The sequence below is a fragment of the Peromyscus californicus genome, unplaced genomic scaffold, assembly GCF_007827085.1.
Source record: "Peromyscus californicus insignis strain IS unplaced genomic scaffold, ASM782708v3 Scaffold_1__1_contigs__length_55948999, whole genome shotgun sequence".
Lineage (NCBI taxonomy): Eukaryota > Metazoa > Chordata > Mammalia > Rodentia > Cricetidae > Peromyscus > Peromyscus californicus.
Window position 1 is genome coordinate 50,369,982 of NW_026294492.1, and position 121,896 is coordinate 50,491,877.

The following is a 121,896-nucleotide window of genomic DNA, read 5'->3' on the forward strand; positions in this document are numbered from 1 at the left end:
TCCCCCAAAATGAGAGCAGGCCTGTGGGCACCCTGAGCTCTTAGCCCAGTCTCCCGCCCTCCACAGCCCAGCGTGGTGGACCGCGTGACCAGCCTGCCCCTCATCAGCTCCACGTGTGGGATGGTGAGTGCCGCGTACACCTCCACCAAGGAGAGCTACCCCCAAGTGAGGACCCTGTGCGACGTGGCTGAGAAAGGCGTCAAGACCCTCACTGCGGCCGCAGTCAGCGGGGCACAGCCCATCTTGTCCAAGCTGGAGCCCCAGAGTAAGTAGAGGACCCCAGAGTGTGGAGAATGCTCCTCGTGGCCATCCTTGGAGGGAATCACCCCTGTTTCTGAACTCCAGTTCCCTGAAACTGGCCCTGGGTGGCTCTCCTCGCCTCTGAAGGGCAGTTACAGTGGATGTGTTTTCTCTGGTGTCCTGCAGTTGCTTCGGCCAGTGAGTATGCGCACCGAGGGCTAGACAGATTGCAGGACAGTCTGCCCATCCTCCAGCAGCCGACTGAGAAGGTCAGTACTAGGTCAGTTGATTCTGTCTGAGGCCCTGCCTGGACCTGCCAAGGCCTAGCTTTATACAGAGCACACATATGACAATCCTCACTGTCCCCACCCGCTCTGGCCAGAAAGGTCTTGAAGGGTGACCACATCCAGTCAGAATGCCGTCTGGATCCCACCAAACGCAGAGCAAAAGGGCTCACAGTTTCATCTGGTCTGGCCCCTAAAGCACAATGCACAGTTTAGATGGGTACACACCCTTAGAAACAGAGTTGTAAGCCTTTGGAAAGGACCCTAAACCCAAGAAGGCAGAGGACGCATGTATAGCAGGACATTTGCATGTGCTATTCTTTTTTTTTTTTTTTAAATAATTTATTTTTATTTTATGTGCATTGGCCTACATGTACATCTATGTGAGGGTGTCAGATATTGGAGTTATAGACAGTTGTTAGCTGCCATGTGGGTGCTGGGAATTGAACCCCGAGTCCTCTGGAAGAGCAGTTGGTGCTCTTAACCACTGAGCCACCTCTCCAGCCCTGCATGTGCTATTCTTAACTGAACCAGAAACTCAGCTCTCTGATCTCCAGAGCATCCATTAACCAGATCCAAACTAGTAGAGAGAGTGTGTGTGTGTGTGTGTGTGTGTGTGTGTGTGTGTGCGCGTGTGCGCGCGCGCACGCTGTGTACCCTGTTGACCACGCCCCCAGCTCCTCACTAGGGGAATCTAGGCGGGGGCTCCAGCTAGCCCTCATCTTGTCTGGCCTCTGAATCAAGTGCTGTTTAGCCATTTTCCGGTGGGGACACTTCATTCTCATGTTCTTGTGGGCTGGGCCCCTCCTGTATGCCATGCCCAGGAATAGTGTCAACCCCAGGACAATAGGAAAGGCCTCCGCTTCTGCACAGAGGTTCCACATCTGGCTGTAGTCACAGCTGGAGGCCTCCCAGCAGCCCTCTCTCTCACTCTGCCAGCACTTCTTCCCCAGACGTAGCTCTGCTTCAAGGTGTCCTTCACAGTGCTCCCTCCCATTTTAGCAGGGAGCAGTTCAGGGTCACATTCTCCTGATTCTTGCGACAGAGCCTGTGTTGTTCGAATCTTAGATGGTCTTTTAATAAGAAACCCAGAGCCAGATATCAGGGTGAAAGCTGAAAGATCAGAGAAGCAGAACAGCCAGCCACTAGTTCTTATCTCTACAAAATCCTCAGTCTAAAGAGAGTGAGTTCCTGTTTCCTCACGCCTTATATACTTTTCTCTGCCCTGCCATATTACTTGCTGAGATTAAAGGCATGTGTGCTTCCCAAGCAAAGGCATGAGATCTCAAGTGCTGGGATTGAAGGTGTGTGCCACCACTGCCTGACCTCTATGTCTAATCTAGTGGCTGACTCTGTCCTCTGGTCCTCAGGCAAGTTTATTAGGGTACACAGTATATCACCACATGCTTGTACTGTGGCTCTGGGCTTTGCATTTGGGAGGGGCTGAGCTGTGTTTCACATTCTGGGTGCTGGGAGGTCATTTTTGCCCTCTGAGTCACATGGGACCAGCACGTGGCCAACATGGCATTTCAACCTAGAGGGTAGCTACACAGCGAGGTTAAGGTTGGAGCCAGCCTGGGATAGCCTAGGTCAAGAATAAATAGGGCCAAGAGAGTTCATTGAGTACAGGCAATTGCAGCCAAGCCCGAAGACCTGAGTTCTGTCCCCAGGCCCCACAGAGTAGAAGGAGAGAACTGGGTCCTACATGTTGTCCTCTGACCTCCACACATGTGCTGTGGCACACAGGCACACATATAGAAAGAAATTTATTTGCTTGCTTCCCTAATTAAGAGGCTGGAGAAATAGCTCAGTGGCCAGGAGTGTTTGCTGTTCTTCCATCGAACCTGAGTTCAGTTCCCATCACCCATTTCAGATAGCCCACAGCTGCCCGTAACTCCAGCTGACCTCTGGGGCACCTGCACACAGAACATACACCTATAGAGATGTACACACTTAAATAGAAATAACAAATCTTTTTTTTTTTAAATGTTTAACTGATTGGGAAGGATACAGATTCAGCCAGGAACCCCTTCAAATAAAAATCAAAGGGACAGAGAGGTTGAGTGACTTGCCTGAGACCATGTAGCTTGGTGTGATTGGAATTTAGAAAGTTGCTGTGCTTTGAAGTCTTTTTTTTTTTTTTTTTTTTTTTTTTGAGATAGTAACCTCGGGCCAGGCGATGGTGGTGCAGGCCTTTAATCTCAGCACTCAGGAGGCAGAGCCAGGCAGATCTCTGTGAGTTCCAGGCCAGCCTGGTCTACAGAGCGAGATCCAGGACAGATACCAAAGCTACACAGAGAAACCCTGTCTCAAAAAACAAAACAACAACAACAAAAAAGAGGTAGTAGCCTCGGAACTCACTGTGTAGCCCAAGCTGGAATCCAGTTCACAGAAATCCACCTACCTCCCCAGTGTTGGGATTAAAGATGTATACCACACAGGGGCTAGGATGACCTCCCCCTCTGGCCTCCCTGGGTGGGGGATCCTGGTGTGGAAGGATGCTGATGTGTCCCATCCTGCAGGTTCTGGCAGACACTAAGGAACTGGTGTCGTCTACAGTATCTGGGGCCAGAGAAATGGTATCTAACTCAGTGACCAGTGCAAAGGACACAGTGGCCACCCGGGTGACCGGAGCAGTGGATGTGACCCGGGGGGCTGTGCAGAGCAGCATGGACATGACCAAGTCGGCGGTGACCAGCGGTGTCCAGTCGGTCATGGGCTCCCGAGTGGGACAGATGGTGATTAGTGGAGTGGACACGATGCTGGTAAAGTCTGAGGCCTGGGTGGACAACCGCCTGCCCCTGACAGATGCAGAGCTGGGTGAGTGTCCTTACCCCGGCCTCTGGCCACAGTGCCTATGCTTCAAACTCCCCACAACTACCCCCAAGAGGGCGCCCTCCTATGCCCACAGCTCTCCAGGTACTCTGTTGGATTCTGTCCGACCACCATGTAGGTTCCAGGAATCAAACTCAGTCAGGCTTGACAACAAGCCTTTAGACCCACCGAGCCACTCTTGGTTCAAGGATGATACCCCTGCCTCCACTTACCAAGTACTGGGGAGACAGGCGTGCATCACCACCCAGGCATTCATAGAGGTCTCAGTTCCTCCTAGGCTGGCCGTGAGCCTGCAGCTCTGTGGGTTTTGAGTGGCACGTATTCATTCAAAGAGCAGCGCTCACTCCCAGCGACAGTGACCCTCTGCGGGGGAGACCCGCCTGCACCTCAATCCCCAACACAGACACCAGCCTGGGAGAGGGTGGGATGCAATGCATAAACAGGAACCAGAGGCTCTGTGGAGGCGGCTCCTGTCTGAGCAGCCTTGGTTAAACCACTGCTCTCCCAGATGCATCCCTGGTGAGGATGTGTGTCCTATAGGACTCAGTGGCTTGTGGGTAACACCAGGTAGGGAATAGCAGCGGCATGTGGGAGCTAGCTTTGTAACCTGAGCAAGGGGGCCTGTACCTGTCACCCCAGCACTTGGGAGGCTGAGGAAGGTAGATGGAGACGTTCTAGGCCGACCTGGGCTACATCACAAGACCTTGTCTGAAAATACAAGCGTAAGCTTCAGTCTGGGGCTGTAGGTAGAGCGTTCACCTAGCATGCACAAGTCCGTGGCTTCCATCCCCTGCACAACAAAGCCAGGTTTGGTGGCACACACCAGTCGCCCCAGCACTCAGGAGGTGGATGCCAGGGGAGGGGGGCTGTGTCAGGAGTGGGAGGCCAGCCTGAGTCTTTTCCACCCCTTCTAGTTCAGGCCAGTTGAGCTGCCTGTCTCCCAGGGACACAGGGCCTGTCCCTCTGCGTCACGCCACTCTCTGCCCATGGCTTCCTGCCCTTGCCTTGGCTAAAAGCACAAGGCTCCTTTCACTTCCCAGGGTGCAGCCCCCAGCTTCCAAGAAAACTGCTACAAACCCGCTGGCCGGGACCAAAATGTAGCCGTTTTGTTTTGAAATCCACTGTGTAAAGAGAAATGGGAAGGGGGAGAACATTTTTTTTTTTTTCCAAACATAGGATTTTGCCTGGCATGATCCCATACACCTTTAATCCTAGCTCTTGGGAAGCAGAGGTAGGCGTATGTCTGAGTTTGAGTCTAGCCTGGGCTACACAGTGAGATGCTGTCTCAAAATAACAAAACAAAAAGCCCCAGGATTTGACTTTGTCCCTGAATGTCTCAAAGACTTCTGAGTGCATGTGCCAAGGCCACAGGACGGCCTCTGTCTACCCCAGCAATTCTTCCCCGTGTTTTTTGAGACAGGGCATCAGTGACTTGGGGCTCACAGACTTGGCTAGGCTGGCTGGCTGTCAAGAGGAGCCCGGGGGTCCATCCTCCTGCCTCCTCTGTAACAGGCTTTCTTGGACCGCCAGCCCCCAAATCATGACACGGAGACTTATTATTAGTTATGAATGCTCAGCCTTAGTTTATTTAGGCTTGTCCTACTAGCTCTTATAACTTACATTATCCTGTTTCTCTTCATCTACATTTTGCCTTGGGGCTTTTTACCTTTCTTTGATTCTGTGTGTTCTGCTTCCCTGCTTCCCCTGTGTCTGGCTGCTGGAGGCTGCCTGCCTGGCTGGCCTAGGGTGGCGCTTTCTCTTTCTCCCTCATTTCTCTCTTTTTTTTTTTTTTTTTTTAAAAGGTTTATTTATTTATTATGTATACAGTGTTCTGCCTGCATGCCAGAAGAGGGCACCAGATCACATTATAGATGGTTGTGAGCCACCATATGGTTGCAGGGAATTGAACTCAGGACCTCTGGAAGAGCAGCCAGTGCTCTTAACCTCTGAGCCATCTCTCCAGCCCCCCTCATTTCTCTCTTGAGCCTAGATTCCTCCTCCTACTTATTCTCTCAGACCACCAGCCCTGCCCATCCCTCTGCTGCTTAGCTGTTGACTGTTCAGCTTTCTATTAGACCACTCAGGTGCCTTAGGCAGGCAAAGTGAAATAGCAACACTGGATCTTTACATAATTAAAAGTTATTCTGCAACTCAAATGCAACACATCTTTATAGAGTTAAATGAATATTCTGTTCCACAGTACTCCTCCCTAGTGCTGGGCTTATAAGCCTGTGCCACTCACTACCTTCTGCTTTTTACATTTTTAAAAATACATTTCATTTTAATCATTTGAGGTATGCCTGTGCTAGGTGCACATGGAGCGTCCAGAGCACAACTTCCGGTCGTCGGTTCTCTCCTACTGTGGGATCCACGGACAGAACTCAGTTTCTCAGACTTGGCAGCAAGCATCTTGGCCCGCCCAGCCGTCTTGCCAGCCCAGTCCTGGGGAGGAACCTCTAGACAGCTGTTCTACCAATGAGCCACACCGTCTGAGACAGGGTCCCCTGTAGCTCACGTTGCCAGAGACTTGCAAGCCTCCTGCCTCGGGTTCCCAACCCCCCTCGGCAGGGAATGCAGTGTGAGCCTGTCCACTCTCTCCCTCTGTGCCTGCAGCCCTGATCGCCACTTCCCCAGAGGGCTCGGACATGGCCTCGCTGCAGCAACAGAGGCAGGAGCAGAACTACTTCGTCCGGCTGGGCTCGCTGTCGGAGAGGCTGCGCAACCACGCCTATGAGCACTCACTGGGCAAGCTGCGCCATGCCAGGCAGAGTGCGCACGAGGCGCTGCAGCAGCTCACGCATGCACTCAGCCTGGTGAGCCTCGGGGTGTGGCCAGGGCTGGGGCCTCTTCCCTGCTGCTCCCCTCCCTCCGTGAGCTGGGATTGCACCTAGTAGGAGGTGGGCTGGGCTGGCTCCCCTCCGCCGTCTTCCACCAGACAGTGAGTATGAGTCAGCTCAGGCTGTGTGACAAAGTGCACGATCTGGGCAACTGAACCAGACACGTTCATTGTCCGACCCTGTCAGAGGCTGAAGTTCAGTTGAGACGGAGTTGTGGACTTCGATACATGAATACAGGGTGACTCTGTTCCAGGGTGCATGGGGCATGGGCCTCTCTTTCTCTACCTGGGTGGCTGGGGTGCTGGTCGCTGGGTTCCGAGGCCATCTAAGGCACTGTTCCATCTTACTCGTGTAAAGCTTATGGTGGTTGCTGGCGGAACATTAATTGCCCAAGGGGAAAAATAAAAGTGCGGGACTTCTTGGCCCATGCCTCTCACCCCTCAGAGGCCAGCCTGGTCTACATAGTGAATTTCAGGCTAGCCAGAAAAGAGAAAAATAATGTAAATGAAGAGCATTCCCATTGCCGTTGTGCCCGCGTGGAACCAGCATTTGGGACACAGACTCCCTTCAATACAGGCCCCCACCCCTTTCTCTTGCGCTGCAGATGGAATCAGTGAAACAAGGCGTGGACAAGAGGCTGGGGGAGGGACAGGAGAAGCTGCACCAGATGTGGCTCAGCTGGAACCGGAAGACCCCCCAGGATGCAGAAAAGGACCCAGCTAAGCCAGAGGTAACAGCTGGGGCCCTGGGATCGCGCGTTGGTCTGCATGCCCTGCCCTGTGCACACTGCCCTTCCTGCCCGCCCCCCACCTCCAGTGACCACAAAACCCAGGCTTTACATGATTCTGTTTTGTTTTGGCTTTGGTTTTGTTTTTTTCTTGGTTTCTCAAGACAAGGGCCTTACTATGTAGCCGTGGCTGTTCTGGAACTCTCTGTAGTCCAGGCTAGTCTCAAACTCACAGAGATCCGCCTGCCTCTGCCTCCTGAGTGCTGGGAGTAAAGACATGCACCACCACTGTCACCCGGCATTTTGGCTTTGGTTTTCAATTTTTGTATTTTTTTTTTTTAATGCCGAATGCCATTTATTGAAGGAGGGAAGAGGCCTTAAATACAGGCTTACAGCACAATGGGAGAACCCCGGAGGGCAGAAGTTCGCCACGGGATGTTTTACAATCTTGCATCTAAGCTGTTAACGCCCATTATGCAGGATACACAGACAAGAAACTTCCCTTAAGCATTCAGGAGGGTGGAATCTGTCAGGGAATTAGCATAGGGAGGATATCAAGGTCAAGGTCAGCAAGCAAGGCAACAGTTACCCAAAATGGGGGTCAGGGCCCTACAGGTCCCCCCTTTTTACTAAAAAATGAGCTTCTGACTTAGGTTGCATGGGATGTCAGCAGGTCACCTTACCTGTCATGGAGACACCTGCCCAGGCCTGTATTTTTATTATTACTGTGAGCAGTTATTTAGTTTGATTCTGAGATCACAGCTGTGCAGCCACCACATCTGGTCTCTTAGTGTCCACGTTGTGGTTTGATTTTGGGTTTGTATATTTGTTTTTTGTTTTTTAATTTTTGCTGTTTGGCTTTTATCTCTCCTGGTAGCTTTTGTGTCTGGTGAGTCTAGATTCTAGGCGTCTTCCGGTGTCTCCCTGTAAATCTATTTTGAAAAGGTTACAGGAACCGAATCCCTGTCCCCCACACTGTACCCCTGCTGGCCCTCACCCCGCCCCACTCTCCCCTTCCAGCAAGTGGAGGCCCAGGCGCTCGGCATGTTCAGGGACATCACCCAGCAGCTGCAGAGCACCTGTGCAGCCCTGGGGGCCAGCATCCAGGGCCTGCCCGGCCATATCAGGGAGCAGGCCCAGCAGGCCCGAAGCCAGGTGGATGACCTTCAGGCGACCTTCTCCGGCATCCAGTCCTTCCAGGACCTCACCACCAGCGTTCTTGCCCAGACCCGTGAGCGCATAGCCAGAGCCCGAGAGGCCCTTGACCACACTGTGGAGTACGTCGCTCAGAACACACCTGTCACGTGGCTGGTGGGCCCCTTCGCTCCTGGAATCACTGAGAAAGCCCCAGAAGAGAAGTAGTGGGAAGAGGGAGGGGTCAGGGGCAGCATGCTGACTGAGTCAGCTCTTTGAACAGTCCTGTTGCACACCCTAAGTCTGAAGAAGTGTTTACCCTTTTTCCTTAAAAAAAAAAAAAAAAAAAGCGTAACCAGTAATGATGGCACATGCCTGTCATCCTGTGCCAACACTGTGGCAGTTGAGGCAGGAGGGTCAAGAATTAAAAGCCAGACTGCTGCATAACAAATTCAGTGATAGCCTAAGCTCCTGTCGTGACGTACATCACGCCATGGTGATATTCCATTCCGGTGCCAGTGCCGGTGCCTTTACTACGCCATGGCCCACAATAATAAACGCTTTCCTAACAGACGCTGATACCTGGTCCAGAAAGCTGGCCTCCATGACAGGGTGGACCGCAGGGATGTGAAAATCGTTTCAGATGAGAATGGCTGAGGGCTGAGTGTTCAATATTGCTTCAATAAATTTATGTGGCATCAGAGGCCAGGCATATGGTGTGTATATGTGATTCTTTCCCAGCCACTGGGCCACCCTGCCAGGGAAGCAGGAAGGGCTGCTGCCCGGTGATTTCCCTCCACTGCACTTTCTGTAAGGTGAAGGGGAGGGTCTGTGAGGTGTAGGGGAGGGTTGGTGCAGCAGACTGAACATCACCTGCCAAACATGTTCATGTCTGTTTCCCTTGACATAGAGACAGGAGGATAAGGAGTTCAAGTTCATCCTTGGCTACATAGTAAGTTTGAAGCTAGCCTGGGCTACATGAGACCCTCTCTCAAAACAGCAAAACTCAGGAACAGGAGAGAGAGTTCCAATGGTCAATGGTCAAGTGCTTGCAGTGTGACCAAGAAAGACACTTGATGCCAGCCCCTGACTTCCACAAACATGCACATATACATAAGGAAAACACAGGCCCTTCTAATTCCAACCTCCAGAGGTATGGAGGCATCATGTTCAGTGACATGAGCCAGATACTCCTGTCTAGAATCTCCTAGAGAGGGGCTGGGGGCGTGGTTGGGGTGGAGCCACCCAGTGAGGGCCTGGGGGCGTGGTCGGGTACAGCTCCCCTTCTCCCACCTAGAATCTCCCAGTGACAGGGTGGGGGTGGGGTGGGTGGCTCATTTGTGCTGTGCATACCACTTCCTAATTGTTGTCGCCTGTAAGCTGCTTCTGCTTTTCCGTTTTCACAATTTAGTTTCATCAATTTTAAAACATGCCTGTAATATAACCGTCTGGGAGACTGAGCCAGGATAGCCCAAAGTTCCAGGATAGCGTCATATACATACCAAGAGGCTTGCTGTCCTTCGACCTACACACACAGACACACACACATGAAAAAAATGAATAAATAAAACGTTAAAAAATATTCTCAACCAAATGGATTTCCTTTGTAGATTCCAGCACTCTTGTTTATTTATTTTGTATTTATTATTTATTTATTGGTTTTTTTCGAGACGGTTTCTCTGTAGCTCTGGCTGTCTTGGAACTCACTCTGTAGACCAGGCTGGCCGAGAACTCACAGATCCACCTGCTGCCTCCCACGTGCTAGATTAAAGGCATGTGCCACCACCGCCTGGCCTTTTTTCTCTTTTTTTTCTGAGATGAAGGTCATACTGTGTGGGTCAGGCTTGCTTGGAACTCAGGGCAATCCTCCTGCCTCGGCTTCCAGTGTGCTGGACTGATAGGTGTAAGTCACCAGGGTTTCTGTGAACTTAGCCACATGGTGCGTGGTGAATCCCCACAATGTGTCACTGCGGCCACCATCCCCTAGGTCTCTGGGGGTGCAGGTTTCTCTTTCCCCTGCCTTGGCGCCACACAATGGGAGCCCTGCCTTGTTCCACGTGGCACCGTGGCACTGGGCGGAGGGCAGGGCCAGGTCCGGGGCGCCTTGGGGAGTTTCCCCTCTGGGGCGGACACAGCTGACTTCATCTGCTCCTCCCCCACACGGAAGGGGTGGAACCGTTCCCTCCTCTTCTCCCTCCTCCTCCTCCAGCGGCCACCAGGAACCCTGAGATCCACGAGCCCAGGACCCCACTGCCAGGTAGGATGAAGGCAGAGGGGACAGCAGAGGCAGGGCCGGGGGGGGTGGCCTGGACAGCCTGGGTGGCACGCTGGGCCCCCACCTGCTCCCCATTCTGCTTCCTCAAGCCATTTCCCATGGACACTCAGATCTGCAGTCCAACTCCTGACCCTCAACCCATCCCTGCGGTCCTGGGTGCTTCCTCAACCCCCAGTGACCCCCAATTCCTAGATCTTCCAGCCCCTAGGTCTCCTCCAGCCACAACAGTGAACCCCAACTCATCCCACCCCCAATCCCTCTCCTATTCTCTATTTCCTGACCAGATCCGCTTTCTCTACCTCTGTCCTCTGTTAAAGCCCCTGTCCCCAGAGTAACACAGGCACTGACTGCTAGGTGTGGAGATTGGCCTGGTGCAGTCTTGCAGCCAGCTGCCCCTGGGTACATGCAGGATCAGCCTGGGAACCATTCCAAGTTCCCTGGCAGCTCTCAGTCCCTGAGTCCCAGAGCTGACAGTCACCAGGGACTGGGGGAGGGTTACCCTGTGCCACAAGAGACTGTCAGTTCTGCCAGAGGGAGGTCAGACAAGAAAGAAAGGGAGGCCCATCCACTTACCCACCCACCCATCCATCCACTCATGCACCTATCCACCCACCCATCCACCCACCCACCCCTCCCATCCACCAGTCCTGGTTCACGCTAGGGATAGAGCCCAGGGTCTCATGCATGCCAGATGAGAGCTCTACCAACTGAGCACCTCCACCCTGCTCTTAAAAGTAATTACTTTTATTTTTATGTTATGTTGTCATTTATTGTATTTGGAGACAAGTTCTCACTATGTAGACCAGGCTGGCCTGGAACTCACCTAGGCTAGCCCTGATCTCTTGGTCTCAAGAAATCCTCCTGTTTCTGGGCAGTGGTGACTCACACCTTTAATCCCAGAACTGGGAGGCAGAAGCAGGTGGATCTCTGTGAGTTCAAGGCCAGCCTGGTCTACAGAGCAAGTTCCAGGACAGCCTAGGCTATAACAGAGAAACCCTGTCTTGAAAATCGAAAGAAAGGAAGAAAGAAAGGACAGAGAGAGAGAGAGAGAGAGAGAGAGAGAGAGAGAGAGAGAGAGAGAGAGAGAGAGAGAGATCCTTCTGCCTTAGCTTTTTAAGTAGCTTGGATAAGAGGAAACTAACACTCTTAGGTAGTAGAGGCAGGAGGATCAGAAGTTCAAGGTTATCCTGGGTTACATAGTGCAAGGCCTGCCTGCTCTGTGTGTGACATCCTGTCTCAACAACAACAAAAAACAAGCAATAAAATCTAAAACTGTGCGTGACCATTTCTGTGTCTCTCTTTCTCTCCTCTCCTCCCTCCCTTTCTCTCTGCCCTGCCCACCTCTCTCATCCTGGCACTGGGAGTTGAACGCAAGGCCTCATGTATGACAGACGCGCTCTCTGTCCACTCAGTTGCATTTCCAGTCCTCAATAAGCACTTAGTAAGCACTGACTATGCACCAGGTATCATCCTGTTCATGTGTTGATTTTTTTCCCTCCAGTGAAAGCTTATTTTATTTATTGTTGTTGTTTGAGACAGGGTTTCTCTGTGTAGCCCTGGCTGTCCTGGAACTCCTCTGTAAACCAGGCTGGACTCAACTCACAGAGATTCAACTGCCTCTGCCTCTGGAGTGCTGGGATTAAAGAGGCCCAGCAGTTTGTTTATTTATTCATTTTATTTTAATTTTTTATGTCTTTCTTCACCACATGGGTCCAGGGACTGAACTCAAATCATCCAGCTTGGCAGCCTCAAGCCTCCTTACCCACTGAGCCATCTTGCCAGCCCTCAGTCAGCATTTATTATGCACCTGCTGTGTGTCAGCCACTCTGGATACTAGGAACTAGACAGTTGTACCTGAGCCCTGCTCCTGCAGGGTCCCAGATTGGTGTCTGGTGTGGGACATGATGGCTCTTCCACAGCATGAAGTAAAACTCAGTATGAGGTCCTGAGGAGTGGAGAGAAAACTCCGGCAGGTGGGAGCGAGTGCAGATGGGTATGAGAGCTGCCCTGCTGGGGAGAGGACTGCCCTCAGGATATATGCAGAGAGGGACAGCCGTGCAAAGGCCCTGAGGTATGACTGCATGTACGTGACAGCACAGCAGGAACAGAGGGACAGGTCCTGGTCGACTCTGTGACACTGTCTGCTCTGCCTGGTGCCCCCAGAACCCTACAGTCTGTCTTCCCCATAGCAAGCAAAGGGAGTTTCCTCTGAGGTCTCTGCCCACAGCCCTCCTGGGCTCCCACCTCCCTCAGGGTCAAAACTGCCCTGGCCCCTCCTCCCTCTGATCTGGTCTACTCACTACTCCCACATGCCAGGATCCTCCTGCTCTTCAGGCTGAGCCCCGTGCCCCAGGCCCTTTGTACTCACAGTGGACTAGCTCATCTCCTTCAAGGGTGCAGCTCAATCGTGTCCTCTCTAGGGCATCCCCACCCCAGGTTGTCTCAGGTTCATTTCCTCCATGGCACTTTTTATTTCTCAAAATGATCTTAGGTGATTTTTTTTTTTTTATCATTTCCTGTTGCTCTGCCTGATGCCCGAGTGTGTGCCCCACTCCATGTGCAGGATCTCCCACGGCGGTGCCCAGACTGTGTGAGAAATGTCGAGCATAGGAAGGGACTGCATGGGTGTGGGGGGAGAAGGAGGGACATGAGGGCAGGGGTAGACATCCTAGATGTGGGTGGGAGATTTTTGGTGTGGTGAGGACATCAGGACAGGCCTTTAGTTGGCAGGGCTTTGGCCCTGCGGCAGTGCCTTTGCGGAGCTGTGTCCTCCGCCTCAGGGCCTTTGTATGAGTGGTACCCTCCCCTTGGTGTTCCCTCAGACTTCTCCATTTTCATGTCCTGTGCGGCTCCTCATCTCTGAGTCCTTGGGACCACACTGTTCAGGTCTGCCAACGTAAGCCTTAATCCTTGGAGTTCTTGACCCTTCTTCAGGCTTCGTCTTGTCTGCAGCCATGATGGGCGGGCAACTGAGCAAGGTGAACATCACTCCTTTCTCTGTGCGCCAGGTCTTCTCTCTTTCTTTTGTCCCCATTGTAACTGCCTCTGTCTGCACGTTCACACCTGACTGCCTCCATCTCCCGGCAGCCACGGAGAGGGCGGTGCCCATCCTACTTCCTTCTTGGCTCTTTTGCTCTTTCCAGCCTCTTTGCCATTTTCCTGGTCAGCTATCTGCCATCAGCATCCCCACCCGCCATGCTCCCGTGACTCTGGCTCGGCCAATGGTCACCAGGCTCCTCCCTCTGCCTACCTGGCCCCCTTGACCTCGGCCTTGGGCCCAGCCTACCTCTGCTGCTCAAAGTCCGGTCTCTGAAGGCTTTTCAGTCATCTGTGTGCAAAGTTTGTGGGTTGACTGACGTGTTGACTTCTGGTCTAGACCAGGGTCCCTCTTGAGCATCCCGGACATGTACATGGCCGGATCATTCTCTGTGGGGCAGTGTGGGCCCTGCGGGTGCTGAGAAGTATCCCTGGCCTCCACCCACTCCATGCCAGGGCTGTCTGGTCACAGCAGATGGGGCGGGACAGGAGTGAGCCCCATCCCAGCCTGGCTGTGGAGGGAGGACAGGTGTCAGGGCCACCAGGACTGACAGGCTCTGAGGTCTTCTTAACTGTGAACAGGGAGCTGGGATGAGTGACAATGGTGGCCCTCCCACCTGAGGATCCCTGCGAGTGTCCTGTCAGTCACGGTGAGCTTTATGCCAGTTTACACATCCACTCACCCACTCATTCACTCACTCACCACACCTGGTTCGTGCAGCACACATCGTGGAACCTGGAGCTCCATGAATGCTTGGCCAGTGCTCTCCCCTCTGTCCCCAGTGCTCTCCCCTCTGTCCCCAGCCCTCCTGCTGATTTGGAGACATCTCTGTGTAGCCCTGGCTGGCCTGGAGCTCAGAGAGGTTCCCCTGCCTCTGCCTCCCGGGGTCCTGTGCTGGAGTTAAAGGGGTGTGCTGTCTTGTTTGGAAAGTCACGATGAACTCCCATTTCCACAGGTCTGCTGTACTACCCTCCAGGATCTCCTGCAGCAGGGGACACGCTGTGCAGGAGGCTATTGGTCTGGAACATGTCTCCACCTGCCCCAGCCTCTGTGGCTCCAGGCTTCACCTTCCCCCATCCATGGCCAACCCAGGTCCATCACTCCATGGCGCCTTTGATATTCTAGAAGCCATGGGAAGGGACAGGCTGACCCACCTGAAACACAAGCTGGGGAGTCTGCATCCAGGCAGCCAGGAGTCCAAGCTTCTTCACGCCATGGTGCTCTTGGCTCTGGGCCAGGACACTGAGGCCAGGACCTCTTTGGACTCCTTGAAGGTGGACACGGTGGCCCGGCTGGTAGCCCACCAGTGGGCAGGTGTAGACAGCACAGAAGGCCCTGAGGAGCCCCCAGATTTGTCTTGGACTGTGGCTCGCCTGTACCACCTGCTGGCCGAGGAGAACCTGTGTCCGGCTTCCACAAGAGACATGGCTTACCAGGTGGCCCTCCGTGACCTCGCCTCCCGGGATGACCACCTGCTGGGCCAACTGCAGAAGGAGGCCTGCGATCGGTGTAGTTCAGACATCATGGGGGACTCCCGTGGCTTCCAGCCACTCCATTCTGATCAGGGTGGCCTGCCGCCATCCTCAGCATCCCCTTCATTGACCAGAAGCCAGCCTCGACCCATTGATACATCAGACTGGAGCCGGGGGCATTCTCTACACTCCACTGGCAGCATTGCCTCACTGGCCAGCCACTTGGAGATCAGCCAGTCACCCACTCTGCCTTTCCTCTGTCCACAACGTGGAACCCATGGGCCCAGCAAGCTCTGTGACACACCCCCGGCCTCCCCTGAGCCTCAGCTTGTCCCTGTAGGCTGCCAAGAACCCGAGGAAGTGAGCTGGCCCCCGTCAGTGGAGACCAATGTCCCCTTGGGGTCACCACACAGAACTGGGGGCCCAGAGGTGTCCCCTGAGGTGGCTTCGGCCATCCTCCCTGACTCTCCGGCTGCTCCAGACACGAGTGTCCACTGCCCTGTTGAATGCACGGAGGTGTCTGCAGGCTCTCGGTCTCTCCTGCCACCCACCACGGAAGGCACTGGAAAGCGGCTGTCTATCACAAGTCAGATGTCACCTCCTGGTTCTGTAGGAGATGACAGTCTGCAGAACACCACATCCAACCCCCCTGTCCAGCCACCATCCTCCCAGGCCCCCTCTACACTGCCTCCTTCCCCTCCGCCCTCCAATTCCTCTTCCAGCAGCTGCTCTGCGCCCCCAGCCTCCATGTCCCCCATTCTGGGCCACTTGGAAACATCTGAGCAGAAATTCTATAACTTCGTGGTCATCCATGCCAGGGCTGATGAACACGTGGCCCTACGTATCCGAGAGAAGCTGGAGACCCTTGGGGTGCCTGATGGGGCCACCTTCTGTGAGGAATTTCAGGTGCCTGGGCGTGGTGAGCTGCATTGTCTCCAAGATGCCATCGACCACTCGGGGTATACTATTCTGCTCCTGACCACCAACTTCGACTGTCGTCTGAGCCTGCACCAAGTCAACCATGCCCTTATGAACAGCCTCACGCAGTCGGGAAGGCAGGACTGTGTGATCCCCCTCCTCCCACTGGAGTGCTCCCAGGCCCAGCTCAGCCCCAACACAACCAGCTTGCTCCACAGCCTTGTGTGGCTGGATGAACACTCCCCAATCTTTGCCAGGAAGGTGGCGAACACCTTCAAACCACAGAAGCTCCAGGCACACCGGATACGCTGGAAGAAAAAGCAGGAGGCCAGAGCCCTCAAGGAGCAGAGCATACAGCTAGAGGCTGAGCGGCAAAGGGTGGCTGCCATGTCGGCTGCCTATTCAGCCTACGTCCAAAGTTGCAGCGCCTGGCAAGCGCAGATGGACAGCCTGCAGGGGGCCTTCGGGAAGGACTCGTCAGTGGGGACCCCTACATTCTTCCCCCGTTGGCTGGGATGTCCACAGCCAACACCTTCACATCCACAGCAGAGTGGTACCCCAGTTTCCCCCTATTTCCCGCAACCTCCATCTTTCCCGCAGCCTCCGTCTTTCCCGCAGCCGTCTTTCCCGCAGCCTCCGTCTTTCCCGCAGCCTCCGTCTTTCCCGCAGACTCCGTCTTTCCCGCAGCCTCCGTCTTTCCCGCAGTCCCCATCTTTCCCGCAGTCCCCACCCTTCCCATCTGCCTCCTCCGCAGCCCCCCAGACTCCAGGATCTCTCATTATTCACCATGCCCAGATGGTTCAGCTGGGCGTCAACAACCACATGTGGGGCCAGACAGGGGCCCAGTCGACGGATGACAAGACTGGGTGTCTGGAGGAACCCTGCATGGGCCCTCCGAGTGACCAGGAAGGACCCCGACTTGGGCCTCCAGAATGACCATGTCGGAGCCCACCTGGATTCCTAAAGTGACCAGGCTGAACCCAACCTAGACTGCCAGAGTGGCCACGTTGGACTTCACCTGGGTCCCTAAAGTGACAGTGGGGGAGGGGAACCTCGCCTGGACCCTCACAGTGGCCATGAACTGGACCCAGTTTGGTACTCTAGAGGCCGGGAAGACCTCGCCTGTAAACTCAGGGCCTCGGAAACATCCAGAACCCTATTGAACATTGGACAGGATTCTGTGGAACCCCAACCTGCATCCTCTAGGTGGACAGAAGACGATGGGGCCATAGGTTTTTCCGAGGTGCTCCCAGCGGCCACGTGTCCATTCACTGTGGCACGTGGCGTCTCTGGGGAGGATGTGGTGCTGGGGCAATAGAGAGGGTCCTGTCATTATGATAGTTATTGACGGCTGAGTCACGAGCCTACGTCCCCCAACCACCACCGCCCTCAGGCAACAAGCAGGAGACTCAGCTCCGCCAGGACCGGAATCGGAAAAGACGAGCACCAGCCGCTCAGCTCCCTGAGCAGCAGAAACCGGACGTTGCGGGTGCATTCTCATTCCATTGGTCAGCGCGGGGCCACGTGGCCTTCTGCTGCAAGGGACTTAGGGAAATGTAGTTTTTTTGGGCAGCCATATCTCTTGTAATGTCAGAAAAGAAGAAAAAAAGACTCTGGGAGTTTCTGGCGGTTTTGATTGTTTTTATGCATTTATTTATGTAGTGCATGTGTGTCAGGCATGTGTGGAGGTTAGAGGACAACCTGTTTGGGCCAGTCCTCCTCCTCCATGTGGGTCCCCAGGATAGACACGTCAAACCCACCCTCGTACGTTAAGAAAAGTTTTTTGTTTTTTTTTTAAACAAAACATTTATTTTGGCAGAAATTGCTACAGCGAGGTTATCTTTGGAGTGTGAGCATGTGGTGAGATTCAACCAAGGCTGTGCAACTTTGCATCTCCAACCCTCTGCCGTTTCATCTCATGTATTGGTTTAATTTTTTTCAGATGTATTATTTTTATTTATGGGTATGCATGTGAGGCCGTGTGAAATTATGTGCACTTTGTAAGTACAGAGAGTGTCAGTTCCCCTGGAGCTGGAGTTACAGGCAGCTGGAGTCCCTTGATGTGGGTGCTGGGAACCAAACCCGGATCCTCTGCAAGAGCAGTAAGTGCTCTTTTATTTTTAAAAAAAAAAAAAATTTACTTATGTATTTTATGTATATAGTTGTTTTTATGCATGTATGCGTACCAACAGAGGGTCGTGGGTTACAGACCAGTGGTTCTCAACCTGTGGGTCGCGACCCATTTGAAGCTCAGCGGTTCTTTCACAGTGGTTGCCAAAGACCACTGGAAGAGATATTTACATTATGATTCATAACAGTAGCAAAATTACAGTTATGAAGTAGTAATGAAAATATTTCTATGGTTGAGGGTCACACCACACGAGGAACTGTTAATACATAAGCAGGCGTGATGGTGGTGCACACCTTTAATCCCAGCACTTGGGAGGCAGAGGCAGGTGGATCTCAGTGAGTTTGAAAAGGGTCACAGCACTAGGAAGGCTGGGAACTACTCGTTATACATAGATACGTTGTTGTGGTTGCTGGGAACTGGACTCAGGACCTCTGGACCAGTGCTCTTAACCATCCAGTCATCACTCCAGCTCCTGTGCATTCATTTTCCTATTTTATTTATTTATACTGTTTTCCCCCATTCTTTTACTTATTTGGGTTTAGTTTTAGACAAGGTCTCTTTACATAGCCCTGGATGAAGCCGGGCGGTGGTGGCGCACGCCTTTAATCCCAGCACTCGGGAGGCAGAGCCAGGCGGATCTCTGTGAGTTCGAGGCCAGCCTGGACTACCAAGTGAGTTCCAGGAAAGGCGCAAAGCTACACAGAGAAACCCTGTCTCGAAAAACCAAAAAAAAAAAAAAAAAAAAACATAGCCCTGGATGAGACAAGGGTTGGTGGCGCACGCGTTTAATCCCAGCACTTGGGAGGTAGAGGCAGGTGGATCTCTTGAGTTCAAGGCCAGCCTTGTGTACATATAGAGTTCCAGGACAGCTAGGGCTACACAGAGAAACCCTGTCTTGAAATCCAAATGAGATTTTCATGTGCCTAGATATCTCAACTCTCCAAACAAGCCTCTGTGAAATGTGGACTCACTTTACAGATGATGAAAACTGAATTCCAGCCCTCAACATCACTCTAGTTAGAATTAGGGGAGCTTAATGTAAGACGCCAGACTTCCAAGGACCAGCAACTGTGGACTCATCCCACAGCCAACTCTTCCGCTGCAGGAGGGATGAGTCACTCCCCTTGCTATTTTAGTCTGAGTCAGACCTAGTCAGGGCTGAAGTGAAACCCCAGCATCATAGTTCTGAGATTCTGGGGGGCAGGATATGTAAATGAAGTCCTCCGATCTATGGTGTGTGGGATTGTCCAGTTGCTGGGGTGAGGGGTGCCTGGAAAGGTGCTAGGCTCTTGACTATGGGGTTCCAGGGTGGAGAAGTGTAAAAGGAGGCATCAGTAAAGCAAGCAAGGGGACTTGGGAAAGCTTGAAGGGACTTGGAATAAGCAGGGAGTTGACAGCCTGTCCCAGGGTGCATGTGGGTAACACAGCCCAAGCAAAGGCCCTGGGGCAGGACAGAGCCAGCATGTTAGGGGTGTAGTGGGAGGAGGTATGGAGGGGGGTGCAGGGAGGACAGGGTAGAGAAGGGCCGAGTGCAGCCTGCCAGTTCATTTCCATGGGGTTTGAGGGGCAGAAAGACGGCTCAGCTGGTAAAGGTGCCTACCGTGGAGCCTCATGACCTGAGTCCCCTCGCCAGGCCCCACATGGTGGGAGGGAGAACCGACTCCTGCAAGCTGACCTTCACACAGTTGCACATGCACACACCCGCAATAAATCAAGAAATGTCATCTAATCATCCTGGCACTTGGGAGGCTGAGAAAAGATCAAGAATTGAAGGCCAACCTCGGCTACTTAAGTTTGAGGCCAGCTGGGCTGTGGGAGACCTTGTCTCAAGTCAGAAAATGTAATTTGTAAAAATTTCCGTTTTTAATTTATTTGTGGTGCTAGGCAAGTGCTCTACCCCTGAGCCACAGCTGCAACCCTACATGAATTCTTTTAACGAGTCATTCAGTACCTCTGCTAGGCACTGGGGCACAGCAAGGCCATGTGGATGCCATTGGACAGACAGCCTTAGGTCTGTAATGGGGCAAGAGCTAGTGGGTGGCTCCTTTAAAGGAAGTTTCTGGAAGAAGGAAGTCTGAGGGCCTGGAACCATGGCTGGACATTCTCAGACCTCTAGTCTGATCTCCCCTGGTGGCAGCCTCAGCAGGGTGTGTCCCTAACCAGCTGGGAATTCAGAAGGCCAGCTCTGCTCACAGCCCTGACTTTTATTGGGTGCGAGGAGGGGCGGAATGGGTCTCACTCTGTGGCCCTGATTGTCCTATAGACCAAGCTGGCCTCAAACTCACAGAAATCTGCCTGCCCCTGCTTCCAGGGATTTGTTTAACAAATGTTCTCTCTAAGCCAAGAACAGAGTTATGTCTTGCAACAGTCACACACCATATGTGTGACTGGTGTTTTTACATTTCTTTTGTGTGAGCATGTGCGTGGAGGTCAGGGGACAATTTACAGGGGTCAGTCCTCTCCTTCCATTGGGTCCTGGGGCTCAAACTCAGGTGGTGAGGCTTGGAGGCTTTGGGTGTGTGCCCCACACAGGCAGCAGAGGGGTCTCCTCTGTAGATGGCTGGGGTGAGCCAGGGAGCAGGAACAGACGTCTGCTCATTTGCAGCCTGTTCTAGAAGCATCTGGCAACCCTCCTTCCTGGGCCTGGAGCACACTGCTGGGCTAAGTCCAAGGTTATCAGAACCTGGCTCCAACCAGCCTTGTGGCCCTCCTCAGGGAACTGAAAGGAGGAAGTTGTGCCACCTGCTCAGGCCCTCCTGGCTTCTGCCCATACTGGGTAGAACTTTCTGGAAGGTGATGACAGCCCAAGAGGGGCACAGTGGGTTCCCACAGGTTCTGTTCCAGAAGGGACTTAGATGCAGTCCTGGGTGATGCTCATCAACACCCACCTGGCCCGCCGCTGCAGGGATTGCACCCGCTGAAGGTTGCTGTGACCCTGTGCAGGTGACGTGTCCCTCCTCATCCTCTTCACTCTCCAGCAGTTACTCTTCCAGACACTGTCCTCTAAGACCTTTGTGACTCTGGATGGAAAGCTCTCCCCCTAGATTCCTCCACTGATCCCTCTTAACATCTGCAGGATTTTGCTCAAACCCAAGTTCTCGGGGCTGGAGGGATGGCTCTGTGGTCAGAGTATGGCTGCTCTTGCAGAGGACCTGTGTTTAGTTCCAGGGGATCCAACCTCCCTCTCTTCTGGCCCCTGTAGGCACTAGGCATGCATGTGGTGTAAAGGCATACATGCAAGCAAAACACCCATAAGAGGAAATATTAAAAACAAAAAACCCAAGGTTCTTACTAGGGGCTTTTCCGGGCACTTCATTTAAAAGCCATTACTCTGGGGCTGAAGAGATGGCTCCGTGGATAAAGTGCTTGCTGCACAAGAGGACTTGAGTTTGATCCTGGAACATGAATTAAACAACTGGTATGCACCTACGACCCAAGCGCTGGAGAGGCAGAGGCAGGAGGATCCCCAGGTTGCCAGCCAGCCTGGCTATGCAAACCTGTAGGTTAGGTCAGAGATTGACTCAAAACCAGCCTTGGCCACTAGAGGGCTCAGCCAGCAAAGACACTGTGGTCAAGTCTGCTGACCTTCGTGCTATCCCAGGCAGGAGAGAACCAAGTGCCCAGAGTTGTCCTCTGACCTACACACACACACACACACACACACACACACACGGGGTTACTTCTGGCACTGGGGATCAAAGCCAGGGCTCTAGCACAAGGCAGACGAATGCTGTACTGCTGACATATGCCCCAGCCCCAAACTCACTTCAGACCACCATCATTTAACCCAGGCCAGGAGCTCATGCTCGCCACCTAGCGCTTCAAGTTAAAAAATAAAACTTATGCCAGGCTAGCCTGGGCTACATAGTGAGACTCTATTTCCAAAACAAACAAAAACGAAAAAATGCCCTTCTGCCTCACCTAATCTTCCTCACGTTCCCATTACCACGCACAGCTATTTGGGATAAACGACCGTCATTCACAGCCCACACTATCCCATCCTCTGGTACTCAGTAAATGTTTGACTTTCAATTGATTGATGTTCAGCTCTGTCTTGGTCCATCTTGACTTTAGATTTCCCGCTGGTCCCTGTTCCCTTCCTGCTGGCTGGTGGGTCTTGTTTTTCTACCATCCACTCGTGGGACTTTGAAGTGTGAGTTAAGCATCTGTGGTTCCTGCTTCCACCTTTGTGAGGTCTGAGTCCCACTTGCCAGTGGTGAGGATGCTGAGGGAACAGTAGGAAATGGAGGTCATGACTCCACCTCGGGATGGCAGGGCACAGCTCAGGGAAGAGAGTGTGGAGCCTCTGAGGGGCCCAGGGCAGCCGGTGTGTCCATCCCCAGTGGATCAAGAGTTCAAAGTCATCTACAGCTATAGAGCGAGTTTGAGTTCAGCCTGGGCAACGTGATGGTTATGACACATTAAGGGATGTGGGGGATGGCGGGACATGCCAAGGTGGCACTGCCATGAACAGACCTTTCAATCAGGGGGCACCCAGGGCAGCAGCCTGAGCTCATGAGCACAGCCCAGACTGCTGATTATTTCAGCCCTGGGACAAAGGCAGCAATAGTGGCCATCCAGATACTCTCCCCAGAGAGGCGCAATGCTCCTTTCCAATCTTACAGGCAGGGAAACTGAGGCACAGAGAGGGTGGCATCAATCTCCAAGATTGCAGGGTGAGAATGAATGCTAACTTTCTACCTTGATATGGGCACCCCAAGAGGGCAGTCTCTTGCCTGGGTCAGTTTCCTGCCAGATGCCAGAATGGGCTTTTATTTTTAGCCTGTGCTGTGGCTCAGGCCTTTAAGCAGCCTTGGGATGTGGCCAAACTCTCAGGGAAGTGAGAAGGGCTTTTCTTTTCCCTGAAGACTTAGGCTCACCACTCCCGCCCCCGGGGGCTCAGACTCTCACTAGATGCTGGCTGGTCAATGCCCCGTCAGGCTAGTCCTGTGGCTGCTGTCTGCAGCTTTGACACTCCGACCCTGAACTCTGATTTTGCAGGTCCCGTCTTTCTGGTTGCTGGTGATCCAGCCTCACTCATCCCACACATCTGCCACTACCGAGCACTCCCCCTTCTTCTTTTAAAAGATTTACTTATTTATTATGTATACAGTGTTCTGCCTCATGCCAGAAAAGGGCGCCAGATTTCATTATAGGTGATTGTGAGCCACCATGCGGTCGATGGGAATTGAACTCAGGCCCTCTGGGAGAGCTGTCAGTGTTCTTAACTTCTAAGCCATCTCTCCAGCCTGAGCCCTCCTTCTTTAAGTAAACTTTACAGTTTTCAAAAAGTATTTCTCAGTGCTGGGGGGTGAATCCCAGGCTCCATCCACAGATGCTCATCGCTGACCTCACTCCAGGCTTGAAAATCAACTTCTGGAAATAGCAATGGTTGTGTACCCCTGAGGATACCCTAAACACCACTGATGTGTAGATGTGAAAACAGTTTTGCAAACTGAGCATGATGGCACATGCCTGTCATCCCAGCACTCTAGACAAGGCAGGATGATCAGGAGTTCAAGACCAGCCTGGGCTACATGAGACACTGACCAAAAAGGCTAAAAGCAAAAAGGGCTGGTGATGGCCCCAGCTCCAGGTGGCCCGACACATCGGGCCTCTGCAGACATGCACTCACATGCATGCCCCCCAAAACACACGATTTAAAAAGCAAGCCAAAGCCGGGTGGTGGTGGCGCACGCCTTTAATCCCAGCACTTGGGAGGCAGAGCCAGGCGGATCTCTGTGAGTTCGAGGCCAGCCTGGGCTACCAAGTGAGTTCCAGGAAAGGCGCAAAGCTACACAGGGAAAACCTGTCTCGAAAAAAACCAAAAAAAAAAAAAAAAAAAAAAAAAAGCAAGCCAAGCAGCTGGCTAAGAAGGAAAGAGCCTGGAAGGCAGTGCTGTGAGACTCAAGAGGTGATCTAGGAAGGCTTCTTCAGGTCAGGCTCCATCAAGCTCACTTTTTTTGTTTGCTATTTCTGTTCCCAAGAAAGGGTCTCACTGTAACCCTGGCTGTCCTGCCTCCCAAGTGCTGGGATTGAAGGCGTGTGATAAACACCGGGTTCAAGCCCACATCGTGACAGGCTTTAAACAGGTTGTGAGGGCTGAGGGTGGGGTGCCCTTGCACCGGGGTCTCCTCTGACCCACACCTGCTGTGCTCATCATTCCTCCTGCCGTTCTCTCGGGCCCTCTGTACAGCTGGCCGAGTGCCCAGTGATGTGGCTCTGCACCGAGCTATGTTTAACCTGGGGTGTGATGCCCTACCTAGAAATAGCAGACCCTGGTGCAGCCCACAGGGACAGGCTGTACCACTGCCCTCATCCATATGAACAGAGACCGCAGACAACCGCAGGCACCAGTCTGTCTGTTGTGATGCCAGCCAGAGCGGGAGGGGGTGTGGCATTAAGTGGGGGTGTGTCTCCCACCTGTGACTGACACCCCCATGCTGGGGTTGGTGTTCCCCTTCTTTGTTCCCAGTCTGTCTGCACACTCACCGATGGCGGTGTGTTCTGAGGGGTTGAACTGGAGTCTCACAGGTGGCACACACTTACCCACAGAGCCATCTCACCCTGCATCAATCTTTCTTACTTTTGTGGGGGAGTCTCTCTAGTAGCCCTGGCTGTCCTGGAACTCACTCTGTAGACCAGGATGGCCTGTCTTCCCAGTGTCAGGGTTAAAGGCCTGTGCCACTCTGCCTTAAGCTTTCTTAGCTCCTCCCCAGAACTCCAACCTTATAACCACAGGGTCTCCAGTCACCGCAGCTGACTCACAGGCTATTGTGATTGGCTGAAGCGTGTACAAGTGACACAGGCCTGCCCAACTACAGCACCACTGTGTTACGGCTAGGTGGACCCTGTGGGGATTTTGCAGGAAATCTCTTTGATCCGGCTGTTCCCACCAAGGATAACCCAGCTGGAAGGAGCCACTGGGAGCAGCTGGATCAACACTCTCAAGAGAATGTCCAGCAGAGCCAGGCCCCATGAGACAGATAATCAGGGTGCTGAGGCAGGGGAATGGATCTGGGCATGTCAACTGATGAGATGGAGGGTTCGAGTCTGGCCTTTTCTCACCTGCTCCATGTCCCTAGGCCCACACTTGGTGGTCTTTACCTCTCTGAACTTGTTCACAGACACCGGAAGGGAAACAGCTACAGTAGAAGGCAGCTGCTGTAAAGTAGGCAGTACATTTTAGCACTTGGGGTGCAGTGGGGTTCAGTAAGTGCTCACTAGCATACCTCATAGGAGATGGTTTTGAGAAGGTGGGGGGGTCTTGAAATATTGTCTATTGTTACCCCAGGCTATGCTTGAACTCACTTTGTACTCTAGGATGGCCTCCACCTTGTGATCTTGGTGCCTCGGCCTCCACCTTGTGATCTTGGTGCCTCGGCCTCCAAAGTGCTGAGGCGGCAGGTATGTGCCACCAGGCCTGCTTGACAAGCACTCACCGGGTTCCCCACCCGCAACCTACCCACATCAAATAAAAGCTAGGCACAGTTCTTCACATACCTGCACTTTAATCCATAACTATCAGTGCCAAGACTCACGGGGTCTGTTGCCCTGAGCTTCAGCAGGACAGGGCAGTGAGGCTCTGCCCTGTATGGCCTGAGGCTTGTTTCGTACAGAGAACAACCTACCTAACACTGCAATCGCACACCCATATCCTCGCGGGACAGCTTATGTGGCTTCACGGCCATGTGAGGGGCTGGCCTCTCTACACTAGACTTTCTCCCCTTGCAGCTGGTTCCCACGGGCCAGGGAGGAGCACCTCATGCCTCGGTGTGATCCAAGTTTAATTCCACTTGCCATAAGTGACAGGGAGAAAAGCTGGTGGAGTCACAGGTTGGTGCTGTTCAGGTAGTTTGTGGTGCTGGGGCTGCACTCGAGGGCCATGGCAGCCCTGGCTGGCAGACCCCCCCACTTCCCCATCTTAGTCAGAAGCCCACTCCTGGCAGCCATTGGGGAGACTATGGACTCCTCATGAAGACCTGGGCTCAGGTCCTCAGAGGTGGGACAGGACAAGTGTGGCACGGGTATGAACCTGATGGCTGTGGCACCTGCCGGCCATCAACCTGTCAGTCCCTCAAACAGGGTGGGGCTGGAGGCACTGGTGTCTGCCTGGCTGTTCCTGTCACTTGCTCTGGCCCTTCTTGGGGACAGTCCTGTTTCTAACCAGCATGGGAGTGAGGAGGCTTCCCAGGATGTCAGTCACAGATCTGTACTCACAGCTCATGCTGCTCTCAGTGTGGCCACTGCAAAGTCCTGGCAACTTGAAACTAAGTCATTAGTGAGTCCAACAAACAGAAACCAAGGAAAAAAGAGCAAAAACCTCAAAGTGTGGGCTCCAGGCTGTCGCCCACTTGCTTAGTAAACAACAAACCAACCGCAAACATCTACGTGGCAGGTGCTGGGGCGTGCCCCACCGCACGGAGGAGCCAACGACTTCTGACCCCATCTTGACAGTGTCGGGTGCACAGGACTCCAGGACAAGCTAGCTGGGGCTGGGTGACAGCGCAGAGGCCTCCAGACCCAGACAGATGCCACTGGGGAAGTCCGGGCACCCTTTTGCCACAAAGAAAGACCTCTTCCTATCACATGACCCTGAAGGCTTCTAGAACCAACAGCTGGGTTCACTCCACTGCCCCCAGTGCCAGCAGGCCAAGGGGACGGGATGCTTCCACTTGGAGAAGGTCAAAGTGCACGCAGGTGGCTGGGTCAGGCTCAGTGCAGTTGGATGAAGGCCTCTAGCTCCTCTGGGATGAAGCCCTTATACGGGACCTTGTTCCTGTCCAGGGCGCGGGCGGCCAGGCACTGCAGCGTCACATAGTTGAAGGGTTGCACGGTGCTCTTGGCCAGCAGCTTTGCATCTAGCAGCTCATAGGCTGTCTTCTTGAAGGCATTAGTGGCATCCATGTGGGCCCCAGCTTCGATGAGCGCATCCATGATTGCTGGGCAGTTGTTTTGGGCGGCGATGTGCAGGGGAGTGTTGTTGTCAAAGTCCCTGCTGTCGGGGTCGGCCCCGCAGTCCAGCAGCACCTTTACCACGTGCAGCGAAGGGAAGACACCCACTCGGTAGCGGCCCACATTGGTGGTCTCCTTGTCCACCGCCATGTGCAATGGGGTGAAGCCGTTCTTGCCGCGCGGGGCACACTTGAGCAGGCGGTAGACTGTCTGGTGTTTGAGGTGTTCCTGGCTAGGTGTGCACTCCACCTTCTCCAGCAGATACAGCAGGTGGAGGATGATGGCAATGGCTTTGGTGAACTGCGCCGAGTCGCCCGGCTCCTTGGGCAGCTGCAGAGCCCGCTCCACTTCCCGAACCCCTTTGCTGAGCACGCCCATGAGGTCGGGGAAACCGAGCTGCATGCCCAGGTTGCCCTTGGCCGAGCGGTCCTGCAGCACATAGGAGAAGAGCTCCGCAAATGACAGGAAGCTGCTAGCAGTCATGGGGCTCAGGGGCTCCAAGTTGCTCTGTTGCATGTCCAAGGCATATTTCCACAGACGGATACAGCGCTCGAAATTCCCAGAGTCCGCATAGACAGCACCCCGATACCTTATGTAGTATGAAGTGTCGGGGTGTGAGGGGCCCAGGATCCTTTCCCGTATCAGCAGGGCCTGCATCCGCATCTCATCAGGATCTGTGATGAGGGCCTCCAGCTCTTGGGGCGTGGTCACCTCCCTGGAATAGTCGTAGGCCAGAACCAGCTGTTGGGGCTCAGGCTTGGGGAGGTAGTCCCCACCCTGGTGGCGGAGTTCCATCGCCCTTCTCCAGTGCTTCAGGGCTCCAAGCAGATCCCTTTTCTTATCCACATAGGTGGCTCCCAGAAGCTCCAAAGCCTCCACAGCTGCTTCCCGGCTGGTGGGGCAGCAGCTCTCATAAGGCTCTGCTTCCTCCAGGGTGGAACTGCCGCTGCGTGCGCCCTGGGGGGAGCCTTCCTCGGGCAGCTCCGTCCCTGAGAGCTGCCCGTGGCCTGGCTGCTCCTGGATGAGGTACTCCACGATGTTGGTGTGTCCGGTGACACTGGCGGCCAGCAACGGGGTCATGCCATAGCCGTCGCGCTCCATGCGAGCGTGACAGCCCAGCAGCAGCTGCAGGATCTCCAGGCTGCCGGACTCGGCACAGTCGTGCAGAGCCGTGTTGCCCTTGGCGCTGCGCCGGTTCACCTGCGCACCGCGCTCCAGCAGGTACCGTGCGATCTCGCGGTGGCCCTTGTAGCAGGAGATCATGAGGCACGTGTGGCCGTGGCGGTTGGCTACCTCCAGGTCAGCCTTGTGCTCGCCCACCAGGTAGCGCACCACATCCAGGTGGCCGTCGAAGCAGGCGGCGCGCAGCGGAGTGGAGTTGGTGCGCGTGGTGCGGTTGACCAAGGCGCCTCGGCGCAGCAGGCTACGCACCACGGCCAGGTGGCCCGCTGCCGACGCGGCCCAGAGCGGCGGCGCGCCCTCGATGGTCTCGCCATCGAAGTGCACCGAGCCGCCCGCCTCCACGCTGGCGCCGCAGTGGTCCACCAGGTACTCCACCACGTCCAGGTGTCCGCGGCGCGCAGCGATCAGCAGCGGGGTGCCGCCACCTGCCACCTCACCCAGAAGCTCGTCCAGCTCCTCCCGCCCGCGGCCGGCCAGCAGCTTCTGCAGCAGCTGCAGCTTGCCGTCGTGCGCCGCATTGTACACGGCTGTGTGCAGATCCATGCTGGACGCCACGCTGCCGGCCCTACCCCGGCCGCCTATCGCCAGAAACAACCTTCACCTTCTCCCCCGCCGCCATCTTAGCGGCCTCCGGCGGAACAAAATGGCCTCCGCGACGGGGCGCGGAGGGACTCTGCGCAGGCATGCTGGGAAATGGAGTCCTGTGAGCAAGCAACCGCCAGAAGATGCCGATATTAGCGCAGCCAGGAGAAAAGACTACATTTCCCGAAAGGAAGAGGGAGAGCCGCTGGGAACTGTGGGCAAAGTACCGACGGACGAACAAGCAAGGCCAATGGTCAGTGCGACCCTGGGAAATTTGGTGACGGACTTCCTGTTACTGCGTGTAAGGCGGACTGCAGGAAGCACATTCTCGCTCCGTTCCCCAAAGGACATTTCTCAGAAAGCCTCTCAATTTCCAATTTCTGTGAAGGAAGGCTGTATGGGTGTGTGTGGCCCTGGGAAAATTGATGACGTATTTCCGGCTGTCACCGGCAGCGACTATTCAGAGGGCAAGCGCGCTCCTCCCTAGAAATGACGTTTCCCAGGTTCGTCGGCAAGAAGCGTGGAGGTGGCAAGCAGCCCTGGAACCCGGAAAATCTGTTACATACTTCCTGTTGCTTTCATTACGCCGACGGGAAGCGCAGGCGTACTCCCAGCCATAAAGGCTCCGTTTGCGCGGCCAACTGCGAACCAGGGCATGGTGGGAATTGTGTTTCCGGTTACGGAGCATGGAGGTGGAAGTTCTGTCATGCAAGACTAAATGGGCATTAGCGTGTGCGACACTGGGAAATAGGGGTACGCACTACTGCCCTAAAAGGAGGATTCCCAGAAGGCCACGCTCCAGCTCCGAGAACGGATGTAGCCGTTGAAAGACTACAGTTCCCATCATGTAAAGCTGTACGCCATGCTTTGAGGGGCTCTGAGCGAGTCGGCCCGGTGATGACGTACGTCTTGTTACTGTCAGTACCGTACAGAGCTCAGGGAAAACGTGCACGTCAGCCCAAAAGGGACTACATTTCCCAGAGGGGCCTGGGCCACCCGCGGCGAAATGTAAATGAGTAGGCGGCATACTGTGTGCGACCCTGGCCAGTGTTGTGACGGACTTCCGGTTTTCGTGGCAGCGCAGGCAGGAAACGAGCGAGCCTCCTTCCTCTCTGCTGACTACATTTCCCAGCGGGCACCGAAGGTGACGCGGAGCCAATCCGGAGCGACGTTGGATCTAGGGGCGCCAGGAAAGCTTTGTGTGAAGAAGCCGCTGACCAGCAGGGGGCGCGCGCCGGGTGCAAGCGCTAGATCTGGCCTCGCTGGGCGACTGAGGCAGAGAAGGAGACCCCACTCTCCCGGAGCGTGTTTGGCGACACGTTAAGCAGTCCCGATTTCCACGTTAGGTAATATTTTCTGTTTTTAAAGAAGCACGTGTGTCAGCCACATGGGCACCGTGTCCTCCGACGCCGGCAGAGGGCGTCGGGTCCCCTGCGGCTGGGTACACGTCACTGCCCAGGCATCGCTCCAGGCCCTGGGGGAGATAGGAGTTCACGTAGCTCGTGCTGACGTCAAGTCCCCGGACCCACGTGGTGGAAGGTGAGAACTGACTCCCAAGGGTTTGTCCTGTGACATCCATCCATGTGCTGTGGCACACGGGCACACACACCCAGAGTGAAAAAAATAAATGCCGTTTAAAATTGTGTTATTGTGTATGGACACATGCGCGCCACAGCACACAGTTCTCGCCTTCCACCACGTGGGCTCGGGGATCGAACTCAGGCCTTCAGGCTTGGCAGCAGCATCTTTGTCTAACCATCTCCCTGGTGGTGGTTCGTTATTTTCAACCTTTGTTTCTCTATCCTCCCTCAAGCCTCCAGGGGGGTCAGCTACGAGGAGACCCAGTGGGGGCTGTCCTTGGGGGCGCTCCGCCACTGTCTGCATCCTTGAGTCTGTCCCTGCTCCCTCTGTCTCCTCCTCAGCTTTGGACATCTGCCTGCCGTGCATGGGCACGTTCTGGGCTACCTGCCAGGCGCCTCCCACTGGGTGTGAGTAGCCATAAACCACCTCCGAGACCCTGACCACCACCTCTCATGCAGAGCTGGGGCTGAGGCACCTGCTCCAGCCACCCAAGAGACGGTTAGGGGTTTGCCGGGTCTCTTCCCGCAGGGACCTTCACGGTATGTTTAATGAAAAAAAATATATATTGTTTTTAAACATTCAGAAAGTAGAGAAAATGGTAGCACAGACCTCAGGGTGGCCAAGCCAAGAACGAATAGCTTTGCTCATGCTGTAAATTTTTATTGATTGGATGCCAGGGATGAAAGGCATTTAGAAGTGGGTGGTTGCAGCCAGGACACAGGACCAAACCAGAGAGAGAGAGAGAGAGAGAGAGAAAGAAGAAGAAGAAGAAGAAGAAGAAGAAGAAGAAGAAGAAGAAGAAGAAGAAGAAGAAGAAGAAGAAGAAGAAGAAGAATGGGGAGGGGAGAGGAGGAGAGGAGGAGAAGAGAAGAAAGGAGAGAAAGAAAGGACCCGAGAGGGAAGTGGGGAGGCCCATGGGAGGTTAAACCAATGTGCAGTGGGTGGATCTTCCTGGACAAACCCAGGCTGGACGGCTTCAACACTGACTTGTTCTCATGGTGCTGTGGAAGGGTCCTCTGCAAACGCTAGGCAAGCGATCGCCACTGAACCACTTCTCCAACACATTATGTGTTTTTTAAATATATATTTTATTTTTATTAGTGTGGGTGTGGGAGCAGGTGCCCTCACAGGCCAAAAGAGGGCGTCAGATCCCTGGAGCTGGGGTTACAGATGGTTGGTTGAGCAACCATGTGGGTGCTGAGGCCAAGCTCCATCCTCTGCAAGAGCAGCCCATGCTCTAACCAGTCGGCCATCTCTGCTGCCCTGGAATATGCATTTTTTTAAACCGCATCTCTGAGCACATGCACGTGCCTGCATGTAAGGCCTGAGGTTGCCATCAGCACTCTGCCTGTCGCTCGCTCGTCCACCTGAGTTGTTGACGCAGGCTCTCTTAGTCAAACTCAGTGCTCAGAGATATGGCTGGGCTCAGCATCCAGTCTCTGCCTTTGGAGGCTGGGATAGCAGGTGGGTCCCACACACCCCCACAGTAATACTCCAAACGCCTCGCTTTGCTTGCAGAGTGCACTCCCCGGCCCTCTGAAAGTTCTTCTTTACATTGCCTTTAAGATGTGTGTGTCTGTGTGCATGTGTGCGTGTGTGCGTGTGCTCACACATGTGTGCCTTGGTCAGGGGACAACTTGGGAGAATGCAGTCTCTCCTTCTACTACATGGAGCCTGGGGATCAAACTCAGGGCCTCAGTCCTGGATCTCACTGTGTAGCTCAAGCTAGCCTCTAATTCATCCACTGTTTCCTTGTGTCCTCTGTGCAGGGGACACAGGGCCCTGGTGTCCTTTCCTCTCCATGTACAGACCCCAGTGCTGAGGGACAAAGGCACCAGCCATTGGCCTCTTGGCTCCATCAAATACAGTCAGATTCAAACAACTTTATACACATACACACAGGGTTTCTCTGTGTAGCCCTGGCGGTCCTCGAACTCAAAGATCCACCTGCCCTGCTTCTCAAGTGCTGGGATTAAAGGTGTGCGCTGCCACCCCTGGCATATCCTATATACCTTTTGACATCTGTAACGGATGATTTAAGGGTTAAGGTACATGTGTCAGTCTGGGGAGGATCGTCAAGGAGGTGACAGTCCACCCGCAGTGCGCCGTTCCTCGTTTCAGGTGCTTTTGACCAAGCGTTTTTGTTTTCTTCTGAGTTTGGTATTTGTTGTCAGAGCATTTAATCACAGCCACGGGAAGAGAAATGAAGACACCTTCTAAACTGGGGACACTCTAGCTTGAGGTTTTTATTTTATTTATTTATTTATTTATTTATTTATTTATTTATTTATTTATTTTTGGTTTTTTGAGACAGGGTTTCTCTGTGTAGTTTTGGTGCCTGTCCTGGATCTCGCTGTATCGACCAGGCTGGCCTGGAACTCAGAGATCCGCCTGGCTCTGCCTCCCGCATGCTGGGATTAAAGGTGTGCGCCACCGCCGCCCGGCTGACAACTTTAGACTCTTAAAATGCTCTCTGAACTGTGTGCGGCCTGCCATTGCTCTCTGAACTGTGTGCGGCCTGCCATTGCTCTCTGAACTGTGTGCGGCCTGCCATTGCTGTGCTCACCTTCATCCCAGCGTGGGGGCGGGGTGAGGCAGGAGTATGTTGAGCAGGCTAGCCTGGGCTACATAGCAAGACTCTGTCTCAAATTAAAAAATTGTGTCTGACCTGGTGCGAGGGCTTAGGGGGTGAAAGGGCTTGGTGCCAAACATGACGACCTGATTTTGACCCCCAGGACCCACATGCTAGAAGGAGGGCACAAAGTTCTGCTGCATGCCGGGCGGTGGTGGCACAGGGCTTTAATCCCAGCACTCGGGAGGCAGAGCCAGGCGGATCTCTGTGAGTTCGAGGGCAGCCTGGTCTACAGGGCGAGATCCAGGACAGGCACCAAAACTACACAGAGAAACCCTGTCTCAGAAAAACCAAAAACCAAACCAAAACCAAAACCAAAACAAACAAACAAACAAAACAAAACTATATTGAATCTGGACAGATATATCTTCCCCACTTTTCTCATTTTTTTTTCTATGTAGTTCAGGCTGCCCTGGAACTCACAGAGATCCACCTGCCTCTGCCTCCTGAATGCTGGGATTAAGGGCTGAGGCATCATACCTGCAGATGTATACTCTGCCTATGGTCCATAGGGGTTGGACACTGTTTACATCAAGGCCAATTCTGAGTCAGACAGAGGTTGGAATCTATAGGGGATGAGCAGGCTGTGGGGAGACACGGTGTTATAGGTACTAGCAGCCGGGTGGAGACAGAGGAACTCAGAAAACACGTGCTGACCGGAGTAGCCATGAGAAAAAAATCAGTGTTTGATGCCAACGTGTTATGGAAAACTAGCACGTGGCCCATGCCTGTCATCTCCAGCACTGGACTGGAACTGCCAAGAACTGGAAATACAGGTGGGCTGCACTAGGCCCAGCTCTGAAAGCCATAGGACTTGGTGGACTCCAAGTTGGGACACCTTAGCCTGAACTGGGCTCCTCCCAGCCTGACCTAAAAGCCCAAAGGTGGCTGCAGTTCCCACAGTGGACAGCAGGGGGCAGTAGCCCCAATGATCACAGACCTTGGAAAACCCAGGGTCAATGCCATAAATTCTATTTAGTGGATAAAAGGTAACTGAGGCTTACTTTCCACAGCCACGGCCCTAGCCCCTCACTGGTGGATTCTAGGTAGGACCACATCCAGAGTCATAAGCAGTTTTTCTGCATTTCCTTCAGCTGTATAGACCAGGGTCATGTTCCCGCTGTGCACAGGCCAGGAAGCTGTACCCACTTACAGGTGTCTCCATGGTCTCTGGTAGGCATCTCCCTGGCCCTCAGGTTCAGCTGTGGAGAGACTGGCTTCCAGAAGTATTTATGGGAGGGGGAGGAAGCTCGGGAAGCTGCTTCCCTTTTGCTGCTGCCTGCATGTTGCCATGGAAACCAAAAACCACTCTTCTGAAGGACCCATTAAGGAATAGGAAGTAATCAAGGCTCTCTGGGCAACTCCCACCCTCCCTGGGGTGGTGATCTCTGTGGTTGCTGAGCAGGGGTTGGGGGGCTGGGTTGTGGAGGTAGGGGGATGTCATTGGACTTCTGAATCCTACCTTCTGTGTCCCCCAAATAAAATTCCACGCTACAGCAGATTCCAAGCAGAGACCTTCAGGGTCCTGGTGTCTGGGAGTGACTCATGGAGTCACCACCTTAAGCCCCTGTTTGGGAAAGTCAGAGAGACCTCGTCAGTGTTATGCGGCAGTCGGGCTTCGTGACTGACTCGTAATCCCCTCACCCCAGAAGCTGAGGCCTGGGGGGACCCAGCCTGGACAACACTGAGAGGCTGTATCTCAACAAACAACACAGACCATGGTGCCAGGGAACACCAGACTATCAGAAGTGTGTAAAGTATCAAAGAACCTCATAGGATTGGGCCCCAAGCTCAATGGATCCCAGTTGCTTCCTTCTGGCTGAACTTCCTTGAACCACATGCTTTACCTCTCTGGACCTTAGCCTCTTAGGTAAAAGGCTACAATATAGCATCTGCCCCCAGGTCTTCAGGTGAGATGGCTCAGCAGTTAGATTACTGTCTGCTCTTGCAGAGGATGCAGGTTCGGTCCCTGGCACCCACATGGTGGCTCACAACTGTAACTGGAGCTCCAGAGGGTCCCATGGCCTCTGTGGGCACTGAAGTCATGTGCACAAACCCTTCCCAACACCAATACAAAATGAAAATACATATTTTCTTTTTTTTTTTTTTTTTTGGTTTTTCGAGACAGGGTTTCTCTGTGTAGCTTTGCGCCTTTCCTGGAACTCACTTGGTAGCCCAGGCTGGCCTCGAACTCACAGAGATCCGCCTGGCTCTGCCTCCCGAGTGCTGGGATTAAAGGCGTGCGCCACCACCGCCCGGCGAAAATACATATTTTCAAAGACAGTGGACTCAAGCAATGAAGCATTACTCAACCATGAACAGGAGCAAAACTACCAAGGTCAGACACTGTGCTGAGTGAGAGACCCAGACACAGGATTTCACACAGCACAGACGGGGGAATCTAAAGGACAGAAGAGGACTTGTAGGTGCTGGGGACTGGGGAGAGGATATGATTGCTGCTTCTAGGGATGGTATAGGCTGACTACTTATGGGGACTGGGTTTCTTTTTAGGTTAATGGAATGTTCTGGAATTTGGATGTGGTGATGGTTACAGGACACTGTGAATGTGATATGGGTTGGTAATTCTCATTTAAAATGGTTTAAATAGCCAGGTAGTCGTGGCTCACTCCATTAATCCCAGCACTCGGGGAGGCAGAGGCAAGTGGATCTCTGTGAGTTCAAGGTCAGCCTGGTCTACAGAGCGAGTTCTAGGACAGCCAGAGCTACACAGAGAAACCTTATCTTGAAAAAACTAACTCACTAAATAAATAAATAATAAAATGTCTTAAGTAGGTGATTCTATGCCAACTCAGCTTGGAGGAAGAGGAGGGTGGATGGCAGGCCGGGTCATGCAGAGAACAATGTTGAACCTACAGGCCAAATGTGTGTGTGTGTGTGTGTGTGTGTGTGTGTGTGTGTGTGTGTGTGTGTGTGTGCAAGGGGGGGGGTGTCAATGGCAAGCTGACTTGTCTCAGCTCCTTGTAGATGGGATTATTGGGATAAAATCCTGGTCTGTGTGACCCAGATGGTCCTATGTCAGTATGACCCAGCTCTGAAGAAGCTCAGAAAGCAACAACTCCAGGAAGGAAAGTGGCTAGATGTGGACACAATCAGTCTGCATCAAAACCCTGCAAACTCAGTCCAGAGTAAGACCCACTGGGGTGGAGCTCACCTGTCATCCCAGGACTTGGGAAGATGGGGAGGGAGGATCATGAGTTCCAGGCCAGCCTGGGCTGCAGAGTGAAAACCTGGACTCATAAAACAAGCAACATAAAAGTGAAAAGCCAGGCTGGGCCTGTAGTTCGGTGGGTAGAGCACTTACCTGGCATGCATAAAGGCCTGGGTTCAACTCCCAACACCACACAAGCCAGGCATGGTGACACACACTTGTCATCCAGCAGGAGAATCAGGAGTTCAAGGTCAACCTCAGCTATATAGGGAATTTGAAGCTAGCCTGGGCTATGTGAGACTGCCTCAACAGCATATGACGTAGAGTAAGTGTACAGATTTATGGTGGCTAGCGTTGACCAGTGAGTACTCCATATCACCCAATTCTGACAGTGACCATGTCCATCTCCCCAGAAAGAGAATCTATCCATTATGACTTTTTACAGTCATATATTTGAGAGACCGAGGGAGGAGGATCTTTGAGAGTTTGAGCTAGCTTGGACTGCAGAGTAAGAACCTGTCTCAGTAAAACAAACTATTCTTTTTTTTTTTTCTCTTGAGACAGGGTTTTTCTGTGTAGCCCTGGCATTACTGGAACTTGCTCTATAAACCAGGCTGGCCTCAAACTCAGAGATCTGCCTACCTCTGCCTCCCAAGTGTGGGGATTAAAGGCGTGGGCCACTACATCTGGCAACAACACAGTTTAAAAAAAGGTTTGGGGGCCAATGAAATTGCTCAGTGGGTAAAAGTGCTTGCTGCAAAGGACCCCCATTGGAGAAGGAGCGGACCCATTCCTGGAAGTTGTCCTCTGACCCCAACACATGTGGGCACTCACACTCACTGGACCCTGGGCTGCAGTGTGGTCCTGGCAGACAGATGCTACTCTGGTGTGGTAGTGGCATGACTGTCATTTCTGATCAGATTTGACACCTGCTCTCCTGAAAACCTGGTCAAAAGCCAGTGCCTGGGGAGGTCATAGGGTCCTGACAACTGTTGTCTTCCTAAATGTACATAAATGTACCTGAACAAGGACAAAACCTCCCCCTACTCCCAGAAGCTGGCTCACTCTCCCTAGCCAGCCCATCTCTGCCTTCAGTGACACCAGTGGCTGACATAGGATATCTGATCACACCGTGAACCCTGAGATTGCATTATTGACTAAAAAAAACTGTTTCTAGCTGTGGTGTGGCTCAGCCCTAGCGTGTACCTTTAATCCAAGAGCTTTCTGCTTGCTGTAAATAGGATTAAATGAAATCAACCAATGGTCTAGAGGTGGAGCAAGCAACCAGTTGACAGGAAGTGAACAAGAAAAAAAACCATAGAGAGTAAGGGGGAGTCAGGAGGATGGAGAGAGACACAGGAAGTAGAAGGGAGAGACATTCAGTTTGAGTTTTTGTTTGTTTGTTTGAGACATCAAAGGAGAAAGGGAGTCTTTTCTGGGATGATGATGGAGGAGGAAGGTCAGTGGGATGCTTTCTCTGCCTCTCTGAGCTAGCAGGCTTTCACCCCAGCATCTGGCTCCCGAGTCTTTTTTGGTAAAATAGAGCAAGTGACATTTAGTAAAAAACATCAAGTGACACCATTGTGGGCATGTGGCAGACCCCATCCCCCACTCCGTGTGACTGGTGCGGGATCACAGATTGAGCCCTACCCTGTGAGCTAGAGAAACTGCAGGAAGTTCTCACGCAAGGCCCTTGGGCATGAGGTCTGCACCCCCTCAATGGAGCAGAGAGTAGATACCACGCAAGTCCACCATCTGCTAGGGGGCTTGACAACCAAAAGGGAGCTGTGTTGTTCCTGGGTCTGTGGTGAGGTTCTTAAGGAAATCTTCCCAGATATTTGGGAAACCTTACTGCTTTGTAAGAGGATGGTAAAGCCAGGCATGGTGGCTTGTATCTGTAATATCAACACTTGGCAGACCGAGGCAGGAGGATTGTTTTGAGTTCCAGGCCACCCTGGGCTATAGAATGGGATATGTCTCAAGTGAGAGAGGGGCCAATAAGAAGGCTTAGCTGGTAGGGGGAGCTTGCCACCAACCCTGATGATCTGAATTCAATCCCCAGGACCCCTCGGACAGACAGAACTGAATCTCACTAATAGAGGGACTTGCACATGGGAACAGCCACACATATACATGTGTGCACAGTAGGTAAATCAAGAATAAGTGTAAAAGAGTGAACGGTCCCTGAGGTCAGACAGCCAGCGTTGGCTGCTCACCTCCACAGACACGAGCAAGCGCTCCAGCATGTGTGTATATCTAGGAATGTGCACACACGTGCAGATCCACGCAAGTACACACCGGGAGTCTCCTTCAGACTACACATGGAAGCTACCAAGACAGGGTCTGAGGAGAGCGGTGTCCCTCCCCCACAAAGCAGGTCAGGCTTCAGAAGGAACCGAGGAAAGAATGATGGCACAGGGTGGACCCCAGGCTAGCCTCGCACTCACCGTGTGCAAATGTGGAGGGTCCATTCTTCACCAGCATTACCTTTTCATTATGTTATGTGTACCAGTGCACTGCCAGCATGTGAGTCTGTGCTCCAAGTATGTGCTAGGTACCCAATGGCAGCCAGGAGGGGGCATCAGAACCCTGCAACTGGCATGTGAGTGCCGGGAGCCAAAGCCGGGTCTTCAGGGAGAACAGCCAGTGCTCTTAAGCACTGACCTCTCCCTGCAGCCCCTTTCCTGAGACTCTTGCCGGCGGCGTTCACGTGTAGAGGTGGGAGCGCCACTCTCTAGAGTCTGTTCTTGCCTTCCACCATGTGGGTCTTAGGAATCAAACTCAGGTCCTCAGGCTTGGCACCAGATGTTGTCTTCCTACTGAGCTTTCTTGCTGTCTGTGATGGTTTGAAGGAAAGTGGCCCCCAAAGGAAGTGGTACTATTAAGAGGTGTGGTCTTGTTGGAGGAAGTGTGTCACTGTGGAGGCAGGCTTTGAAGTCTCATATATGCTCAAGCCATGCCCAGTGAGACAGTCTACTTCCCGGTGTCTGCATATCAACATGTAGCAGCTCCTTCACCAGCACCATGTCTGCCTCCATGGCGCCATGCTTCCCACCATGATGATAATGAACTGAACCTCCGAACTGTAAGCTGCCACCTCAAATGTTTTCCTCATAAGAGTTGCCATGGTCATGGTGTCTCTTCACAGCACTAGAAACCCTAACTAAGACACTGCCCATTTCTTCTCTTTTCTACTGTCGTGATCTGCTGAGAGACAATGGAAAAGCAAGCCTAGGGTGCTTCCTGTTGCTATGACAAAGAGCAAAAAGAACTTGGGGAAGAGAGAGTTCACTTGGTACACAGGTTAGAGTCCATCCTGGAGGGGAAGCCGGGGGCATGGAGGCGGCTGCTTATGGCCTAATTCCCTACGGCTTGCTCAGTCTGTCTTTTTATCCAACCTGCCCAGGTGGCCCCACCCACACTGATCAATATCAAGTAAAGGAAGCATGGGCCAACCTGGCAGAGGCATTTTCTCAGCTGAGGTTCCCTCTTCCCAGATGACTCTGACTTGTGTCAAGTAGAGAAAATCTAACCAGGGCAGTTTCCACTCCTGGAGCCCTGACAGTTCCAATCAAAAGGATGAACTTGGGGTGAGTACAGGAAATGTAGGATTAGCCGGGCGGCAGTGGCGCACACCTTTAATCCCAGCACTTGAGAGGCAGGCGGGTCTCTGTGAGTTCGAGGCCACCCTGGACTACAGAGCGAGTTCCAGGACAGCCAGGGCTACACAGAGAAACCCTGTCCCCCCCAAAAAGAAAGATAGATAGATAGAAAGGGAGAAAAAAGGAAGAAAGAAAGGAAGGAAGGAAGGAAGGAAGGAAGGAAGGAAAAAGAAATGCAGGGCAGAATTTCTGAAACATGGTTGTGGACACTTGTTCCCTTATCTCTTACTCTTCGTGATGCTCAGTATATGAGAAAATCTTCTGCCGGGCGGTGGTGGCGCAAGCCTTTAATCCCAGCACTCGGGAGGCAGAGCCAGGCGGATCTCTGTGAGTTCAAGGCCAGCCTGGTCTTCAGAGCGAGATCCAGGACAGGCACCAAAACTACACAGAGAAACCCTGTCTCAAAAAACCAAAAGAGAGAGAGAGAGAGAGAGAGAGAGAGAGAGAGAAAATGTTCTGCTGTGCAGCTTAACCCAGACATCCAAGGCCCCCTGGATGTCCCGCCCCCATCCATAAGACCTCTGGCATTTAGGTATCATTTAATCTTATTCTCTCAGTTTGTTAATGGGCCCACTGAGGCAGAACTCCCAGGAGAGAGAAGATTCCGTTCCTCTGGGGTGAAGGAGGAAGGCAGGGCCTGCCCCAGCTAATTAGGAATCAATGTTTCCTAAGTGCTAATGAACGGAGACTCCCTCTCTCCTGGGGCTGCTCTTTCATTGGCCAGCCCCTGAGTATCCAGAAATTTAATTATATTTCCCCAGGAGACACCTCCATTGCTGTCCCTCAACAGCTGCTCCCTCTTAGAGCCCAGACAGGAATCGCAGTGTGTGTGCGGTGAACATATGGATTTTGTTTACTGATTGCTGTGTAGTTGTATTCCTTGATGCCTCTGTGGATCCAACACACATTTATTGAGCACCCGTTGAATACCATATGTTGGGCTGGGCACCAGGGAAACACAGTAGCACGCCTGGCATCACAGGCCATCACCCTAGATTATGGGGAAGTAGAAACAGGAAGAGCCTGAGTTCAAGGCCATTCAGGGCAGAAGAGCATGATGTTGTCAAGAAATAAAAGATAAGGCAAGGTAGAGGCAGGTGGGCTTCTGAATTTGAGGCCAGCTTAGTCTATATAGAGAGATGCTGTTTCAAAAAATTTACAAAATAAATAAAAGCTAAAAGTGGGACTCATCAACTGAGCCCCTGCCTAGAATCTACACTTCTCACCTGAACTCCTTCCTGGTCTTTTATCTCCGTGCCTTGGTTTGGGTCATGGGTTGAGCCCTCACCTAGAATCCCCCAGTGAGGGGCTGGGGGCGTGGTCAGGGTTAAGCCCCACCTAGAGTCCCCTATTGAGGGGCTGGGGGCGTAGTCAGGGTGAATCTCTGCCTAGAATCCCCCAGTGAGGGGCTGGGGGTGTGGTCATGGGTGGTGACCCTGACTGGAATCTCCCAGTTGAGGGTCAGGGGCCTGACTGAAATCTTCTAGTAGGGGTTTGGGGTGATGCCATCCCTGAGCTGCTGGTTCTGGGTTCTATAAGAAAGCAGGCTGAGCAATCCATAGGGAGTAAGCCAGTAAGCAGCATCCTCCATGGCCTCTGCATCAGCTCCTGCCTCCAGGTTCCGGTCCTGATTTCCCTCAGTGGTGGAGTGTGAACATCACTGTAAGCCAAATAAACCCTTTTCTCCCCATGTCGTAGCACCAGGAATCTGGAGAGAATCCCACTGGGGTGGGGGTTAGTGACTGCATTTGGATGTCACAGGTGATGTTTGATGACTGTTAAGGGTGCCATGACCTGCCAAACACAAGTCCATATTTTCCTGGGCTCAGTTATGCAACTAGTGGTTGGTGTGTAGGGAACACAGAAGTTTATTGAAAAAGACCCATTGGGTCTGGGTTGGGACTCTGTGGGTACAGTGTCCAGGCAGTGTGCTTGAAACACCAGGTCCAGCACCACGTACACTGGACATAGTGTGGACACCACTCAGGGAGTGGAGGCAAGAGGGCCCAGTGGTCAAGGCTATCCTTGGCTATATTCAAAGTTAGAGGAAAGCCTGGGCAAGCAGACAGACCAAGTGGAAGGAAGAAGAAAGGAAGACAAGAAAGAAAAAGTAGCTTCAGGGTGCTTTAGAAGCACCTCCTATGCCCATCCCTCTTTTAAAGGTTTTACATGTGTTTCTTTGTGTGTGAGAGCGTGTGTGTCACAGGACATGTATGGTAGCCAGAGGGCAACCTGCAGGAGTTGTTTCTATCCTTCTATTCTTCTCCCACGTCATCCTGGGAACCAGACTCAGGTTCCCAGGCTCTCCGCAGCCCCTTTGCCACCAGTCCACCATTCCCTATTTGGTTCTCCAAAAAAAGCATCGTGAGGTGGCTCAGGGCCTGAGGTTGTGTCTCCCATTCCGTCCTGTAGAAGTGTTTGAGTGACAGGCCAGTAATATGTGTGAGACATCGCTGCACTCTCAGGACCTGCGACCTTGCCAGACCCCCTCCCCCGCCAATGCCCCACTCCCCCTTCTCCCCTTCCTGCCCCAACTGCTGTGTGTTTCAGGAGAAAGGTGAAGGGAGTCCACGCTATGAGGCCGGCTGTGACTTGTTGTCATACCACATCAGAACAACAAAATCACAAGTCTTCCATATAGCACTGGCTCACATGCTCAGCCCCTGGTCCCTGTCCTGTGCTGGTCCCTCGTGGAGAGGATCAAGCCACACCGACTTACCATGTCTAAGCCTCCCTTTCCCATTCCGTCCCCCGACACTGGGCGATCTGTTCCCTAACCACCCAACCCACATCCTGCTGCATCAGCAGGGTTTATTGATCTAGGTGTGAGCGGCACACACTTGTTACCCCAGCACGCAAGAATTGGAGGCAGGAGGATGAGGATTTAAGGATCATTCTTGGCTTCACATAGAGTTCTAAATCAGCCTGGGCTACAGGATAGTGTGTGTGTATATATATATATATATATGAGAGGGAGAGAGACCCTTTTATAAAATAAAAGAACGTGAGATATAAAGTTAGATTGCCCCTCACCGCTTCACTTGGGACATCAGTTCACCCAGTGGCACTTATTCCGTTGACAGAATGCCTCTCCCGTACTCTGAGTTTGAGGCCAGTTTGAGGCCAGCCTGGTCTACATAGTGAGTTCCAGGACTGCCGGGGTTATGTAGAGAGACCCTGTCAGAAAAAAAAAAAATCCCCTCCGTAAAGGACAAGTGTCTCAAACCGTTAGAGGTCTCAGACCACCGTCTTCCCTGCACACACTCCACCAGAACAGACCCCAAGGCTGTCTCTGAGGCTGAGTACTGTGAGCTTGGTGCTGTGGGAGGCCAACTTTTGAAACCAAGTCTCCTTGGAGGCCCGCTGGGAGCTGTTCGGGCTGTGGGTGCTGAATCTGAACGCCCTCCCTGTCCCCCACCCGGCTGGCGCTGTCCGCGGCTCCGGTGCTGAAACATAATTAGCCATTCCTCCGGTTGGGTGGGCGCAAGAACAGGCTTCTAGCATCCGCCTTCCGCCTGGATGCCCGCGACTTGAGTCTGTCCTGCCTTGCAGGGTCCCATCTTCGGTTTTAATCCCTTCCCATCGTCCCAGGGAGTTCCAGGAGGGGGACCGAAGGCGCCAGGATCTCACCTGCTCCCACCTCCCAGGGAGACAGCCCCGGCTCCTCTCTCCTTCCCAGATAGTCCAGTTGGCCTTCTGGAAGATGTGCCAACCTGCATTATCCCCAAGGTCCTCCTCCCCTCCCCCAGCACCTATTTCTTCTCCCTTCATGCCTCACCTGCTCCTGTTCAGCAGCTTCTGCAGATTTCCCGGTGGCTGCCCAGGTCCGGATGTTATACTTTTATGCGCTTGAGAGGAAGGCGGAGCGCAGGGAACCCTGGGCGGGGCTTGGCCAGTCGACCAATAGGAATTATACTCGAATGAAGCTCCAAGGATTACCTCATAGGTTGGGGCCTCGGCTTCAGAATAAAAGTCTGGAATCTGTCCAAAAAAAATGTGTGTGTGTGTGTGTGTATGTATGGTTTCCAGATGGGGATGGGGTACAATCACTGGGCTCATGAAGTCTCCACGTGAGAATCACACCTACCCCGATCACTGAGCATCCAGCGGCATTAGGGATCTTCCGGTATGTGTCACATAAAGTCCAGTTCTACACAGGGAAACAGATTTTTGGGAAAACGAGGCTCACAGATGCTTATGGCAGGGCCAGGGCTCAATCCCGGAATTTGTCGACTTTTGTTTTGCTTTGAATCAGGGTCCTGATCTGTAGCCCAGGCTGACCTCAAACTTACAATTCTTCTGCCTCAGGCTCCCATGAAGCATCTGAGGTGCTAGGGCTGGAACTTAGTGCTTCCTGATTACTAGGCGAGTGCTCCATCCCTGAGCCCCAGCCCCAGCCTCCCCCTGTGACACAGCATCTCACTATGTAGCCCAGGCTGGCTTTGGACTCTGATCTTCCTGCCTCAGCCTCCTCAGCACTAGGATGACAGGTGTGTGGCACCGCACCCACCATCATTTACATGGCCTCATTTGTACCTCCATATTGACAAATTGGGGATGATTCACAGTACGTATCCTACCAGCTCCCCAAGGCTGCAGAGCTGACAGTCCCAGCTCATTCTACAGACCAGTGTAGTGAGCAGCTGTGGGGGCTGGGATGAGAACCTGGAGAGCCAGGTGCAAGGTCTAAGCTGGTCAGTTGTCCCTGTCCCTTTCCCTTCCAGTGGTCTCTTGTGTAAACTTATATGGCTCCATCTTTCTCTCCTCTCATCCCTCTCTGGGTTAAACTTGAAATCTCCCAAAAAGGTACTAAGTCATCTCTCTCAAATTATATATTTGTTTATTTGAGCACGTGCATGGAAGTCAGCAGCCAGCTTGTGCTTCCTGGGGTTATTTTTTTTCCTGTGGCTTTTAAATTTTTGTTTATTTTTATTTTATGTACATTGGTATTCTGCCTGCATGTCTATGTGAGGGAGTCATATTCCCTGGAACAGGAGTTACAGACAGGTATGAACTGCCATGTGGGTGCTGGGGATTGAACCTGGGTCCTCTTGAAGAGCAGCCAGTGCTCTTAACCACTGAGCCGTCTCTCCAGCCCAGGGATCCACATTTTAAAATGTTATCTTAAACCTTCGGAGAATTCTTTCTGGTCTGAGGGAGGGTTGTTGGGTGGGTTCCTTCGTTCACATTTGTGAAACTGTGTGTTCCATCCCAGCACATACAAACAGATAAATAGAGAAAAGGTGCCCTTGCTCGTGCATGTGCGCACTCGCACACACACTGTGCTGCACATCTAGAGCTCCGGACAACTTGCAGGAGTCGGGGCTCTCCTACCAGGTGAGTCCCAGGGATGGAGCCAGGTCGTGAGGCAGCAGGTGTCTTCAGCCCTCTTGCCCACCTCACGTCTTTCAGTATCAAGTCACAGTCATTCCGTGGGTGGACTCTGTCCAGCAGGTGTTTCCTAGTTCAAGGACTTTGAGTTTGGACTACTACCTTGTTTGGACATCATGAAGGAAACATACATAAACACACATGTGCTTCTGCAGCGTGGGTGCTATTTCCACTCCCTTTCTTTGTAATTTTTTTCTTTTCTTTTGAGACAGGGTTTCTCTGTGTAGCCCTGGCTGTCCTGGAACTCACTCTGTAGACCAGGCTGGCCTCGAGCTTGGAGATCCACTTGTCTCTGCCTCCCAAGTGTTTAATTATTTTTAAATTATTTTTATTTATTATTTGTGTATGTGTGCATGTGTGTGTACGAAAGATTCTACACACACATAGGGAGTGGAGTCTGGAGGCTCACATCTGTGTTCTCCTAGACCACTCTCCACATTATGTCTTGAGACAGGGTCTCTCACTGAAGAGACCCTGTGTGGTCACTAGGCTGTGTGGCCAGCAAGGTCTGGCCAGTTTCTGCATAGGAGCTGCACCTTTACAGCCATGCCCGGCTTCTGATGGGTCCTTCACATTTGCGCTGCCTGCACTGGCTCAGGAAGCACCTCCCAGCACTGTGTTTTAACTCTTTGACACTTGCTCAGGAAGCTCCTCCCAGCACTGTGTTTAACCCTTTGACACTCACTCAGGAAGCACCTCCCAGCACTGTGTTTAACCCTTTGACACTCGCTCAGGAAGCACCTCCCAGCACTGTGTTTTAACTCTTTGACACAGGGCCTTTGCTCTGTAGCCCAGATCAGTCTCATATTTGAAATCCTTCTGCCTCTGCTTTCCAAATGCTGGGATGACAGGTATGGGCTGGCCTCAGTTCCCTCACAGTTCTGTCTCCCTTTCTGATGCAGGCTCTGCTCCTATGTCCTGGGAAACTGTGCTTAAAGTAAAGGCCCACAGTTCCACTTTCTCCCTCTGGGAGACCCCAGGTTTACAGTGTACCTCGTGTCGTGAGAAGTATGGGTGTGGGCAGACACACAGCAGTGAAGGTTTTTAATAATCACCCACCCACACCCACAAGATACTGAAGCTGTGAGCACTAGCTAAAACTGGTGTACTATCTGAGGCCTGTCATCCTCACACTTAGGAAGCTGAGGCAGGAGGATCTTTGGAAGCTTGAAATGACCCAGGAGTAAAGAACTTTAGAGACCATCTCTTAAAAAGAAATGGTACGTGGGGCTGGAAGCAAGCAGAAGGTGTGTTTGCAACTCGGTGGGTAGTTCACTCTGGTAGTGAGCAAGGGGCTCTGGATTCAAGGTTAGCCTTCGCTCCACATTGAATTTGAGGTCAGCTTGGGCTACTCAAAATTGAATAGGTTAAAAAAAATAACTAGAAAAAATTTTAAAAAAAAGAAAAAAAGTAACTAATTTTTTCTTCAAATGCCAAAAGGCAACAAGATGTATTGAAGAAAAAGAAGAAGACAAAGGAGAAGAAGAAGAAGAAGAAGAAGAAGAAGAAGAAGAAGAAGAAGAAGAAGAAGAAGAAAGATCTAGAAGCATTGTGTCTGACTGTGTTCATCTGCATGCCCTGCCTGGCATGTGAGCACCCACCCGCCCCCAGCCCCTTACTCAGGTTGCTATGGCGACCTCTGCCCTCCCCCCAAGCCCAGGCACGTTTAAACGCAGGTCTGCACAGATGGTGGCCTTAACCGGCCTCTTGTTCCCTCTGGAAAGGACAGTTCCTACAGCCCCAAGGATTAAGGAAAACAGAACTGCTCTGCTCCACATCTGCCTGGGCCCCACCTGAAACCTGACCTGCCTGGCAGGGGGAGATTAATGGGTGGACTGGTTCCGGAGAAGCCCCACGCCACCCAGGACCACACTCAGGCTGTCCTGGAGGCCAACAGGGATGCTCTCCTGATGGTCTCAGACCCTACATCCCCAAGTTGTACCCCCCTAGCCCCAAAGGCTGTAACTCTTCAGCTCACTAGGCAAAGGAGACGATTGAGAGTGTTTCTCTGAAGGATGGAGAGAGGCCAGTGGTGACTCTAACACTAATGTTTTCTCAGCTAGGCCCTTAATGGGGACTGGTGTTCCTTTTTCTGCTGTTCAATGTGGGATAGGAGGTTTGATATGTTGAGTCAGTATCTCACAGTGTAGGTCTGGTTGGCCTAGAACTCACAGAGATCTGTCTCTACCTCCCAAGCAATGGGAGTAAGAGTATGCTGTGTTTTTTTTTTTTTTGGGGGGGGGGAGAGGATTTCCAAGACAGGATTTCTCTGTGTAGCTTTGGTGCCTGTCCTGGAACTCACGTAGTAGACCAGGTGGGCCTCGAACTCACAGAGATTCACCTGCCTCTGCCTCTCAAGTGCTGGGATTAAAGGCATGTGCCACCACTGCCCGGCGCTAAGAGATTTTTAATTCTTTTTATTTTTACAGACCTGGGAATGGAAACTAAAACAGTGCACATCACAGAAAAGTGTTTATCAGTAAGCCACGCCCCCACCCTCCTCACTGGGTGATTCTGGACAGGGTTCCAGCCTGACCACGCCCCCAGCCCCTCACTGGGGGGATTCTAGGAGGAGCCCCACCCTGACCACACCCCCAGCCCCTCACTGGGGATTCTGGGTGGGGCTCCACCCTGACCACGCCCTCAGCCCCTCACTGAGGGGATTCTAGGAGGGGCCTCTAGGCGGGGCTCCACCCTGACCATGCCCTCAGCCCCTCACTGGGGGCTCTTAGATGGGGTCTCCACCCTGACCATGACATATTCAGATCACTTAGGGAGTGTTGAGGATTCCGAGGCTAGCACACAGAGTGCATGGCGAGTGCAGGGTTGCCCCATTTGATGATGCACATGCGCTGCTGTTGTCCGAAGCCTCTGTATCGATGCTCAGCATTGCTCAGCCTCAGCTCTAAGGCCATTAGGGACAATAAAGCCTTTGATTTGAGGGCATTCTTCATCCACTGAGTGCTAGGAATTCCATTAATTGTGCCAGCCACATGTGTCCCCAGTCATGACAGAGTCCCTTGGAGTCAGAGCGCCCCTGAGAGAGGGCCCTTGCAAGGTCTCTGGAAGTGCTGTGGAAGAAAGACGCTGCAGCCATTCCTGAGGAGCTAGACGTACAAACAACGTGAGCGGCCAGGGCGCGAGTGGTCACAGGCTTCAAACTAGGCCTCTTGAGATCAAGTTCACTGGCCCCACAAATGTGCACATTCAAGACCCTCTGCGGGCCACCAGGCACCCTTGATTGCTCGAAGCTCATCCATTAGCTGTTGCTCTGTGGATTCAGGTGCCTCCATCACCAGCTGTGACATGCCAGGCTCATGTTTCCTGCCCCTGAAGCTGCTGTCAGGCCTGGGCAGGTGAGGGGCCCTAAGGTGCCTCTTTTTTTTTTTTTTTTTTTTTTTTTTTTTTTTTTTTTTTTGGTTTTTCGAGACAGGGTTTCTCTATGTAGCTTTGCGCCTTTCCTGGAACTCACTTGGTAGCCCAGGCTGGCCTCGAACTCACAGAGATCCGCCGGCCTCTGCCTCCCGAGTGCTGGGATTAAAGGCGTGCGCCACCACCGCCCGGCCCTAAGGTGCCTCTTAATCCCAGTGTCTTTCTAGTTCCTTCCAATTTCCCAGCTTACTTAGAAGGCCAATACAGGAGCCGAGAAACAGGGAGAGTTTGGGGGATACCCATTTGTGTGTCTTTGTGAACAGGCGTTAACTTGGCATCAGTGGGATAACCATCACAATCAAGAAGTAGATGTGCATCTAATTTTCTCCTGGTTCATTGCTGTTAATTCCATGAACACTTAACAACTACTGTATCCAGTAGCAGCAGTCAAGTGGATGATCACTGCTCTGTCCAAAGGAACGTGTAAAGTCATCTTGTCCAGTTCAAGAGTGATATTTCCTCCTAGAATCCCCAGTGGGGGACTGGGAGCATGGTCAGTGTGGAGCCCCGCCTAGAACCCCCAGTGAGGAGCTGGGGGCGTGGTCAGGGTGGAGCCCCGCCTAGAATCCCCAGTGAGGAGCTGGGGGCGTGGTCAGGGTGGAGCCCCGCCTAGAATCCCCAGTGAGGAGCTGGGGGCGTGGTCAGGGTGGAGCCCCGCCTAGAATCCCCAGTGAGGGGCTGGGGGCGTGGTCAGGATGGAGCCCCGCCTAGAATCCCCAGTGAGGGGCTGGGGGCGTGGTCAGGATGGAGCCCCGCCTAGAATCCCCTCCCCCCCCGCCTGAGGGGCTGGGGGCGTGGTCAGAGTGGAGCCCCGCCCAGAATCCCCAGTGAGGGGCTGGGGGCGTGGTCAGGGTGGAGCCCCGCCTAGAATCCCCCAGTGAGGGGCTGGGGGCGTGGTCAGTGTGGAGCCCCGCCTAGAACCCCCAGTGAGGGGCTGGGGGCGTGGTCAGTGTGGAGCCCCGCCTAGAATCCCCAGTGAGGAGCTGGGGGCGTGGTCAGGGTGGAGCCCCGCCTAGAATCCCCAGTGAGGGGCTGGGGGCATGGTCAGGATGGAGCCCCGCCTAGAATCCCCTCCCCCCCCGCCTGAGGGGCTGGGGGCGTGGTCAGGGTGGAGCCCCGCCTAGAATCCCCCAGTGAGGGGTTAGGGACTGGCCTGCCTAGTATCTGGGTGGTTCTGGGCTCTATTCCCAAAACTTCAGACAAATAACGGAGAAAGGACAGAAGCCAGGTATATAGTGGTACATGGCTCTCATCATTGTCCTCAGAAGACTAAGGCAGAAGGATGGAGAGGATTCAAGGTCAGCCTGGTCCACACAAGGCTACTCTGTCTTAGCGCTGTGTAGTGAACATCTGCAGAACACACTTTCAAAGATGAGGACAGTTCAGACAGGAGCAGGATTGCAATGCAAAACTGTGATTGGACCTCAGATTAGAGAACAAAGGACTGTTGAGAACAAGATGGGGACAGACGGTGACATTTGATTATGCATCGTGTCCTGGGTAAAAGGAGACCGACATTAAATTTCATGAGTCTGCTCTGTGTTGACCCCACAGGGAGCAGCTGTAGCTCGTGCAGATATAAAAATGTGTCTCTGAGCCTGTATGATGGCTCAGTGTGTGAGTGGGCTTGCCACTAAAGCCTGACTACCGACTACCTGAGTTCGATCCCTGGGACCCACAGCATGGGAGGGGAGAACTGCATATGGAGTCTGTTCTGTGACCTCCACAGGCGTGTTGTGGCTCCTGCACATCCCTCATATGAATAAAATAAATAAATGAGATTTTTAAAATGTGTTCAACCAGTGAAGCATGAAAGGGAAGATCCAAGGGGTCCTGGGATTGTTTTTGCCACTTTCCATATATAGTCAACTTAGTTATTGTGTGACTGTATATGGAGAACAGTGCCGAGGTCAGAGGACAACATGTGAGATTCAGGTCTTTCCTCCCTCTATGCGGATCATGGGATCGAACTCTGTTCTTCAGACTTGATGGCAATCTGCTTTACCCACTGAACCATCTTGCCAATGCCCATCCTCTTCTGAATGCAGGTTGTGAGCCTGGAGTGTTCACTAGCAACCATATGCCCACCTGCTCTGAGACTGGCCTGTATGTGCCTGTCCATGCATGCATGCGTTGTCGCCCCTGCATGTCCTGGTCCCTGCTCAAGCCTGACCTTGTGGCTGCCACCCACGTGCTGGCTAACGGCCTTGTGTTGGGGTAGGGGTGGGGATTTGGGGCACTTGGGTTTGAGAACAGGCCTTCACGGAGCAGGGGAGGGTGGCAGCGCTCGCCTGGGGCTGCTGTCCCTTCTGGTCACCACCCACGGAGTCCTGAGACCCCTCAACCCATCTACAGCCCCCCCCCCCCACCACCAGCAGCACTCAGCAGCGCAGTGACAGCCGTCGTCATGGCAATCATGGGATGCCCAGCAACAAGTCTACGGTGCACGTCACATGGTAGACGTGGACCAATCAGGATGCCTGTGGGGAAGCAGGTCAGCCCAGGCCAAAGTCCTCCTTCCTTCTTCAGTGCCCCCCCGCCCCCCCCCGCCCGCCAAATCTTCATTCTAATTACCGTAATTACGGTAGGAAAGTTATACACTCCCTTCTAGGCTGGGGCCTGGGCAGACCCCGCTCTTCCGGCACCACAACATCCATCCTAAGGTTGAAGCAATCATTGGGCGTCTACTGTGTGCGCCTTTGCGGGTGGAGAGGTTTGGATGCAGCTGTGCTGCGTAGAGCAGGCATTCCAGCTTGGATAAATCTGGTTTGGGGGCTTCTGGGAACACGCCTTGAAAAGGATAGAGTTACAGGGCCAGTGAGATGGCACCCTAGGTAAAGGCGACTGCTGCCAGGCCTGATCATCAGCGTCTGATTTCCCGGACACACATGGTGGAGGGAAAGGGTTGTGATCCCAGTTACTCTGGAAGCTGAATGCAGGAGGATGGTGGGTTCCATGCTAGCCTGAGGTGTATAGCAAGAGATAGAGTTCTATCACCGGCATTCCTAATAACAATAAAATAACATAATAAAATAACAATAATAATAAAAAATAAAATAATAATTAATAATAGTAACAAAATAATAAAAACAGAGGCAGGAGGCTCTGTTTCCTATGACAGCACCACAAAAAGAAATGAAATCGAATCAAACCTTTGGGCCTGCAAGAGGGCGGGGTGGGAAGAGGTGCTTACTACCAAGCCTGCTGATCTGAGTTCGACCTCAGGATCCAAAGGTTGTCTTGTGGCCCCTGCATGTGTGCCATGGCACACGTGTGACTCCCACTAATAAATAAATAAAATGTGGGAAAAAAACCCCTCGCATGGGTAGACAGATGAGCATGGCAGCTGGCAGACCCAGCCAACTGCTCAACACCCACTGCAACAGACCGTGGGTTGGTGTCAAACCCTGTCTTCACCCCAGGGGACCCACGGGTGTCCCAGGATGCTCAGTGACTCTTTTATCTTTTGTTTGTTTATTTGTTGTTATTTTGAGACAGGGTTTTTCACTATGTAGCCCAGGTTGTTCTGGAACTTGCTCTGTAGATGAGGCTGGCCTCGAACTCATAGAGATCAGCCTGCCTCTGCCACCCAAGTGCTGGGATTAAAGGTGTGCACTGCCATGCCAGGCTCATTGACTCTTTTAAAGATAATTTCATTGGTTGTGTTTTTCTTATTATAGATGACAATTCCCTGTAGGCGGTTTTAAAATAAGAAGAAACCCGTGAAGAAAATGAAAACCACAGCCACCCAGTGGGCATTGAGTTCCTACTAGTAGATACTTTTGCAGCTAAAAAAATTTAATATTCTCTGCCAACTTCCTCAAATGCTTCTAGCTTTCAATCCTTAAATGTAAATAAATAAATAAATAAATAAATAAATGTAAAAATAAAAGTCTACACTAGCATGTTATTTTTCTTAATAGAAGGAAAACCAATTTGTGTGCCTTGAAATTTTCTTACAGTGTATGTTTATTGACACCATTGTTAGGTGTGTTACATTGTAGAACATTTTAGATGTTTCTGCTCAGCCTAAAGCAACCTTGTAGCAGAGGTGTGTATGGAGGGTTGCTGACCTTTGTGCACAGCTTTCTTTAAATATACTGATGAGCCAGGTGGTGGTGGCATGTGCCTTAATCCTAGCACTTGGGAGACAGAGGCAGGTGGGTCTCCGTAAGTTCAAGGCCAGCCTGGTATAGAGAGAAAGGTCCAGGACAGTTAGAGCTACACAGAGAAACCCTGTCCCAGAAAATCAGGAAGGAAAAAAAAAAAAAAGGTAGGACTGGAGAAATGGCTCAGTAGTTAGAGCGCCGGCTGCCCTCTCAGAGGACACAGGGTTCAATTCCCAGCACCTACACAGCGACTCACAGCCACCTGTGACTCCAACTCCAGGGATCTGACGCGCCCTTCCGGCCTCCACGGGTATCGCACACATGATACACACTTTTACACATAAAATAAATTAGGATGATTTGTTTGTTTTGTTTTGTTTTTCTAGACAGGGTTTCTCTGTGCAGCTTTGCGCCTTTCCTGGAACTCGCTTTGTAGACCAGGCTGGCCTCGAACTCACAGAGATCCGCCTGGCTCTGCCTCCCGAGTGCTGGGATTAAAGGCGTGCGCCACCACCGCCCAGCGAATTTTTTTTTTTTTTTAAATGTAAGCGTGTCTCCCGTTTTCAGTTCAAATGATATCAGAAACCCGGGTCCATTTGAGGCCCAAGGGAGCTGGTCAAAGGCCCTGAGGATCCAAGGAAATATGAAAAATTGTTTTTAGGTAAAGTGAGCGACCTCCAATCTAGGGTCCCGACTCTGATGCTGGCTGGGACCCGGCTGTGGAGGTGAAGTGTGGAAGCATTACCTCGGGCCTGTGAGGTAAGGTCAGCGACAGGAGGTTGGATCTGTGCCGGCTTCCCTGATGGGCTAGAGCTGGGTGTGCAGGCACCTGCAGTTGGGAGGGAGAGAGGGGCAGGCCCGCTCATAGGATCCCCTGTGGGCCCTGCACCCGCTCCGGGCCCTGGTGGACCCACTAAGCCCATTCTCTAGCCGGAACGTACGGTGGTCAGTGCCCAGGAGGCATCCATAGTGTTCGAGATTGCTGGGCCTTGGTGTAGCCTGTATTAACTTCCCCTTCTAGAACATTCCGTATGTTATATTTCTACCCCCGTTAAAGTCAACGCTGGAAAATTTTATTCTAAGGCATCAAATTGGGGTGGAGGAATGGTGGGGGAGGAAGGGGAGAGAAAGAGTGCCTTGCAGAGACAGCATCTTTTGGTAACCATGGTGACCAGCGTGGTGACAAGGGATGTTCTGTGTGGAGTTTTCCAGCCTGGGGACCGCGTGGGTGGTACGTGTGCATCTGTCTCGTAATGGAAGGAGGCGACCTTGGGGTGAACACGTGTGCATGAGACTCCTCCAAAGGCTCGTGGGGGGACAGGCTTGGTCTTGGCATGGGGTGGGGAGTGTTCAGTGGGGCCGTGGGGTCAGGAGGCCCCCATGCTGTCAATTGGGTGCATCAGTAGGCAGCTCATCCTTTGATGGGATGTGGGAGGTAGAAGCTTAGGACATGATGTAGGAAGAGGGGCTTGGGGGCATCTTCTGTCTCTCCTGTTTCTCCTTGTCCTTCTGTCTGTCTGTGTCTCTGTTTGCTGTCTCAAAAAGCAAAAAAATCTAATGGAAGCCTTCTGTCTAGTTGACAGTGCCGCGTTTTCTACGTTCTGGCTCTGAGAATGTTCTAGAATGATGCAAAATGGTGCTCCAGAGAAGGTGAAGAGAAGGGTGTAAAGGCCGATGCTGCTGTACAGCTGATCATTAAATGCAGGTAAATGAGCCTAGCGGTGGCCCACGCCTTTAGTGCCAGCATTCTGGAGGCAGAGGCAGGAGGATCTCTGTGAGTTCCAGACCAGCCTGGTCTACTTAGTAAGTTGCAGGCCAGCCAAGGCTGTGCAATGAGAACTGGTCTCAAAATAAATTAAATCAAAAATAAAAACTTAAAAATCTGGTGATGAGGAAAATGCACACATAGCTCACGCATCCAGAAAAAGCCTGGCAGATGGACATGTCAGCCAGTTTACCTCAGTGCTGTCCAAGGCGCCAGCAAGAAGGCTCAGCAGGAAAAGGAGATTGCCCCTAAGTCTGATGACCCTGGTTCAATCCCCTGGACCCACACAGTGGACGGAGGGACGTACGGTGGTCAGTGCCCAGGAGGCATCCATAGTGTTCGAGATTGCTCATGCACACATACATACATACACACATACATAAATGAAATAAAATAAATGTAAGTTTTTTTTAATTAAAAAAAAAAAGACTGCTATAAACTGCAGGGTCTGTGTTCCCAACCCTGCAGGTGGGGGTGGAGGCTCTAGCCAGACAGCAAGGGACAGAGAGACCCAGCTCGACAGGTGCAGGGACACCGTCAGGCCTGTGGCTCTCTGTTGACCCTGAAGGGGCTTCACAGGTGGATGTGAGGACAGTTAATCAGGTGCCTGATGTCGGTAACAGAACCAGTGTGGGGTGAGAGAGATGGGGAGGGCGGCTAATCCCCTTGGTGTCTGGTTGTCTGAACACCTGTTGCTGCTGTAAGGGGGGGCTCTGTAGACTCGGGGTTGGGGGGGTGAGAATGGGAGATGAACAGAGAGGCAGATGTATGGAGGCCAGGAGGGAACGAGTCAACGGGGGTTGTGGGGCTCGAGTGGAGATGGAAAGATGAGAGAGGGCGGAGGGGAAGGGGAAGAGACAGATGGAGGTAGAGAGACAGAAAGACAGATGTAGAAACACAAAGAGAAACAGCTGGAGAGAAAGGAAGATGAAGACTAGGAATAGAGAGAGGAGAGAGAAGAGGGTCCCATGTAGCCCAGGCTGGCCTCAGTTCACTATGCAGCCAAGGATGACCGTCCACTGCTGATCCTCCTGCCTGAGTCTCCTGAGTGCTGGCACGACAGGTGTGCACCCCATGCTGTTCGTTTCCGTGATCCTGGTGATGGGATTCAGGGCTTTGTGCTCGCTGGGTGAGTGCTCTACCCACTGGGCACTGGGCTTCAGCCCAAACCTCCCTCTTTGTCAATGGATTCTCCGAGGCCCATCATTCCTTCTTTTTCTTTTTAAATTTTATTTTACATTTTACTTATTTGTTGTGTGTACCGTGGCACACATGTGGAGGTCAGAGGACGACTGGCAAGAGTTGTTCTTTCCGTCTACCATTGTAGGCTCCAGGGGTTAAACTCAGGTCGCCAGGCTTAGTGGCAAGCCCCCTTACCCACTGAGCCATCTTGCTGGCCCTCAGATGTCTCTTGAAGTACTGGAGGCTGACTACCATGGTCCCCACTCCGTACTGGCTCTTCCTCGGCCTCTCAGAGCTGTCAGGATGACTGTGTGTCCGTGTCTGCAGCAATCCTGGGCAGAGCCCATCTCCCCCAGTCCCCCCCAGTCTCCCCCAGTCCCTCCCCTCTCCTTGCCAGCCCAGCCCAGACTCCACTCCTTTTTGTTTGGTTGGTTAGTTTTCAAGACAGGGTTTCTCTGTGTGGCCCTGGCTGTCCTGGAACTCACTATATAGACCAGGCTGTAGAACAGAGATCTGCCTGCCTCTGTTTCCAGAGTGCTGGGATTAAAGGTGTGCACCACCACCACCGCCCAGATGCCAGGCTCCACTCTCAAGTTGATACCAGGTCAAACTCAGCATTTGCCTCTATTACTTTCCTTCTCTCCTCCCCCTCCCCCTCCTCCTCCCCCTCCTTCTCCCCTTCCTCCCCCCTTCCTCCTCCTCCTCCTCCTCCTCCCCCTCCTCCTCTTCTTCTTTTTGTTGTTGTTGTTGATTTGGAGTCTCACTGTGTAGCCCAGGCTGATCTGGAACTCACAGGGATCCTCCAACCTCCATGGTGCTTGGATTAACCATGTGACCTCCACACCCCTCTCCACCTGGTACTGGGCATCTCCCTGGATCTGCAGCTGGCCAGTCCAACCCCAGGACCCCTCCTGTCTCCAGCTCCCCAGTACTAGGGTCAGACATACACACATGAGCACCATGCCCAGTTTTTACGTGGGTCCCAGGGGTCTGAACTCAGGTCCTCAGGCTTGGTGGCAAGCACCTTTCCCACCGAGCCATCTCACCAGCCCCTCGTGTTGGTCTCAGTAGTGAAGGGCTGATGCGGACTAGTGAAGTTATTTGGGGACTTGGGGAGGGAGTATTGGAGTCCTGCGGTTGTGAGATTGTAGCTGATGCTGCTCAGCCTTATCGGTCAGCACAGACAATGTCTGCTGAGACAGACTAGCTTCCAAGATAGCTTACCTCCTCAGAGAAACAACTCTAGGAAAGAGAGACTGCAGATTTGCATAGTCCCCTGAGGCTAGGACAAGTCCCCAAGCCCCTCACGGGTCCCTATAAAGGGTCGCAGCATTTCCTGTGGGAGAGAGGCTGCTCCTAGCTGTGTGTGCAAGCAACACAGTGTCATCTGTCAGGTCTCTTTGGTCTTGTTCCTACCTCCATCTCTTTACACTGCCTTGGGAATTTAATGAGGTCAGAGTGTGGAGGTGATCGGGTGGTCTCGAACCCAGGGCTCCATGCATGACAGGCGAGCAATCTACCACAGAGCTACAGACTCAGTCTCAGCCTCGCTAACCTGACAGGCCCCATAGCTCTCCCTAGATATTTCTTTCCATGGCCTTCCTTCTGCTTGTCCTGTCCATGCCCTCCCCTCTCCCATGCCTTCCATCCTGCCTCCTTCCCTTCTTTTTCCCTGTCCGGGTCCTGTGTCCTCTGGGGCTCTGGTCCTGCCCTGTCTCGGGGATGAGGGGATTAGAGCTGAGGAAAGAGAGAAGAGGAAGGGGAGGGAGCAGGTGAGGAACCAGCAAAAGAGGGACGGGGCCAGCAGCTGTGGTCCCCATACAAGCTTTGAGGCTTTGGGCTGGGGACGGGGCGGCGTGGCAGGCCACATTGATCACATTTTTCTTGGAAGGGCTGGCATTTTGTTTTATTTGTGGCCCAGGCTGGCCTATAATTCATAGTCAACCTCCTGCCTCATCCTCTTGAGTGATGGGATGACAGGTGTGCATTCACTGCAGAGAGAAATGGGTCCTGGTTAACTCTCTGTTGTTGTGATAAACACCATGGCCAAAAGCAGCTTGGGAGGGAAGGGTTTATTTCAGCTTATAACTCTCAGGCCACACACTATCATTGGAAAAAGTCAGGACAGGAACTCACATAGGACAGGAACCTGGGGGCAGGAGCTGGTGCAGAGGTCATGGAGGTTGCTGCTTACTGGCTTGCTCAGCCTGCTTTCTTATAGAACCCAGGACCACCAGCCCAGGGACGGCCCCACCCAACATGGGCTGGGCCCTCCCCATCAATCATCAAGAAAATGCTCCATAGGACAATCTGATGGGGTGTTTTCTCAACTGAAGTTCCTTCTTCCCATATGACTCTGTATGTATCAAGTTGACAAAGAAAACAAAACAGAAAACAACAACAACAACAAAAACCCTCACCTGAGAAGCAGATATGTGTGAAGTAAGGATAACACAACCAGGGCTGGAGAGATGGCTCAGAGGTTAAGAGCACCGACTGCTCTTCCAGAGGTCCTGAGTTCAATTCCCAGCAACCACATGGTGGCTCACAACCATCTGTAATGAGATTTGGCACCCTCTTTTGTATATGTAACAAATAAATAAATCTTTAAAAAAAAAAAGGATAACACAACCAGATTCTGTTTTAGGCTTGAATCAAAGGCTGAGTTGCCCACACACCCACCAGGAACTATCTGGAGATAATGTCCTTCCCGGTCATGCTGGTGGCAGCCAGTCCCATGTCATGTCACACTGCAGTCCCTCAGTGCTCTCTGACAAACGGAACCACGGAACTACAGAAAGGGGGTTGGAATGCTCACAGGCTGTGGTTTGGGTGTCCCAACAATGACCATCTCATACCAGAGGGGCTGAGAATCCAGTTGTGTGCTCAGTCCTCCAGGCCAGATGTCTCAGTGGTCCCCATTTGGAGTCTTAGAGGGCTGCCCATACCTGAATCCCAAAGAAGGTTCTAACACCAGGAAAGGAATGCCCCTGCCTCAGCACCAGGAAGGATGAACCTGCTCTTCTGGCCTGGGAGGCGTGGCTAGGTTTTCCCTCTTCAAATATCTGATCAAGAAAATCCCTCCAATGCGTGCGTGCTGGCTTGGGTTTTCCTTGATTCCAGATGCATTAAGCTAACAACCAAGATGACTCATCAGGTATTCCAGATTTTGAGGCCCCATCCTCTGGCTACATAGGACTCTCCCGGCTCCTCATGTCTTTTCTCTGGGACTCGATTATTTTTATTTATTTTTTCCAAACAAGTTCTCACTGTGTAGTAATGGTTGTCCTATGTAAACTAAGTCAGCCTCGAACTCACAGAGGTCAGCCTGCCTCTGCCTACCGAGTGCCACCATGCCCAGCTCTCTCCATCTTATTTTTTGAGATAGGGTCTCTCACAGACCTGGAACTCACTGATTTAGCTGGACTGGCTGCAGTGAGCCCTGAGCTGTGTAGAGCTGGGGTTATGGATGGGCCCCAGGGTGCCTGTTTTTGTTTTTGTTTTTTGGGTTTTCCAGACAGGGTTTCTCTGTGTAACAGTCTTGGCTGTCTTGGAACTTGCTTTGCAGACCAGGCTGGCCTCGAACTCACAGAGATCTGCCTGCCTCTGCCTCCGAGTGCTGGGATTAAAGGGGTGCACCACAACCTCTTGGCATAAACTCATTTTTTAGATGCAAAACAAGAGGTCTATGCTTGTGCCCATTGCTTGCGAACTTTGAATTTTCACTATTGTGTGAGAGTTTGCCGTGTCCTAGATCCAAAGTGCTTTCTGTGACCCTTGGTAGTCTTGTTTACAAGTAAGGGAACCGAGGCTGAGAGAGGCGCTGCCCCCACCAAGGAGCACCCCATTACTGAGAGGCGCAGTCAGACTTTGAGCTCAGATGGGCAAGGGCAGAATTCCTATGTTGAATGGTTTTCTCAAGACTTTACACAGCTCTCAGGGACTTTGCAGATAAAATAATAGAGGGTTTAGGGCCTAAACTTTAGGCTTTTTTGTGGGGGGAATCCTGGTGGTATGCCATACCTGGGGGCTTAAAACTTTTAAGTTAAGTCATGTGTGGTAGCTTGCACAGTCACACTGACACTCAGGAAGCTGAGGCTATTATATAAGACCCTTAAAAAAGAAAAAAAGAAAGGAAGGAAGGAAGGAAGGAAGAAAAGAAAAAGGGGAAGCAGAGGGCTAGAGGGCTGCAGGCAAGCCTGACTGCCTGAGTTCTATTCCTGGATGCACCTGAAGGCAGGGAAATCCGACTCCTTCAAGTTGTCCTCAGACCTCCACATGCACATTGTGATACACGTTCCCTCCGTGATAAATAAAATAAAATTCAAAATCAACAAAAAAGACCCCCCCTTCCCTCCCTCTGCTCGCAGATTCAGGACCCTTGAACCTGAGACCCCCCCCCACACACCAATGCTGAGAGGCCCACGGGCTCAGGGTGCATAGGACTGTGGGCTTGGCTATAGAACATTCCTTCCTGCAAAGACCCCTGGCTGCGGAAGCAGCGAGTCTTCGAAGGAGGAGGCTGAGCTCTGGAACCTTCCTTTCATCCCCGATGGCCGTTGGCGGGAAGGTTTGCTTTGCCAGGGCTCCGCAGAAACGTAGCCCAGGAGCCGGCTCTGGGGACAGGAGGAGGGCGGCTGAAGAGGCGGGGAGGAGGGCGGCAGGAATGGGGGCGGGGCTCCCCTCACGCCGGGCCCGCCCTTCACCCCATCCACCTGGACCAGAGCGGGGGTGGGGGTGGGGGTGGGGGTGGGTGTGGGGGTGGGTGGGGGGGAAAGCGGGAGGGGAGGCTGATGGGACAGTGAGGGCGATTGCAGCTTTCCCGGGGGTCCCACTGTACGTTCTTCCATAGGGCCCACGTGCTCCTGGGTTCGAGGAGTGCTCCTCTTCCTAATCAACCCGCTTTCTGAATTTGAGGCTCCCCAGAGTGGATCCAAGACCTGGAGGTCCCAGCTGGCAACCTATTGCCTGCTCCCCACATCTCCACCTGCGTCCTTCCTCACCTCTTTCCTGTTCCTATCTCTCAGTGTGTCTCCAAGCACTCCCCCTCGCCTGCTTCTACCCTGCATTGAATTTAGGGGGTTCTTAATGCAAGTTGAGAGTCCAGCCAACTCTCCCTGAGCCTGGCCTCCTGGGAGCACCTGTAAGGTACGCCCCCGACTCCCCACTGGGGCCTGGGACCAGAGACCGGAAGGATTTCAGGCCCCAGTGTTGCCAGCTGGGGGATGGCTGACTTTCACATGGCCGGAGTCAAATTTTCACCCTCCTCAAGGCCCAGAGATAGAGGCACAGACCGCTCCTCTCTGTCTTCAGCAGTGCATGGTTATGCCAAGACCAATTTCTGATCTTCCTCTGCATCCTGCACCTCTGCGTGCTAGATCTGACCCCTGACCGCAGAGAACCCTTCCCCATTCCTCATCACACACTTTTGTTTTGAAGTTCAAGCTGAGGCCGGGGGCTTGCAGTGAGCGCTGACCCAGCATACACCAGGCCCCTGGGCTCTGTCCCCAGCTCCACATTAACCCCGCATGGTGGTGCGTACCTGTCAGCCCAGCACCGGGGAGGTGGAGGCAGAAGTTCAAGATAAACTTTGGCTAGATGGTGAACTCTGGGCTAACCTGGACTACATGGGACCCTGCCCAAAATGAAGATGAGATTCCTAAGCTGTGTGTGAAAGGGAAGGGGACTCAGTCCTGGGACGGGAGAGAGGAGCAGGTGGCTGGGCTGGGGAAGAGGTGGGAGAGCCGCTAGGCCCTGAGCCATGTCCTGCAATTGTGTAACAAATGATGTCTCCGGGGAGGGTTCCTGGAAAGGGAAGCGGGTTGCAACATCTTGTTCAAAATGTAACCCTCAGGATGTCCAGGCAACTAGTTAACTATCCAGGAAGCTAAGTATCAACAAGAGGGTGGGGGTGGGGGGATGCCAACAACAATAGGGATACTCACCAAACAATGGCTGCCCTTCCCCAGTAACCCAGTTATGGCAACTCCTGGGGCGTGTGACTTTATTTACAAAAGCTCTTTAGGCCGAGGAGGGAGACTGCTCAGTGAAGAGGGAGTTCAGTTCCCAGCACCCACATGGTTGTAACTCCAGGGGCCCCATCGCCCTCTTCTGCCACACTTAGGTGGTGCAGACTCACTCAGACACACATGGACAAAAAGTAAAGCGGGGGTGGGGTGTGTGTGGGGTGGGGTGGGGGGTTCGGAGAGTAGGTCTAGGTAAAGGCAGGCAGAGTTCAAAGCCAGCCTGATGTATGCGGAGAGTTCCAGGCTGGCCAGGGCTGCATAGAGTCTCAAAATGACAAGAAATAAGATAGAAATAAAAGCGTAAAGTTCAATGCTGGGGGTGAAGCTCAGGGGCAGAGTGCTTGACCCAGTGGGAGGCCGTGGGTGCCACATTCCCCCCAGTTTGGAGCGATGGGCATAAGTAGGCTAGCAGCTGCTTCGACCTACAAAAGCCTTGGTGATATATCTGATGGCATGTTCCTTTGGAGTTATTTCGGAGCCAACTCGATTAGAATGTTGCTTTAAAATAGGGCTTGTGTTGACTACTTTGTGTATGTGTGTGAATTTTTAAATTATTTTGTATCGTGTCGTAGCACCCGGCATGGAGGTAAAAGTCCGTTCTCTCTTTCTGTCACGTGGGACCAGGAAGCGAACAAAGGTATTAAGGCTTAGGGGCAGTCGCCTTCATCACCTGAACCATCTTGACCGCCCAATCAAAATTAACCCAGTCTCCCACAGTCACAATTCTGGCTCCGTATTTTTGTTCCCCCATCTCTCTTGTCTTTATTTTTATTTTAAGGTTCTTGCTTTTAGGACACGATATCACTTCGCAGCTCAGTCTAGCGTTGTAACTCCTGGCAGTCCTCCTGCCTCAGCTTCCTGAGGGCTGGTATGACTGGCATGATCAACCACGGCTAGCTTCCTGTTAGGGTTGTTTTGTTCAATGAAATTCTGAAAGTTGATTTTCTTTTTTTTTTTTTGGTTTTTCGAGACAGGGTTTCTCTGTGTAGCTTTGCGCCTTTTCCTGGAACTCACTCTGTAGACCAGGCTGGCCTCGAACTCACAGAGATCCGCCTGGCTCTGCCTCCCGAGTGCTGGGATTAAAGGCGTGCGCCACCACCGCCCGGCTAAAGTTGATTTTCAAGGAAATAAAAAGGTAAGTTGAAAACAGACATCTTAACAGATGCGCTGGCCGGGTATCGAACGAGGGCCAACTGCTTGGAAGGCAGAACCACTGAACCACTGACGCCTCAGTTTCCCTTTCCCTCTCGTGTCTGTTGAATAGGTCATCGCAGGGTCCGGTTGGCCGACCGGAACCGGTGCAGGGGTGTCCCACCCGCAACCCTCTCCTCCGGGACAGCGCGGCGCCGTTGGCCTCGCCTTCCGCCCTGGAACGGGCCCGCGTGTTGCCCCCTAGAGCTTCGCGGATGTTGGTTCCGTCCTGACGTTATCCAATCAGAAGCCGCCGTTCCTGCAGCTCAACTTCCGGGTCAAAGGAGGCACAGCCGGCGGGTCCCCGGTGTCCGCCGCCTTCGCTGTCCCCCCGCGCCCTCCACTTCCGGGCCCTCGTCCGGGGCATGGAGCGTCGCGCGTGAGGCGCCGCCGGCCCCGGGGACCCCTTGCCCAGCTCGTCCTCCGCGCCGCGCCCCGGTGAGCAGCGCTCGGCCCCGGCTCGCCGCCTCCCGCCCCGGCCGGCGCCGTCCGCCCGCCTCGGCGCCGCGCGCCCTGTCCTCGTCGTCCCCGCCGCCCCGGTCGCCGCGCTTCGCCCGTTCCGGGCCGCGCCCAGGAGCTGCTGCCGCACCGCTGCGGAGACGCCGCCGCCAGCTTCATCGCAGAGCGCGGCTCAGCCCGGCGTCCGCGCAGCCTCCGCAAGCCTCCGCCAGCCTCGTCTCCGCCAAATTCTCCCTCTTGGCTTCATCCCCCCTACTCCCGCAGCCTGATCCCCTCAAGCCTCATCCTCTCCCATCTTGATCTCCCCGAGCCGGATCCCCGCAAGCCTGATCCCTTCCAAACCTGATTCCCCTCCCAGCTTGATTCTTCAGCCTGATCCCCAAAACTTGATTCCCGTAACTTGTTCCCGCAAGGCCTAATACTACTGGTTGACCCTCCTCTCAAGCCTGATACCCCAAAGCTTGATACCCCCAGCATGAACCTCTCCAAATGACCCTACCAGCCTGATTCCTCCAAGCCTGGTAACACCCCCCCACCCCCCAGCTTGCCTGGTCCCTCACTCAGCCCTTGTCCTCTGCCTCACTTTCCACATTGTCCCACGCCGAGCTTGATACCCTCCCAGACTCAAGTTATATCCTCTGTCTCACCCCTTCCCCTGCCCCCGATTAGCTTGAAACGAGTCCTCAGCTTCCAGCTTCAATCCCTGCATCTTCAGCCCCACCCTTAGGGTCCAGGCCTTAGGCCCGCCCCATCTCCTCCCCATCCACGCTGTAGTCCAGCCTTCCATCCCAGTGGCCCTCTTGCTGCCTCCCACCCGGCCTCCCTTGGGAGTCCCCTGGGCAATCACCAACCTGCTTTCGAGGAGCTGGGACTGGTGCCCAGGAGGTGTGGACCACAGTCGCCAGTTCCCAGCTGGGTCCTGGGGAGACCGGGCACTGAGAGACTCGTCTCTTCCAAGTGCAACCCAGGGCATGCTGGCAGCCCCGAGGGGCTGGGAGGCTCAGTTAGAGTCTAACCAGGTAGATAGGGTTAGACCCCACAGGCGGAGACTCCCGCCCGCATGGAAAGTGAGTGAGAAGCCAAGCACTTCACCAGCATCTCCATCCTCACCGGCCCCTCCATCCTCACTGGCCCCCCAATCTTCACCAACTGCTCCATCTTCGCCAGCCCCTCATCCTCGCCAACCCCCATCTTCACCAATCCCTCCATTCTTGCCAACCCTCCCCATCTGCCCACCTTAACACCACATTTGTTCTGTCAAGGTCCGTGCCCCTCGCCTGCAGCTGCCATGGAAGCTCCTCGGACCCTTTAGAAGGTCAGTTATGTCGTGATTTGGGCAATAAGGCCGACTCTGGGGTGGGCTGGGGTGGGCTGGGACATTCTGGGTCTGCTTGCTCTGGAATGCAGAGGTTGACAAGATGTGGCTTTGTGTGTGGCTCTGGGGTCAGTGACCCAGGGCCATGGCTGCTGCTGCTGTGTTTGCACATCTGACACTTCCCCACATTCCTCTCTCTTGTTGCCCTCCGGAGTGCCCCAGGGGGACAAAGGGAGAGCGGTGAGTAGGCTGGGTTTGGGAGAGGCGTGGCCACCCCTCCCTAGCTCATCGGACACAGTACCCAGCACTTGGGCATCTATCACTGTGGTAGCTTTTTTTTTAAGTGGCTCATTCATCTGACAGCTGTTATTATGAAAATGTTGTGTGTGTGTGCATCCCCATTAATCCTCACCATAGCCCCAGGGATAGGTATTGTAGCCCCAGTTTATATCTTTGGGAGGCTGAGGCCCAGAGAGGTTTGCGGTTTCTCAGGGTCGCAGAGCACAGTTGTGGGTAGGCTGGGGTTTGAACCCTTCCCCCTCTGACATGGGACCCCTGCTTTTCAGCACTGGACAGGGAACACTGGGGAAACTTGCGTTCTGTGTCCAGTGGCATCAGACATTTGGAAGGGTGTCAGGCCCTTCTGAGAAGAGTGGCCGCGGCTGGGTGAGGACGGCGCGACAGTAATCTAGAGGGGAACCGTCGGTCCCTCAGGGACACTGGCGTGGGCTGCTCTCTGTGACGTACTGAACAGCTCTCAGCCCTCCACCCAGTCCTGACCGAGTTCTCCTGGTCAGGGCAGCCACATGTGTCCCCAGACATCTCCTGGGGTCCCCAGTTGATAGTCACCTGCCTTGAGACCATGGTGTTCTCCAAGTGAATTTTCCTAGGCAGCTGTCATGCGGGGGGAGCAGCTGATAGAAGAGACGGATTGAGGCTTACATTTTGTTCCCACAGTTCCCTGGACTAGGAGCCGGGGGTCCTGTTTTAGGGGAGAAGGTACAGCAGAGCCCACCTGCTCTGTGAGCTTAGCGCCCCCCCCCCCATACACAGAAGATGTGGATACAAACAGGAAAAGGTGTATTTGGGCTCGGTTTGGGGTGAAGGTAAGAAGTGCCCATGGTGCTGGCCTTGAGTGCTGAGGTATCTCGGAGGCAGGAGGGTGCTCAGGGGCTTCTGAACCCCAGAAACCCACCCCACAAAAGATGCAGGTTGTGTGGGACCCAGTTAGACACTTGGCAAGGTGTCCCTGCTATCCAGTGCCCTTCTGGAGGTACAGGTGAACTGCTGGCGTTGCAGCCCCCCACTGGGGTCCCCACTGCCAGTCAGTGGGTCAGTGTCAAAGGTCAAGCTGCATCTGGATCAGGAGGAAGGAGGAGAAGGTGAGGGATGCCGGGGCGGGGTAGGGGTGGGGCCCTGACGGTCAGGTAGTTCAGCAGCTCCTTGTTCCTGCTCCCCCTCTGCTGGTGTCTGAGGTAGGGATGGACCTAGACTAGGTCACTCTGGGTTGTACACCTGTTACTCCAGGGTGCTGCACAGTGACTCGGGACTCTGTTCTTCCTGTTTCCTTCATTTCTTCCATCTCCTCCTCCTCCTCCTCCTCCTCCTCCTCCTCCTCCTCCTCCTCCTCCTCCTCCTCCATTTCCTCTCCCTCCATCTCCTCATTCTTCTTTTTGTTTTGTTTTCCGAGACAGGATTTCTCTGTGTAGCTTTTGGAGTTTGTCCTGGAACTCACTCTGTAGACCAGACTAGCCTCGAACTCACAGAGATTCACCTGTTTCTGCCTCCCGAGTGCTGGGATTAAAGGTGTGCGCCACCACTGCCTGGCCTCCTCATTCTTATTCTCCATTCTTTCTCTGTCTTTCTTCTCCTCTTCTATCTCTTTCTATCTCCTCCATCCTCTCTCTCCTCTCTTGCTAACAGTATCTTGTGCCCTAATTCATGCCAATTACAGGTGTTCCCAGACCTGGACCCAAGTCTGCTGGGACAGACCCATCCAGTGTGAGAACCCTTGCTCATGGGTGGTTAACTGTGGAGTCCAAACTATGTGCCTTCCTCCCTGGGTGACTCGGCACAAATCATCTAGCTTCTCTGCATTCATTTTCTAGTCCCCTCCCTGAATGTGACCTCAGAAGTGGCCCCAGGTGACAGCACACATCAAGTGTGTGCAGCAGGGACCTGGGTGAATCCTGTGCCTCGTGTGGCCCATCACTGGAGGCAGAGGCCTGAGACTCCTCCACTGGTCCAGCCCAGCCCCCACTTTCTAATTAGATGGCAGGAGGGAGCTGGTAAGGGTGTCCAGAGCAGGGCCTCCCAAGACACAAGGTCCCTGCACCTATGGTCCCCAAGTCTCATTGCTGAATTTAAGTCCAGGCTCAAGATCTACTTTGTAAGGCCTTGAATGCCAAAGCATTGGGTGTCAGCCAGGACTGCTTGGGTGGGACGCAGGTCCTGTGTCTCTTACCTTCTACTGTGAGGCATCTGCAGATCACCCCCTTCCACACTGCTGTGTCTCCCCACCTGAACTCCCCAGCACAGGCAGCCTCGGTTTCTTCTGTGCCTCAGCCCTCTTCCCTCCTGCAGGCTCCCTCTGAGGTCCGAGGCAGAAAGTCGGACATGTAATGGCTGGGGCTTCCTACCCCTGGGAAGTAAGCCATCAGAACTCAGCAGCCTTGACCATGGCCCCAAGTTTTCGACCTTGTTCGCTGGTGGCTTTGCAGGCTGTGAAGGCGGCATGCTGATGGGCGGGAAGAAAGCGTAGGTGGCTGGGTTAAGTGGCTTGGCATTGACGTCGTTCCCAGCTGTGTAAACTCTTGAGCGGGATCTGCGGGGCAGGTTGGTGCAGGTGGAGGCCGTCACGTGTTTACTCCCCAGCCCCTCTCTGGGTCCCCATTTTGCATCGGGATAGCAGAGAGGCCAGTGGCGCTGTCAGGAGTAGCCCCAGGCCTCAGCCCTGCTGGAGTGCACGCTGAAAGGTTCTAAGACACACCCAAAGCTCCAGATGTCTTATTTCATGTCGTGTCTCCTGGAGTGGATCTCTGCAACCTGGGCCCTCTGCGGTGACTCAAGGCAAGAGGCCCTCCTTGGCCCTCTTCTGTACAGGTCTGATGGGACTCTAACAGGGCCTGAAGGGTCCCCTTCTGGGAACGCACAGGTCACAATTTGTGTTTCCTGCTTGAACATGGTTTGAACTGGGCTGGCCCAGTCTGGAGGTACTGGAGCCAGTCAGTGGCATTCCCCTGGCTCAGATTTCTGGCTTGCAGCCGGCAGCCTCTGCTTGTCACTACCCTTGGCTCCCAACTACCCTTAGGATGAATTGCAGCTCTGGGAATCCCTGGTTTCCTCTGGGATGTTTGACTTAGAGCCTTGGGGACAGCTGTGGCCGTGGTTTGCATCCTCAGAGCATCTCATGAGCAACTGCCATGGCAGTGCCCTCTGGGAGAGGGAGAACGCTCAGCTTCTTGTGTCTCCCTGCTAAGGATACTGAGCCAGGAGAGGTGAGCCTGCTTCTGGGGAGGATCCACTCCATCCCATCCAGGGTATCTGCCAGACTCGCCTTTCAGAGACTTCCCAAGCAGAAGCTGGTCACAGTGTGGCAGAGGAGCCTGGGATCAGGAGCTCCTATCCCCTGGCTCTGCCCCTGGCCTCAGTTTCTCTGCTGTACAATGGGCTCCTGTAAGTCAGAGTGAAATGGTGTTGACAGGGCTGACTCTCACAGTGACGTGACTGCTTCCTTCCTGCGCTTTTCAAAGCAGCCTGGGGCCTCACTCCTGTCCCCTGTGGGAGTCTTTTCTCTGATTTGTTTTTTCAGGTTTTTTCCTTTCCTTTATTATTGTCTGTGAGTGCATGTGTGGGTTTGCATGTCCTGAGGAAGCTCTGGAGGTCCTTTTGTGGGGTCATTTCTCTCTTTCCACTTTTAAGTGGTTCTGGGGTGGAAGTCAGGTCACAAATACTCACTGAGCCATCTTGCACACTTTTTTCTGGTTTGGGTTTTGAGACAGTGTCACCCTGTGACCTGGATGGAACTTGCCATCTTCCTGCCTTGGCCTTCTGGGCACTGGGGTCAAGGATGTGTGCTACCACCACTGCACTAGGCTCTGTGAGTCTCTTTGAGAGAGGGTCTCCCTGTGTAGCCCAGGCTGGCCTGGGACTCAGAGGTCTGCCTTCCTCTGCTGGGGTTAAAGGTGTGGCCAGCCCAGCCACTGTGGTCTCCTGTGATGAGGAGTTGGAACACAGCTCTGAAGGTCTGGCCCAGCTGTGCATGGCCCCTCCACCCTCCTTCTCCCCCAGACCTGACCCTTGTGTAGTGGTACTTTCGGTTCCCACTTCCTGCCGGTGTTGAGGCCAGGGAGGCACCGTCACAGGAGCTCCTGGAGCCCGCAGAGGGATCTCAGCCCCTGGAGCTCCCCTCAGCCACTCTGGCACACCCAGAACTGGGTCACTATGGCTGGGTGGTGTTTAGATTGCTTTAAAGCAAATATTTGCCTGGTTGGTCCAGGTCTGCTCAGACAGAGGCTGAGTCCAGTGGCTGTGAGGGGGAGGGAGCTGCTGGGAGGTGGCCAGTTCCAGCATGGACAAGAGGGACAGCAGGGTGGCCTGGAGGATTCTCACCTGCATGATGTCTGTGTGAAGGCCTCTGCAGGTGTCCCCTGTGCACAGTGACAGGGTTGATTTTTCATCTGGAAGCCTGAAGTCTTTGTTCATTGCCAATGATGCCCATGGGGTGCTGGGTCCCACAGCCGAGGAGGGGTACAGGTGGGACAGGCACTCATCAAGTGACCATGGTGAAAAGTACTTGAGGGGAAGGGACAGCCATGTGGAGAGGGAAGGACTGTTGCAGCCCTCTCAAGACGATGGCACAAGAAGTTTCCTAAGGACCTATTTCATACTTAGCTGAGATTAGTTTAGAAATTAGTCAACCTGCTGGGTAGTGGGGGTGCATGCCTTTAATCCCAGCACTCAGGAGGCAGAGGTAGGTGGATCTCTGTAAGTTAGAGGCCAGCATGGGCTACAGAGCAAGTTCCAGGACAGCTATGACTGTGACACAGAGAAACCCTGTCTTGAAAAACAAAACAAAACAAGAAGTTAGTCAACCTAAGATGAAAAACTACATCCTGGAAAGGATGACATGTACCTGGCACAGATGCAATGAGGTCGCCCTGTTTGAGGATCCGAGTAAGGACTGGTTTCTCTAGGACACAGTTATGAAGAGGGGGGTGTTCAAAAGTCTGGAAGGTGTAGGAGCGGGTCCTTGAACACCAGAAAACATTGGATTTTTGTTGTGTGCTTCTTAGAGCCCTGAGTTCCTGTTAGTCTAGCTAGCATCTACCACTGAGCCACACCCTCAGCCCCTCACTGGGCATTCTAGGCGGGGCTCCACCCTGACCACGCCCCTACCCCCTCACTGGGGGATTTAGGCGGGGGCTCCACCCCTGGTCACGCCCTCAGCCCCTCACTGGGGGATTCTAGGTGGGGCTCCACCCCTGGCCATGCCCTCAGCCCCTCACTGGGGGATTCTAGGCGGGGCTCCACCCTGACCATGCCCCCACCCCCTCACTGGGGGGATTCTAGGCGGGGCTCCACCCCTGGCCATGCCCTCAGCCCCTCACTGGGGGATTCTAGGCGGGGCTCCACCCTGACCATGCCCCCACCCCCTCACTGGGGGGATTCTAGGCGGGGCTCCACCCCTGGCCATGCCCTCAGCCCCTCACTGGAGATTCTAGGTGGGGCTTTACCCCTGGGTCACTCCCAACTAAGGCATGGACAACCAGGACGAGTTTCAGTGGTATGGATCCAGGTGGAGTCCCTAACTCAGCAGAGCCTTGGTTCTCATGAGAATAGCATGAACAAATTGCAATAACTTGAGAGACACTTGGGTGACAGGGTGGCTGCCCAGAATGACCATCTGGAAGCATCCATGGTGAGGACAGCTTGTCAGGAAGATACCCTCTCTCATGCACATCTCTCTCCACAGCTTCTCACTGCCGTCACAGGAGCCCCAAAGGATGTCCAGCGGGGTCTCCCCAGCCGAGCAGGTGGCGGCAGGCGACATGGATGACACAGCAGCACGCTTCTGTGTGCAGAAGCACTCCTGGGACGGGCTGCGCAGCATCATCCACGGCAGCCGCAAGTCATCGGGCCTCATTATCAGCAAGGCCCCCCACGACTTCCAGTTTGTGCAGAAGCCTGATGAGTCTGGCCCCCACTCCCACCGTCTCTACTACCTGGGTAAGCTGCTCCCGCCCCCTCTGCCCTACACTGGCAGGCCTGGGGTGCCAGAGGTTTCAGAAGCGACCAGCCTGGGGCAGGCAGTGTTAGTCCACCTCCAGGGTCAGCCACATAGGTGAAAGTTCAGGGTTGGCTAGGTGGCTCTGAGTCTAGAAACTGCTCCCAGCTGGGCCACTTCCCAGGCACCTGGTGCTGGCTGGGCAGGGCTTCTTAGGTAAACAGGATGGGTCTCAGATCCCTGTGGGAGGGTCACATGCTGTTCCAGTAGGAGCTCACTGTGTGGTGATGTGTTATGACGGATTCTGAGGCTCAAAGATTGGCACCATCTCTGTGTAGTGCGCCGTGGTCCAGCAATGGAGCGTGGCTCACCATCCTGCCACAGGACCCCGAGGCACCTGCTCCCTGCCCAGCTGTTGGCAGGCTGTGTTCTCACTGGATCGCCAGTGTGACCCCCTCAGGCTTTCCATAGCTTCTGCAGACAGGCATGCGCCCAGCCCCAGCTCATGGACAGGAAGTGCCTCCTCCCAGCTCCAGCCATAGACAGGAAGTGTCCACAGAGCACAGACACTGCCCTAGTGGGCCTAAAGGGAATACAGAGCGGAAGAAAGAACCCCCTAGAAATCAGTTAGGCTTGTTGGCTTGCAAACAGCGTGCCTCCTGGCTGTTGACTGGAGGTATGGCACCCTTGCACTGTGGATGCCAGCTGGGTCATTTGTGGGTACCCTAGGCTTTGTGCAAGCCCGCTCTGTGGTGGGCTCCCCTGTGTCACATCCTCAGACATTGCCCAGGATTCCTGGGGCTGGTGTCCCCTCCAGTTGAGAAACACTCTTTAGAACAGGTGACTCTGGTCATCCTCCAAGCCAGTCTTGTTGCTGCTGGTCATGGTGGCCTTGGTCCCCGCGACCATGTCTGTGCATGTTTGGGCCCTCAGCATTTAAATGCATGATCGAATGAACATTGTCACATGTCCACTGCTGACCATACATGGATGACAGGAGCCAAGATGGACAGTGGGTGGCCATCCTCTTCCCACTGTCCCCATACTTCCCTTCAGAGCTGTCTTAGGAGGAAGTCACATGGATTGTTGCAAATCATGAAACTGCAAATGCAGTGATTGAGAACAGGCCAGCAGATGTTGCCAGACTGCCTAGCAACAGTGTGGCAGCTGTGAGTCACAGCAGCATGACACGGCAACACTCCCATGGAGGAGAACAGGACCAGAGACGCTGTTAAGTGTCTTCACCACAGCTGAGCCGGGAGGACTCAGGTCCATCAGCAGGCAGCACCTCCTCTGCTTGAGGTCCTGGGCCCCACCTTTCAGTGGTGGCTCCGCCCACTTGGTGCCTAGTCTGTCATTGGTGAGTTAGCCCCAGCCTACACCTGCTGAAGGGAGGATGGCAGCCGGACTGTATTCCTCCTGGAGCTCTGGGCAGGACCTTCCTGCCTCTTCCAGCTTGTGAAGTGTACAGCATCTGTCTATCGGCTTCTGGCCCAGTCTCTCCCAGCTCTGCCTCCGTGATCACATGACTTACTTGTCTGTGTGAGATCTCCCTTCACCTCGGTCTTCTGAGGATGCTGGTAGCTGTAGAACATGAATACAGCCACAGCTCCAGAGCCCTGTCTCAATGAAGACAGTGACTTTTGAATTCAGGCCCCAGGACACAGCTGTCTCTCTTTCTCTGGGGACCTCTCAGCCTCCCAGGACCTTGGGAAAGGACAGAACCCTCAGGTCTCAGCCACAAAGTGTACCTGGCACCGGGAACCTGGGGATGGCTCAGAGAGCCAGGACAGAAAGCCACCAAGCTTCAGGATGAGGCGCATGCAACCTAGAGCCTCATGATACCATGACTCCAGTCCACCTCTGCCAGGTAGCACCTCAGATCTCCTGTCTTCCCGCCCGCAGCAGAAATTGACCCTTGGCTCCAGGTTCCTGGGAGAAGGGAACTGATTGGCTCAGCCTGGGTTCCATGAACCCTTCACCCTGGCGTCTGTGTGCTTGGACTAGGGTTGCAAATTCTCAACCCACTTTCTCCAGATCTCTGGGAGGAGCTTGTGCCTTGTAGGCTTGACCATGTGGGTTGGGGTGGGCGGGCCCTCGAGCTTACAGGGTTTCTGGAGAAGGAATGTGATTGGCTTAGCTAGACTACTCAGTCATCTACTTGTCTAGCCTGGGTGGGCGGTGCCTCTTGAGGTCTCAGGGTTTCTAGGAGAAAGAATGAGATTGGCCCAGGTGGTGGTCATTCACATGTGGCCTCTGTGTGTGTGGGTCTGTGTGGGTCTGGGCTGGGGTGCACTGTCCTCAGGGTTCTGCTCAGGGTGATGGGGGTCTTCGTGGGACTGGAGGGCCACAGATGGGTATGTAGTGAAGACAGACCCTGAACACAGGCGGAGGAGTCCAGAACTCTGGACATGGCTGCTTTTTTCCCGCCAACCCTGAGGTGTCACTGACTGCTGTCTGCCTTCGGGTCCCCTCCTGGTCCCTCGGAGGCCTTTATACCGTGTCTTTGTGCCAGGTGTCACCAGGATTAGATGGTGCATGGCGGAGTCCCTGGCTGGTGCTCCCCTGTTGCCCTGAGGGTGTGGCCTGACCCAGCCACTCAAAAGGACCTCCGTGTCCTCATGGACTGAGGTTTGCTATGTGGGGCATGGGGAGTCAGTCGTGGGTCCTCTGTGAGGGATGGGGTGAGCCTGGGGGGACCTGCTGGCCCTGGCTGTCAGCCCATTCCGTTGTCAGCAGCACCTCTGTCGGGGTGGGGAGGCCTCAGGGCCTAGAGAGACCTGAACTCTTGGCTCCTGTCTTGGGTTCAAGATACAATGAACACTGTAGTCCAGTTTGGTCCCTGCCAGGCTGGCCAAGGCCACATTGGTGACTAGAGTCAGTGTGGGTGTGGGCCCAGGGCACCCACCATGTCTAGGGCTGGGCAGGGTGACCAGTTGAAGTGGGCACGTGCACATATGTGCGTGCGTGCATATGAGTGTGTATGTACATGTGTGTGCACACGTGCGCGCAGAGCCGCTAAGGTAGGTGAGGCGGCTGTGCCACCAGTTAGCTCCACCCTTGCCGTCATTGCCAGGCATCGTGGGCTGCGGTGCCAGCACTGGAGGCCAGTCCAGGAATGCACTGGCCCGAGCGTTGGTGTGATTGGTTGTTAATCGGCTGAGGAGGGTGGTGGCTTTGATGTCCTTGGCACAGACTTGCCTTAGACTTCCTGTTCAGAAGCCCCGAGGATAGCGGGCCACTGCTGGGGAGCAGCTACCCCACAGGCCCAGTGTGGGCCTTTCAGTGGGACTGAGGGACAAGTCTCACCTCAGAGTGTCTCGCTCCCTCCATTTCTTAGTTGTTCGTGTGTGGGAGGTCAATAGGCCATGGCATCTGAGTGGAGGTCAGAGGTTTGTTACTCTCCCACATCCTGTGGGTTCCAGGGCTAAGACCCAGGTCATCAGTCTTGGTGGCAAGTCCCTGTACCCACTGGGCGTCTCACTGGCTGTGTCACACTCTTAAAGGTGTGAGGTCCAGTAGCGCACGTCTTTAGTCCCTCCACTCAGGATTGGCAGGTGGATCTCTGAGTTGAAGGGCAGTCTGAGCAACATAGCAAGTTCCAGAACAGCCCGGGCTACACAGTGACCCTGTCTCAGAAAACCAAACAGTCCCGGCAGCTGCAGAAGTGGAGTAAGGCAGAGGTCACACGTCCTGCAAGTCACCACATTCCTGGGCTACCAAGCACTCTGCGTGTTCTTGGACTGCTCTGCACTCAGAGGAGCACCAGCCCTGGTCCCCAGCCTTCTTGACCAGAGAGGGGAAGTTGAGGCATGCTGGAGCTGGTCACTGTCTTCTACTTGACTGACAGTGACAGTGATGCTGCATTCCATGCGGTAGCCCTGTGTTGAGACCTCGGCTTCCCCATCTGCGGAGGACGCACTTGTCACTTGTCATCCCAGCACTTGGGAAGTGAAGTCTGGAAGAACAGGAATGATTCAGGGTTATCCTTGGCTACAGGACTATAGGACACTCTCACGCAGAGGGCATGCACATGTGCAGCTACCACCGGACTGTGGAGTAAGAGGGGCTGGCTCATGCTCACAGCCTGGGGCCGAGCCCCAGCCATGCTGGGCGACCACTGCAGAGTTCGATAGCTTCATAGCTTCTGTGACACCCATCCAGCCTCGGAGACTCGGAGTGCTGCCACCTGGGGAAACAGAGAGGGCTTGCGACACCCCAGGTTTCCTGTCCCCAGCTCATTGCACACTTTCCCTCAGTGACTCATGTCTTTCCATCAGGGCCCAAGTCCAGTTGTCCTCACAGGTGACACTCCACAGTCCGGTGGTAGCTGCACATGTGCATGCCCTCTGCGTGGGGTTGGAACTGCCCCGTCCAGGCTGGAGTGGGTGGAGCCATGGCTTCAGCAGGAGGGCACACTCCCTGAAAGCCACCTGCCGTGAGCATCGTGGGACCTTCCGAGGCACGCACGCACGCACGCACGCACGCACGCACTCCTCCTTCTCCCTAAGGTTTAGCCTTACTCTCACCTGAGACTGGTTTAGTCCTTAGTCTTTGCCAGCTTCTCTCATACAGAGGAACCTTCTAGAGTAGTGGTTCTCCACTTGTGGGTCAGGACCCACACAGGGGTCACATATCAGAGATCCTGCATATCAGATATTTATGTTGGGCCGGGCGGTGGTGGCCCACGCTTTTAATCCCAGCACTCAGGAGGCAGAGCCAGGCGAATCTAAGTGAGTTCCAGGACAGACTCCAAAGCTATACAGAGAAACAAAACCAAAAACAAACAAACAAAAACCCAGATATTTACATGGATTCATAACAGCAGCAAAATTACAGTTATGAAGTAGTTTCATGGTTGGGGTCACCACAGCATGAGGGACTGTGTGGAAGGGTCGCAGCGTCGGGAAGGTTGAGAACCGCTGCTCTAGAGCCACACCTGACTGCAGGAGAGCTGAGCTCTCCCACTGCCCTCTCTGACCCCCAGTGGCTGCTGCAGCCCCGGGGCCTGAATCTCAGGGTGGGAGAGCCTGAACAAGCCCGACCGTGGGGACCAGGGCGATGGCTCCGTGGATGAAGCGCTGGCTGCACAAGTGTGAGGACCTGAGTTCAAATCCCCGGAACCCATGTCAAAGCCAGGTGTGCTGACCGCACTGTCACCTGGTTCTGCTGCCACTCAGGGGGACAGGAAGAGATCTGGGGCTTCCTGGCCAGCCAGCCGAGTCAGTGAGAGACCATGTCTCAGAAAAGATAGTGGTCATCCCGGCACTCAGGAGGCAGAGGCCGGTGGATCCCTGTCCATCCAAGGCAGAGAGAGAGGAGGGACCCCTGGTGTCCACTTCTGGCTTCCACGTGCACATAGTGACGAACACGGGGCTCCAACTAGAGACGGAGCCACGGCCTGACACCCTCCCAGGTAGGGCCTCCACTCTTGAGGTTTCTCTGACCCCTTCCCAGGAATGCCATACGGCAGCCGCGAGAACTCCCTCCTCTACTCCGAGATCCCCAAGAAGGTGCGGAAGGAGGCCCTGCTGCTGCTGTCCTGGAAGCAGATGCTGGACCACTTCCAGGTGAGTCTCCCATGCCACACCCGGCTTCCGGGAACAGAGTTCTGACTGACGGGGCACCAATCAGACCATGTCCCCCTCCTGTCTGCACCTTCAAATGACAACTGACTCATGGGCCTGGCTAATGGTTAATATCGCTGCCCAGAGTTGCCTGGTGAAGGGGACACCCTGGCATGGCTGCACTTTGTGGCTTTTGTGGCAAGCACTCGCCCAGCATGTGCAGAGGCCCTGGCATCCACTCGGAGAGAACAGTAACACTGTCACAGTGGCATGCCCGAGCCCCCCGTCTTGCCACTCCCAGTTTGGTGGCCCCTCTTAGTTCCCGGGTAGCCTTCTGCATAGCACAGTGCTGGGAATGGAACCCAGGCTTTCACACCCGCCTCGTCCATACCCTAGCTCCGAGCTACACCCCAGCCCAGTTCTGAGGTAAGTGCATGGAGCGCTCAACCGGCACACAGGAAGCCCTGGATTCCACCTTGTCACTGTCACATAGAAGCCGGGTGTGGTGGTGCACGCCTGTCAGGGTTGTTCTCTGCCAAGTAGCGAATTCCATGCTAGCCTGGGCCATAGGAGTCCCTGTCTCAAACAGACAGACCCACTCTGTGCCCCTACACTTCTGTCCGGCTAGCTTTGGTCAGAGAAACCTTGGGCGTGTTGTATAGGTACAGCTGTAGATTTAGGTGGAGTGTTCTCAGAAGCAAGGGCTATGAATGAGGTGGGAGAGGTCCACCAGAGGTCCCCACAGGGACATCCAGAATGGAGTCCGGCAGCAAGGGCAAGGCCAGGTGTCACCACGGGTACTCAGGATGGGGATATGGGAACACCGTGAGTTTCCAGCCAGCATGAGATGCTCTGTGTCACAATGGGGAAACTGAGTGAGGCCCTATCCCCTGTGTCCCAGGCCACACCCCACCACGGTGTCTACTCTCGAGAAGAGGAGCTACTGCGGGAGCGCAGGCGCCTGGGCGTCTTCGGGATCACCTCTTACGACTTCCACAGTGAGAGTGGGCTCTTCCTCTTCCAGGCCAGCAACAGCCTCTTCCACTGCAGGGACGGCGGCAAGAACGGCTTCATGGTGAGGCACAGCCTGCATGCTCGGGTGGGGACACGGTGCCAGCGCCCTGACCCAACCTCCCTGTCCCCAGGTGTCCCCTATGAAGCCGCTGGAGATCAAGACCCAGTGCTCCGGGCCACGTATGGACCCCAAGATCTGCCCCGCAGACCCAGCCTTCTTCTCCTTTATCAACAACAGTGACCTGTGGGTGGCCAACATCGAGACCGGAGAGGAACGGCGACTAACCTTCTGTCACCAGGGTGAGGCTTAGGCATGAATGGGGACAGGCAGTCTGCCTGGCTGCATCAGCATGTTCTGGGAATGGCTATTGTACTGCCAGCCCGTCTTCTAGAATGTTCACCTGCTGCTCAGTGATGCACAGTACCCAGGACACCCAGCCCTTAAAAGCCAGCTGCACAGTGTCCAGCCTGTATAGCGTTGGGCGCTGTGTAGCGTTGGGCGCTGAGCTCCTGACTCACAGTGGCTGTCAGGAGGCTGTCTGTCACTCACAATGTGCCCTCCCCCAGGCTCAGCCAATGTCCTGGACGATCCCAAGTCTGCAGGTGTGGCCACCTTTGTCATCCAGGAGGAGTTTGACCGCTTCACCGGGTGCTGGTGGTGCCCCACTGCCTCTTGGGAAGGTAGGCAGCCCACCTCTCAGTACCCTACTCCAACCCAGGGCCTTATGTCTCCGTCTCTGCTAAATCAGCCCCTGTGGTCCCAGGACCAACACCTAGGGACCTATTAAATACTCACAGCAGGGTCTGCACAGGAGAGGGAGATGACGAAGGCCTTGCCTCACCTGGGCCCTCTATTCCTATAACCACATTTCTGGAGACAGGAGAACACTGGGCGACCCATAGATATCAGAACCACATCCCCAACCCCTCACTGGGGGATTCTAAGGAGGGGCTCCACCCCGGCTTACCTCAGCCCCTCTAGATGGGGACTCCACCTCTGACCACTCCCCCAGCCCCTCACTGGGGGATTCTAGGCAGGGCCTCCACCCTTGACCACGCTCCAGCCCCTCTAGGTGGAGACTCCACCCCGACCATGCCCCCAGGCCCTCACTGGAGGATTCTAGGTGGGGCTCCATCCTGACCACGCCCCCAGGCCCTCACTGGAGGATTCTAGGTGGGGCTCCATCCTGACCACGCCCCCAGCCCCTCACTGGGAGGTTCTAGGCGGGGCTCCACCCTGACCACGCCCAGAGCCCCTCACTGGGGGATTCTAGGCGGGGCTCCACCCTGACCACGCCCCCAGCCCCTCACTGTGGTGTTTTGCGCTTCTAGGGCATGTGAGTGTGTGTTTAGGTTACATGACAAAATCGCCCTGACTGAGTTGGCATAGACAAGAGAAATGTGTGGCCCCACACTGGCCTCTGTGGTCTGGGGTGCACTATGACAAAGCTGACTTTCTAAGGCTCTGACATACTCCCCATGTCCTCCATTGTCCCATGTGTCTGTGAGTACTCCTGTCATACTGGCCCAGGGTCCCCCGACCTCCCTCGCAGATGCTGCACAAAGGCCTTAGACTAGAGCTTGAGCACGTGGTTTCGGGGCCCAGCTTGACTCTACACCCCACGTAGGTGCCACTTGGTGCTGGCTCTGAGATCCTGTGTGGTGTGGGTGGGTGCTGAGTCCCTGCTCCTTGCCCCTGACCAGGTTCTGAAGGCCTTAAGACGCTGCGTATCCTGTATGAAGAAGTGGATGAGTCTGAGGTGGAGGTCATCCATGTGCCCTCCCCTGCCCTGGAGGAGAGGAAGACTGATTCCTATCGATACCCCAGGACAGGTGGGTGCCAGCGGCAAGGCCACATGCTGCCCTAAGGCCTCTGCACCACAGCTGGCACAGTTCTGCCCTCTGGGGTCCCCTCTGCCTGGATTTGTTGGATCTCATGGTCACAGAGCTCAGAGGTCACAGATTCTCCAGGTAGATCCAGAAAGTGAGTGTGGCGGCATGTTCCAACTGCCTGATGCCACATCTCAGGTGTCTCCACACCAGGACAGCCACAGGCAAGCGACTGAGCCTCATGGAAGATGCTAAAGTGTAGTGGTGTCTTTGAGGCAGAAGATTCATGAATTCAGGCCGGCCTGGGCTACATAGTGAACACCTGTCAAAAAATAAGTGGATGGCCTGCTTCTTTGGTGTCTCAGGGTGTTAGAAGCCTTGAGCTAGCGGCAGCCCTGGCCAGCCTAGTTGAACCTCAGGCCTGCTACCTGCGCCGCTGTGGGAGTCACTTTTACTGAGGGTCAATGGGGATAGAATTCCCTGGTGTGCACAGAGTCCCAGGCTCCATCCCCAGCACCACAAACTGGGTGTGGTGGGGCATGCTTGTTATTGCAGCTGGAGGCAGGAGGATCAGGAGTTCAAGGTCAAGCCTCAGCTTTGTAGAAGGTTCTGGGCCAGCCTGGAATACATGAGACCCTATTCCAAAAAACCAAATAAATGAAATAGACTGCTTGCCATTCCAGACACACAGTGAGCCTTCCCAGATGCTGTGTGGATGGAACCTAGGCTTTCCACGGAACATTGTGGGATGATCCACATTTACCCTGTGCTTAGCAGATGTGGAAACTGAGCCTCAGGCAAGGTGGAGGCGTTTGTCAGGTGCCCCATGTTACCCTCTGCTGGGGCCTAACTGTCTTCCAGAGAAATCCCAGGATCTGTCCCCAGCACCCTAAGAAAACAGCCCCAGCCACATCCCACCTCTTAGAAGTGTGGGTGACTGCCCCAGCCTGTGGCCACTGCCTCCCAAGGGCTGGGTCTGGCTTTGTGTGGTGATGTGCCCTGTTTCAGTCTCCTGCTAAGGGACTGCACAGAGGTAGGGCAGGGCCATGTCCCTTCTGTGTTGTGTCCCCAGTCCAGCTTCCAGGTGACAAAATAATACACCGCATATCCTGTTAGGAATGTGGTCCAGGCCCTGGGTCAGATTGTCCCTGCCCTGGGGACTTTGTGTCATTCCTGGGAGGGCCTGTGCCACCTCCCCACAGGTGTGGTCACACAGTCTTTGGCCAGGGTGGCCACTGGTGACCTGGCACTCATCTGGCCTTCCCCCAACAGGCAGCAAGAACCCCAAGATCGCCCTGAAACTGGCTGAGCTCCAGACGGATGGACAGGGCAAGGTAAGAGCCGAGCACATTCTGGGGAAGCTCCAGAAGGACGGTCAGTCTACTCTCTGTGAAGCATGGTGCCGCCAAGTGGCCTGACCTATATCCTGTGGTGATCACAGACCAGAACACTGTGGGTCAGATTGCCAGGGTGCCAGTCCTCGGTCACTGCATTGAGGTCATCTCCTGTTGGGTGTGGCAGTGTTCTGGGTCCTTCTCTGTCCCCTGCTCCTTGGCATTGCTCACTTAGAGGCGCTGAGTAGGGCCTCACAACCCAGACCACGTGCTAAGCAGCGAGGGCAATATGGCCACTGGTAAGAGGTCTTTAGTGAGTGCATTCACCTGCCTCTGGCAGGCCCGTCCTTCCTTTCACGGTGCCATGCCTTTCCCGTCAGATCCCTCAGGTCACCAAGGGTGCGTGACATTGAAAGTTCCTCAGGCAACCTGGGCCCAAGGCTGTGTGGCACTTGCTGATGGGGACACCAGGCAGGCAGGGCTTGTGTAGCTGCAGATTCCTGGCCGCAGGGATTTGGTCCTTACATTGGCTTGTGTGCACAAACGTCAGAGGACGGCTTGTGAGGGTCAGCTCTCTCCCTCCGCCATGTGGTTTCTAGCGGTCAAGCTCAGGTCGTAGGCTTGGTGACATCACCCCTTCCTGCAGGCCCCCAGCAAGCTTTTGCAAAAACTTTCATAACATCCAGGGAAAGTATAAGACTCTGTGTCTTGGCTATTTACACGTCTTTTCTTTATGCATATTAGACCCTTACTCACCAAGTCCCTTGTACAGTCTTTTTAGAACACTGCAGTAATGCACCAGCATTACCCGTGATATGGGCCACCACCCACTAGGCTGTAGGGTTTGTTGTTGTTTTGTTTTATTTTAATGTGTATAAGTGCAGTTCCCACAGAAGCCAGAAGAGGGTGACAGATCCCCTGGAGTTGGAGTTACAGGTGGACATGAGCTGCCCTGTGGGTGCTGGGAACCCAACTCGGACCTGGAAATGTATAGTAAGGGCTCAGCTGCTGCCTCATCCTCGGCCAGAGCCAGGCCTCTGTCATAAACAGGCTCCTGAACTGGGCAAGGGCTGCAGCTCCTGAACAGGCGTGGGCTGATGATTCTGCCAGGGTGGCCACCCCTGACCCTGCCTCCTTTTCTCCCCATCATCCCCTTGCTCAGCTGGCTCAAGACCCCTCCAAGTCCAGGGATGACCCAGGGCAGAAATAGGTAGTTCCAGAGACATCTGGACGTGCCAGGGAACACAGTGTGCTGCTGTCTTTCCATCTTCCTGTCCATCATCCCGTGTGTGTCCGTTCCCCTCCTTCCCCCACTCCACCCCTGTGGAAGGAGATGTTACCACTGCAGAGAGCCGTGGCTTTGTGGCTTTGACAGCAGAGGTGCTTTGTCAGCAGCCATGGGGGGAGGGGTGTCCCGGGGGGAGGGGTGTCCCAGAAAGGGCGTCAGTAGGGCTGGTTTCCTCCGAGGGCTGGACAGGGTCTGTCCCAGCAACTCAGGTGTGTAAGCATTGGGGCTTGGATGGAAAGGGATGCTGGTAATCGGGAGCCAAAGAATACCGCAGGTCACAGTAAGCGTAGCATCTTACAGGCCTGCTCCAGGGAAAGGTTTCCCTGGTGTAACAGCTCTGCTCCAGCAGGGGAGAGTTTCCCTAGCAAAGTTGTTGGAGTTCTGCTCCGGTGTAACAACTCGGCTGCACTAGGGCATGGTTTCCCCAGCCAAAGTGTTATAGCTTTGCTCCTCTCCACTCTGCCCAGGCTCTGTCTCTGCTCCTGCGAAAGAAGGACTCACCCAAACCTCATTCAAGAGAGTTATTGGGAGGGAAGAATCCAGGAGAGTGGCTGCCTCTGCCAGGGTGGGGAAAGGGCAGCAGCAAACTGAACAGGCACAGAACAACTTATATAGGACTTCTTAGGGGCGGAGTTTTTCCAGGGAGAAGATTTCCAGGGTGGGAATTGGCCAGAATTAAGTCCTTGAGCTCAGATTGGCTAAATCTTGTGCTCAGGGATTGTTTTTTTTTGTTTGTTTGTTTTTTTGTTTTTTGTTTTTTTTTTTTTGGTTTTTCGAGACAGGGTTTCTATGTGTAGCTTTGTGCCTTTCCTGGGACTCACTTGGTAGCCCAGGCTGGCCTCGAACTCACAGAGATCCGCCTGGCTCTGCCTGCCGAGTGCTGGGATTAAAGGCATGCGCCACCACCGCCCGGCAGGGATTGTTTTTTTTTTGCTCAGGGATTGGTTGGTTTTCTGCTTAGATGGTCAGGCAGATTTGGCTCTGATTTCAGAGCCAAAGTGTGTTTCTTTCATTGGCTCTTTTTAGCCTTTTGGCTCTAATTTTAGGGCCAGGGTGTATTTCTTTCGCTGCCTCTGATTCTAGGGCACTGGTTTCAGGGTCAGGGTGTATTTCATTGGTGCTGGGTTCAGGGACAAAGTGTTTCTTTCACTGGCTCTGGTTTCAGGGCCACGGTGGGATTCTTTGTTTGGTTCCCTTTACCCTACAAGGTGATCACATGTCCCGAGTCTCCAGTGGACATCATGCTAGTGTGTATGTGTGTGTATGTGTCTGTCTGTCTGTCTCCCTGCATCTCTTCCTTGTATGATATAACATGTTGGATTAGGGTCCCACCCATTGTGACTTCCACCTCACCTAAATACCTTAGAGGGCTATGTGCATGGCTGCCTTCCTTTCTTTTCTTTTTCTTTCTTTTTTTTTTAAAGATTTATTTATTATGTATACAGTGTTCTGTCTGCATGTATACCTGCTGACTAGAAGAGGGCGCCAGATCTCATTACAGATGGTTATGAGCCACCATGTGGTTTCTAGAAATTGAACTCAGGACCTTTGGAAGAGCAGCCAGTGCTCTAACCGCTGAGCCATCTCTCCAGCCCCCTTCTTTCCTTTCTTAAGATTTATTTATTTGCCGGATGGTGGTGGCATACGCCTTTAATCCCAGCACTCAAGAGACAGAGCCAGGCGGAGCTCTGTGAGTTTGAGGCCAGTCTGGTCTATAGAGCGAGATCCAGGACAGGCACCAAAACTACACAGAGAAAAAAAATTTTATTTTTATTTTTTTGAGATAAAGTCTCTCTTTATCATCCTGGCTATCCTAGAACTCCCTCTGTAGACCAGGCTGGCCTTGAACTCACAGAGATCCACCTGCCTCTGCCTCCCAAGTGCTAGGATTAAACACCATGTCCTGCTATTTATTTATTTTTGGTGTATGAGTGTTTGTCTGCCTTTATGTATGTGCACTGTGTGCGTGCAGTGCTCATTGAGGCCAGAAGAGGGTGCTGGAGCTCCTGAAACGAGTTCTAGCCTGTTGGATACCATGTGGGTGTTGAGTGTTGAACCATCAGGACACTGGAGATCAGGGAGGCTGTGGCATTGTGCGTGATGTGGCCCTGTCTCCCCAGATTGTGTCCAGCTGCGAGAAGGAACTGGTACAGCCATTCAGCTCCCTCTTCCCCAAGGTGGAGTACATCGCGCGGGCTGGCTGGACACGGGATGGCAGATAGTGAGTGTCCTGGGGATGGGCAGGTACCCGGGACCACTTGGGGGCCCACCAGGGTGGAGCTCGGTGCCCTGCACCCATGCCTTTTCCCTTAGGGTCCCTCCCAGCCTCAGTCAGCAGATCTGCAAAGCTGGGAACTTGGACATCAGGTCATTTTGACCAAAGTCCTAAGAGTGGGGCAGTCCCAGGTGGCCCAGAGTAGAAGGAACACCAGGACCCAGACAGGACACAGGAATGCCTCCAGGTCTCTCGGAGTCCTGTGCTTTTTCCATAGTTGGGACAGAATGCAGAAACAGACAGTCTTGCTCACCACTTCCTCCCTCCTCATCTTCCTTTCCTCTTCCTGTGCAGCCCGGGCTGACCTAGAACTTTGAAGCCCAGGATAAGCCTAAACTCCTAATGCTCCCACCTCTACCTCCTACTGCTGTGATGACAGGTGTATGGCCATGCCTGGCAAAACCATTTCAAAATAAAAAACTTGAAAAGGCCTGGGGTTGCAGAGCGGTCTAGCATGCACAAGGCCCCAGGTTCGTGCCCAGCACGAGACTAGAACATTGTCCATTTAGTTAATGTTGGTCATGATGGTCCACAGCTGCCATTCCACCTCTCCGACAGTGGAGGCAGGAGGATCAAGTGCTCAAGGTCACCAGGCAGTGGCGCACGCCTTTAGTCCCAGCACTCGGGAGGCAGAGGCAGGCAGATCTTTGTGAGTTCGAGGCCAGCCTATGAAGTGAGTTCCATGACAGGCACCAAAACTACACAGAGAAACCTTGTCTCAAAAAGCAAACAAACAAAGAGTTCAAGGTCATCCTCAGCTACACAAGACCCTAGCTTCAAAAAAAGGGGGGGGGTCATTTGACCCCCCCCCCAAAAAAAAAGCCACCTGTCCAATTTGAGAATACTGTCCCAGGATTGTGTGGATTGTGTGACTGGAGCCTTACCTGATCTGTATGGAGATGGTGCACCAGTTAGAGCTCCTCCACACCCTGACTCCAGCAAGGTTAGCCAGGGAATGGCCCTGCGTGGCCCTGTGCCCTGCTGTCCGCTGCCAGCCACTGAGCCCTCCTGCTGCCTCCCTCTCGTCCTTCCAGTGCCTGGGCCATGTTCCTGGACCGTCCCCAGCAGCGGCTCCAGCTTGTCCTCCTGCCACCAGCCCTTTTCATCCCGTCCCCCGAGAACGAGGCCCAGCGGCAGGCAGCTGCCAGAGCCGTCCCCAAGAACGTGCAACCCTTCGTCATTTACGAAGAAGTCACCAATGTCTGGATCAACGTGAGCAGGAGCCCAGGGTGCCCACCGTTCCCACACCCTGGTCCCCAGTGGGACACTGGGCTGGCCTCAGGGGTCTGTCCAGCCTCAGAATTCTCTGACCCAACTGTCTCTCCTGCAGGTCCATGACATCTTCCACCCGTTCCCGCAGGCCGAGGGCCAGCAGGATTTCTGCTTCATCCGTGCCAACGAGTGTAAGACTGGCTTCTGCCACTTGTACAAGGTCACCGTGGACCTTAAAACCAGTGACTACGACTGGACGGAACCCCTCAGCCCCACAGAAGGTGAGCAGAGCATCAGTCACACGGGGGGCGGGGTAGGGAAGAGCGGCCACCTCCCGGCCTGCCCTGGTTCCGTTGGCAGCAGTCAGCTGGGTGTCTGTTGATGGACCAGGTGGGGTTTCCTAACTGCCCGTGCACGGGGCTTTGATGCCCCCAGGGCGTTAGAGTTTGGCCACTGCTGTGTGCCAGCTGCGTCTGTTTGACTGGTCATTTTCCTGGTGTATGGCCACACCTGCTGGTTTCTAGTTTGCCTGTTGCCCATGTTTGTGTCCCAGCCTCAGCCATATGCCTCTGAGTCTCAGACTCTCTGCGCCTTGACCAGAGTGGCTCCAGGGGCCATGGTGAACAGTGGTGCACACCAGGGACCCCAGACTCCCTGGGCTGAGGCTGGAGGGGCAAGGCCTGTCTGAGCAGTCAAGCCAAGTGTGTTCTCCCGAAAGACTCTGGTGGGACAGGCGGTAATGCGAGAGTGATGATAGATGGCGTCTCTGGCCTTGGGGCACGCAGAGAAGGTAAATGTGGCAGAGAAGGAGGAGAATGAGGAACACTGTCCTAAATGTGAGTCCGTGTCTCGGGTGACATGCCGCTGTGGAGATCTGACAGGGACTAGGAAGGCATGTGGTGTGCCCTCAGTGAAGGCCTGAGGCAGAGAATGCAGCTGTGCAGAAGCCTGGGGCAGGGGATGCAGCCGTGCAGAAAGGCTGTGTGCAGGACAGAGCATGTGGTTGGTGTTGGAGGAGCCTGGAGGAGGTGCAGGAGGGTGGAGAAGCGGAGGCGGCGTGGGGCACCAGTGGGCTGCTGAGAGGATTAGCACTGGACTGTGACCCTGAAGGAAGCAGGAAGTGGTTGCTTCTAACATCACTGTGAAGTGACTAGGTTTCTTCTGTAGGGCCCAGGACAAGGGCTGAGGAGAGTGAATAGGATCAGGTCACAGTCGAAGCCAGAGCGGTCCCAGTGGTTTTGAAATGTGGTCCTTGGTGATGCTCTCTCCCAGTGGGACAGGCACATGTGGGTGCCGAGCATGACTTGGGGTCCAGTCAGGGCCATCAGGAGAGGGGAACTCGCAGTGTGTTTTGGAGCCAGTGACTTGAGGTGCCGGGTCTGAATAGACTGTGCTTCAAAAAGAAACTCACGGCCCCTGGGGTGATGGCAGGTGGACCCCAAGGGCTGAGGTTACAGCCTGTGCAGTGAAGCTGTGTCTTCTACCTCAGGGCCTTTGCACAGGCCGTGGCCTCAGCTCAGGGCCCAGGTCCAGCCACCACAGGCTACATTCAGGGAGCATCCCCACATCTGCCTGCTCCATGCCAGCAGCTCCCCCAGTTGTTACAGCTGCACATGCCCCCAGATGTCTTTCAAGCCTCCCTGAAGATGGATCATCTTCAGTGAGCACCATGGTTCAGAGGTGGTACCCACAGCGGGCTGTGGCAGCCATGGACTCAAAGGACGGAGAGGGAATGAGGCAGCGTCTCTGAGGGCCAGGGGCCACAGGAGTCCAGGCCTCATGTCCCGGCTTCTGTGGGACTGAGTGACTCAAGGCTCAGGTTGGTGTTGACTGGGCTTCTGTCTGTCCCTACTGGCGGTGACCTCAGTGTCACGGGAATGTCACCGACTCTGATCTGCACCCTGCTGGGGTACCACCCTGCACTCAGGGAGCTTTTGGCTGGAAAATTCCTCCAGCTCATGGTTGCCCAGCCCCACAGGCTTACTTGGGGCCCAGCATGCACCACCTGGCATGACATCATGGCAGCTGAGTGTCTGAGCAGGAGGGAGATACGGAAGGGCTAGCCTGGGCTGGGGCTGAGTTGACAGTGTCCATCAGACACACAGGAAGGCATGGGCTCCCATGTGTGGTAGAATGTGGAGGCAGGAGGGTTAGAACTTCAAGGTCATCCTCGGCTACTTAGTAAGCTTGAAGTCAGCCTGGGCTACATGAGACCCTGTCTAAAGTGGGGGGTGGGGGTGGAGAGGTGGCTCAGTGGTTAAAGCCCCGCTGTTCTTGCATAGGACCCCGGTTCAGTTTCCAGCACCCACATGGCTCAGAACTGTCTAACTGCAGTTCCCTGGGTCCTGTGCACTCTGCTGGTCTCCGCAGGCACCACACACACACACACACACACACACACGCGCGCGCACCACACACACACGCACCACACACACACACACGCACACACACACACATGCACACGCACGCACGCACATACCAGACACACACACACACACATCACACACACACCACACACACACCACACACACCACACACACACACACACCACACACACACACACCACACACACACGCACACGCAACACACACGCACACACGCACACACACACACACACACACACACACACACACGCACAGACCAGACACACACATCACACACACACCACACACACGCACCACACACACACACACACGCACCACACACACACACACACACACACACACACACACACAGACCAGACATACATACATACACACACACACACCACACACACGCACCACACACACACACACACACACACACACACACAGTGTGCACAGGAATACACCTGCACACCCGGGGTAAAAGTTGAACAGGTGAGCATGAAGAAGGGCTGTGAAGGACAAGGAGGTTGGCATGGGACGAGGTGATTTTGGAAGGACACACCAGGAGGTAGGATGTATCTAGGTGATGTGGCTGTGGTGACAGCAGATAAGTGGGTCACTGGGACCCTCTGGTGCCGAGATGCAGATGCACAGCCTCAAATGTGAGGTTCGGGCAGGGGTGGGGCACAGATCGTGGCCCTGTGTATGGGTGGGGCATGTGAGGGCTAGCCTGGGCAATGGTAGATCTCCTGGCAGCCTTAGACTAGGAAAATAGAACAGGACAGCCAGCTGTCTCCCTGACGCTGTCCCAGTCCATGTCAGATGTACCCTAGCAAAAGCCTGATCTCTGGTAGGGTTTGGAAGCGGCCGCAGGCCCGGTACTCAGCAGGCCTCAGGGTAACAGAACCTGGTTCTGTTTGTTGGTGGTGGATTTGCTCTTGAGACGGGGGTCTCACTCTGTAGCCCATACTGGCGCAGAACTCACAGAGATCGTCCTGCCTCTGCCTCCGGAGTGCTGGGACTAAAGGTGTGCGTTGCCATGCCTGGTTGCCCAATGGAAGACTGGTTCTGATTCTGGTGACCCAGCATGATCTAGGAGGTTATGGCCACTTACCATGTGCCACACCTGCTGTAAGTTAGGGAGACTCCTTCCTGGCTGTTTCCCGGAAGCACTAGCTGGCCCCGCTGGCTGCCCCTTAGGCTGGGCACTGGCTGTGACTGTCCTTCCCTTGGCTTCAGAGCTGCTGGTCCTGTCCCGCCTCCCTCACCTCTGCTCTCCTTCCTGCAGATGAGTTTAAGTGCCCCATCAAGGAGGAGGTTGCGCTGACCAGTGGCGAGTGGGAGGTCTTGTCAAGGCATGGCTCCAAGGTACTGGTCTTCCGCCCTTCTGTGGCTGGCTCCGCCCTCCCCCCACCAGGGGCCTCAGGACACCAATACTCTCAGCATGGAGGTCCATGTGGGGGAGGCCTGGCCCATCCCCGTGCTGCCCTGGAGCCCTGCAGCTCCCTCCCTCTCCCCAGGACAGCAGTTCTGTGACTGAGTGCTGAGGGCCAGCCAGCCTCTACCCACTCCTTTCCGGGAGCTCCCAAGTATGGTGGCCGAAGTGTCCAGATAAGCCACCCAGGGTACCCTGAGCAAAGAGCCAGATTTCAATTTTTTAAATTTGCTTTGTGTTTTCTAATTTTTATTCATTTTTTGTTAACTTTGCAATGCAAGGCATAGCACCAGGGTCCTCTGAGTGTTAGGCAAGTTCCCACTGGGCTCTGCGCCAGCCACACACACTCGGAGACGCTCTGAGGGCCCCTCCTGGTGGGACCACGTTCCCACCTGTGTTGCTACAGACAGGACTTCTCCATGTGGCTTTGAACCTTTTACTCTGGAGTTAAGGAAAGCATGAGGCTGAAACATTTTCAGAGTCCCAGCAGAGTGTTGTCTGTGGGGCTGTCATCCCAACACTCAGGAGCCAAGGAGAGGGAAACCTTCAGATTTAGGCTAGCCTGGGCTACACGGCAAGCCTCAACCTCAAAATCAAGCAAACAAACAGACATCCTTTTATTTTTTGAGAAAAGGCTGGCCTTGAACTCACTATGTAGTAGAGGGTGACCTCGAACTCCTGATCCTCCCGTGTTGGGTGACAGGCATGCTGTACTGTGCCCAGGCATGCTGTACTGTGGTGTTGCGGATGGAGCCAGGGCCTTGTGCCTGCTGGGGGAGCTCTCAGCCCCACAGCACTGTGTCACTTATGCTCTGCCCTCAGTCTATCGGGTTGCAGGGCTGCTGTTGTCCAGGGTGGGGAGGGGGCAGCGGGCGAGGGGGTGGTCCCTGATTGCCGTCCCTGGGACAAGGGGCTAGGGCAGAAAGTGTAGCCAGGCATGGCTGGTCACAGAAGCCCCCATTGCCCGCAGATCTGGGTCAACGAGCAGACAAAGCTGGTGTACTTCCAAGGCACAAAGGACACGCCCCTGGAACACCACCTTTACGTGGTCAGCTACGAGTCGGCTGGCGAGATCGTGAGGCTCACCACACCCGGCTTCTCCCACAGCTGCTCCATGAGTCAGGTGGGCATGACACTCCCCTGCCCACCCCTGCCTCCCTGGGCCTGGGAGGTTGACCCCTGTCCATCGAGGATGAGGCCTGGGTCCCTGGCCCGGGACTGGTCCTCACTGGGCTGCTTCCTCATCCTCAGAGTGGTGGTGATGGCCGGTGGGTGGGTGGGTGGGTGGGGTTGTGCGCGTCTGCTCTGTGCACTGAGTGCCATCCTGCTGCCAGCAGAACTTCGACATGTTTGTGAGTCACTACAGCAGCGTGAGCACACCGCCCTGCGTGCACGTGTACAAGCTGAGCGGCCCTGACGATGACCCGCTGCACAAGCAGCCACGCTTCTGGGCCAGCATGATGGAGGCAGCCAGTGAGTAGTGCACCTCAGGGAACTGGCCCAGCAGCCGGGGGAAGCAGAGGTAGACAGCCGAGGCTCCCAGTGACAGGTGCACAGAGAAGAGTTCACACTCTCACAACAAGCGAGGTTCCCCGTGTCTCTGGCATGGCTGCAGATGCAGGTGCAGGTGCCTGGCAGCCACCCTAGCACCCTGGGGTAACCTCTGTGACAGTACCTCGGAAAGCAGATGTTTGGAAGCTGTAGTTTTGGCAGGGAGCTCAGGGTCACTCACCAGAGGCCTCAGAAAGAGATAATGTTCCGAGAAACTGCCTCAAAGCTCGAGGTCCACCATGACTCTGCTTGAGTAACTTTGAGTTCCAGTTTCTGCACACGAGGGGCATGCCTTGGAAAAACCTCGAATAGTGGCTGGGGCTCAAGAGCAGAGTGCTAGCATGCCTGAAACCCCAGTTCCATCCCCAGAAACCAAGTTTGGTAGGGCACACTGTCATCCCAGCACTCAGGAGGCAGAGGCAGGACTATAAGTCTGGGTCCAAGCCAGCCTGGGCTACATAAAGAGATGGTGTCTCAGGAAAGCAAGGCCTTGGCCTCACCACAGCAGGTGACCAGTGTGGCTGTGTGCCCGTCCTTGGGAAACAGGAAACCCAAGGGCAGCCATGGTCAGGGTGACTGCGTCCCTCTGAGGCCAGCTCAGGCTTCTGCCATACTCTTCCCACAGTGACCACGCAGATGGAGGGACCCTATGGGGATGGGCAAGTTTCCGGCCGTGCCAGGGGCTTTGATGTCCCCCATGGCACCCCCCACACAGCTCCCCCAAAATCGTCTTCCAGCAGAAGCAGTGGGGGTGGGTGAGGTCCACAGGCCTGGCTTGGGGTGGGCACAGCCCTGCTGGCCGCTCTCAATGCCCTTGTCACCGCAGACTGCCCCCCGGACTACGTGCCTCCCGAGATCTTCCACTTCCACACCCGTGCCGACGTGCAGCTGTACGGCATGATCTACAAGCCGCACACCCTACAGCCAGGGAAGAAGCACCCCACTGTGCTCTTCGTCTATGGGGGCCCTCAGGTGGGTGCACCCCGGCCCAGACCCGTCCCCCGCCACCCCTGCGGCTCTCACCACCCGCCTGCCTCACCTGCAGGTGCAGCTGGTGAACAACTCCTTCAAGGGCATCAAGTACCTGCGGCTGAACACGCTGGCATCCCTGGGCTATGCCGTGGTGGTGATTGATGGCCGGGGCTCCTGTCAACGGGGCCTGCGATTTGAGGGGGCCCTGAAAAACCAGATGGTGAGTCCTGGTCCTGCAGTGTGGCCTTCGGGAACAAGTGGGTCCTGGAAACCCAGGTGCCCTCCACTCCTCCCAGGCCTGAGCATGCGGCTGGCGATTGGAGAGTGGCCGAGACACAGCCTGATGCTGTGAGGGCGCCTCAGTCCACAGGAACCCAAGGGTGGGTCTGATGGGCATGGCAGAGGAAGGGAACCAATAGGGTGGTGGGGACACTGGTGTTGAGGGCGGTGATGGTGGGGATGGGGGTGGTGGGGATGGGGGTGGTGGGGATGGGGGTGGTGGGGATGCTGATGGTGGTGGGGATGCTGATGGTGGTGGGGATGCTGATGGTGGTGGTGATGCTGATAGTGGTGGTGATGCTGATGGTGGTGGGGATGACGATGGTGGTTATGGTGATGGTGGGGATGATGGGGTTGATGGTGGGGATGGTAGTGATGGAGATGGTGGTGATGATGGAGGATGATGATGGTAGTGACGGGGGCGATGGGGGTGATGGTGGTGGTGCCATCAGGAGCAGCTTCAGCAGTCTGGGCAGACACTTCTAGAGTACTACTTTGAGTCTAAGAGGAGCAGCTTCTCACTCTCCCTAGCGACAGGGTGATGGGGTGTGGGGTCCTGGTCGCCACCCAGTGGAAGTCACAGAGCGCTGGGTTTCCACAGGGCCAGGTGGAGATTGAGGACCAGGTGGAAGGCTTGCAGTACGTGGCCGAGAAGTATGGCTTCATCGACCTCAGCCGCGTCGCCATCCACGGCTGGTCCTACGGTGGCTTCCTCTCGCTCATGGGGCTCATCCACAAGCCACAGGTGTTCAAGGTGGGTCTCACTCCTGGCTAGCTGCCTGCAGCCCGATGCCCACCTGCCCTTGACCCATCCTGACCCCGGAGCCCCAACCTGGAGCAAGCACCTTGGCAGGGGCCCTGCCACCTGGCTATCTCTCCCCGCAGCCGCCCCACGAGGCCGAGTCCCCCTCCTCATTGCCCGCCACCACCGACCCCAGGATGGCATCCGCCAGCAGCTCTATGTGGGAGGCCAAGCCCGGGACCCCCGCCTCGGAGGGGCAGAGGTGGGGCATGCTGTGAGGAGCAGCAGGGGGGCGCAGGCCCCGGGACTGGCAGGGCACTGCGGGGCGGCGGCCATGAGGAGGCGGAGGAGGCAGGAAGGTGGGACGGGCCCTCCCTCCATACCCTGCGTGTCCCAGAGCAGCTCAAGGCCCACGGGGACACGTCTGAGGGCCCCCTGCCAGCCACCACCCTCGTGCATGAGCTGCCTGGCCCTTCGCTGAGGCTCACAGTCCCGGTCAAGGCCAGGCCCCAGATCCCGACGCCTTTCTCCTCTCTCTCCCTGCCCGATCCGTTCCCTGTGTCTTCCAGGTAGCCATTGCGGGTGCTCCCGTCACCGTGTGGATGGCCTACGACACAGGGTACACAGAACGGTACATGGATGTCCCTGAAAACAACCAGCGAGGCTATGAGGCAGGGTCTGTGGCCCTGCACGTGGAGAAGCTGCCCAACGAGTAAGCCGCCCGCCCACGCACCGCCCGCCACCCACCTGCTCCCCACCGCCCGCCGCCCACGCACCGCCCGCCACCCACCTGCTCCCCACTGCCCGCCGCCCACGCACCGCCCGCCACCCACCTGCTCCCCACTGCCCGCCGCCCACCTGCTCCCCACTGCCCGCCACCCACCTGCCCACGCACCGCCCGCCACCCACCTGCTCCCCACTGCCCGCCGCCCACCCGCCCACGCACCGCCCGCCACCCACCTGCCCACGCACCGCCCGCCACCCACCTGCTCCCCACTGCCCGCCGCCCACCTGCTCCCCACTGCCCGCCACCCACCTGCTCCCCACTGCCCGCCACCCACCTACCCACGCACCGCCCGCCACCCACCTGCTCCCCACTGCCCGCCGCCCACCCGCCCACGCACCGCCCGCCACCCACCTGCCCACGCACCGCCCGCCACCCACCTGCTCCCCACTGCCCGCCGCCCACCGCCCACGCACCGCCCGCCACCCACCTGCCCACGCACCGCCCGCCACCCACCTGCTCCCCACTGCCCGCCACCCACCGCCCACGCACAGCCTGCCACCCACCTGCTCCCCGCACCGCCCGCCACCCACCTGCCCCCGGCACCGCCCGCCACCCACCTGCCCACGCACCGCCCGCCACCCACCTGCCCCCCGCACCGCCCGCCACCCACCTGCTCCCCGCACCATTTGCCACCCACCTGCCCACGCACCACCCGCCACCCACCTGCTGCCCGCACCGTTTGCCACCCACCTGCCCATGCACCGCCCGCCACCCACCTGCTCCCGCACCGCCCGCCACCCACCCGCCCACACACTGCCCGCCACCCACCTGCCCACGCACCATCTGCCACCCAGCACCCACCCTTCCCTGCATGGGTCTCCTGGTGCCTCCCGCCAGCTGTCCTGCCTCCTGGAGTGTCGGACACCGACCTGGAGGTGCAGGACCGTGGGGATCAGGGCACCCCGCCTCCCTGAAGCTCTTGCCCACACAATTCAAGTAGCCCTGTGAGCTCGTGTCCAGCCTTGTACAGCCCATCTGGACCTGAACTCCTCATGTCGCACGGGCATGGACAATGTCCACACACGGTCACTTGCCAGGTGACAGTGTCAGAGGGTCAGGTGCTGGTCCCAGTGCAATGTGGCGAGGTGTCTCCGCCTCCTGGAATCCCCACCATTGCCTGCACCCCCTACAAGGCTCCTGCAGTCCTGCTCACTGCACTGAGCTATGGAAGCAGAGCGGAGGCTGCCAGGGCCCAGACATCACTGTTGCTGGGATGGCCCTTTCTCTGAAGGATGGAATGTTCTAGAACTAGAGATCTAATGGGTATACAACATCATAAAGCCACAAAGACACCAAATGCCGCTCTGTCATTCGCGGGAACTATTAGCGCTGCGCAAATTTGGTGTATAAAGTTGAAATAAAATAGCTGGACCTGGGCCCCGTGGTAGAGCATGTGGCCAGCATGCAGGAGGTCCTGGGCCCCGTGGTAGAGCATGTGGCCAGCATGCAGGAGGCCCTGGGCCCCGTGGTAGAGCATGTGGCCAGCATGCAGGAGGCCCTGGGCCCCGTGGTAGGGCATGTGGCCAGCATGCAGGAGGCCCTGGGCCCCGTGGTAGGGCATGTGGCCAGCATGCAGGAGGCCCTGGGCCCCGTGGTAGGGCATGTGGCCAGCATGCAGGAGGCCCTGGGCCCCAGCCCAGCAGTGCAGATCCCAGGCGTAGCAGCACATGCCTGTCATCCCAGCACTCAAGGAGGTCATCCTTAGCTACATGGTCAGTTCAGGGCCAGCCTGGGCTACATGAGACCCGGTCTCTAAAATAAATAAATCTGTTATAAAAGAGAAAACTCACCTTCTGGTCACTCCTACCACTTTTGATATTCTGAGAGCCACAGGTGTCTGCTGGCCAGTGTATAATGTCAGTGGCGGTCATAGTGAGAATCGCTTCCAGAACATTCCATCATGCCAGAATGCCTGGGAATGGGGCTACTTTAGACAGCCCTTTCCCTCCACGTCTGCCTTGCCTGCTGCACTGGGGCTGGGGAGAGACTCTGAGCCCATGGGTACCACCCCCGGCCCCCCCCAGAGAGGCCTTACCCCCTCCCCTGTCTCCTCCAGGCCTAACCGCCTGCTCATCCTCCATGGCTTCCTGGACGAGAATGTCCACTTTTTCCACACAAACTTCCTCGTGTCCCAGCTGATCCGGGCAGGGAAGCCATACCAGCTCCAGGTGAGTATTTGGGGTGAAGTCCCAGGCTCCACCCTCCACTCCCGTCTACTTCAGGGTCCTGTGTTCAGTCACATCTTTATTGGCCAGCCTGAGCCAACAACCGCCACATCCCAGGTCCTCAGTGATTATACCAGAGACCCCTGCTTTGAAGAATCCGCTTGGCTAGAGGCATGGGGGGAGACCCCAGAGGACCCCTGAGGGAGGGAACACTTAATCCCCAGACCCTGGGTCAGCCTTGGGAGTGAGGGTGGTGGGGGGCCTGCTGGGCAGAGCCTTGATGCCGGGGGTAGGGCTTGCTGCAGAGGTGGGCTTCTGCAGTGAGGTGGGAGTGGACCTCAGGGGTGCCTCTGCCTAGAGGATATCCTGTTGAAATGCGGGGGAGACTCAGGGTGGCACTCGCCACACAGGAGAGGGGGCAGGCTCCCTCTCCTCAGGAGGTGTGTCCTCAGACTGAGAGGAGAAGAGGCCAGTGGGCTTTCCCGCGTTCCCAGCATCACCTGTGGGTGGCGGCTGTGGATCTGAGGAAGAGACCCCTACTCCGGACATGGTGACGCAGTAGTCACCAACGCCTCTGCCCTGTGTGGCGAGCTGTGCGCCTGAGCCCTGACCTGCAGAGCAGGGTCCCGGGGTGGGCCTGTCTGCAGCCCTGCCTGATTTGCAGATCTACCCCAACGAGAGACACAGCATCCGCTGCCCCGAGTCCGGGGAGCACTACGAGGTGACATTGCTGCACTTCCTGCAAGAGCACCTGTGACCTGTGACCTCCGACCTCTGCCCTGATGCCGCCGCTGCTTTTCTTGCGTATTTGTAATCTTTTAGTTTTTGAAGCTTTCGATTTGTTTGCTTGCTGCTGCTTGGGGCCCAGGACAGAGGCAGTGGCGGCCCCCATGCTGCCCTCCTTGGGCTGGTTAGGAGAAGACCAACACCGGGCCCACAGCCGCCATGGGGGATGCCACAGCCCCATACTTGCAGCACCATCCCAGCTCAGAAGCATGTGCCGCCCCGCCGACCCCCGCTGCAGAGTCGTGTGTGTTTGGGGAGCATTTTAAATAATTATTTAAAAAATAGGAAGCAAGCGGTACCGAAATGTAAAATTGGAGGTACGGCACTGGGCGGCTGGGGACACCACGCCCTCCTGACGCCCAGACTATGTGGAGCTGCCAAGCCCGTGTCCGGGGCGTCCTCTGTCCTGCCTGTCTCTGCCCAGTTCCTCCTCATGCACCACCCGGGGGTGCCAGGGTCGGGAGTAGGACCCATCCTGACCTCAGGGTTGTATCCCTTCCCTGCCCCCCTCCCACCAGAGTTTGGGCATAAAGAAGTAAAAAAAAAAAAAAAAAGGAAAAAGAAAAGAAAAAAAAACAAAACAAACAGAAACCACCTCTACATATTATGGAAAGAAAATATTTTTGTCAATTCTTATTCTTTTATAATTATGTGGTATGTAGACTCATTAAACGATTCCAGATGGAAATGGTGCTGTAAGGCTCCTTCTCAAGCTGTGTTGGCCTGAGGGATTGGGGGGTGTGTGTGTGCTGGGCTGGGAGGGAGGTATGAGACACATGGACACGGGACCAGGACGGGGGTGGGGGGTGTCACTGGGGTACATTAAAGATGCCCCACATGGGCTTCATCCCAGCCCTTGGAAGGTGGAGGCCATAGGGTCAGGAGTTCAAGGTCATCCTTGGGTACTTGAAACCCTGTCTCAGAAACATTTCTTTTTTTTTTTTTTTTTTTTTTTTTTTGGTTTTTCGAGACAGGGTTTCTCTGTGTAGCTTTGTGCCTTTCCTGGAATTCACTTGGTAGCCCAGGCTGGCCTCGAACTCACAGAGATCCGCCGGCCTCTGCCTCCCGAGTGCTGGGATTAAAGGCGTGCGCCACCACCGCCCGGCCAGAAACATTTCTTAATCATTGAAATTATTCTTTAAAGATGTGTTATTTTTAATTATGTGTGTATTTGCATGTGTGTGTGTCAGTGGGTATGGGCACGTGAGTATGGATGTCTCCATAAGCCAGAGGAGTTGGATTCCCATGGAGCTGGGTGTGAGCCTCACCCACAGTGAGGGTGTGTGGAACTAAATTTGAGGCCTCTGGAAGAGCAGCCTGCTCCTAACTGTGAGCTGTCTTCTCCAGCCTTCCAAGTACTGAAATTATGAAGGCCGGTCATGATGGCCGTCCTAGCACTCGGGAGGCAGAGGCAGACAGATCTGTGAGTTTGAGGCCAGCCTGGTCTACAGAGTAAGATCCAGGGCAGGCACCAAAACTACACAGAGAAACTCTGTCCGGAAAAACCAAAACAACAACAACAAGACCCCAAGTTCTAGCCCAGGACAGCTAAGCAACACAAAAGTGAAAGAATCCACTGTCCCCTGCATCGGGACATCCTTCTTCAGCGCAGGACACTGTCAAGACAAGGCCTGTCTGGCCAGGGGGGAGTGGGAGCAGGCAAGTGTGTCTGTCCTAATAACACCTTTAGGGGCTGGTAAGCAAATGGCCACTTCAGGCCATAAACCTTCAGTTCAGCCACAGACCATAGAACTGGGGCTGTGTCTCAGAGGCTAGGACAATCACCCAGCACACAAGACCCCCGGGGTTCCATTCCCAGCACCAGTGAAACCTGTCATCCCAGCACTGGGGAGGTGGAGGCAGGAGAATCAGGAGTTCAAAGCCATCCTTCCCTTCAAATGGAGTTGGAGGCTAGCCTGGGATCAATGAGCCATCTGAAAAATATAATAAAAATATTTATTTTTACTCTGTGTGGAGGACTATCTTGCCTGCATGTACATGTCTGTACACCACATGCATGCCTGCTGCCTGCAGAGACCAGAAGAGGGCGTCGGGTCCCCTGGAACTGAGTTACAAGAGGTTGTGAGCCACCATGTGGGTGCTGGAACTCAAACTTGGGTCTTCTGCAAGAGCAGCCAGTGCCCTTAATTGCTGAGCCATCTCTCCAGACTCCACAATAAAATATTCTTAAATGAAATTTAAACGATAAACTAAAGTAAGTTACAAAACGAAAAGCAATCAAAATTTTTAAAAATTAAAAGTGAAGCCATATTAAAGATAATTTAACAAAATAAAACCGCCATGCTGCCCGAAAGATGGAGACCTAGCGTCCATTTAAACGAGACATAAATCTAAATATACCGGAATACCTTTTTCACCCTAATTACAATTGATGTCAGGCATTTTGATTTGGGGAACCCGGACTGAAACGGGGGTGGGGGGTGGGTAGGGAGGTGGGGGAAAGCAAAATATGGTAACTCTGACCCCTGCAGCGCAGAGACGAATCAGCGGGCGCCAATCAGAGGCGCTGTCACGCCTCACGTGCCAAGACGTGCCCCGCCCCAACATGGCGGCCTGAGCGTCACTGTATCGCGCCGACGTGTCCCGCGCCGGCCGCTCCACGTGTCCCTCGCCGCGCCCCGTCCGCGGGCGCCTGCGCATTGGCCCGGAACCAAGATGGCGGCGCCCAGAGGAGCCTTCTGGACCGCCCTGCTCCTGGCGGCCGAGACGCTGACGTTGGCGGCCGCTGTGTCCGAGCCCACTACCGTGCCGTTTGACGTGAGGCCCGGAGGCGTCGTACATTCCTTCTCCCAGGACGTAGGACCCGGGGTAAGTGCTGAGCCTCCCTCAGGGGCATCGACGGCTGGAGACTGCCGGTGTTGGGCGGAGCCAGACCAGGGAGCGGGGTCATCGCGGAAACCGGGTCAGAATGTCAGGGGCGGGGCTACCTGAAGACTGTCAGTTCAGAGGGGGCGTGGCTGCCACCTTATCAATCACTTCCCCTTGTCCATCACGTTCTAGAGAAGGGAACGCTGTCTGATGGGGGCGGTGGGTCTCCGGATCCTGCGCTATGTAGGTCCCGCGAGGGTTGAGCTCGGACCAGAGAGGACGCACCCCAGGCCTCACACGGGTCTGGCCACTCTCCTTTCATGGCCGTGAAGCCAGCGGTCAGCCTAATTGCAGGCTCCCCAACTTCCCTGTGACAACTGTCCCTGGTGACCTTTCCTGAGAACATTCTTACAGCCCAGGGCTTCCTGGCAGGCCTGTGTTGCAGGCAGGAAGGAGCAAAGGCTTGTGCGTGTCAGGGGCTCCCAGGTACCGAACCCAAAGCCAGTATTCTAAAGGAGTGGCTGCTGAAGGCCATGTGACCTTCCCAGGAAACCCCGGGGATTGTGCGAAGTTCTGTGCTCCTGGGAGGAAAGGAGTCAGATGGCCACTGGAGGGCGTCCTAGAGCCTTTCTTTTCCTTTTATATGGTACTGGGATGGAACCTAGAGTCTCACACAGGCAAGTGTCTACCCCAGCTCCAGCCCCTCACTGGAAATTCTAGGCAGAGACTCCACCCCTGACCACGCCCCCAACTGGGTAATTCTAGTCGGGGCTCCACCCTGACCACGCCCCCAACCCCTCACTGGGGGAATTCTAGGCGGGGCTCCACCCTGACCACGCCCCCAGCCCCTCACTGGGGGATTCTGGGCGGGGCTCCACCCTGACCACGCCCCCAGCTATCACTGGGGGGATTCTAGGCGGGGCTCCACCCTGACCACGCCCCCAGCCCCCTCACGGGGGATTCTAGGCGGGGCTCCACCCTGACCACGCCCCCAGCCCCCTCACTGGGGATTCTAGGCGGGGCTCCACCCTGACCACGCCCCCAGCCCCTCACTGGGGATTCTAGGCGGGGCTCCACCCTGACCACGCCCCCAGCCCCTCACTGGGGATTCTAGGCGGGGCTCCACCCTGACCACGCCCCCAGCCCCTCACTAGGGGATTCTGGGCGGGGCTCTACCTTGACCACGCCCCCAGCCCCTCCCTGGGGGGTTCTAGGTAGAGACTCCACTCCCTGACCACGCCCCATGCCCCTCACTGGGAATCTAGGCAGGAGTTCTGTTGTTGATGTAAGTCACCAAGGCTGGCATTGATCTTGCAGTTTCCTGCCTCGGCTTCCTTGGTTACTGTTAAACCTGAGGACAAAACATTTTCACAACTGTCTGATTAAAGCAAGCTGTATTTAGAAGTCCACAAGGGACTGACTGGCCAGACGATTGCCTCCCCCTGAGTCGGGGTTTCCGAGAGCGGCCCCTCACCGGCTTTTGAGGTCCTTTTTATGGGGAAGGGTTAGGGTTGATAGAAAACAGCTGTGAGATAACTGGGGGGACTCAGGGATCAAGGTAGATCAGTACAGGAACACATCACGTGGAAGGGGAGTTGTCACAGGCGTGCAGGAGTTTAGCAAGGCAAAGGGGTGGGTATACATCATGGGGTCCCAAGGTCAGCATAGGTTGAAAAGCATGGTTTCCAGGGTACAGGCTTAGGAAACGGACACTTATGCCTGTAAGGCATGAAGACTTAGTAACAGTGCAGGACAGTGTGGCCCCTGTTCTGATTTCACCAGTACCTGAGATGGTAGGCATGCAGCGCCACACCCCGTGTGCTGGGGTCTTGATTCTGGACATCGAGACGCTGGTCCTTCAGCCTTCTTCTGTTTTCTCTTTTCTAGGGCAAGTTTACATGCACATTCACATACGCTTCCCAGGGAGGGACCAACGAGGTGAGTAGTCAGGTCTCACGCAGCTGGTGTTGAGACGTGGCCAGGCTGGTAGGTGCCTCTTGCACTTGTGGGCAGGGTCTTGCCACTCAGCACAGAGAAGAAGGTGTAGACTCAGTGCGTTTTCTTTTTGGTTTTTGGGAAAGACTTACTTTTTGAATGTGCATGGGTATTTTGCCTGCATAGTATCTGTGTACCACCTATGTGCTTGGTGCCTGTGGAAGCCAGAAGATGGTGACACAGCCCCTGGGCCTGGAGGTACAAACAGTTGTAAGCTTCCTTGTGAGTGCTGGAAGAGCAGCCAGTGCCCTTATCCTCGGAGCCACCTCCCTAGTTCCTTGTCGTTTTGAGACAGGCTTACACTGCAGCCCAGAACAACCAGGCTTCCTGTGTTTTCCAGGCTGACCTCAGACTTTGGGCAATCCCCCTGCCTCCATCTCTCAGGTGCTTGGGTGACAGACTTGAGCCGCCATGTCTGTCAAGATTCTCTTCACTCCACGCTACAAGCGTCGAGACAGGGAAGGGGGTGGTTTGTCAATCCTCCATTCATGGTGCCCCTCACTCAGGATGTTGCCATCAATGAGAGTGGGCTTGATATGTCACAGATGTGTAGTTCAGAGTCCAGGATGACCCCTCGTGCTGTGTGAAGGAGTGGTCAAGGCATCCCCACTGCATCCACTCACTAGGCAGGACTCCTGTCCCTATCCCTGTGGGTGAGTCCAGTTACCACAGCAGGAGGCTGGAGGCTGGTTGCTGTCTGGCTGTGCACTCTGCTGGGGGGATGGTGGAAGCCAGTGGTACTCACGGCTGGACTGGAGCTGCCCACCCCACCCCCAGCAAGGACTTCAGGTAGCTCAGCTTCATGGCTGAAGGCACTGAATTCTCAGTCACAGGAGCCTGAAAGGACCCCGAGATGCCTTGGCTCTCGCCTCACGGAGCCAGTGACCCACAGTGCCAGTCCCTGATTATTGATCCCTGTGTGGTCAGTGAGCCTCTGTGGTTCTTACTGGTCAATGTGTTCATGATTTTTGACAGGATCTCATCATGTAGCCTTTGCTCTGCCTGCCTCAGCGTCCTGAGTGCTCAGATGACAGTGTCACTCTTGGGCAGAGGGACCTTTGTTATCTCAAAGTGGTCAGTGCCTCAGGAGGCTTGCCTGAACAGCCAGCCTAGGACAGTCCTCAGGGCAGCCTGTGAGCTGGCAAGGGGTTGAACCCCCAGCAAGACCATTCCCCTGCAGTAGAAGGCAGACGGTACAGCAGCATAGGGAGCATTAAGGCCAGCTGCCATGAAGTGAGATGCCTGCCCACCATGGGAGCAACCTGTCCCTCTCCCCGACCTGCTTCTCCAGAGGAAATGTTGGTCTCTACGGAACCTTGCACATTAGTGTTCTGAGCAGAGCCTCCGATGGGGCCAGTGAATGGAAGTGACTCGATATCCTTGGATGGATGTACATGCACAGCACAGCACCTTGATGGGCAGGAATACGTGCTCTTGTGCACAGTGTTGTGTACGGTCTGGAGAGTGATCGCAGCCTTGCTTGTGGTGTGGAATGAGTGGGTTGAGTATGTACATAGCAAGCAGAAAAGAAGAAAAGAAAAAAATGGAGAGACTGTGGACTGCCAAACATCTTCAGCCAGGCTCACGGGCAGCAGAAGCCAGCATGCAGTTCCCTCAGAGGCCAGAAGGGGGCGTCTGATCCCCAGGACCAGTTATGGATGGTTGTGAGCTGCCATGTGGGTGCTGGAAATGGAATCCAGGTCCTCTGCAAGAGCAGCCAGTGCTCTAACCACTGAGTTGTCTCTGCAGACCTTTAGTTAGTAAGAAACCAGCTGTGGATGCAAGATGGCAGTCAGCTGGACCCAAGTAGCGAGCCCCCAAGACAAGTCTCCAGCTTCTTTTCCCCACTGTAGGAAGGGCTTTTAAATACATAATTTTTAAGCATGTGTATATAGTTAGTGTGTGAGTGTGTACACATGGGTGTGTTGCCCACTGAGATTTCCTGGAGCTGGAGTTACAAGTGGTTGTGGACCACCATGTGGGTGCTGGGAACTGGACCCAGGTGTCCTAGTCAGGGTTTCTATTGCTGCAATAAAACACCATGACCGACCCAAAGTTGGAGACAAAAGGGTTAATTCAGCTAACACTTCCACATTGCTGTTCCTCACTGAAGGAAGTCAGGACAGGAACTCAAGCAGGGCAGGAACCTGGAGGCAGGAGCTGATGCAGACACAATGGAGGGTGCTGCTTACTGGCTTGCTCCCCATGGCTTGCACAGCCTGTTTTGTTTTAGAACCCAGGACCAGCAGCCTAGGGATGGCACCACCCACAGTGGGCTGGAGCTTCCCCATCAATCACTAATTAAGAAAATGCCCTAAGCTGGATGGTGGTAGTGCACACCTTTAATCCCAACACTCAGGAGGCAGAGCCAGGCAGATCTCCATGAGTTCGAGGCCAGCCTGGTCTACAGAGTTCCAGGAAAGGCACCAAAACTATACAGAGAAACCCTGTCTTAAGAAAACCAAAAAAAAAAGAAAAGAAAAGAAAGAAAGAAAGAAAAAAGAAAATGCCCTGTAGGCTTGTCTGCAGCTAGATCTCATGGAGACGTTTTCTCAGCTGAGGCTCCCTCCTCTCTGGTCACTCCAGCTTGTGTCAAGTTGACATGAAACCAGGCAGGACAGCAGGGCCTCAGGAGAGGGTCTGCTGCCCACTGCTCAACAGGCTGGGCTGTTCTGTAGCCACTGCTGCCGGTTATAGGGTGGGGCCAGCCCTCTCCCAAGCAAGACCTCGGAGACACACTGATCCCACTCCAGAGCCAGCTTCTCATCGAGCTCACGGAACATGTGACAGTGACAATTTCAGTTAGCAGGAGCATGGCCCCAACACCTGATACAGCTGAGAGGGACCTCTACAAACACTGTGCTCAGTGAGAGACCCCGGCACAGAAGCCACAGTCTGGGACTCCATTGCAGGAAGTGTCCGGGACAGGGCAACCCAGAGACAGGAAGTGGGTACTCTGGGGTGGGAGGGAATCAGGGAAGGTTTAGCATGGGTCTTCCTTTTTCACTGAGAGTGTCTGGATGCGTGATAGTAGCGATGGCTGCACTGTGTGACTAGACCTCACGGACTTAGTGTTTTAACGTGAGTGGTCCCAGGAAAGAAACATTTCCACTTTATTTTGCCAGCAGTTTTGGGGTTGACTGTGCCTGAGCTTAAATGGATATAAGAGGAGCCAATAGCAGTCAGGGTGGCAACACTCTGCAGGCTGAGGCAAGAGGGTCAAGGGTTCATGGTCGTTGTCAGCTTTACAGAGAATTCAAGAACAGCCTGGGCTACAGGAGACTGACCCTGCTTCTAACAGAAAAGCAAGATGTGGAGCCTCTTAGCAGCATTTCTCAGATGGGTTGTTTGCAGGGCCCAGAAGCTCTGGAGCAGCCTGGGAGTTCAGGATTAGCCTGTCTGTGGAGCCGCAGGAACCACCCAGAACCAGCAGCCTCTCCTTGGCATGAGAGTAGTTGGGTCTCACAGCTTAGCTTTCCAGCAAAATGAACCTGAGTGGCTGCAGGGTCCCCTTGTAATTGACATAAACGTGGGTGTCCCGGCAATGGAAAACCTCTCTGTAAAGCCCGGAAGGGCAGCAGTGGGGCCTGCAGCCAGGGCTGGGGTGAGAACTGTTTGGTTGGGTTTTGTTTTTGTGTTTTAAAATTAGTTATTTTATGTGTATGGTGTTTTACATGCATGAATGTCTATGCACCAGCTGAATATCTAGTGTGTTGGAGACCAAAAAAAGGGCATCAGGTCCCCTGTAACTGGAGTTACAGATGGCTGTGAGCCACCGTGTGGGTCCTAGGAACAAAGCCTGTGTCCTCTGGAAGAGCAGCCCATGCTCTTAGTTCGGAGCTGTCTCTCAGTCCTGGCTGCTCTGGGTTGTTGTTTGAGACAGGGTCTCATGTTGTAGTGCAGAATTTACACCATAGCCCAGGCTGGCCTCAGACTCAAAGAGATATCTGCCTCTGCCTCCTGAGTGCTGGGAAGAGAGGCACGCACCACTATGCCCATATTGCTTTTGGTTTTTCCAGAGAGGGTCTTTTGTAGCCGAGGCTGGCTTCCTATGTAGCTTAGGCTATCTCCTGATTGTCCTGAGTGTTACTGTGACAGACATGCTCCACTGTGCCCTGTTTCTGGGGTTGGAACCAGGGCTCCATGCTAAGACACTGACCCACAGTCCCCAACCCTTGTCTGCTGTTTAGACAGGGTCTCACTGTGGCCAAGCTGGGAGCCATTCTCAAGATGTCGTCCCTTAGGGAAGAAAGTGACATGGGCAATGTCTTGATCCACCAGAGGACAGTGGCTGTGGCTCTACTGTGGGACACACAGCCTGGGGGGGACTGTGTGTCATCCTTGTAGAGAGGCTGGTCACCTGTCTTTGCTCACCAAGCCTGTCTTCTCTCCCCAGCAATGGCAGATGAGCCTGGGGACGAGCGAAGACAGTCAGCACTTCACTTGTACCATCTGGAGGTGAGCCGCAGCCACAGAGAATGCACCGGACTGGGGGTGGGGGTCACTGCGGCTACTGCGCAGGCATTTTCTGTGGAGAACAGACTTGCTGGTGGCCCTGCGGCCAGGGAGGCTGCCAGTGTGTGTGTTAACACCAAAGCATGGGCAGGGAGGGAGGAAGATGGCAGAGGGCAGGGCAGGGGCTGGGGAGTGGGTCACAGGGCAGGGCTGGGGAGTGGGTCACAGGGCAGGGCAGGGGCTGGGGAGTGGGGTCACAGGGCAGGGCTGGGGAGTGGGTCACAGGGCAGGGCAGGGGCTGGGGAGTGGGTCACAGGGCAGGGCAGGGGCTGGGGAGTGGGGTCACAGGGCAGGACTGGGGAGTGGGGTCACAGGGCAGGGCTGGGGAGTGGGTCACAGGGCAGGGGCTGGGGAGTGGGGTCACAGGGCAGGGCTGGGGAGTGGGTCACAGGGCAGGAAGTCATCAAAGTGCTTTTGCACATTTTACAAATTGAGGTAGAGTCCTGCCTTCTGGGGAGTACAGTCGGCTGCTGTTCCTCATGTTCACCAGCTCTGGGGAGGCAGAGGCAAGGGGATCAGGAGCTCAAGCTAGCCTTGGCCAGGTTGGGCTACCAGACACCCCATCTTTTTTTTTTTTGGTTTTTTGGACAGGGTTTCTCTGTGTAGCTTTGCGCCTTTCCTGGAACTCACTTGGTAGCCCAGGCTGGTCTCGAACTCACAGAGATCTGCCTGCCTCTGCCTCCCGAGTGCTGGGATTAAAGGGGTGCGCCACCACTACCCCCTCCTTAAAACCTAGTTTTAAGGCAAACCCCAAGAGGTAGCTCTGTCTCCAGGAGCTGTCACCCCCACCCCTTCATCCCTGGCACCCGGAAATCCCTGCCACGGAGTCTCACGTCACCAGGCTCCTCCCAGGGCCCTGACTGGTCCCCTCAGTGCTAACTATGTCTCCCGACAGGCCCCAGGGCAAGTCCTACCTCTACTTCACACAGTTCAAGGCCGAGGTGCGGGGTGCTGAGATCGAGTATGCCATGGCCTACGTGAGTACCAGTCTTAGGGACCCAAGGACGGGAGGGGTCTGCAGGGCCCCAGATAGCATTCACGGCGAGGGACTCAGCCACCCTGCTGATCCCCAGGGCTCCCACCTGAGTTGGGGACCTCAGGAGGAGGCTCACAGTGGGGAATGTAGCCCATCCCTCTACATAGACCCGCTTCCCCCCAGGAGGCCAGAACAGTGGGGAGCTTGGCAGCAGAGGCTGCGGCCCCGAGGCCCACACCTGTTCCTCAAGTCAGCCAATGACAGGTTCTACCCTCCGAGCACCAGAGCCGAATAGCAGCCTCCTCAGGTGTGCTATTGGGAGCTGTCTGTCACCTGTGAGCTGACCCCTGCCTGGGATCCACGCTGAGAACACCACACACCCGCTCCAGCAAGCATGCCTGGCCTTAGGCCACAGTGCTCAGAGCCAAACCTAGGGGACTGGAAGGGACTTACTTCTCTCTCGATGTGTGTCTACCGAAGTGCCCTGTTCTCTTTTAGTCCAAAGCTGCATTTGAGAGAGAGAGCGATGTCCCCCTTAAAAACGAGGAATTTGAAGTGACCAAGACAGCAGGTAGGTGAACATGGGACCCCGCAGGTAGAAGGCAGGCCAGCACCTGGCAAGAACCGTTTGCAGAGAGGTGGCCAAGGGCCTCACGACCATGCACTGCAGACCAGAAACTGTCTTGAGAGCAGGCGCCAGGCTAAAGAGAAGCTGCTTGCAGGCTGGACCCTGTGCTGCAGCTGCTGCCGTCTGTTTAGCTGGCAGGCAGCACCCAATTACCCGACCTGGTCACTTCCTATGCCGTGTGAGCGGAGAGACCATGCAGAGCTCAGAGCTAGAGGATTAAGGGCCCCAGAGTAGCTTTGCTACACTGTGGCGACCTGGTGAGGGGGACACTTCCTGGTGGGGAAGGGGCCTCAGTCCTCAAAAGAGCTATTCCAGGCTCCACTGGGGATTCTAGGCAGACTCCACTCTGACCACGCCCCCAGCCCCTCACTGGGGGATTCTGGGCGGGGCTACGCCCTGGTCACGCCCCCAGCCCCTCACTGTGGGATTCTAGGCGAGCTCCGCCCTGACCACGCCCCCAGCCCTCTTTGTAATTTCCCAGTCTCCCTGAGTTTCCCAGGCTGGCCTGGGTCTTCTCCACCTCTTTTAGTATCCAGAGTAGTATCAGCATACTTGGCTCTGCAGTTTTCCTTTCATGCCTGCCCTGCCATCCCTCCCCTCTGCCGGCACTGCCCGGCTCTCAGCCTCTCCTGAGGCATCCTGTCAGGGCCATCTCTGCTTTTGTCTTGCAGTGTCTCATAGGCCTGGGGCCTTCAAGTCTGAGCTCTCCAAGTTGGTGATCGTAGCCAAGGCGGCCCGCTCGGAGCTGTGACTCTCCCCTGTCCTGGCTGTGACGTCCTCCTCAGGCTCACGGCCCCAACTGCGTGTCTGGCACACTGGTTCCCACAGGAGCTGGTGCTGCCCTGTTTACAGCTCACACTCCGGCACTCTGCTGGACTCAGCCCTGTCACCCATCTCACCAGGGAAGGTACAGGACATGCTGGGTGGGACCTAGGGGCCTCCTGGCGTTCCTGAAGTCAGGTGTGGTTTCTCCTCTGAGCCACAGATGAGCATCCCCATCCCCGGGACTGTTTCTTACCCCACCCAAGGCACCTCCATTCAAAAGGAGAGGAAGAGACGCAACAAATAAATAAAGAACTAACCACCCCAGCTGGGGCTCTGTGGGGTCAGGACTCAGACTCGGACTCCCACCACCTTCCACAGTAGCAGCAGCAGGCGCAGGCATGTGGCTTCTCCCAAGACTGACTGTCACACAGGGCCAGCATGGCGGGTCCCAAGGCAGCCAGTGACTTTATATCCACGGAAGGACTAGTCACTCTCTCCTGAATTGCCTTGAATCCATCCTGCCCCTGGCAGAAGGATCCCAGGGTGAGGCCACCGTCCCCACAGATTCCAGCTTCAGGTGGGCTTTTGAAGTCAGATGGAGGCTAGATGTCGGTAGATTTATTTTGTGCTTCTGTCTGTGAGTCTGTGCCTTTTGTGTGCCCGTGGAGGCCGGAAGAAGGCATCAGATCCCCTGGAGCTGGAGTCACAGGTGGTTGTGAGCTGCCTGTGGGTGCTGGGAGTTGAACCTGGGTCCTCTGCAAGAGCAGCCGGTGCTCTGTTGAGCTGCCTTCACAGCTCCAGTATGAAATCTTTAAACTCAAACTAAAAACAACCTGCAGCCAAAGTGACCTACGTGAGCCCTAGTGTCTCAGGCTTTCAGAGGGCCCACCGCCCCTCAGACCTCTGGCCAAACATGATGTGAGGGGCCGGGCCGCCAGACAGGCCTGTGCCTCACACAGACCTTGGGGTGCTGCAGCTGTTTGGGGAATAGTGCCCCATAGCAAGGGCTAGCACCTTCCTGCTGCCCCAGGCGTCAAGGAGGGGACCTCTGGTAAAGGCAAGAGAAGCTCTGAGTGGGAGGCTAGCCTGGGCTACATAGCGAGTTCCAGAACAGCTGAGACTGCACAGTGGGACCCTGCCTCAATAAAGGGGAGCTGTCCTTTAAGTGGAACCTGAGGACATCTCATGCTGCGTGTGCCCTGGGAAGGACACAGCCATCAGCATCCTCTTAGGGGCCTGAGGCTCCAGGGGCTCCAGTACCTGGGTGTAGGTGGCATAGTCCTAGCCTCACGCCCCTAGGTTAGAAAGGTCACAGGATGCGGTGATGGCACTGGCTACCTGGCTCCTCCTGCGTGCCTTTGATAGTCCCCAGCTGTCACAAGGAAACAGTGGATAGAACTGGGTGCTGGGACACAGTGGCCCTTTAATATTTAATCTTATATTTCTGGGGGAAATTTTTGTGCTAGGAATGATCCTAATGCCTCAAGCACAGGAGGCCAGTGAGGCCCCAGCCACGTTGAGACCCTCCAATCATCTTACTGGAAGCTACAGCCACCAGCCTGTGACAAGCCAAGGGAACTCAGTGGAACCTGGGGGGTGTCTATCCCCAACCTGTCATCCCTGGGCTGGGCAGGGGAGGGGCCTCTGACATTTGTGTGGATGTCTTAGTCTGTCTGTGGGTGCCAGAGAGCCAAGGAGCACAGCACAGGTCACAGGACTGCTTGTGGGACCTGGCTCTCCTCCATGTGGCCACCAGCATAGACAGACTCTGGACGTCAGGCTTGGCAGCAAGCTTCTCTACCCTCTGACCCAAGTCACCAGCCCCACAACAGCTTTAAAGATTTTTCCCTCCCAGGCCTGGAAGCATAGGCCTGTGAACCTAAGCATTCAAGCAGCTGAGGCAGGAGGATTGTGAAGTCCAGGCACCCTGAGAATCTAAACCTAAAAAGGAAATAAGGCTGGCTTGGTGGCAGAGCTGATGTACAGCACACACAGGCCCAGTGACACACAGTAATAAAGTGACGTGTCCCTCGCGTGTCTCGTCCCTTTCTCATCTCGCCCGTGTGAACACGGCCCCCAGACGTTTTATTCCCCTCATTGGTCTATTTGGTCAGCGTGAGGGTTTCATCTGGGGACAGCAGCGTGCATATTGGTGTCCCAGTTTTAAGATCTGGCCCAGGGCCTAGAGTGAGACAAGTGCCCAGTGGAGCTGGAATGTCAAGAAAGGCTTCAAGGACCTGACAGGAGCGATGACTGCAGCCGGGCAGTGTGGGGCTCAGGCTGCGATGCTGAGGCAGGAGGATTATGAATTCCAGGCTACAGGAAAAGATACTGTTTTTAAAACAAAGATAATCTATGGCTGTTGGTGGGATCTTCTGTGTAAGTGTTGGCTGCTGTCTGCATACTCTGAAACACTAATAAAGCCTCTATTACTCCCCAGGCCCCACAGGCTACAGGGTGTAAACTTTGCCCCACATACACGCAGCTCTGGATGTTCTGTGGCCTCCCCAACACCCCAGATAACCTTCCCGCCTGCAGCATTGCACAACCGCTGTGTCAGCCACGATGTGCAGATGCAGGGCCTTCACTGGTTTCAGGGGTCTTCCCCACTGTGTGCGCGTGCTAGACTGGCCACGCCCCCACCCCCTCACTTGGTGATTCTAGGCGGGGCTCCACCCTGGCCACGCCCCCCAGCCCCTCACTGGGGGATTCTAGGCGGGGCTCCACCCTGGCCACGCCCCCAGCCCCCTCACTGGGGGTTCTGGGCGGGACTCCACCCTGACCACGCCCCAGCCCCTTACTGTGCACAAATGTCACTGAAGCCTCCCCACTTTTCCAAGGATAAAAGTTCTTGTAGTGACCATAAGGTTAAGCCAGGTATGACATCATGCTCCCCGCATGCGCGGTCAATGTTGGTTACAAGCCCTGGCCGCCATACAAAGAGAAAAGATGGGTTTGTTTCCCAAATACAGCATTATAATTTAACACAGACACGTGCCCCCAGTGGCTCTGCCCTGCTGAACCTGGGGACAGCCTCTGAGGTCCCCAGGCTCCTCCCTCCCCGTGAGGACTCCAGCTTTCCCACCACATCAGTGGCTCCTTGCTGCGTGGTGACACGGCTGGGCCACGTGGAGGTCAGAGGCCAACTTGTCAAAACTGGTTCTCTGCTTCCACTGTGTGGGTTTTGGGGATCAAACTCCAGTCATCAGGCTTGGGGACGAGTGCCCCAACGCGCTAAGACGCCTCACCGGCTGCTGCTTCCTTTTCTTAGATGCCAGGGCGCAGTCTCCAGACGGGGTCTCTTCCAGATCCCAACACGTCCCAGCCACCGTGGCAGGCTGGGACCGCTTCAGCGCTAGTCTGGTGCCAGGGCTTGAACTCCACTAATAAAGCGAGTCACCTTGGGAGGCCCTGAGAGTCAGGAAATGAACATAGACATTTGGCAGGGGGCAGGGCTCGGGGAGTACAATTCTTTACTCCCAATTCTCCACGACCTTGTCTGAGATAATGACAGCACCCAACAGTGAGGTGGTGGAGCACACCCGTCACCCCAGCACTCGGGAGGTGTTAGCAGGAGCAGCGGCAGGGGTTCAAGGCCAGCCTCGGCTACACAGTTTGGGGTCAGCCTGGGCTACATGACAGCGTCTCAGAAGTAGAAACGAGGAGCAGAAGTTGGGACGGGCGACGGTCACCAGGCCAGGTCAGATGCCGCCCTCGTCCAGCATCCTCCCAAGGCCATCGCAGATGCGGCGCAGGTGGCTCCGGTAGGGCTCCGCCGGGCCGTACAGCGCGGCCAGGAAGTCGCCGTTGGCAAAGTGGCCGAAGACGTGGTTGATGCGGCCGTGGGACTTGGCGGTGAGGTGCGGGCCGGTGGCCTGGTGCAGCAGGTCCCTGCACTCCAGCAGCCCCGCGGCCAGCACGCGCCGGTCGAAGGTGAAGTCCACCTGGTGGAAGCTGAGGGCGGTCATGGCCAGGCTGCGCACCCGGGCCCGGAACCGTCGCAGCTGCGCCAGCTCGTCGCCGTCCAGCTGACCCGCCCGGAGCAGCACGGCCAGCTTCACCGCCACCTTCACCAGGTTCTTCACCACCCTCTGCGCCTCCTTCCGGCTGCGGGTGAACTCCTTGGTGGCCTGGTACAGTTCGTCCAGGATCGCGCTGCTGGTGTCGTCCGCGAACACCGCCACCATGGCCTTGGAGGCCATCTTGCTGAGGACTTTCTTCTGGGCCTGCAGGGCCAGGCTCTTCGTGCTGAAGGTGTCCATGGGCCCTGCGGGGACGACAGACGCGGTGTTCAGGTCAAAGCAATGCACGTGGAATGGTAAAATCTGGGCGGGGCTCAGCACCATCCCTACTCCCTGCCAGCCAGCAGGCTCTTTCCCAGCTGGGAGTTGAGGCTCTGATGGTTGCCATCGATGTAAGAGCCGCCCAGAGGCCGAGCAGGCGCCAGCTCGTCTCACTCCCTGGTTCCAGCAGTTCAAGCAGTACCCAAAACCACTGAGAGTTCTCATGCCTCTTTCCTAATAAACTCCTACACATCCCTCAAAGCCCTATCCCCAAACCCTTGCCTTTTTTTCTTAACAAACTCCTACACACCTCCCAGTGCCCAGAACCTCCGACTCTCCTGTGCGGTACTCCCTCTGAGTCATACAGAGCTACATGGCTGCAACCTCCTGCCCCCTCACACCACAGAGGGAAGTCGGGGCTTGACCCCTCCTCTGCTGTGTTCTCGGGGACCCCTGGCCCCTCTGGGAGTGAGCAAACCCGGAATAGCCAAGGGACACACAGAGGCCGGGTTGAGACCTGGCCCTCGGGCCTCGCCCCAGGCCCTGGTCAGCCGTGCACCACCCACCCAGCCCGCTCATCCCCAGGCCCCCTATAAAGCCTGCCTTTGTGTGAGCCCAGACCCCAGGCAGCCCCCGCTCTCTCCATCCTCTCCTTGGCCTTAGCGGTCAAGGCTGGCTCCATGGCTTCCCTGCCCCCAGCGATCACCACCCCCGCCGTCCACCAGCCGGGGCCGGGACACGGCTGTTGACACAGAGCGCCCGCCATGTGAACCCATTTCGTCACTTCGGCCAACGCCATTCTGCAAAGAGCACAGCCGTCCTGAGTGGCCCAGGCGGGATGAATGCACAATGGTGGAATCTGTCCCCTCCAAGTCCCCTGTACCCGGGGGCCAGGCAGCAGGACAGGACGGTTGGCCCCAGTGGCCCCACAACTGAATGCTCCAGCCTCCTCCCTGGTGTCTGAGGGCACCACATACTCCAGACGCGGCACACCTGCCACCTCAGCGCTCGGAGGTGGAGGCAGGACGGTCAGAAGCTCAAGGTCAGCCTCAGCTACACGGGGGAGCTGGACCTACATAACCCTCTCCGAAAAACAGAGAAGAAAGAGAGAAAGAAGCTTTTTGTGCAGACCAACCAGAGGGACCTCCCCACCCCCCGGGGGCTGTTTCCTAATTGACACTGAACAAAGCGGGGCTCACGGAGAAACAAAGTCCGGAGTTCCTGTTGGCTTGGGGGCTGTGTGACGCCAAGGGGAGTGCTGACCCTCTCTGGGCCTTGCTTTTCCCCATGGACAAAGCCAAATTTGGACTCTGTGGCTCAGGAGTGAAGCTGAGAGTGTGGACGGACTTCCGGAAGACTAGCAGGGGCCGCCACCTGGGGCAGCCAGCTGCTGGCCTCCACTTCCTGTCCTGAAACCCATTGTCCTGACAGACCAGGATGGCTGCCATCCCAGGGGACAGGCCTTCCTGCCTAAGGGGCCTGTGTGCGGCCACGTGAGGCCTTCGGGCAGGGACTTTCCCAGGGACGAGGTGCTGTGGCCTTGGTCCCCGCCCACCCAGTGCCATAGCACCCAGCCAAACTCGGGAGCCAACAGCCCCCCCCCACCCTCCAGGACTCAGAGGCAACACTCATTCAGTCACTCAACTGCCTAATGGGTATTTATGAAGCACCAGCTGTGTACCCAACACCAGGGGCCCAGAAGTGACCCAAAGAGACCTTGCCTCTGCCTCCAGTTGCCTCCCAGCACCCCAGTTCTGCCATCTTCTAGTTATAACACGATTTGGGGACCATCTTGAGACTGGAGTTGAATTCACAGGCCACGTCACCCCCTCCATCCCTTAATTCATTTTTTTTCATGTATTTTTGCTTTTTTTTTTTTTTCTTTTTCCAGGCTGGGTCTCCTGTCACCCAGCCTGGCCTTTGACTCCTAATCCTCCTGCCTCAGCCTCCCCACCATGAGATGACAGGCATGCACCGACTGTGTCTGGCTGGAACCCTAAAATCACCCTGAAGAGGTCTCGTGAACCAGGGGGAGGAGGGAGACACCAGGAATCATTAAACGGAGGAAAAAGCAAAGATTGGGCCTGGAGGTCGGAAAGGCCAGAGCAAGGTCCCAGACCCCAGGACAGGAGGGACAGGTCAGAGAGGGGACAGTACGGGGAGGTGCTTGTACAAAGGCCCCACGGCAGAGCCACACTGGCCTTGGGCCCATTCAGGCCACCACAGCTCCTCACCCTGTGGGGACAACAGTCCCACATCCTCTCCTGGGCCCTGGACCACATCTTAGACTTGGCGGGTTTTTTAAGTTTTGGTTTTGTTTGAGACAAGGTCTCATTACTCATAGCCCAGGCTGGCCTCAAACTCACAGAGAGCCACCTGCCTCCACCTCCCAAGTGCTGGGGTTAAAGGTGTGCGCCACCGCCCGGCCCGCCTTAGACTTTTCATCTGCCGCCAAACCCTGCTTGAGTTTTGTCCTCTGAACCCCGTCAATCACTGCAGCTCCCCGCAACCCACAACAGCCCCTAATATTCCCTTGAGCCTCCGGCCACCTCAGGGGGCCTTGACTTACACAAGGTTGGGTTACATCTTGGACTCTCCCCGTGGGTGGGGACAGATGTGGCCCAGTGGCTGGCTCTGAACTCAGTGATCAATCGCAGCCTCTGCAGCAAGGCCGAGCCACCGGGGCCACCGGGGCCACCGGGCCTTTGCACAGCTGTTGTGGCTTCCGAGAGGCCTTTTCGAGCATAAAGGTCCAGGCTCAGGAGTGCCTCCTTGACCCACTTCCTGCTTTTTCTTTTCCCCCAGTTTTTTCGTTGCTTGTCCTCTGGTTTTGCTTTTTGAGTCAAGATGACCAGAAGCCCACTGTAGCTGTGAACTCCCAATCCCCCTGCCTCCACTTCCTGAGTGCTGGGATGATGGGCATGTGTGGTGTTGGGGGTGGCACAGTTCCAGTCTGTGGGTGCAGGAGGCGGGAGGGTGGGGTCTGCAGGTCACACCCCACTAAGGCATACAGCTGGTGCCCAGTAAATGTGTATGCAATGACGAATTCCTGAATTATAAGTGAAGAACTCTGGAGAGAGATGTGCAAAGACATGCGGGCCCCAGTGACTGGAGGTTCAAACCAGGGTGACACATGTGTGTGATCATCATTGTTGTCCCCTGTCCCCTCAGCCCACCCAAGCACAGTCCAGGAAGCCTGCCAGTGGGCACGGAGCACCGTCACTTTCCAGGTACCTTGGTAGTCTTGGGGCCTTGGGACAGTGCTACACCCCGTCAAGTGGCCGAGTGGCCAAGTGGGTAAAGTCTTGCTGAAAACATGCAGACCTGAGTTCAAGTCCCCGCAGGAAAGCCAGTGGGGAAAGCCGAGCAGTGGCGGCACACGCCTTTAATCCCAGCACTCAGGAGGCAGATGCAGGTGGATCTCTATGAGTTTGAGGCCAGCCTGGTCTACAGAGTGAGTTCCAGGACAACCAGGGCTACACAGAGAAACCCTGTCTCGAGAAAAAACAACAACAACAACAACAACAAAAAACCCCCAAACCTAGGAGGGATGGTCTCACTGTAACCCCGAACTGGGGATCCCTGGCTCGCTGGCCCTCACAGAGCCCCAGGTTCAGGGAAACCCTGCCTCAGAGGACAGGGTGAGAATGTCTGGGGACAGCTGAATTCCATTCTCCACAGATGCACACAGGTGGCCATGCCAGGATGACCCCTGGGACCCCGGTGTGTACCACAGAGCCCTCTGGGCCTCACAAAATGTTTCCCGTCACATCAAATTTCAATCAACAAACAAACGTGACCTGTGCTGCCCTTCCTGATATTCACTCGCAGGTACCACACACACCCCAACCTCAGAGCCTCCTGGATGCCCTCTGGCTCCCAAGATGGCCACCCTGAGGCTGGGCAGTGGGAGACAGCGAGCCGGGCCCTTCCCACCCCAGCAGGAGGATGTCTGTGAGGTAGAGGCCAGCCTGGGCTACAGATGGAGTTCCAGGACACCCTGGGCTACACACAGTGACATCCCATGCCCCAAATAAAATGCCTTCATTGCTTTCTGAAGTGATTGCAAATGCTAGGAGACGCCCTGCCCCGCCTCCCCTTGCTCATAACCCCGACTTGCTCGTGCCTCCATCTTGATTTTGTAAATGAAATTTTTCTGTCACACTCCACACACACTCATTTGCATACCCAGAGGTGGATGCAGGTGGATGGGCCCTTGTGTCTTGGCACAGCCGATGCTAGAGCCTGGTGGTCAGTCCCCAGGCTCTGTCTCCACCACGGCCACAGTTGGCTACACAGTAACCAAGTCCAGGCTTCTGCAGAAGTCTGAGGATCCTTGTGGGATCCTCGAGGCCATCACAGCCACACAAGACAGGTGAAGCTGGGAGGCTCCTGCGCTGTTTCTAACAGACTCAGGAGAGAGAGGACAAACTCGGGCACAGGCCACAGTCGGGCCATGGGGTGTCTGTGCTGGTGGCCACCGTTCTCAGTGCTGGGGACTAACGACCTCCACTTCCACCTCTGCTGCGCATGTGGAGGCCAAGATCAACACCTGAGTGTTCCTCAGTCACCCCGCACCCAGCCCTGCACCCAGCCCTGCACCCAGCCCTGGCCACCCAGCCCTGCACCCAGCCCTGGCCACCCAGTCCTGCACCCAGCCCTGGCCACCCAGCCCCAGGGACGCTCCTGTCCACATCCAAAGCATGAGATTACAGTTGCGCCTCCTCAGTCCTGGCTTTTGTGTGGGATTCCGGAGGTTCGAACTCAGGTCCTCACGCTTGGACAGGAAACACTTTACCTGAGCGTCACCCTCAGCCCTGACATTGGCTTTTTGGTTTTTCTTTTGGTTTTTATTTCTCCCCCACTCCTTTTTTGTTTTGAGACAGGGTCTCTCTATGTAGCCCAGGCTGGCCTTGAACTCACAGAGATCCCCTTGCCTCTGCTCCTGAATACTGGGATTAAAGGCGTGCGCCATCACACCCTACCTAAATAATAGCTTCATTGAAACAGCATTCGCATGCCATAAAGTGCACACACACACACACACACACACACACACACACACACATATATATTTACTTATTTTGGTTTCCGAGACAGGGCCTCTCTGTGTAGCTTTGGTGCCTGTCCTGGAACTCACACTGTAGACCAGGCTGGCCTCGAACTCACAGAGATCCACCTGCCTCTGCCTCTCCCAAGTACTGGGATTAAAGGCGTGCGCCACCACCGCCCGGCTTATGTTTTGTTTTTTGTTTCCCCCGCACAATATATAAAGCTGATCTTGAACTCCTGATCCTCCTGCCTACACGTCCCCAGCTTGGCTGACAGACCTGTGCAACCCACCTGACAGCTTTATTTATTTATGACACGCTTTACGTTCTGTCGATGTGGCCGTGGATAAAGGTGCTTGCCACCAAGTCCTGTAGAGCCTGAGTTCGATCCTGAGACCCACCCAGTGGAGAGAGAACCGACTCCCACAAGTCATCCTCTGGCCTCCAACACACAGTAAATAAATGTAATAAATAATAAATATAACACGATTTACTTAGCTGGAAGCACTCACTCCTTGACTTTTAATCTGGGTTTAACAACCAGATGGCAACATTCCCGAAACCCAGCAGTAGCTCTCATGAGGCCGAAGCTGCCGCCCGCCTCTGGGCAGCCCCCGGCCTCATGAATTCTTTATGTTCCACACGCAGCACATCCATAATTGATGTCGCCAAGCCCGCCATCCTCCCTCTCCTCCCTGGCTGACTGTCCCAGGGGTGGCTGGGCCAAGGCCCCCCGTCACCCAGGGCCCCAAAAGTCTCTGTCCCAATGCAGTCGCCTGCTGGGGACTTTGCCTGCAAACAGCACCTTTAGCACCAGGACTGGGACTCACCCCCTTCTCCCCCCACCCCCACCCCCGCCATTGGCCTTCTGAGAAATCAGGGAGGAGGAGGTTCCCCTGACGGGGAAGACACTGGGCGTTCTCAAACAGGGTCCCCACAATGATGCTGTCCCAAGAATGGGTGAGGAGGGCCGGGAGGCAAGATGGACATGGACTGAAGAAGCAAGTTGTTGAGGGGCCGGAAATGTGGCTCAGCAGGTTAAAGGTGCTTGCTGTCAAGTCAGACAACCCGAGTTCGAGCCCTGGACCCACTCGGTGGAAGGAGGGCCAGTTGTCTGCTCCATGTGCACAAAAAGGAATAAATTAATATATTTTTAAGAGGCTGTCACACAGCCACAGGGGGCATGGATTTCTGATTCAGCTTCCACACATGGCCTCTTTAGGGACTGAGTTTGAGATAGGGTCTCACTCTGTAGCCCAGGCTAGCTTCGGATTTACTGTCATCCTCCTGCCTCAGCTTCCTAGGTACGTTCCACCACACCCAGCATCCACTCAAGAAGGGGAGTGTGAAGGTCATGGGTGTGTGCATTCAGCCCCAGGATGTATCAGCTCCCTCCATTCTCCACACTCCACAGCCTCCATCCTGCTTCCTCTCACCCTGGCCAGTATCCCTGAAATACCAGAGGCCCCTGTAGGCACTGAGTCAGTTCCCTCTCTCTGCCCATAGCCCTCCACGGCTCCCACCTCCCACACTGTTGGAGCCCAAGTCCTGAGACCTCCCTTCTCCCTCTGCTCCACCACAGGCTCCTTCATGCTCCTCCTGTACATGGCACACCAGACTCCATCCTGCCCCAGGGCCTTTGCACACGCTGAGCCCCTACTTACAAGACTCTTACCCCAGGTTGCTATGTGGCTGATCCCTCCTCTCCATGAACACCCAGTTCTCCCGTCCCTTTCTCATCTTATGGTTACAGCTGTAACTCAGGACAGAGTCCATCTCTTTCAAGTGTGAGGCAGGAGAGGGTGGGCACCGGGCCAGCTTTGGTCACTGCTGTGTTCCATTAGGCACCATACTTGACACTTGACTTCCCCTCAGTGTTCAGGAACTGTTTATCAAATGACTAAGTCACCTCTCATGGTTATGGCAAAAGGAGAAACTGAGGCTGTGGCCGGGGAGCTGACAGATAGTCACAGAACAACACTAAATCAGAACTGGGATATGAATCCAGCCCCTCACAAGGAGTTCATCTCACTGCAGCCTCCTCCCTACCCACTCCCCAAGACTCATTCCAAAACTGGAGGAGCCTACTGATCCAGTCTGGGAATCTTCCAGAAGCTGTGTACCCTTCCACGGTACCTTTGATCGACCTTTGGTCAGGGCTGCAGACACCTCCAGCCCACAGAACACCCTCTGGAGGTCCTCGGTGGCCTCAGCCACTTTCTACATGGGGAAACAGAGGCTCAGGGACTCAGAGCGACCTTGCAGTGGAGAATGCTGGGGTGCTAGGAGAGTGGGCTTGCTGGGTCCCTGGATCAACCCTCACCCTCTTTAAGTCTCCAGTAAGCCCTGGGTGGCACCTGACCCGGCAGGTGGCATGTCCCCCTGTGGCCATGACTATTTGGCCTCCAGCTGTGCTGAGTCCCCCCTCACACTGAGTCAGTAAACAGACTTTTGTGGACTGAGTCCTAGTTTACCCAGGGCTCAGAGGGTAAACTGAGAAACAAGTCTCATGTCCCTGCACCCTCAGGACCCACCGGTCATGCATCCCAGGACTCCCAGCCCTGGCCCAGCGCAGGTGTTCAGTGCCAGCACTCTTTGTTCTGACACAGTATAGTCCCCACGGCCCCGCCCCGTCCCTCCCAGCCACCCACGTCCTAGGTGCGGCCCAGATCATGAACTTGTTATGTTTCAAAGTTGGCGCCTGTGTTGCTCAGCCGTGGCTGTAGAGGGCATGTGCAAAGGTCCTGAGGCTGGACATTCCATGTGGTAAGGGGCAGCCACGTTGAAGTCCCAGGACAGAAAAACAGGAAGTTTGGCACACAAAGCCCACATTCCCGTTTTCCTTTCTTTCTCTGTGGTTTGTTTGACACGGGATCTCACTGTATAGTCATGACTGGCCTGGAACTCACTATGCAGACCTGGCCTCAAACTCACAGACATCCACCTGCCTCTGTTTCAAGCACTGGGATGAAAGCCACACACCCCGACCCCTGGTTTATGTGGCAATGGGGCTGGAACCCAGGGCCTCCGGACCGATAGGTGAGCACTCTCCCCACAGGGCTACACCCCAGCCTCCACTTTGTTTTAGACATGGCCGCACTGTATAGGCCACCCTGACTCTGCCTCTGGTGTTTTGTCTTCGCTTTTAATCCTCCCAGAAGCCTCTAGCCCCAGGGAGTCCTGAAACAACCATCCCAAGTCACAGACGGGGAAACTGAGGCTTATAATTAAGTTACTTGTTTAAGGGAGTCAGGCTTGTGTGAGCCATATCCTGACCCCAAGGGAGGTTTCCACAGGCTCCACAGCCTGGAGCTGGGGAAGTGACCCAGGAGCCTGTGTACAGCTCGACCCTCACCCTGTCCCTCTCCAGACTGGCCGCTCACAAAGGTAAGAAGCCACATTCTGGTTCCCTCTGTCTCCACCTCCTTGGCCAACCACAGGCTACTTTCTGGGCCTCAGTTTACCCTCCAGGCCACCACTGAAAGAGCCAGGAGGCCACAGACCTGGGTCAGGTCACCTGCCAATTATGTGGGGGGACTGTCCCAGTTCGCAGCTGGTAAAACCGAGTCCAAGCCCTCAGGGCGATGGGAAGTTCCCAGTTTGGATGACAGGGCTCAGGTGGGGTCCCTGTACCAGCCAGAGCCACAGTGGGGTCCAGCCAGCCACCGCCGGGAGTACCCAGACCATTTTGGAGTCAGGCTGCACAGCTGTACAGGGCCAGGTCCATCAAGTCCCCTCGTGAGGGCCGATGCTAAGACCATTACCGTAGCCCACAGCAGTCTGCTCACACAGCCAGGCACAGGTATAGAGGGAAACTGAGGCCGGGATGCACATAGGGCGAAGTGGGGATAGGAGGGGACGGGAAGGACCCAGGATTGGGGGGTGTGGGACCCCGATCGCTCACCTGCTCCTCAGGATCCGTCTGGCCGTCACTTTTGTGCAGGAACCTCTGTTGGGCTGGAGGCGCTGGCGGGTGGATCTGAGCGGAGGCTGGGTAGAAGGCCACGCCCCCACATAACCACGCCCCTACCCAAGACAGGCCACGCCCCCCACAGACGCTCACTGGCTCAGCAAATGGTAGCGCACGGGCGGTGTACAAAGGGACCAATAGCAGCAGGTCTCTGCCTCGGAGGGAGGGTGTGGCGGGGGCGTGGCCTGTGGCCGGGGGATTCCTCCGGAATAGAGCCGCGCCGGACGCCGGACGCCCAGGCGAGGGCGGCGCAGGGGGTTCCGTGGCGGGAACTGTGGGGGGGAGGTGGAGAGGAAGAAGGAGACTGGGGCAGAGAAAATTGGGTGCATGTGCACCCCGACAGAGATCCGAAAGGACAAAGCAAAGAAACACGCCCCCGTGAAGCACCAAGAGGCACATGGACCCCTCCGGGCCGGCCTCAGTTTACCCACTGAGTAGTTAGGCTGCCACCTGGGACCCCCATAACAAATGCACCGCGACATTTGTCTTGGGACGATCTTTGGGGCTCATGAGTCTTGTGAAGAACCCCCTT

General features: G+C 54.9%; 6 protein-coding genes and 1 long non-coding RNA gene across 11 annotated transcripts in view; 4 read left to right on the forward strand and 3 right to left on the reverse strand.

The window, feature by feature from the left end:
* Positions 1–8,769, forward strand: part of Plin3 (perilipin 3) — a 13,485-nt gene extending 4,716 nt beyond the window's left edge. Inside the window, exons 3-8 of the mRNA XM_052746880.1 lie at positions 67–265; positions 427–509; positions 3,047–3,344; positions 5,973–6,172; positions 6,801–6,926; positions 7,944–8,769. Of these exons, the coding sequence (XP_052602840.1) occupies positions 67–265; positions 427–509; positions 3,047–3,344; positions 5,973–6,172; positions 6,801–6,926; positions 7,944–8,285 (1,248 nt within the window). The 3' untranslated portion in view covers positions 8,286–8,769. The remainder of the gene's footprint in view (positions 1–66; positions 266–426; positions 510–3,046; positions 3,345–5,972; positions 6,173–6,800; positions 6,927–7,943) is intronic.
* Positions 8,770–8,893: 124 nt separating this feature from the next.
* On the forward strand, positions 8,894–17,391 carry Ticam1 (TIR domain containing adaptor molecule 1). 2 transcript variants are annotated; one of them, XM_052746879.1, is made up of 3 exons: positions 8,894–10,314; positions 13,155–13,310; positions 14,325–17,391. In XM_052746879.1, exon 3 carries the CDS (start codon positions 14,449–14,451, stop codon positions 16,693–16,695), a length of 2,247 nt encoding a protein of 748 aa, XP_052602839.1. In that variant the 5' UTR covers positions 8,894–10,314; positions 13,155–13,310; positions 14,325–14,448; the 3' UTR covers positions 16,696–17,391. The 2 variants fall into 2 exon arrangements, with proteins under 2 accessions (XP_052602839.1, XP_052602838.1); XM_052746878.1 differs by lacking the exon at positions 13,155–13,310.
* A 7,990-nt stretch (positions 17,392–25,381) lies between these two features.
* On the reverse strand, positions 25,382–29,031 carry Fem1a (fem-1 homolog A). Its single transcript, XM_052746881.1, has one exon. The coding sequence runs from the start codon at positions 28,568–28,570 to the stop codon at positions 26,606–26,608; it is 1,965 nt and encodes a 654-aa protein (XP_052602841.1). The 5' UTR covers positions 28,571–29,031; the 3' UTR covers positions 25,382–26,605.
* A 13,499-nt stretch (positions 29,032–42,530) lies between these two features.
* Positions 42,531–44,679, reverse strand: LOC128115806 (uncharacterized). The gene is made up of 2 exons (XR_008220294.1): positions 43,432–44,679; positions 42,531–42,830 (listed from the first exon to the last, which is right to left on the reverse strand). It is a non-coding gene; the product is annotated as an uncharacterized LOC128115806 (long non-coding RNA).
* An 18,174-nt stretch (positions 44,680–62,853) lies between these two features.
* On the forward strand, positions 62,854–96,909 carry Dpp9 (dipeptidyl peptidase 9). 4 transcript variants are annotated; one of them, XM_052746885.1, is made up of 21 exons: positions 62,854–63,187; positions 64,471–64,523; positions 70,498–70,751; positions 76,207–76,319; positions 77,218–77,391; positions 77,462–77,630; positions 77,898–78,011; positions 79,035–79,163; positions 80,433–80,494; positions 83,903–84,003; positions 85,092–85,269; positions 85,388–85,550; positions 88,924–89,003; positions 90,041–90,193; positions 90,408–90,543; positions 91,448–91,593; positions 91,667–91,813; positions 92,474–92,626; positions 93,184–93,326; positions 95,458–95,569; positions 96,231–96,908. In XM_052746885.1, the coding sequence occupies exons 3-21, from the start codon at positions 70,529–70,531 to the stop codon at positions 96,321–96,323; spliced, it is 2,589 nt and encodes an 862-aa protein (XP_052602845.1). In that variant the 5' UTR covers positions 62,854–63,187; positions 64,471–64,523; positions 70,498–70,528; the 3' UTR covers positions 96,324–96,908. The 4 variants fall into 4 exon arrangements, with proteins under 4 accessions (XP_052602845.1, XP_052602843.1, XP_052602842.1 ...); XM_052746882.1 differs by lacking the exon at positions 62,854–63,187 and adding an exon at positions 63,266–64,275 and having other exon boundaries at positions 96,231–96,909; XM_052746883.1 differs by lacking the exons at positions 62,854–63,187; positions 95,458–95,569; positions 96,231–96,908 and adding exons at positions 63,262–64,275; positions 92,758–92,876 and having other exon boundaries at positions 93,184–93,295.
* Positions 96,910–98,984: 2,075 nt separating this feature from the next.
* Positions 98,985–110,095, forward strand: Mydgf (myeloid derived growth factor). Its single transcript, XM_052746887.1, has 6 exons — positions 98,985–99,181; positions 101,069–101,119; positions 105,573–105,634; positions 106,587–106,668; positions 107,166–107,238; positions 107,967–110,095. The coding sequence occupies exons 1-6, from the start codon at positions 99,029–99,031 to the stop codon at positions 108,044–108,046; spliced, it is 501 nt and encodes a 166-aa protein (XP_052602847.1). The 5' UTR covers positions 98,985–99,028; the 3' UTR covers positions 108,047–110,095.
* A 919-nt stretch (positions 110,096–111,014) lies between these two features.
* Tnfaip8l1 (TNF alpha induced protein 8 like 1) lies at positions 111,015–121,400 on the reverse strand. The gene is made up of 2 exons (XM_052745705.1): positions 121,299–121,400; positions 111,015–112,327 (listed from the first exon to the last, which is right to left on the reverse strand). Exon 2 carries the CDS (start codon positions 112,320–112,322, stop codon positions 111,762–111,764), a length of 561 nt encoding a protein of 186 aa, XP_052601665.1. The 5' UTR covers positions 112,323–112,327; positions 121,299–121,400; the 3' UTR covers positions 111,015–111,761.
* Positions 121,401–121,896: the final 496 nt, after the last annotated feature.

Bases quoted from the DNA above. Each gene is read 5' to 3' on its own strand.
- Mydgf (XM_052746887.1), top strand. From the start codon at position 99,029: ATGGCGGCGCCCAGAGGAGCCTTCTGGACCGCCCTGCTCCTGGCGGCC. The intron at 105,635-106,586 runs GTGAGCCGCAGC...GTCTCCCGACAG, and splicing joins TTCACTTGTACCATCTGGAG to GCCCCAGGGCAAGTCCTACC. The intron at 106,669-107,165 runs GTGAGTACCAGT...GTTCTCTTTTAG, and splicing joins TCGAGTATGCCATGGCCTAC to TCCAAAGCTGCATTTGAGAG.
- Ticam1 (XM_052746879.1), top strand. From the start codon at position 14,449: ATGGCCAACCCAGGTCCATCACTCCATGGCGCCTTTGATATTCTAGAA.
- Fem1a (XM_052746881.1), bottom strand. From the start codon at position 28,570: ATGGATCTGCACACAGCCGTGTACAATGCGGCGCACGACGGCAAGCTG.
- Dpp9 (XM_052746882.1), top strand. From the start codon at position 64,180: ATGCTGGCAGCCCCGAGGGGCTGGGAGGCTCAGTTAGAGTCTAACCAG. The intron at 77,631-77,897 runs GTGAGGCTTAGG...GCCCTCCCCCAG, and splicing joins ACTAACCTTCTGTCACCAGG to GCTCAGCCAATGTCCTGGAC. The intron at 84,004-85,091 runs GTGAGTGTCCTG...TCGTCCTTCCAG, and splicing joins TGGACACGGGATGGCAGATA to TGCCTGGGCCATGTTCCTGG.
- Tnfaip8l1 (XM_052745705.1), bottom strand. From the start codon at position 112,322: ATGGACACCTTCAGCACGAAGAGCCTGGCCCTGCAGGCCCAGAAGAAA.